The 137,747-nt window shown below is 39.0% G+C and overlaps 15 protein-coding genes and 2 long non-coding RNA genes across 27 annotated transcripts; 9 read left to right on the forward strand and 8 right to left on the reverse strand.

The window, feature by feature from the left end:
* Positions 1–226: 226 nt before the first annotated feature.
* LOC115743386 (putative pentatricopeptide repeat-containing protein At1g10330) lies at positions 227–2,378 on the reverse strand. The gene is made up of 2 exons (XM_030678139.2): positions 525–2,378; positions 227–416 (listed from the first exon to the last, which is right to left on the reverse strand). Exon 1 carries the CDS (start codon positions 2,259–2,261, stop codon positions 858–860), a length of 1,404 nt encoding a protein of 467 aa, XP_030533999.1. The 5' UTR covers positions 2,262–2,378; the 3' UTR covers positions 227–416; positions 525–857.
* A 2,522-nt stretch (positions 2,379–4,900) lies between these two features.
* LOC125313846 lies at positions 4,901–14,250 on the reverse strand. The gene is made up of 5 exons (XR_007197521.1): positions 13,898–14,250; positions 12,495–12,498; positions 10,496–10,505; positions 5,132–5,142; positions 4,901–4,914 (listed from the first exon to the last, which is right to left on the reverse strand). It is a non-coding gene; the product is annotated as an uncharacterized LOC125313846 (long non-coding RNA).
* LOC115743374 (probable magnesium transporter NIPA2) lies at positions 6,388–11,036 on the forward strand. The gene is made up of 9 exons (XM_048274533.1): positions 6,388–6,633; positions 6,769–6,994; positions 7,152–7,208; positions 8,675–8,765; positions 8,899–9,059; positions 9,159–9,286; positions 9,360–9,497; positions 9,748–9,840; positions 10,351–11,036. The coding sequence occupies exons 2-9, from the start codon at positions 6,868–6,870 to the stop codon at positions 10,525–10,527; spliced, it is 972 nt and encodes a 323-aa protein (XP_048130490.1). The 5' UTR covers positions 6,388–6,633; positions 6,769–6,867; the 3' UTR covers positions 10,528–11,036.
* On the reverse strand, positions 11,838–14,436 carry LOC115743375 (protein transport protein Sec61 subunit beta-like). 2 transcript variants are annotated; one of them, XM_030678127.2, is made up of 3 exons: positions 14,261–14,436; positions 13,497–13,533; positions 11,838–12,380 (listed from the first exon to the last, which is right to left on the reverse strand). In XM_030678127.2, the coding sequence occupies exon 3, from the start codon at positions 12,376–12,378 to the stop codon at positions 12,136–12,138; it is 243 nt and encodes an 80-aa protein (XP_030533987.1). In that variant the 5' UTR covers positions 12,379–12,380; positions 13,497–13,533; positions 14,261–14,436; the 3' UTR covers positions 11,838–12,135. The 2 variants fall into 2 exon arrangements, with proteins under 2 accessions (XP_030533987.1, XP_030533986.1); XM_030678126.2 differs by lacking the exon at positions 13,497–13,533 and having other exon boundaries at positions 14,261–14,429.
* A 3,305-nt stretch (positions 14,437–17,741) lies between these two features.
* On the reverse strand, positions 17,742–26,083 carry LOC115743373 (origin of replication complex subunit 4). Of its 4 annotated transcripts, none has more exons than XM_048285046.1 (17): positions 25,896–26,083; positions 25,359–25,541; positions 25,077–25,167; positions 24,924–24,980; positions 24,722–24,790; positions 23,807–23,857; positions 23,674–23,717; positions 23,527–23,590; positions 23,281–23,367; positions 22,952–23,043; positions 21,690–21,771; positions 20,335–20,420; positions 20,134–20,243; positions 19,429–19,521; positions 19,275–19,339; positions 18,255–18,398; positions 17,742–18,081 (listed from the first exon to the last, which is right to left on the reverse strand). In XM_048285046.1, the coding sequence occupies exons 2-17, from the start codon at positions 25,466–25,468 to the stop codon at positions 18,055–18,057; spliced, it is 1,272 nt and encodes a 423-aa protein (XP_048141003.1). In that variant the 5' UTR covers positions 25,469–25,541; positions 25,896–26,083; the 3' UTR covers positions 17,742–18,054. The 4 variants fall into 4 exon arrangements, with proteins under 4 accessions (XP_048141003.1, XP_048141000.1, XP_048141009.1 ...); XM_048285043.1 differs by having other exon boundaries at positions 25,830–26,083; XM_048285052.1 differs by having other exon boundaries at positions 24,722–24,769; positions 25,830–26,082.
* Positions 26,084–27,417: 1,334 nt separating this feature from the next.
* On the reverse strand, positions 27,418–48,411 carry LOC115743345 (beta-galactosidase 9). 2 transcript variants are annotated; one of them, XM_030678081.2, is made up of 19 exons: positions 48,161–48,411; positions 47,210–47,305; positions 47,016–47,128; positions 46,320–46,386; positions 45,137–45,229; positions 44,607–44,750; positions 44,388–44,476; positions 42,851–42,956; positions 42,366–42,453; positions 42,098–42,219; positions 40,930–41,133; positions 40,232–40,461; positions 33,101–33,216; positions 31,256–31,353; positions 30,442–30,552; positions 29,392–29,502; positions 28,920–29,128; positions 28,383–28,731; positions 27,418–27,804 (listed from the first exon to the last, which is right to left on the reverse strand). In XM_030678081.2, exons 1-19 carry the CDS (start codon positions 48,347–48,349, stop codon positions 27,667–27,669), a joined length of 2,673 nt encoding a protein of 890 aa, XP_030533941.1. In that variant the 5' UTR covers positions 48,350–48,411; the 3' UTR covers positions 27,418–27,666. The 2 variants fall into 2 exon arrangements, with proteins under 2 accessions (XP_030533941.1, XP_048140882.1); XM_048284925.1 differs by lacking the exons at positions 47,016–47,128; positions 48,161–48,411.
* A 1,205-nt stretch (positions 48,412–49,616) lies between these two features.
* LOC115743430 lies at positions 49,617–54,381 on the forward strand. Of its 2 annotated transcripts, none has more exons than XM_030678198.2 (12): positions 49,617–49,696; positions 49,803–49,911; positions 50,097–50,160; positions 51,148–51,261; positions 51,331–51,395; positions 51,590–51,664; positions 51,973–52,052; positions 52,151–52,361; positions 52,818–52,873; positions 53,141–53,263; positions 53,386–53,569; positions 54,019–54,381. In XM_030678198.2, exons 1-12 carry the CDS (start codon positions 49,629–49,631, stop codon positions 54,118–54,120), a joined length of 1,251 nt encoding a protein of 416 aa, XP_030534058.1. In that variant the 5' UTR covers positions 49,617–49,628; the 3' UTR covers positions 54,121–54,381. The 2 variants fall into 2 exon arrangements, with proteins under 2 accessions (XP_030534058.1, XP_030534059.1); XM_030678199.2 differs by having other exon boundaries at positions 51,160–51,261.
* Positions 54,382–57,325: 2,944 nt separating this feature from the next.
* LOC115743408 (GPI mannosyltransferase 1) lies at positions 57,326–60,942 on the forward strand. Of its 2 annotated transcripts, XM_030678171.2 has the most exons (5): positions 57,326–57,463; positions 57,871–58,213; positions 58,932–59,114; positions 59,789–60,327; positions 60,476–60,942. In XM_030678171.2, exons 2-5 carry the CDS (start codon positions 57,943–57,945, stop codon positions 60,788–60,790), a joined length of 1,308 nt encoding a protein of 435 aa, XP_030534031.1. In that variant the 5' UTR covers positions 57,326–57,463; positions 57,871–57,942; the 3' UTR covers positions 60,791–60,942. The 2 variants fall into 2 exon arrangements, with proteins under 2 accessions (XP_030534031.1, XP_048140993.1); XM_048285036.1 differs by lacking the exon at positions 58,932–59,114.
* Positions 60,792–61,849, reverse strand: LOC115743409. The gene is made up of 2 exons (XR_004015677.2): positions 61,271–61,849; positions 60,792–60,977 (listed from the first exon to the last, which is right to left on the reverse strand). It is a non-coding gene; the product is annotated as an uncharacterized LOC115743409 (long non-coding RNA).
* Positions 61,850–67,249: 5,400 nt separating this feature from the next.
* LOC115743402 (probable sucrose-phosphate synthase 3) lies at positions 67,250–75,089 on the forward strand. Its single transcript, XM_030678162.2, has 12 exons — positions 67,250–68,019; positions 69,900–70,132; positions 70,697–70,760; positions 70,825–71,523; positions 71,777–71,911; positions 72,192–72,323; positions 72,399–72,575; positions 72,656–72,709; positions 72,828–72,890; positions 73,035–73,994; positions 74,102–74,229; positions 74,650–75,089. Exons 1-12 carry the CDS (start codon positions 67,738–67,740, stop codon positions 74,936–74,938), a joined length of 3,216 nt encoding a protein of 1,071 aa, XP_030534022.1. The 5' UTR covers positions 67,250–67,737; the 3' UTR covers positions 74,939–75,089.
* Positions 75,090–80,490: 5,401 nt separating this feature from the next.
* On the reverse strand, positions 80,491–81,291 carry LOC115743396 (agamous-like MADS-box protein AGL80). Its single transcript, XM_030678155.2, has one exon. The coding sequence runs from the start codon at positions 81,267–81,269 to the stop codon at positions 80,751–80,753; it is 519 nt and encodes a 172-aa protein (XP_030534015.1). The 5' UTR covers positions 81,270–81,291; the 3' UTR covers positions 80,491–80,750.
* Positions 81,292–90,683: 9,392 nt separating this feature from the next.
* LOC115743263 (probable methionine--tRNA ligase) lies at positions 90,684–101,275 on the forward strand. The gene is made up of 17 exons (XM_030677987.2): positions 90,684–90,933; positions 91,383–91,527; positions 91,885–92,038; positions 92,137–92,292; positions 92,645–92,875; positions 93,056–93,199; positions 94,605–94,695; positions 94,853–94,959; positions 95,054–95,168; positions 95,307–95,425; positions 97,682–97,747; positions 97,849–97,977; positions 98,103–98,246; positions 98,392–98,512; positions 99,974–100,212; positions 100,330–100,431; positions 100,808–101,275. The coding sequence occupies exons 1-17, from the start codon at positions 90,822–90,824 to the stop codon at positions 101,036–101,038; spliced, it is 2,406 nt and encodes an 801-aa protein (XP_030533847.1). The 5' UTR covers positions 90,684–90,821; the 3' UTR covers positions 101,039–101,275.
* A 1,220-nt stretch (positions 101,276–102,495) lies between these two features.
* On the forward strand, positions 102,496–108,943 carry LOC115743264 (TBC1 domain family member 13). 3 transcript variants are annotated; one of them, XM_048285027.1, is made up of 9 exons: positions 102,511–102,971; positions 103,101–103,193; positions 103,554–103,658; positions 104,468–104,620; positions 105,113–105,211; positions 105,282–105,410; positions 106,367–106,471; positions 107,522–107,638; positions 108,449–108,943. In XM_048285027.1, exons 1-9 carry the CDS (start codon positions 102,696–102,698, stop codon positions 108,611–108,613), a joined length of 1,242 nt encoding a protein of 413 aa, XP_048140984.1. In that variant the 5' UTR covers positions 102,511–102,695; the 3' UTR covers positions 108,614–108,943. The 3 variants fall into 3 exon arrangements, with proteins under 3 accessions (XP_048140985.1, XP_048140984.1, XP_030533848.1); XM_030677988.2 differs by having other exon boundaries at positions 102,529–102,971; positions 106,292–106,471; XM_048285028.1 differs by lacking the exons at positions 107,522–107,638; positions 108,449–108,943 and adding an exon at positions 106,580–106,796 and having other exon boundaries at positions 102,496–102,971; positions 106,292–106,542.
* A 3,354-nt stretch (positions 108,944–112,297) lies between these two features.
* Positions 112,298–116,440, forward strand: LOC115743266 (alkaline ceramidase-like). 2 transcript variants are annotated; one of them, XM_030677989.2, is made up of 3 exons: positions 112,298–112,564; positions 113,689–113,993; positions 115,610–116,440. In XM_030677989.2, the coding sequence occupies exons 2-3, from the start codon at positions 113,692–113,694 to the stop codon at positions 116,121–116,123; spliced, it is 816 nt and encodes a 271-aa protein (XP_030533849.1). In that variant the 5' UTR covers positions 112,298–112,564; positions 113,689–113,691; the 3' UTR covers positions 116,124–116,440. The 2 variants fall into 2 exon arrangements, with proteins under 2 accessions (XP_030533849.1, XP_048141062.1); XM_048285105.1 differs by having other exon boundaries at positions 112,298–112,563; positions 113,700–113,993.
* Positions 116,441–118,274: 1,834 nt separating this feature from the next.
* LOC115743268 lies at positions 118,275–120,247 on the forward strand. The gene is made up of 4 exons (XM_030677993.2): positions 118,275–118,375; positions 118,415–118,653; positions 119,575–119,724; positions 119,876–120,247. The coding sequence occupies exons 1-4, from the start codon at positions 118,294–118,296 to the stop codon at positions 119,963–119,965; spliced, it is 561 nt and encodes a 186-aa protein (XP_030533853.2). The 5' UTR covers positions 118,275–118,293; the 3' UTR covers positions 119,966–120,247.
* Positions 120,248–122,116: 1,869 nt separating this feature from the next.
* LOC115743267 (PLASMODESMATA CALLOSE-BINDING PROTEIN 3-like) lies at positions 122,117–125,606 on the reverse strand. Its single transcript, XM_030677991.2, has 3 exons — positions 125,116–125,606; positions 124,946–124,979; positions 122,117–122,388 (listed from the first exon to the last, which is right to left on the reverse strand). The coding sequence occupies exons 1-3, from the start codon at positions 125,468–125,470 to the stop codon at positions 122,157–122,159; spliced, it is 621 nt and encodes a 206-aa protein (XP_030533851.1). The 5' UTR covers positions 125,471–125,606; the 3' UTR covers positions 122,117–122,156.
* Positions 125,607–126,885: 1,279 nt separating this feature from the next.
* On the forward strand, positions 126,886–127,848 carry LOC115743420 (small EDRK-rich factor 2-like). Its single transcript, XM_030678184.2, has 3 exons — positions 126,886–127,046; positions 127,259–127,358; positions 127,561–127,848. The coding sequence occupies exons 1-3, from the start codon at positions 127,040–127,042 to the stop codon at positions 127,652–127,654; spliced, it is 201 nt and encodes a 66-aa protein (XP_030534044.1). The 5' UTR covers positions 126,886–127,039; the 3' UTR covers positions 127,655–127,848.
* The last annotated feature ends 9,899 nt before the right edge of the window (positions 127,849–137,747 follow it).

The following is a 137,747-nucleotide window of genomic DNA, read 5'->3' on the forward strand; positions in this document are numbered from 1 at the left end:
ATCCATCTCAGTTAAACCTTGTTGCAAGCTGGTTATATGAAAGCTAGATGATACACCCCATGTTGCAATAAAGTTGAATCGTGGCGCAGACGGACATCTTCTTGTCTTCACATGCACCTTCAAAAACCTGCTTAATAGTGTGAGTTCACTTGTTTTAGCTTCCCAAACACCAGTAACAGCGGATCTGCTGAAGAATCCAAAACTTTACAGATATAATTGGTTGACGGATGAAGATCAATTATTCTGAATTGCTTTTCTGACCTCCACACTATGAAAGTGGAGGACTTGTCACCCTATTCTCCCTCCGCTGATGATCAGTGCCACGGCCAGCAGCTTAGAAAATTTTTCAGTATGTAAACTTCATAAAGCTATGATCACCGAGATTGGAGGAAGCGCTTCAAACTGTATCCTACAGGCTGAAATGGACAAAAAAGAAACAAATTAGCCAATACATCAAAATCAAACAATTACCTATTTCTCGATAATCTCAACTCCTTAACATACTTAAATCAATGAGCACTCACCTTTGACGCTTTAGAGAAAAAAAAATCTGCAAATTGACGAAGTTCCTTGTATAAGCTCTTGCTTCAGAAGGAGAAATCAAATTGCAGTTATTCACACCTTCCTGTTCGATCAAACACCTAGAGAATATTATGTGCTGCAGAATGTCCTTAGCAGTTACGACAGGCTATTTCTTGTTGTATGAATAGGTCGATCATTCAATTCCAAAATCAAACAAGTCAGATTGATCTACACTATGTTCACCTTTTCCAATGCAAAAGTTTAAAGGAGTTGAACTCTGTGGATCTCTTCAAGGACAAAACGGTAAAACCAGTATGTAGAAGTGACACTATATCCTAGAGGGAGTCAATCAGACTAAAGGCTGGAACTTTCCGAATTTTGAGCCCTTCCATTGCTTTCCTCAGCTCAGCAGCAGAAGTCCACTTGTTCAACTCTGCGTGTATATTCGATAATATAACATATCGTCCACAGTGCCGTGGCTGCATCTCAAGTAATCTTCTCCCTACATCATTTCCAAGATCGATAGCTCCGTGAATTTTACAGGCACCCAACAGAGCCCCCAAAACAGAAGCATCAGGCTCGAAAGGCATACTCTTTACAAAGTCCATCGCTGCCCTCAAAAGTCCTGCTCTGCCCAACAGATCAACCATACATCCATAGTGCTCCATCACAGGTACCAACCCAAAGTCGTCAACCATAGATCGAAACAATTCGAAACCAGAGTCAACAAATCCTCCACGTGCACAACTCGTTAGAGCCGCAGCAAAAGTTACCTCATTAGGGCACAAACCTTTCATCTTCATCTGCTCAAACATAGCAAGAGCCTTTTTCTCTTCACCATTACAAGCAAGGGAGGAGATCAGTGCATTCCACGTGCAAATCTCCTTGACACCCATTTGATTGAAAACTTTTATAGCATTTCTGAAGGAACTTGTCTTGCCATAGAAATCTATCAATGCTGTCCCTAAGAAAGCTGTCAGCCCAATGTCATTCTTGACAACATATCCATGTATTTGCTTCCCATAGTCACGTGCACCTCCTCCAGGAAAATTAGCACATGAAGAAAGAAGGATAACATAGGTAGCTTCATTTGGTTTCACCACACCACTCTTTACATCCTCATGAACCATCATGTTTCGAAAAAACTCAAGGGCCTCTCTGAAACGCAGATTTTTACCAAGCCCATTAATCACACTAGTCCAAGACACCACGTTTCGCCCCGGCATTCTAGAAAAGAGCGAAACAGCAGAGTCTATCAACCCATTCTTGCTAAACGCATCAAGCATTGCATTGTATGCCACAACGCATGGCTTGGGAATTTCCTCAAACACCCGACACGCACTGGCCAGCTCGCCAGTTCGCCCGTAGAAATGAATGGACGACACTCGGACAAACGGGTCGCCAGACACACCTCGTCTGACCATTTGGGCATGAAGGGCTGTGCCTAATGAAGCCGACGAAACTGCAGCTTTTACGAGGGGAGTGAAGGTGAGATCACTGGGTGGCGCTTGCTGAGCGAGCATGTGAGTGAAGAGGAGGAGGGAATTGCGAGCCTGGCCAAAGTTGGAGTAGCCTCTTATGAGCGCATTGAACAAGAGAGTGCTCGTCCATTGGGTGGGTGTGAAGAGGAGATGGCCATTGGTGATGAGGAGGGCATGGATTTGCTTGATTTGTGTTGGCTGAGTGGTACGACATTGGAGGAGTCGAAGTAGATGTTCACTCCCCTGTTTTGCATGCATAGGGAAGGACAAAAAAGAAAACCGAAGCTTCGGTAAGAACAAAGAAGATAGAACAGCGAGAGAGTATTGCTATGCAATTCCCATTATCAGGGAAAGAATTTTATGTTCCGGATGCAACGCCGGAGGGAAACGACACAATTTCATCCTTTTGATTCGTCGAACATGATTCAGTGGACGGAAAATTCATGCATAAAATTAAAAAAATTATTTTAAAATTTTAAAAAATAAAAATACTTTTCGAAATTATTCCTATCGACATTTTTCTATATTTTAATAATTTTTTTATTTTATGTTATACTTCTTTTTCTTTTCTTCATTTCCTCTTTCCTTCTTCCTCCACCACAACCGATCGGCGGAAGCCACGAACGAGCTCGAAGCCATCGGATCTGGCGAGCATCGAGCTCGCCCGTGGCCGTGGCGGTCGGTCGCCGTGGAGGAAGAAAAAAAAAAAAAAAGGAAAGAAAAAATAAATAAAAAATAATTTAAAAGTTCATATGTTTTTTTGCCTAAGATAAAATCATTTTTCAAATTAAATCCAAACACCAAAAAAAAAAAAAAAAATTGGTCACATAGTACCGAACAGTGAAAAATTAACTATTTTCTTGAAAAATGATTTCCTAAAATGTGTTTTCCTTTAACATGAAGTTTTCCTCCAAACAAAACCATAATCATTTTCATAATTTTTTCCTGCTTGCTCAATCTGATGTCATCATTTTCTTGCATGCCACCCGAGCGATATAGTATCATTCACTCGGGTAACATTTTTCAAAGGGTTAATATCATGAAAAACCCCAAACCGGTACACTTGCGATAAATTTATCCAAAACTATTTTTTGACCACAAAAAATCCTAAACTAGTAGACCCTTGACAAATTTACCTCAAACTGGTATACCCGTGATAAATTTACCTTATGTTAGTTTTCATTAAATTTTATCGTCAAATTCTTGAATTGGATGATACGTGGTAATTGCTAGGTATACACATTTGGATTTTTACTCACTGTTTGTCACATGCATATCAATTTAAGGTTTTTTTGTGGTATTAATTCAATTCAACAGAAATTAACGGAGGGTAAATTTGTCACATGTGTACTAATTTGAGATTTTTAGTAGTAAAAAAAATTAGTTTGGGGATACATTTGTCACAAATGTCTCGGTTTGGTGTTTTTAATAGTCAAAAAATTAGTTTGGGGTAAATTTATCACATGTGCACTAGTTTGAGATTTTTTTTGTCAAAAAAATAGTTTGGGGTAAATTTATCACGTATGTACAAGTTTGAGGTTTTTTATGATATTAATCCTTTTTTCAAAAGTTATGACAATAAATTGAGCGTCCCACAAAAATTATGGCATAATTAGTGTCGTTTTTCTCACATGTGCCAATGATTATGAGGTGATAATTTCCAAAAACTTGAAAAGCTCATACTCCAATATGATACACAATTACGAGATATATTGTAGCGAAATTTGTTCTTTCACATTACATAAAAAAATACAGACAGTATCGATGGGTTGAAATATACTCCATAATTAAGCTACTTCATCAATCAAGTATCCAATAATCCAAACACATAAAGAGCAAAAATTCTCGAAATTTCTCCCGCGCTTGACTTTGTTTCAAAATACCTCGTGAAATTGACTGTTTTGACCCAATAACCCTTGAGATCATGGCTGAACACATGCACATTTCGCCTCCTTTTCCGGGGGCATTTTGGTCTGAAAAAACATATTTCTTCCACGTCACTCATGTGCACATAAAAGAGCTAAAATGCCTTTTTTTTTTTCTTTGTCTGGCTTTATCCTAGTACTATTTTACAAGCCAATGTATGTGATGTGTCCGTGTGTAAGTTGCGAAATCCCGCTCTCTCACTCACGCGCCTCTCACGCGTCGCCACTTCCAGCTGTGACGCCCTGAATTTAAGGCATTGAAGTATTGTCCGCTTGGCTCGTCCCATACCGACCTCACGATCTTGTCCTTTGGCGTATAGGTAGGACTTTGCAGCCATATTGTGACTCCGTGGATTTAACTCACTGGGGTGTTGTCCTTTTGACCCGTTCCATACCGAGCCTTATAGTTTTGTCTATTGGGTACGGGTAGGCACCTTCCTAGGAGGTCACTCATCACACTTGGGCATGCTTGTATTAGTTTATTCATAAATATTTTAATTATGTCAAGTTAATTGTAAACCTTTTTTTATTTTATATATTTTACCAATTGAGTCTATCCGGCTAATTTTGATCGATAATTGATAACATGGGTGCGGATCGTCTGGTGTGGTAAGATCGACGCTGATGAATTATTTTTTAATTAACTTTTTTCTATGTTTTTCTTTTCTTTTTTAATTGTTCGGGATTGGCAAGAGGTCCCCGGCCACTAGGCAAGGGTGGGCGAGGGCTCGTAGACCCTTGCCTAGTGGCCGGAAGCCCCTTGTTGACCCTTAACAATAAGAAAAGATAGAAAAGAAAAGAAAATTTTAATAAAAAATATTAAAATTACCATGTAGGAGTGTCCACATCAACAACTTCTAATCAAAATTGGCTAGACGGAATAAATTGACAAAATGTGAAGAGGTTTAAGACTCAATTGATACAATCAAAAGGTGTAAGGCTGAACTAGCACAAGTACAATAAGTATATGACTTTTTTTTAAATAACTTTCCCCGTTATTAGGATCAAGGTGATCTAGCTCGGGTGGTAACTTCGGAACAAAGTCGAATTGGGAGGAATTTCTAGAAACCGACGTCAATTCAAGGGATTATCGAATCAAAGCGCTCATCATCTTCACGAATTATGCGATACAAAATCTGAGATTTGAATGAAATCTTTGAGAAAGAGACGGCATTTCATAGGTATCTTAGGATTGGAATATACCCAGGAGTTCACTAACAAGAAGAAGAAGAAAGAAATGATTGCGAAGTGGCTCTCCGTTGCTTGTGCTTGCGCGCATTCCCCCCGCGATTGGAAGCGCGCAAATATAATTTCGGTCTTGCCTATTTGGCAAAGAGATTCGATGGGGGGAAGAGAGGATATCCCCCCTACGCACCATGATTGGAGTGTTCATCCACCATGTTTAATGCGTGTGGAGAAGAAGCAGGACATGAGCCAATTAATTGAAATTTGATAATTGGTATTCGCACCAAACCCTCATTTTAAAATGGTTGGAGAGTTTCGATTAGGAAAGAAAAGATTAGGAACTTTAGAAGGGAGTGAGATCGACCTTCGAATATATTATCGGCAGCGACGAAGTCAAGGGATGCTAACCACCGGCGTCGGCGACGGCCGCCCCGGGCCGCGGGCTGTTCGGTGTAGCTTCTTTTGTTAAAATTCATCATGCTCTTCTAGAAATTTTTCACGCAAAATCTCTCAATTCTACCCTTTTTTTATTAACCTCCGGTTGAAATCTATGTGCGGTTGTTACTGCTTGGTTACCAGGATTCTACTTAGAAGTTGCCTCAACAATATGATATCTTAATTTACGAAATGGTAGATTAGCCATTGGCCTAATTGGAATATAAGAGAGGTCTTCCCTCAATTAATCGTCCCAAGTATTTTATGACGGATCGATTTGGCTAAATCTTTTTAAATGTTGGGTTTTGCCAACACACCATGTATTTGTGCTTTCACTAGTAATAGTGTAAGACAAGAAAGATATCTCGTCATGATTGATAACTTTTATGACTTTCAAAAACAAGCACCCAATTACGCCAATTGATTAATCGTGTTTAACCATTAATGGAATTAATTCAAGGCGTCGAATTTCGATAATTATCACGCGATGCAATGACCCCGTCTAAAAGGATTCCCACGTCTTAAAAATTGAATTTCCATATCTGGATTTCAACCGTGTTCTTCCTTTTGCCTTTCGACGAGTCAAACGTTAGTTGAATGTCAATTAAAAAGAAAAAAACCACGTACGCTAATTTTTATTTTATTTTATTTGGGTCGTAGTTGTAAATGACAGCCAATTCTGGTTAACGACATCACACATCATCACAACATGGAGAAAGCTAGCTCACTAAAAATCGTACAAACGAACGGAAAGTTGTGGTTGGCCACCTTAATTTGTGCCATGCTTTTCTATTGCTCGCTCTCTTCTTCTTCTCTGTCGCCCCCATTTGTAACGGACTGCCCTCCTCTCTCTCTCTCTCTCTCTCTCTCTCTCTCTCCTCTCTCTGTGATGATTTCGTAGTATTGGCATTTCTCTTTCCTCCCCTCCTCCATGAACGTAGTAGCCTGTAGACCACGAAACCATCAAAGAGAGGAGAGGCATCGTCGTCCTTAGGATAATTTGGTGCTACGCCACCGCTGCGGAAAGGGAGGTTGGCTTTTAGGCAGCCTCCTCCTCCTCCTCTTCCTCCTCCTGGATTGAATTGTACGTTCTCTCTCTATCTCTTTTTCCCCTTTTCCTCAGGTCTTATGGGCGTGTAACGTGAGCATGGATGAATTACACGTCTGTGGGCTTCAAGAACTTGAATTTCTCATCGTGGTTTTTGATGGGTCTGTTGCAGGGGTTGATTTCTTGGTGTTTTCTTGATTTTGGCCCTGTAAAAGAGGGAGCTTTATTTATTTTTTTTCGAAAGTTCGATTCTCCTGTGTTGTCATTCCCAATGGTGATGTCATCTGATAACGTGCACGGACTTGTTTTGGCCCTCTCGTCGAGCGTCTTCATCGGTTCTAGCTTCATTGTCAAGAAAAAGGGGTTGAAGAAAGCTGGGATAACTGGAGTCAGAGCAGGTTCTCTTTTTTTTTTTTTTGCCCTTTTTCCTCGTTGAATTAGCTTCATTTTCCGGGAATTTCTATGCCCAGAATGTGGGCGTATTTGGTGTAGATGGCTTTGGGTGTTAAAAGTTTTTTTCCCCTTGATGTCTGATAGTTTTCTGCCTATTTACAGGTTCAGGGGGTTATTCGTACTTATATGAACCCTGGTGGTGGGTAGGAATGATAACCAGTAAGTTCTAACGTTCTGGGTCTGTTTGATACATCGAGCATGTTTCTTGAAGCTTTTCTCGCGGTTTTATTGTTAGGACATGGAGAGTTGTGCATGTGATTGTTATTCAAGTAAATACTATTTTTTTTTTGGCTATTCATGTGGTAAAAAGATTTGCTAGCGCCTTTGTTACAAATAATGCTCTCTGAACAAATGAAATCCTGTGAGAAAGCTTAAACATCTATAGCTCTTACTTGAGTATGGCATCAGTACGTCGGTTAGTCAAATTCCATCATATGGAAGGTGCACTACCTTCTTATGATGATGTATTTGGGGATTAAGATTGTCTTTGTATCTGTAATCATCCATTACAGCCAGAGCATATGGTCGTGTGCCTGCACACCTTGTTCACTTACAGAGAGTCAGAGAGGGTAATATTTTTTTGTGCCGTTATATTAGGCCCATCAACCTGATTCTTGCTTCTTCCTGGGACATGTCTTCCCGTTTTTTCTTCTTCTTGTTACCAACAGACCAATCTTCGACTGCAGGTTCAGATAGCTCCTAGGATCCGGTGCTTAAATTCTTTTTCCTTACTTTTCTTTTTCTTTGGGCGAAGGAGGGACTAGGAAGGTCTTATGTTGTTGCAGGAACTTCATTTGTATTGCAAGTTCTTACCAAGCTTTGTCTACTTCACGAGGAATTCCAAACCAGAAGTTTTCCCGATACACGAACAACGATCTCTCTTGCACCTCTGTGTTTGAATCCTTCCTACTTCTTAGCTTCTCGATAAATTATTACTGCTTTGGTCGGAAGGCAGTCTCTTGACTGAAAAAGGAATGAAAAATTGCAACATGGATATGGGTAATGTTATGCTCCTTGACCTGAAAGGATCAAGATTTAAGTTTAAAGAAAGATCTGTTCAAAGACAATTGGAAAACAATTATTGTCTTCGGTTTTAATTTTCCAATGCTGTTTACATATCAGATTGTCGTAGAAATCTTTCTTATAGCATCAGGGGATGGACAATGTGACTATGATCCACTTATTTGATACGAATTTAGTTAGACTGATATAGTTTTTGTCTAGGATAAAACCACACATTTATGTACTCAAATCCACCATAATTCATCGAATGCTAATGATTAAATCTTATCTAGAGAGTGCCAAAGAGAAATCAATTCATCAAGGAGCTAGATACAGTAGACAGCTAGACAAATCAGCACTCTAGAGAGGAGAATTTGGCGCATGATAGTGTTGTGGTTGAACCCTTTTGGGTCACTAGTAAAAGCAGCAAAGATTATCCAGCTCTTCTTTTACTAGAGAACTTGCCTCCCTAGTAGTCTCAATTTCATTTTCCTGCATATAGCCGCTACATAGATGAGCCAAAGTTGAGTTTAACATGCATTTTCTCAACCTCTTGTGACCTTAAGTTCATACAATGGCGGGTGTGTTGTGATCAATTAATTGCTTCATCGCATTTTTGGCAGTGATTGTTGGGGAGATTGCCAATTTCGCTGCCTATGCATATGCTCCTGCAATTCTTGTTACACCTTTGGGAGCACTGAGTATCATCTTCAGGTATTGATGTTGAAATTGTCAAGTAAATAAGGTAGCTGTCTCTAAATCTACAAGAAATAAGAAAATGGACATATTTAATATTCTAGAAGCTGTTATTTTTCAGCGATGACCGATCTTAAAAACCATGATGCAGTGCAGTGCTTGCCCATTTTATCTTGGAGGAGAAATTGCACATCTTTGGTGTGCTTGGATGTGTTCTTTGTGTGGTGGGTTCCACGAGCATCGTCTTACATGCTCCAAAGGAACGAGACATTGAATCCGTTAAACAATTGTGGCGCCTCGCCACCCAGCCAGGTATCAGTCAAGTTAAAACAAGTACCCTTCAGACTTCGAATAATACTCCTTGAATGTCTTGAGGATGTTGTGCTGAAAGAAACTCTCCTCTGGCGACAGGTTTTATCGTGTATACTGTTGTAGTTCTCATCGTGGTTGCTGTTCTTATTTTCTGCTATGCACCACGTTATGGACCTACTAATATGATGGTTTATATTGGGATTTGCTCTCTCATGGGTTCTCTAACGGTCAGTGTACTATCTTAGAACTCTAGCTACATCAATTTCTCGAAGCCGCAATGAACTTTAATGTTTCCTACAGGTGATGAGTGTTAAAGCATTGGGCATCGCCCTGAAGCTCACATTTTCAGGAATGAACCAATTCATTTACTTCCCGACATGGTTCTTCACCATTGTTGTCGTCTTTTTTAGTCTCATGCAGATCAACTTCTTGAACAAGGTAAGTTGTAGATCTATCAATCAAGAAAGATTCAAAATTTTCACCAAGACGTTTCAGTAAATGTTAGATTTTACACCCACCCACCTTTTACGAAGTTAATCCAAGAATTGATTGGATGAAGGACCTAAGTCTGATGCATGGGGTAGAGTATCACCTTTTCACATTTATTGCTTGTTCTCTCGATAGGTCCAGATTTTCTTATCCCCTGATTGAATGACAATTATATGAGTCAAAATGTTTCTTCTGACAGGCGCTCGACACCTTCAATACTGCTGTAATATCTCCAGTGTACTATGTGATGTTCACGACATTCACCATCCTTGCCAGCATGATCATGTTCAAGGTAAAATAAGACTCACTGTTGTTTGTGTTAGTAAAAGAAATGCACGTCGACTTAAACCCCCTGTCCACATGAAGAATTTGACCTCATGGGAATATGAAAATAATACATTTTATTCATGTGGATATTGATACATGTATGCAGCCCAAAACAATCCCAACAGAAGCACTAGTGTCGCTTCGAAAAAATACAGAAGCAGTATCTTTTAAATTCAATCTGGTATCTTATAGTCTACGGGGCGATCTTAACCTTTTGAGCTCAAGCTTCACACAACTAGGTCTCTGAAATTTTTAATTATTGGCACAAGGATTGATTGGGCTACTGATCCAGTCTGCAGATCTTGACACTGAGAAACTTTGGTCTATACAATTTAGAGAGACGCATATTCTTTGTTAATTCCATTTGCTCGACATCATTGTGCGATAATGCATATCTGCCATTGTGCTTTTTCAGCATTTTAAAGCAGTGACGGTATGCCTTATTCTTTTTCCCTCGGTATGCTTGGGAATGCAGGACTGGGATTCTCAAAATGCATCACAAATCGTTACTGAGTTGTGCGGTTTCATCACTATACTCTCCGGAACGTTCCTTCTTCACAAAACCAAAGACATGGGAGATGAGAAAACCTCCAACACCCCTCCGGTCTTTTCAAGTCCACAAAATCCAAACTCAAACGCAAACGATGGATAGTATGAGTCATCGATGCATCTAACCTTTCTTGTTAAAAGCCCGCCCTGGCAGTTTCCGAATGTACATGGGAATGAGCACAAGGGAGAACAGGAACAACAGACTTTTCTCACCTGAAGATGACTGGCGCTGGAGGGAAAGAAGGTTTAAATTTTTGTCAATGCCAAAATACCGGAGCACCATCCGACATAGTTTTGTGGGGATTGGCAAAATGGTGTGATACCCATGTAGGATCAATCTTTGGTTATTTTACCGACAGTTCGCTTCCACTTTTTTTACTTTGCCATTTATATTGGTTTCCCATACTCCGCCAGTGAACAGAATCTTGATGCACTGTGAATATGTCCAGCAAAGCTTTATTTGTCTTGTGCAGGAACCTCTGGAGTAGTTATGAATTGTTTGAAACAAAGAAATTCCACACTATACCAATCTTTTTTCTGGTCATTAGCTTGTGCGTGTTAGTGTTGTATCTTTGTTATATTCAGAATGAAATTGCGGAAGTTTATGATGTCCAACCTGGATTTATCTTTTATAGCCTAAAATGAAAGCAGAAAAGAAGAGGTTGCCTACATATTTCTATCTTATGTAAGGGGCAAACGTTCTCTTTTCAGCACTCCTTTTTCGTTTCTCTAGGAGCGAATGCTCCGATTTGGGCGAACTCAGAATTCACGAAGCACTTTCCGAAAGCAGCACAAACACAGATATACTCACATTCAGCTTGAGAATGTGATTGACAGTAGAACTACAACACTAGAATTCCTTTTTTTTTTTTTTCCTGAATGTGACCTTGAAGCACCCCCATATATCTGCAAATTGTCACTTTGGAGTTGGTTAAAACACTTGCTGACAGTTCTTGTCTGAAACAGATGAGGTTGGCCATTAAAAAAATGTATTGTGGTCTAGAATACACTAATCCTCCTGTAATCTTAGTCCTCTTTTGTGTTCTACTCTGCCCATTTCATAAAGTATTCTACCCGGCTTAACAACAGCTACTCAATATTCGGGAAATCCTTTACAACGAGAACCCTATATACATAAACCTGTTAAATAAATAAAACAAGAGGTGATGGGCAATGCTGCCAAACTGCCTGAGATGGACAAAAGTTTAAAAAGATGGGGCTAAATGATTAGCTTTTAGTTATCTGTTGTCAGGTCCAGTAGATATCAAGGGGTTTCTATAGATCGTCTCGTTTTACCTTGTCTAAGTAAAAGGGGTGGGCAAACAATTGCCAATCATAAACGATGCCTTCCGATTCACTGTCCGCATTAAAAATGCACATCAAAGCAACATGAGAGGACACCAGCGTATCAGAAACATCCAAATCCTGATCACAAAAGATGATTTAATTCAGAGACAAATTCAGGACAACGAGAAACAGAAAACCTCAACGTCATGCTATTGAGAGACGCTTCTCAGGAGTTACACATGGGGCTGAATCTTGCCCTGTGACTTAATGAAACCAAAACTATGTATCTCAAACGATGACGGTAACTAGGCGAACTTTTCTGGGTTCTTACGATCCAACTCATAGCTAGCCAATTCCAAAGATGAACTAGAACTAATACCGTAGCACTTGGACCCCTTTAAACAGGTGCTTCAGCGTCCCGGGCCTATCTCCGAACAAAGTAGAGCTTACCCATAACATGAAGAATAGCAACAAATGCAATGAAGCCAATACTCATCACAAGGACAACATTTGGAGAAATCTTAAGTCCTGGAGCATCATCTGTGTAGAACTGGAGCATGGTCCCAGTTGCTCCTCCGGAGGCCCCCCCGCTAGCGGTCCTACGCCTCCGCATGCTTGCGGTGGCAGCTGCACTTCCTCTGGGCGGAGTTGGTCCGGTTAAAGCCATTTCTGGAAAAGTTGCAGACAATATAAGACTTGTTTCTCCAAAATCCTTTCATTCAGGAAGCAAGACTGCTGGAACACTTGACAACCAATTCTCAGCTCAGCATTCAACATCATGACATGCCTTATTATCAATACAATGCTGGGGCTACTGCCTCTCCCTTGCATATTAATATAAGGGTGCTTATAGGGTCCCATAAGCACAAGACCGGACAAGTCCCATATTTTAGCCTTAAATATAGAACCTACCGTTAAATCAATTGCATTTATAGGTAGTACTTTAACTTTATGGGTCATAACTTACCTGTAATTGTCTTGGCTTGTTTACCTTGTGACTAGTAATTTATCATCAAATGTGCTAACACTTGGTAATTAACCAATAGCATACCTCAAAATTGTCCTAAAGACCTTCTAAATGAGAAGTTAGCAACCATCCCTTCACATGTGGTAATTTACCTTAAAGTCTCATAAGATTGAATATCCTAGCGTTCGTGACTTTCCATGAATCGTAATCAACCTAAATATATCTATCTTGTTTTTTTCTATTCTTAGTAACTCATTTCCATGATCATTCCTTCACACTCTGTAAATCTGAAGGCTCTATATGTGAGTAATTGTCATCTTGTCATAGTTTTCCTCAATCAACAGTAACATTGGCAATTTCATAGTCAGCAATTTTCCTTAAATATTCGTAAGTCCAATCTTTCAAAACCATCTGATTGGTTGAAATTTTTTCTTTATCAATCCAGCAATCCAGATAACATACAGAACCACATCCTGTAATTGTTGGACTAGACCGTAGACTTTCCCAATATGGTAAGTTGGAACTAGCCAACATCTACGTGGGTTCCACGAGCTCAAAGTTACATACCTATTTTTTAACCCTTCCAATTCCTGTAAATCAGCTTTATCTCTCTTCCCCTCCCTATCTCTCTCCTCACACAAAGCAACACGTCACAACAACAATTGAAAGCACCCCCAGTATGAGGACCAGAGCTACCTAAGACAATAGCTTTTGTAGTTCTCCCTAATTCTTAATCAAGGGCCATCAAAAGGTTGGCAATTCTTATAAGAAGTCAACAGTCAACCTCATCGCTGAAAGAAAGAAAGAGGAAACCCCGCCTGCTGGCTCTAGAACAATGGAAATAGCAGATTAGCCCTACAAGAAAGAGGGAAGGAGGGAGGCCGCATCAGATTGAGTACACACCCTGTCTGACAACTCAGGCATGAATCCACTGGAAAAATTCTGGTAACTACGCAGATAATCAACACAGGACAAATTCTAGCCTGAGGCCAGGCCATCTCCAAATTGAACTCTCTATCATCATTCCAAAGATCACCGCCGAGATAGACCACTTGTCGATAGGTGCAAGAAGGAATTTGCTTAGCTAAAAAAAGAGGACAAAACAAGAAATTGAAGCCTAAATTGGCGAGGCAGCAAGTCCATTAACTACATTATAAACATTAAACAGACATCTTTCTACGGCTACAAATTAGTCATACAATATGCCCAGAGCAGAAACAGCGACTCACTGCTAACAATGTCCAGACCTCGAAATCTCACGACCCAGATTCACTATTGAAGCCAGACGTTCTTGTTACTCGAATCCAGATCGCATATGCACAAGCACACGGGAATCTGAACGTACAGAGCGTCGAAACAGTAAAAACACAGATCTCCGACACGCCAGGGGCAAGACGCCGACTCTAAATTAAATTGAAAAGTTTTTAAAAAAAAAAAACGCAAGAATCTGCCAAATTCGACGTTTAGGAAGCCATCAGATCAGCGAAGAGACGAATCGAAGAGATATACTAGCCCAAGAAAAAACGAAAGCAAAGATGATCAAGCAAAAAAAAAAAAAACAAAACACACGCCAAGAAATTACCTCGTCAATTAAGAATACGAGGATTGGATCCCCGGACGACGAACGGATTGAACTCCCCGAGGGGTCGCTGAAAAATGCAATCTTTCAACGGGCGATGACGAAATCGAACGGAAGGAGAGTTGAGTTCCTGAATTCTGATCAGGACTAGAGAGGAGGAGTACTATAAAATTCGCACCTTTTTTTTTTTTTTTTCCAGTTTTATTAGTCAGTTGAATTAAAGCCTTCTCCACGTACAAGCAGCCAATGGTTCTCCGCCACGTCGGAATCGACGGCCCCACCTACAAGATGGCCGGATGCGTGGACTTTGGAAATTTGTGACTTTTCATATGCATACGACTTCAAATGCCACATCTTCCTTAAAGGACGTAAGTAGAATCTCTTCAGTGCATCGTACTTTTTGGAACAAAGTTGTTCCTAAGCATTGTCGTTTTTTAGAACCAAAATTGTCCACCTCCTCCTCCTCTTTCTTGTCTTCTCTACCACATATGAAAGGTATATAAATAAGTAGAATGAAAAATATAAAGATCAATCCTAATAAATAGGAATAATGATACATATAGTCCCTGAATTTTGATCAAATATGTAGTGTAACTTATGAACTTTTATTTTGACCAACATGATTCTTGGACTTTAATTCAATATGAAATGTGGTCTCCGAGTTTTTAATTTAACAAATACGATTCCTTATATGTTGTATATGTAAATCATAGATGTGAAAATATGATGAATAAACTTTTGGATGTTCGGAGACTAAGTTGAACATGTTCCAAAAGTTTAGGGACCACATTACACATTAGGTTGAAATTCAGGGATTATATTGGTTAAATTAAAAGTTTATGGACTATATTGTACATTTGATTAAAATTCAGGAATTATTTGTATCATTTTGCCTAATAAAGACAATTAGTCTAAGCTTATCTATTTTAATGATAGTCTTGAGTCACATAGGATGTTTCTTGGGAGGATAATACCAGGAGTTTTATGTCCCTTTGACTGTTAACAATTATTCTTGCTCGACATGAAATTGAGTTGACCCCGAAAATGGATTGAGTGGTTTCTGCATTCTGCAGCCTGAGACGGATTTCACCAGTTTTTCGGAGATGGGACGGTCTAGTCCTTGATCAGGCGATTGAATGCGAGCGAGCACAAGGGGGTTGTTGTCTGTGGATATTCTGTGTTCGCCTGATTCAAGTTATGATGGTCGGTGTAGGTCATTCATGAAAAGTTGTGATGAAGAAACAGAGCACTTTTCATTCGTGTTAGATGTCTCTCCATGGCTAACAGTAGCAGATACTGGTATTGCAACTTCTTCATTGGAATAGCGTGCGATGGACAAACTCACATACACTTAAGGCTGCCTGTTGAGTCCCTGGTGCAATTCTAGTGCGTCAGCAAGCGATGGTGTTCAGTACTTTTTGTTCCTCAGCTCGTGAAGATGCACCTGAGACAGGCGCTTAGATGCAGTTCAAATCCTTGCAAGAGAATATTCAGAAGCTGTCCTCTACAAACCATGGATTATGACTCATGCAATGAACAGGCCATAACCAAAATCAATAGCCCAGCGAGGCGTTATACTAGCGACATGCTTGACATTGCAGCAAGTGATGGATTAGTATGCTTAGCCTACTGGGATTGTCTCGTTGTTTGTACCCTGAGCACCATGGAATTTAGTGAGTTGCTGACACTCAGTTCAGCCCCCAAGGATTTCTTGTATGTTTACTTCCACGGGTTTGGGTATGACTAATCAGCTGATGACTACAAAATGCTAAGAGAATCTTTCTTCACCAACCAGTTTAGCTCTAGAGAAGTGTTGGTTGAGGAGAAATGGGTGTGTGGAGAAAGCTTAATGCCAAGATGAAGTTTTAACTGTGCCATGCTGAAATTTATTTTAACAGCGCCATTAATTGGTTAAGGAGTTTCCGATGCAGATATGGCAGTGGGAAGAAGAGTGCAGTTGACATTTTTCTTTTTGTTTTTTTCAATTTAGCAGATGAGAGTTCTGCGAGGTAGTGCCGATGCCAGATATCGATCCGGGCAAGGTAGAGCTGATGCCAGAAATTAATCAGGGCAAGATTGATACAGTGCTAGGAGTTCATCATGGACGTTTGCCTTTTCTTATCATTATTATTGCACTTCTCAGCAAGATTGTCCGATAGAGGCATGGGGTGATGAAAGAATATGGAGTGAGTCAATCTTGGACTGAACTCTTCATTAGGCTGTGAGATATGGTGGAAGCGGGTTAGTATTTCCATTGGCCTTGACACAGGAGCAGGAATATCGTGTCTAATGCGGATTGTTTGAAAATCTCTCTATAACTCAAAGGAACAAAGGTAGAACATTTTCGTTTCGTAATGTCCAAAGAATCATTTGATGAATTCAACTGTTAGGTGCACCGTAAAATCAGAATTCATTCCCATTCTCTGCTTACTGCATCGCGGGACAAGTAATCTTATGCTACTCAGTAGATACTTCTAGTGAGTGATGATCCCTTGGTACAGATAATCATGTATTCATTGAACTATGTTGGCCATCAGTACAAATCCGAGTCAGTACTAGAAATTTCAGTCTCAGGAATTTCATTTTGGAGCAGAGTCTGCGACCTTCTCCAAACACACTGATCTTTACTGCATAAACAGAAGTCTTTTCAATTTTCCTATTTTGCTACAACTCAGCAACTTTGATATGGAAGTCAGCACCTTTGCCATCATGGCAGGTCAAATCTGCAGTTGCTACGGTAATTTATGTGGCAGTGTTTGTTTTGCAGGATGGTGATTGTGGATACTTTGAATGGTAGAGCAATCTCGTCGGGCTAAACAAGAAGGTTCAACTAATGATCCTATGGAGGATGCAGAGAAAACGTGTAGCAAAACGGTTAGAATGCTTGAGTTTGATCGCCGACAGATAATTGCTCTCACAACGGTGAAAACGGAGGGATCAGCATGCTCCTGTGTCAAGTTGTGTTTGGCAGATGGTTTCACTCCAGATTTCCTAGAAAGTTTCCTAGAAATCTCTTGTTTTGGCAGTTTCAGTAAAAGTTTGGCGGTCTCCATGTTGTTGTAACAAGTGGCTCCTAGAGTTCCAATGAACTCGCCGAATGTATGCCTGGCTTCACTTCAAGTGGTATGGCCTGGGTGTGTCTTTGAAGAATTTTATGATTACTACTGTATTTGCTGGAGTTCACTTGCTAATTTCGTTATCTTCAACAGTCAATAATCAACTAGCCTAAAAAATTTTCAGACGAAGTTCATTTTTCCTACCATTGCAAACACAAACTGTCGGAGCCTGAAATTTAGAGTTGTTGATTAAAAAAAAAAAAGCGATTGGGGCAGTGTCATTGCTAATAAAAATTAGAACTCGCAAAATCCTCAGAAAAATTACTCACGCGGTCGTTGAAAGTAGTTATTTATAAATCTAGGCCTTAGTAAATTCTGGAACAGTTGGGGTAGACAAGCAAAGCTCCAACTTCATCCCAGTCAAGTCATCGGATAATAACAATCTATCTCTCTATTTGGCATAAAATGTTTACCCACAATTTTTAAATGCTCTCAAATAGACATTACCTAAAGAAGAGATGTTATAGTCAAAAAGTTGACTGCCAGATTAAGATGGCATCAAGCATTAGGGCTGGCAACTAGCTAATCAAAACAAAACATGTCTTTATCACTGTGTATCACACTTTAATTTCGGCCAACGAACGTCAATCACCAAGCAAAATCAAGATGGAATGGGAATATCAGATTGACATCTCGACTGGTCGTGCTTCTGCATATGAAACAGTTTTGACCCGCTGCTTGTTAAGCTGCTAATTTCTGAAGAATGGCCTGCCAATACAAGATTATGATTCATGGATAAATCTTAAAGATGGAATGAAATAGCACTTCAAAAGAATGTAAGTGTACAAACTATACGAGGGTCCAAGAAATTGCTTCACTGGAAGCACAAAATAGCCTCTGCCAAACGGTAAAGCAGGCATTGTCCCAAGGGAAAAACTTACAGGACATAAATGATGTGCTTTAAGGCCTTGGCTGAGCTCCGCAAATGAGATAAGAAGTTTCACGGGGCGAAACTCAGTAGACTGAATACGCCCTCTGCCATCCGCAAAACAAACTAATCCGCGTTGCAGAATGTGCTCAAAAGCCTGCAGAAATTGGACATATGTGTTAGAGAACTCATCTTTCTGCCATAAATGTCGACACTAATTATCATGCTATAAGACTGACTATCACTTAACTTGCAAATAAAAAAACACAGCGGACCCTTAGTGTTAGCGCAGAACTCCTGGATACACAACAGAATCCTTGGGCCTATTCAAGCTACGAGGCATTATCTAATTGATTGCACATGACAGTGATGTAGCAGGTTCTCGTCCTCCCTTCCTAACAGAAACTTTCCATCCTCCTTTACTCTCAGCCGCTGCCAATTAGTGCATAAATCAGTTACATTCTCCAATCTTGGGCACAACCTTTTATACATGGCTCCCCAACTTTACTAGCCAAACCAACCAGTGAATTTCGATGTCTTTTAAGATGCTGAAAATTCTCAACATCAGTTGTTTTGACTGGCGGGTTTGGCTAGTAAATGCTCTTTATATTCATGTGGTCTCCACGTGAATGTGAGTATTCGAAATTCCACTTGCTCTTTATAAAGAGCATTTAGAAAAGGTTTGTCTAGTAAATTTGTAGTCTCGTTCCACCTATCAGCTTAACAACGGGTTCTAAATGCTCTTTATATTCATGTGGTCTCCCTCCATTTATCAGCTTAAACTTTTGGGTTAGAATTTCTAACATTACTGGTCAAGATAGAAAAAACTATACCATAGTCTGCGCAGTGAGGGATTAACATACCATCATTTGAACTCAGATAAAAACCAACATAAAATAAATGTGTAGATTCTGTCTCTTCGACTTTTGCCAACATAATTTGAGGGGTCTGAATATGTTTTACCTTTCTATGCACTATAATTCTGTTAGTGCCAAAAAAAGAAAACAAAAAAATTTGCAGATGGAGACATTACCCGCAGACACACGTCTTGACTGTAATAGTCAGACGTCTGGAATGAATCATGAATGCTTTTGTACTCTGCAGTATTCAGCAAACACGTAAATCATCCACAAAAAGAATATTTATGGATAAAAATCATGTAACCCACAAGAAACATCAATAATGACCTTTCATGACAGCACTGAAGCTGTAAGAATTCTGTTCTTTCACTTCCAACCTCTTCATGCAAACGAGAATATAGAGCTCCAGTATGGAGCAATCTGCAAAAAAAGTTATGCATGCTTATTATTCAGCAAGACAGACAAGATGGTGGATGCACATATATGAAAGTGCATCATTCCCAGCACAGTTAGAGGGCTCTAGAGGGGGAGAAGGAGCGAAGAAAGATAGTCCTCTGTTCCACAGAGTGGCAGGCAAATTTTACCAGAGCATCAAATGATGTTTGTCAATAAGCATTTTCACCAGTAATAGAGACATCTTAATACACAAGTCGTAAAACTAGCAACAGCAAGAAAAGTTGCCAACATTGAGGATGCCAAAAGCTGCCATACACATGGTTTTTTTTTGGTTGAGAACTTATAAATATTGAAGGATCAACTAGATGGAAAATTTGGGCCAATGCAAATAATTTATAAGGAAGCACTCGTTTCTTTGATAACTCAACTACATCCCAGTATCATAATTTTATGTATAGAGCATTATATAGAGAACATTATTTGCTTGGATTGAGATTGAGGGAATAAATAGCAACACCATCATCCTATTATTGGAGAAATGCCTGTATTGTACAACAACAAATTGCATGCTTAGAGGATAAAATGACACATGAATCAATATTGGTTTGACAAAACAAATAGTTAACAAATCTGTACCTCTTAAGCATTCCATTTTCGGTTGCCTCTGCAAACTTGAAATTGCTGATTTGAAGTTCTCAAAAGATAAATTACTCAACTTCAAATCCATATCAGAGACAGCCCGGAATCTGATTTGAGTGGCTTCAATAAGGCCCTCGAATGAAAATTGAAAGACAAAGTGCAAGAGTTTGCAGCATACAATTGCTGCAAAGAACTTACAGGAACTTCACCAAGTGCCGGACAGTGGGACTGAAATTCATAAAAGAATCGATAATTTGCCGGAACCTTTCATCTGAGAACATACTCTGGAGTATAATTTAAGGAACTACTTTTAAAATGATCCTATTTCCTCTATGCTTCATGAGAAAGTATGCACTAAATCCTTCCCTTTCAAGTGAGGAACTTCCAATCAATCCACAAGGCAAAGCATGAAAAGGCCTCCAGCCCTCAATATGCGTTAGAGACAAGATATTCCTTTCAGAAAATAAGTTCTCAAGAGTCAATCACAAATACACTTTTACAATGTATACCAGAACTTAGACCCCCTAAAGGTAGCTGTCGCATGCAGAAAGCTCTCATTTACATTAAATGACGCTTCTTCACACTACTGAGCTGACTGCCAGGTTATCAAGGGGTGGCTAATTATATTACTATGAAAGGCTATACATCCTCAAAATATTAGGATGAGCATAACAATGCTAGAGCATAGCCATGCAGCAGATGTTACTGCACAATGAAATTTCACAGATACAGATGGCCAAGTGTTACCATGTGATGTTAATGCACAGATTTAAGTCCGCTATGCCTAAGCAGGGGTACCCCAAAAGATTTAAAAAAAAAAAAAACAGTCAACATTGCCAATGTAATCAAAAACTTATAACTCCTACAACAAATAGAGGTGTAGTTACACCTGTTTTCAATTGTTTTAACAAAGTGATGTCAAGGAAATGCTCCTAAACATGATCCAGCCTACACCTAAATTCTTTGATGTCCACAAGTTTACCCCAAACTGACAAATCAAATTGCCTTTCTTACTCAAGCTTACTTTGTTTTCATCCTATTCTACAAAATAACCATCCAAGCCACAATTAAGACCAAATAAAACCATACCTCACCAATCAAACTGAGTCTACCGAGATGGCTCATACCTTCATATGATAGAAGGATCCACTGTCCAAGAGAAATCAATCATTTAAAACAATTAAGCTGCTTTTTTGAGAACCAAATGGTAAGTGTGAAATTGATGTTACCCAGTTCGAAGTGAGCATACATGTGCACCAACATGTACCTACCCACTCGCCTTTGGACACAGTTATGACATACCAATGTGATAATAGTAGACGAATGGATAAAACAATGCATCTCATCCCTGACAAAATCAATTGTCTCTCATACTCTCCATTTTCTGAACTATATATGTCCGGTCTGTAACTCTCAATTCTAATTCAGATCCTAAATTTTGCAAGCTAAATGCAATTAAAGAATTTAAGACAAACCAATTTTCTCTCGCGATTCCTCATCACTACATGAGCATGCACATTGCTGAAAAAGAAAATAAATTAGCAAAAGGATACGTGTAGTTTTGCATTAAATTCCATAGCATAGTCATGTGGAAGGTTTGAGTCCACTGGCAAAGACAAGACATGATCTAATAACCTGTATAACTAGAAGATGAGAGAATTTAGCATACTGTAAGTGCTGGTCTCACAGAAAAGAAAGTGGCTCGAAATTCCAATATATCAGGCAAAGAAAATAAACTATCCACGTCTCTTTTCCTATATACAATAAAGAATTTCATCAAAAAAGGAAATTTCTACTAAATCAGAAACCACAGGAACAAAGAGAGAAAGAAAAACAGACGGAAATGAAACAAGTAGAGTAGACAGAATCAGAGGATGACCAGAGACAAATGAAAAGAAGCAAGTATCAACAGAAGCTTCAAGTCCGTCTAAAATATTTTCTCATGTTCTTTCATATGCACCACATAGATAAAGCTGCGCAACGCACCAAGATTTCTTTGAGGTTTTCTCTTTAGAGCTATCAAAGATTTATTTAACATTGAATTGTCCCAATATCCTTTTCAACACTAAATAGCCAGATGGCATATGGTTGATAAAAAATCTTCAAAGAGTTGATAATATGATTCTGCAGTGTGAGAGTAAAGTCACAAGCAACAAAGATGGATTTATCAGAATGCTTGGAAAAAGATACAAAACCAAACATGAGAATGAGGTTACAACTTTCGGTTTGAATCTTATTCAAAGCTACAGCAGCACACGAGATAAATTCTAAAAGGAGTATGAGGAAAGCAAATTGGATTAGAGGGGAAAGGACAAGAGAAGTTTGCCAAGAGACAATGAAAGAATTTAATGCTGAGGGTCTTGCCATTAGGCACACCAATGTCTTATCTTCCTCTTTTCCCCTATAGGACAAGTTGACGAGGAAGTGCAATGGGCGGATCCACGAGCCTTAGCAAATTAAAGAAGATCAATACTGGAGTTAATTGAAGATAGCTCTCTCATTAAAACACCTTAAGAAAATTGGATTCCAACAAACAGATTTACCCTTCAAAGACATATAGTCTGACACCATCATATTCTTATTAGCCGCCCAAGAAAATAAAGTAGGAAAAAGAGATTTGAGAGGGGCTTCACCGCATCTCATGTCATGCCGAAAGCTAACTCTTCAGCGATTCCAATTTCGAATATATCCAACAATAGAAGAGCTTCATTCCTTTCATATGAATTTCTAAACACAAGCACCAAAAGTCTAATACACTTGGCGTACCAACCATCAAGATCAACAGGGTATTTTGTTTTAAAGATAGCTTATTTACCTATATATCTCTTCTTCGGATGGAGGTAGAAATAGCAGCTTTCTATGAGAAAAACGAGACTTTACTCTCTTTTCCAACAGCTGGTCAGCGTCCTGCAAGTTTAAACCAGTATATGCCAAAAGGAATGGTTCGCTTAAGCATGAATCCATCTCAAGCAAACCGAGAGGACACCTGAGTCACAACCAATATCAACGCAACCTAAGTGATTCACTACTTTTTTTCTCTAAACATATCCCCTTCCAAACTTTCCCTCCGTGTTTCTTCACTCTTAGACATTCGAAACGCATTAAGAGAAAAATAAGAAAATGGATGGTCAATACACGACATACCAGTCGGCAACTCACACCAATAAATACAGCTTGAGATGTTACTGACTGCATCGCGTCAAGTAATGCATACAGGAGTCGTTGTTTCCCCTGCCAAAAACTAGCCAAAGTATGTCATCCGCTATTCAAAGATTTCACTTCAAGAAAAAACAAACTTGCCAACTCACATGGGCCAACTCCTACGTAGAAATAAATAATGCCCAGATCAACTATGAGGATGCAAATGGACAAAAATTGGCTGCATATTACCTGAGTGAAGAGGTCAAACTCATCTAGTACAAACACGACTGTTTTATGGGCTAGGCCACACTCCCTGATGAGCAAGCATATCAAACTATTAACTATTTCAGCATGATGATTGATGATTAGCTTGTAGGAAGATAACTGTACACTTACCTCAGCATGGCTATCATGAACTCAGAATTGTCATCAAATGAAGCCTGACAAGGTAATCAAGAAGTATTGGATTCTTCTTTTGCAAACTTTAAGATCATCATTCGATAAATTCACATTAGAAGATGCAATTTACCATCTTTGAGAATACTAGCTGATGCTCAACACATAATTGCCTAGCAATTTCCTGAGTTCATTATAAAACAGTAAGGATGAGAATGGGGAGAAATTTTAAACGATTGACAAATAAACTGCTTAAGAAAATGACATGACTATAGATAGAAGCTATTTAATGAAGATGTGCTTAGGAATACAATTCTATGAGAAAAAAGTACGCACAGATCAATTATTAACAAAGAACGTAACTACAAACAAATACTATGTAACTTGATGTATCGTCTAAATTTAAGGGACACCAAACTATGGATGAATACTGATGTTAAATATAGTTTATATCATGTCCTTCCATGAACAGGACACGACTCTTGCCTGTAGTGCATGGATGGTGGCAATATCACTGAAGAACTTTCTCCCGGCGAGCCTCCAAGGATTATATGGTGGCCACTATAGACAACTAACAAAATGGGAAAGATCATGCATTCTAAGAACTTCCAGTTTATTGGTAAGAGATTAGAACGTGGACCATCTTACTCTTCACTTTTAATACCCTTTCGGCATAAATGAACTTTGTAATTTCCAAGGGTGATATTGATACCCCAGATGCCTTTATTAAAGCAACACTCTTGTAATCACTAAGTACCCCATCAAAATTCTCAGCATCCATTTTGGCACACCTGTTATCATCAGTTACTTCCTTTACATGATTTAATTACAAAGTCATGCACAAATGCAAGATGTTACTAATATTCAAACTGAGGACTCATCATCCTGAAATGGAAGTGTTCAATGCTTCCTACATCAATAATTACATAGCTTGTTTCAATTGCTATTAGCCACATTGAATGACATAAAAGAAGACTTGCCACCATAGAGAGCTATATAATAAAAAATACAACAAATGGTGCCGAAAGGGCATCAGATATTGTCATACCTTGAGAGCGCTATTATCATCGCTGTGCAACAGCCCATTCAATCTGATCTGAAACACAACTCCACCAGACTTTTCATATCAGTGTAGCACATCAAATATGGCTCTTTTACATATTCATGATCTGATGCATAAAAATATCAGACTACTACATTAGTAATATCTTCAAGGAGAAGTTTGCCGATAAAAAAATTAAAGAGCGCACCAAAGTAATCATGTCAGGATATTCCAGAAGCAGATCTTCAAGAACAAGTTCCAACACCTAAAAGGTACAGTTTTCCATTCTTGTGTTACATATAAAAGTTGCAGCTCTTAACAAATATTGCACAGGAAAAGACAAATAAGTAAAAGAGCATACGGCAACTTTTCCAGTCCCACGGGGACCTAGAAGCAAGACAGAATTGTTGCATGCCTCCGTTACTGAACTGGACACTATAAACTTCAACTTGCTGCATAGGAAAAGAATGACATCGTAATTTTGTAACACCATAAGAACTTCCAATTCAAATTCTGCTGGTCTTAAACCAACTCTGCTGTCTCTTCAATCTACAGAAGCGAATCGACGAGATTGAGCAAGGATTAATTGAGAAAGAACACATCTTTAATGCAGCAAATAAGGAAAGAAAGAAAGAAATCAGACCTGTAATTGCTGTCAGGAGAATCGCAGAGAGGCCTGAAGATGAAATTAGGGTTGCAGAGCCTGCTTCTTATGAGATTCAGGGCTTTTTCTGCTGCATTTCTGTTTACCATTTTGTAACGGTATTGTAGAGAAACGGCGAGAAAACAGTGCGATGATGACAGTCACAACTCACTGGTGCCACTTCTGTAGTATAAGCAGAATACAAGACGTTCTAGTAATTGACCAGTTAAACACTCGACACTTATGTACTCAACAGATACAAAGCAGAACAATTGAATGAACCCATCAGTAAGTGCAAGGGTACAAATTACTACATGATTGGGGAAAAATGGAGACAGGGGGGCTGAACAAATAACAAAACAGAGACTGGAGAGAGCGATGTGTTCGGTTTTGAATCATGATCAAAGGACGAGAAAAAGCCATTGGCAAACAAGCCACGGACCAAAGAGAAACGCGTAAGCTGGAGATTACCTTGTCCCACACTCAGCACCAACAACTCCAATAATCGGGCACAAAGAAACCGAGAATTACTCGAACCTGTCCTTCAGAGCGTCATCGAGAGATTGACCGGATCGAAACGCATCTGAGGAACTCTAGAACTTCCGGAATGCTTCTGAATCACACGATGTAACTATGGGAATCTGCAAAAGCATACGGTTGTTCCGCGTGGTCGATGATTGCTGGAGAAATCGGGAAATTGAACTCTAGAACCCTAGAGGAGATGGATCTCGGAGTTAGGCCGAGAGAGAGAGAGACAGAGAGAGACAGAGCGCGGGCGCGCGAAAGGAATGAGCGGGATTGAGCGCGCGAACGAGGGAATAGAAAATGGGCCGGGTCGGACCGGGACGGCCCGAATGCTGGGGATACTCGCCCATTTCATGGCTTGAGCCCCGGGGCTTGATACATGGTAGATAATTCCGAAAATTGAAAATAAAATGACCCAATTACCCTCCCTTTTTCACGAGCGCAAGCAATTCATCTCGTAAAAATCTCTCAAAGCGGCAAAATAAGTAAGCACCGTAGACAGTTTCTTCAATACCATTAGGATTAGTCAAGTAAGCATCCCTCAAATCATTAACGGATGCATTATGTCCAAGACTATAGAAAAACCTGCCTCCTTGAATTGAACTTGGCTTCGGTGACTTGCGAAAGACCTTAGTAGATGGATTTTACACAAGCATACTCACCAATGGCCAAACATGCCAATACATTACACATCCCCGCGATGTCAAGCAATTCGTCTGATAAAACCTTCACAGGACTTTCGAGAGCTTTAAAGCTCGTTCATCATATGTTTCATTGAATGCTTAGTTATCAATGGACTAAAGGGGATTAGTTCTAACTTGTATCCTTGGGGGAGTGTTCGTGCCCGTTTCAAGTGCGCACGGGCAAACCAAGGATGGGAAAGTATTGAATGCCATAACTTACTTACGCTCGTGAATCGCATCAAGCATTTGACCGGCAGGCTTGAGAGGATGTCTATAAGAACATCATCTACGAGTTTGGCCATTCCCATGGTTCAGTTTCGATATATATTGAGAAAAGCAGATGTTTTCAGCCGAAGTCTTCAATAGAGAAAAACCAAATGTAGATCAAGGATGTGCGTAATGTGTTCTTCCTAGAAGTCACTTCTTGACGATGTCACTTTCTAGACCAGCCACAAGACATCTGGCCTGAACTGGGTCGTCAAACATGCTGTTTCCCATCATTTTAGACCAGAACTAACGACTTCTCCAGTAACTGCATATAAATGGCCTAGTAAAGAAAAGATATTCAGCACTCCAGCATGTTAACTATTCGATTTGCATAGCTAAACCCGACAACATTATCAAAGACTATCGGATGGATCAGCTTTTGCTAGAGATATATTGTCGTGCATCACGTTCTAAGACCTCGGAGAAATAGTGTACTGAGCTTATTTTCATAGCAACGACTTGTTCAGGCCTAGGAATCACTGACCTTGCTGGGGTTACATTGTTTCCGAAAAATAAACTTTAACAGGACGGAGTCTCTTCCGCTGGTATCTCGCACTTGTCCAAGTGCTTTACCAACTACTTAATAAGAGCTAAAATTCAATTCCATGCATTCTTCTCGAAATGAATTGCAACATGATGTCGTCTGGAGATTCGATAGCAGCACAATGCGCACACAATTTTCATTTCATTACTCACAGAAGTATCGAGTAGCTCCTGTATACTGAAACGGCACAAATGAAGTAAGCCGGCTTTGATAAGAAGGATCTTTGAGTCCCTATATACAAAGGCTATGAGCGGCAAGGGAACAAACTCGGGAAACCTCCTGGGCCCCACTACAAAGCTGAGAGATGTTCGGATGACGAGATGCATTGCGCCTGTACAGCCAATGTCTTCACAGTACCTCTGCATGGGTCGCCATCAAACTCTGCATTTGAGATCCTGACGAAACAGCTATTTTTTCCTTGACAAGCCTGTGACGTTGCAGGTATGAAATATGCATTATTAGGCTGTTGCAAATGGACTAGGATTTTCGAAACCCGCCCCCCCCCCCCAAAAAAAAAGTACTAGGATTAAAAAAAAAAGAACTACCATCGTGAAGGCCATTCTAGCTAATGGTCACTGCACCTTGTCAATGATTACAAGCTCCACATCATTACAATTAGGAGTAACAACTAATTCAACCAATAATTGCCATGCAACATGATTGAACCGAATGCAATTTTTCCTAATATACTCCACCTTAAGGTAGCATGCTCCGGCAAGCTTCTAAGAGAGATGATTAAGCTTATCTTCAGTTTCACATTCTACTATTTCTTAGTCAATGTTTAGAATTACCAGCCCATCGTACAGAAAAAAGGAGAAAGCCTCCTCCTTTTTAGTCCGAATTCTAAAGAATGAAGTAAAAAAAAAATGCCTTTATTTCTGTACCCCAAAATAGCAGACAGATAATGAGGTCTTTTAAATGTCCATTGAAGGGTGCTAATGGTATCAAGAAACTAATAATTCCTTTTGTGAAATTCCCCCTAGTCTAAGCTTAGTGAACATTTACCTTTGTTACCACCAGCAAGGAATTGGGGGCGTGGCAGCTGCTTTTACGAAAGTTCTGGCAGCTGCCTTCAGGTGTTCCATAGCTTGCGAATTCTATGGAGGAAATTACATAACCATCTTCGCATTGCAAATGCATCTCAGGAGTCATATCATTGATTGAGATTCTTCCCCCAACAGAATCCGGAAGGGACCACTTTTGTATAGGAGGATAGTGTGACTCCGACACTTGACCACAGATGATCCCTGAGAAATGTAACTTGATTGAGATATCAAATGGATCCCCTCCTGTTTCCTCAAAGATGACAAGTAAATTATCTGACCCTTGGAGCCATGACCGTGGTACGTGATACCTGTAAATGGAAAACGATAAGCTTATTGCAGAGACACAGATTTACAATAACATGCGATTTGTCCTTTTTATGGCTTCTAGCAAGAACCATATGTAAATAAGGATGATGAAAAGAACATAACAATCCATCAGTAAAGATTGTATGCACTGACACAAAAAGCAATAGACATGTCATCAATAGAAGCGTACCAGGTTTGGGTAGGCTTTCCGCAATTTGTGCAGCACTTTTTTGAATTATAGGGTCCGCGATAATCACATATCGGCTGACATCCACTTTTTGGGGTAACCAGAGTCCAGTATCTTCCTATATGATGGCCATTGACCCAAGCCTGGCCCTTTCCCATGCTACCCAGATCAATAGCAACAGGATCCGTCCCATCTGGGGAATCAAAGTATGTCTGCTTCAACCAATAATAGATTTTTGAGTATTGAGGAGTTTTCATTTGTGAGGTTTTCCAATGATTACATTTAGAGAAACGATTAGTCGACTCCTGGTCGCAATCATAAAATAAGGGAATGTTGTATGGCAAAAGATGCCAAACAGTATGATCATACGTGCAAAAACTATCTCGTAGAACCAGAATTCATCATTGATTGTATTCTCTGAGAGAAGAGGAAAAAGAGGAGGAGAGAGGGAGAGGGTGGGGGGTGATCCAGTTACCTTGTACCAGGAAAATGTGGACAGCGTGTCATCCTGAGTCAAATAAGTCCATTCTGCCTTCTCATTATCCTCAGTTGTGTATATCTTTAGGAATTCACCCATAAGCCCAACCTATATGCAAAATGAAATGAAATCAAAATCCGTACTCTGATTGTCCTACTTTTGCAGAATCAATCACATTCTGATGAGAGAGTATTTAATGGCTAGTCCGATAGAGGTGGTAAGATAATCAAATAAAGAAAATATTCCAGCATTCATGCTCAGTTGCTAAAGCAGACATACTGTTGAGGAGAATATATGATGGAAACTCAAATTTGCCTCCAAGCATGGACAGTATGAGCCTGCACATGAACTAGAACTTTGTTCCTAGTTGCAAGAGGCATAACATTTCGAAGTGCCAAACAAGCATTCTAGGTTTTATTCTGCTGCCCAAAGCCTTCTCTACTTACATAAGCCTAAAAAATTAAAACATCAGTATATCTTTAGAAATGAGCCTGTTCAAGAAGCTAATCACCGCATAATCCATTAAAGAAATTTCTGATCGATTATTCTCAAGGGATATTGCTTTACTAAGCAAGATAGATCAAGATGCGAACCAGGATCTCCAGCCTTAAAATTTTTACAGCAGGAGTCAATATTTGGTTGCAATAAAATTTGGTACAGCCTCTATTGATTCACAAAAATGGTTGAACATTTAGAAAATACAGAATCGGATAATGATATGTTGCTGAGACAAGGGTGTACTTAGATCTTTTTATATTAATTCACCAATGGTAAGGACAAGTTCCATACACATTCAAGAAAGTTCCACATCTTACCTTTCTTAAAGCTAATAGCTATCTTGATATAACATGATCGGAATTGTGCTTTAATGTTACAGCAGCTTAGATAACAATAGCAAACTTGCAAATAAAGAATGACTATACACTGCCAGTGGGCTAGTACTCAATTTGGTGCAATGAGGGACAGAATTGTTATTGTGAAAGAAAAAAGATAAGAGATGGGGAAACTGTGTCATAACTTTAGCAGTAACCTATTGGAATAACTTGCCTGGTAGGTCCACAAAGATTTTGCAAGGTCTATATCCCCATCTTTAAATCCAGTAAGCTTTACCTTGCCTCTGAACCCAGCCCCATCTCTCTCAAAAAAGGCACCGTAGTTCTGGACCATGAGATAATATAATGACAAAGAGAAGAATCAACATGTCCTTTAGTAGAACAGTTGTCAAGCCATACAAACAAGAGCAACTGGAAAGTATCACTGCCACATATAAATACCCCAGCGAGAAAACTAGGGGCGGCTGCAAAATATTACAACATACAAAAATACCTACAAGAACTACCACCCCAAACAGACCTCAAAATCCAAAGTACCTTCTTTTAGAATAATATTAGTTTCCGAGATAACTAAGAAGATGACACTTTAACTAGTTACTTTTGCGTTCTTCTCCCATTCTCTTCCATTATTTATCTTTTCATCCTGGAAAACAATGTCAACATCAAACTGTGCTAAGCCACTCCTTTTAGATGCCCATTGGCATTCCAGTCTTCCTTCTCCTTTCAGGGCCTATCCAAAAGAGAATACAGTAGTTGCGTCCAACATATATAGCACAGCAGGAGATACAAGTTCCAATTTCACTTATACTATCACACTGGATCATTACAAGTAGACATGGCATTCTTCCCAAGTGAATTCAGTCAAGCAAACTGTGGAAAGCCTAATTTTCACTTAATTAGTTGAAAATAACCTAATAAATACTGGCCACAAGACTATCCCACAGTTGACATTACTTTTCGTAGAAACAATACAACCAATAAAAATGATGCTGCTGCGATCACAAACCTGCCAAGGAACAAAGATTTACCTGTAACCCGACCGTTTGTGATAGCAGAACTAGATCATTATATCCTTGCAGAAGATCAACAGGCTGCATTGCCTTGACCCAGTGACCGAAAGTACTACCTACAGTTGAATTAAACTTTAAACTTGGCTCAGCAGATATAGTTTCAACCAGTAGGCAGTACATATGCTAAAGACAAGCAAAATCCACTTACACCGCTGAAGGACTTAACGTACCAACAACTGCAAGACCCAAAAAAATAATTCAAGGAAGTTACTGCAGTGCAGAGATAGTTTTCATCAAATAATTCATTAGCTCTCTTTTATATCCAGTGCTTCTCTCTAACGGTCCCACATACTACATGCGGGTAACATTCTGCAACTTCTTGATCTAAAGGACCTAAATTAGTACTGCTAGAGTACTCATAAATTTACTGTGCCTTCATCGAAGAAGTTAAGCTTTTAATAAGTCCAGTAGTCTCACCATTTCCATACAGTATTAGAGCAAGAAGTCATGTGCAAGCTCTCAACATTTCCATACAGTATTAGAGTAAGAGGTCGTGTGCAAGCTCTCTAGCCTCTCATTTGCCTCCTGGCTTAAAATTTCACTCTTTAGTATTAGGGCCAAACCCCAATATACGCAAGAGGGAGAGTATTGGAGTATCTAAAAATATCAACCATGTCTCTATATAACAATTTAAGTTTTTAGATAAGTTGACAGCGATCAATATAATTTGAAAAAGTGTGATATGCGCTATGGGTTGCTATCATAGGAATACCCGTTAAGTATGCTGGGACATCGCATTCCTATGACAAGGGATTGAAAATAGCAATCGAAAAAGGAAAAGAAACGGTTTAATAGTTGGGCATATAAAAGACCATCCCCACAGAGTATGTGTTAAGCAGTTCTTCCGAATTTCTGCTGAGAATAATGAACTTCATGCTTCTCTGAGTTTGATAAATTTTTCTTTGAAAAACTAATGATTTGAAATTAATCACCTTGCTAGTTTCTGTTGCACCTAGTACGGGATGATCAAATTGATAGGATGACAAGGGAAGCCCCAACCAGTAGAAACAAAAACTTCCCAGTAACTTGTGAAATATGTATAACAAGAAAAGCTATGCATAAAGTTTGAAGGGCAGAGACTACTACAATGGTCCACACAAGGACACAGATTCATATGCCAGAAATTGTGAATTAGTATCCTCATTGTACAGATTTAACTTGTGAAATATATATATAAACAAGAAATAGTGAAATATATATATATAAAAACAAGAAAAGCTATGCATACAGCTTGAAGGGCAGAGACTACTACAATGGTCCACACAAGGACACAGATTCATATGCTAGAAATTGTGATTCAGTATGCTCACTAGTACAGATTTAGCTTACTCTGTTCGTACTCACTTGTACAGATTTAACTTGTGAAATTGTGAATCAGTATCCTCGCTTGTACAGATTTAACTTGTGAAATATATATATATAAAAACAAGAAAAGCTATGCGTACAGCTTGAAGGGCAGAGACTACTACGATGATCCCCACAAGGACACAGATTCATATACTAGAAACTGTGAATCAGTATCCTCACTTGTACAGATTTAGCTTACTCTGTTCTTACATGGGTGCACGGTGGTAGCAGTCTACTTTCTCCCTCAATTGAAAATTCATTCTCGAGTGGGTTTATGTATTTTATTATTAGTATACTGCTCTTGGTAGTGCACTTCCTTCTTACTTTTTTCTTTTTTGCTAGTGCTCATTCCATTCTTTTACTAACATACTCGTGCATAGCATGAGAGCAAACGGCAAGCAGAGGGAGAGACAGGAATAGAATATACCAAGAAGAGAGAGACGAGAGATCAAATACCTGCCAACTGCCCGTTGACAAACACACGTAGGACATCACGGATGCTGTCAATTGAAACCGTTGGCCTCATGTCTTTTTCCTTCCAAAAGGTGATATCATCTTCGGAGACGTATATTCTTGATTGAAGAATATTAAGATGTCAGATAGGCCAATGAATATTACAGAATTGGTGAAAAGATGAAAACAACATATAAAATCAGAAATGCAAACTTTTTTGCCAACATCCATGATACCATCAACGCAAAGCTGAATCCAAGCTGAGAAGAATCTCACGAGGAAAGTACCGAGGGCAGTGCAATCGCACTGGATCTGAGTCAGCTTGATGTTACATCATTTTAACCCAATAGAGCTTCCAAATTGAGTGGCTCAAATAATACATCAATGTTCAAAATGTGCTACAAACTAAAAAATTGGATTAGTCTCGAAGATTTTTATCTAAAGTATCGACTAAAAGGGCTCGTGAGTTGTAAGCAATGCTTTCTAGCCTGAACCTTTCCCCATTCAAAAGTCAACCGGTTGAGCCGGTTGAACCACCAGGTCAATCAAGTTGGATAGCTTACTAGTAAATGTGAAACACGCACATGTGCACGCACACTTGTACACCAATATGAGCACCCCCTCCAGTGGTTGTGGTGCTCTCTTGTCCTAATGAGGTCAGGGTAGATCCCCACCTGCCTCAGCTCTTCATATTTTGCACCAAGTGAAACACTAGGTCGAAAATCCGGTCAAACCAGTGAGCGGTTCACAGGGTTGAGTGGTTGAACAGCGTCAACACCGGGGTTGACTGGATCTTGACCAATCTGGGTGAATAGGAAAAACTGGAATAAGCCATAGTCCGTTCCTAGTCCAACCGGCTGAACCGGCCGGTCCAGTCTGGGTTTGAAAACACTGGTTGTAAGATGTCCCAAATCTCCATCTGAGACAAAGAGTCCCAACAGTTTTTACATAAAACCAGCCAAGTGAACAGTGTGGACCACCTTCTAAAGAGAGCAATGGCGAATCCTGTATTTTCTATTAAAGGTGGGTGTGCAATTTTATGAGACCACTACCAATTGTTCTAAAAAATTAAGCTGCTAGGCATGATTTACTATTTAAATATTCCAACACTTCCCCTTATGCGTAGGCTGGACTTTGGGCTTAGCCTAAAGAGCGGAAATATGCAATTGGGGAGGCAAATAGGAGTTTGGAAGATTTTAATGCAGCATCTCCTGTTCTGATACTATGTGAGATTTTGTGGGACCGTTGCCAACTGTTCTAAAAGTTTAAGCTGTTAGATGAAGGCGTGACCCATTATTTAAATATTCAAACAGTGGGAAGCTCCAATAATGTGCACTAAAAGCTGCCTAGTGCGTAGTTGATACTTGTTTATGAAGACAAACTAGAAGCGGAACCGGGAATTGAGAATCAGATACTATTAACAAATGAAACCAGTAGATGCTTAAGGAGCCTCTGCCGAAAAATGATGTATCTTCATACATGCATCATTCATCATAAATACAGGGATGCAAAGAACAACCCTGAACAAACAGCAGCATCTACCCCTCAGGAAATGTTCATGTTGAGAGTATTTGGCCGATGGGGGCATATTTGTCTTTTTTTTATATATTCTAAATAGCAGCAATAAGGGCAATATTGTAATTCTTGGCTTTTGATTTTATTATAAATAGATAGCTTGGGGTCACATTGACCTAAGCAAGCATTCAGTTCAGTTTTTTTTTTTTCCTCTCAACATGATATCAAAGCAAGGGCTAAACTGAAACCCTAACCCTAATCTCTTCTCTACGCAAGCGTTCTTTTCTCTCTCTTCTCGCCTTCACCCTCTCCCACCACAGTTCCTTCACACCTTCTTCTTTGCTCTCTTTCACAACATAGGGCAGCACTTATGAGGTGATTCTTTGAATCTAGTATCCGCCCTAAATCTCACCTCTATGAGATAAATTAAAGCTTCTTTGCGGTTTGCGATAGGTGGTTCATCCTCTTCTGCGATTTTTTGGATCTTCTTATTTGAGATTGTTTCTACCTTGCCGCCGGCCTACAATTATCTCGTTGTGAAGACCAAAGTACTACACTTCGTGGACTACCATATTTTTTCAGATTCTGTGGGAAAAATCAGAATTATCGATTTCTTTTTCGGGGTTTCAAACCTTGAAAAAATCGGTTTTTTGCCATCCCTTGATCTGATTTGGCTGATTTTTGGAGGACAAATTCAGACTACTACCAGAGGACTTCGTTCCAAGTTTTTGGCCTTTTTTGGCAAGATTTTGGTGGTTTGATTATTCCTTTCACACTTTTTGAGTCGACTTCTAAGACATAAAGTCCGAAGGTTCGGGCTCTACCCCTACCGGAGATGGTCGTACAAATTATATTACTTTTACCGCGACCCCCGTGAAGCTTGACGGCACAAATTATTTGATATGGTCTCGATCAACATTCTTGACCATTGCGGGTTGTGGGCTTACAAGACATATCAACGGTACTTTTGCGATGCCGACTTCATCGGGTATCACTCGAGAAAAGTGGATCTCGAATGACTCTTTGATAATGTCCTTTTTGCTTAACTCGATGAAGCCACATATTGCAAAAGGATATTTGCTTCTCGATACTATGGCACAAATTTGGACGGCTGCAAGGGATACTTATGGTCAACTCGGGAATGATGCACAGGTGTATGAACTTCGGAAAAGGGTCCATGACACCACTCAAAAGGAGATGATCGTATCTCAATATTATGCCGAGCTTCGGACTTTGTGGCAAGAGCTAGATCATTATGCTGATTATCACCCAACCAATGATGCAGATGTTGCTGCCTACAAGAGGCATGTGGAAAAGATCAAAGTTTATGATTTCTTGGCAGAATTAAATCTTGAATATGATCGGATACGTGTTCAAGTCCTTGGCCGGTCTCCATTCCCTACTCCGGAACATTCCTATGCCCTAGTTCACTCTGAAGAAAGTCGTAGGACAGCAATGCTTCATCCCTCCGTTGATCAATCTGCTCTACAAACAAGTGCTGGCACTATTGCCAAATCTGGTTCGTCCTTTCATTCCGATGATGCCTCCAAGGTGGTGGTCAAGTGTGAACATTGTAATAGGCTGTATCATACTAAGGCTACCTGCTGGAAATTACATGGAAAATCTGCAGATTTTGAGCGAAAAAGGGCACAAAGAAAGGCAAAAAACAAGGCAAATCATATTGAAATTGTTTCTGCTGCACCCACTACTAATATCGGTTTATCCCAGGAAGAACTTCAAGCATTTCGACGTCTACTGAAAGCTTCTACTGCTGCTGCCTCCTCCACGGTTGCCAATTCATCTTCTCCTTTTGCTTCGAACCTAGCCACTTCGGGTATCTTATATGGGGGGTTTAATACATCTGTTGTTTCCAGCCCATGGATTATTGATACAGGGGCTACAAATCACATGACAGGTTCTTCTAGTCTCTTTCATCAATATACCCCTATTTCCAGTAGACAAAGTTCGCGTAGCTGCTGGAAACCTCTCTTCCATTGCTGGACTTCCATTTTACATATTCCATCATTCTCTACTAATCTCCTTTCTAACAGTAGTCCGATTCGAGACTTAAACTGTAAAGTAACCTTTTTTCCTTCTTATTGTATTTTCCAGGATCTAGTAACCGAGAAGGAGATTGGACATGGTAGATTGGATGGTGGTCTTTATTTGCTCGAGGGTAGTGGGGTTTCTACTTCATCTTTGTCTTCTACGCCTCATCAAGTTAATTCGGCATTGATAGATCTTCATCGGTGGCATTGCAAATTAGGTCATCCCCCTTTAGGAACTTTAGAAAAAGTTTTTCCTAGTCTCATTTCAGCGTGTAATAAAGATGAGTTTTTTTGTGAAGCCTGTATTTTGGCTAAACAAACTCGTTCAACATATTCATCTTCAAATAATAAAAGTCGTTTCCCTTTTCATGTGATTCATACTTATGTGCGGGGTCCTTCCCGGCATACTTCTATTTCCGGTCATCGATGGTTTGTCACTTTTATCGATTGTCATTCTCGTACAACTTGGGTTTATTTGTTGAAACATAAGAGTGGCGTTTTTCATTGTTTTCAAAATTTTCACAAAATGGTCCAGACACTGCTCAATGCCGCTTTGAAAATTTTTCACGGTGACAATGGTACCGAATCCACTAAGGGTCGGTTTCAATGGTATCTCTCTAATCATAGCATTATTCATCAAACTAGTTGTGTTGATACCCCCGTACAAAATGATGTTGCCGAAAGAAAAAATCGATTTTTGTTAAGAGGTCGGGTCTCTTATGTTTGCCTGCCATGTCCCATCTCGGTATTGGAGTGATGCTATCTTAACCACTACCTATTTAATAAATCGGATGCCTACGAGAATTCTTGATTTTCGCACACCTATTGATGTTTTGCGGGGATCATCGACTTTTATTCTTACCTCAAAAATCGGATGCCTACGAGAATTCTTGATTTTTGCACACCTATTGATGTTTTGCAGGGATCATCGACCTTTATTCTTACCCCAAAAATTTTTGGTTGTGTTTGCTATGCTCGTAACACCACCTCTAACAGTAAGTTGAAACCCCGTGGTCTCTGCTACATTTTTCTTGGGTATTCACCTACTCAAAAGGGTTATAAGTGTTATCATCCTCCTTCTAGGCGCACCATTGTATCTATGGATGTGGTTTTTCACGAGTCTAATTCCTATTATTCGGCTCCACCTCTTCAGGGGGAGTGTCCTAGTGTAGAAGTGTTCCCTACTCTGGATATTCCTATGGATATTACTTACCCTTCTCCGATAGTCTCCGATGATTCTCCTCCTTCCCAATAGTGGTCTCCTTCTTCCCAAGAGGATAACACAAGTTCTTCTCCTTCCCCAAAGGAGAACAATGCAACATAAGAAGAGGATAGTACAAGTACCACGGGGGAGATAACAAAGCAACCACTTCGGGGGGAGTCTACTCCCACTCCCGTTAGGCAAACTATAGATAGTAGTAAGACATTGAAGACATATCGTCGTTGGGAGCCCACTCCCAACAAGCAAGTTAAGACCACTAATACATTACCTGTTCAATCATTATCTCCGGATCCGAATTCTACTACTCCCGGTAGGGTTTCTTCTTCCGATCTTCCTATTGCACTTCAAAAGGGTACTAGAACTTGTACTCAACACCCTATATCCCAGTTTGTCTCATATGACTCTTTGTCTAGCTCTTATCGTACTTTTGTGTCTTCTCTATCTTCCGTTTCTATTCCACAAAATTGGCTATGCCCTAGTTCACTCTGAAGAAAGCCGTAGGGCAGCAATGGTGGAGGAGATGTGTGCTTTGAAGAAAAATGACACGTGAGATCTTGTTGTTCTTCCTCCCGAGAAACAACCGGTAGGATGTAAGTGGGTATTTGTAGTCAAACAAAAGATGGATGGTATTGTGGACGGATATAAAGCACGGTTATTGGCAAAGGGATTTACTTAGACTTTTGGGATTGACTATCAAGAAACCTTTGCTCCCGTTGCCAAGTTGAATATTGTTCGAGTACTACTTTTGTGTGTTGTTAACTAGGGATGGGATCTTCGGCGGTTAAATGTGAAGAATGTCTTTCTTCATGGAGAGTTAGAAGAGAAGGTGCATATGGAGATTCCTCCAGGTTTTTCTTGTGACAAAATTCAAGGTAAAGTGTATAAGCCGCAACGTGCACTTTGTGGTTTAAAGCAATCACCTCAAGCCTGGTTTGGTAGGTTTCGGAGAGCTATGGTCTCTATTAGATATAAATAGGGCAATACTGATCACACTTTGTTTGTGAAGAAATCGGGTGCTAAAATTACTATTCTCATTATCTATGTAGATGACATTGTTGTCATGGGGAATGATAGTGATGAGATCAGCCGGTTGAAGAAGTTTCTCGTACAAGAGTTTGAAATAAAAGATCTTGGAAAGCTTCGGTACTTTCTTGGGATTGAAGTTGCCTGATCTTCAAAGGGTATCTTTCTATCCCAAAAGAAGTATGTCCTTGATCTTTTGACAGAAGTTGGGTTATTGGGATGTCACCCCTCCGATACGCCAACCGAGGCCAATACTCGTCTTCGAGAAAAAGATGGCGATCCAGTGGATAAGGGTCGTTATCAATGGTTAGTGGACAAGTTGATTTATTTGTCCCACACCCGCCTGATATTGCTTTTGTTGTGAGCTTGGTGAGTCGGTTTATGCATGATCCATACTCTACTCATATGAATGTTGTTTTTCGGATCCTTCGGTACTTGAAATCTGCTCTTGGGAAAAGGATTCTTTTATCTTCTCATGATGGCTTGAAGATTGAAGCTTATACAAATGCTAATTAGGTTGGATCTCCAAACCGGAAGTCTCTGAGTATTGTACTTTCTTAGGAGGGAATCTTGTGACTTGGCGTAGCAAAAAGCAAAATGTGGTTGCTTGGTCTAGTGCTAAAGCAGAGTTTCGTGCGATGGCACAAGGAGTTTGTGAGTTGTTGTGGCTTAAAGGATTGCTTGAAGACCTTGGTGTATCGGTTCATCTTCCTATGATGCTATATTGTGATAATAAGACCGCCAATAGTATTGCTCACAATCCTGTACAGCATGACCGTACAAAACATGTGGAGATTGACAGATACTTTATCAAGGAGAAGTTAGAGAGCGGATTAATTTGTATGCCCTTTGTTCAGTCCGGTGATCAACTTGCTAATGTGTTTACCAAAGAACTATGGAGTAAATCGTTTCATCTTGTTTTAGTCAAGTTGGAAATGTGTGATATTTATGCTCCAACTTGAAGGGGAGTGTTGAGAGTATTTGGCCGATGGGGGCATATTTGTCTATTTTTTTATTTATTTTCTGAATAGCAGCAAAAATGCAATATTGTAATTCTTGACCTTTTGGCTTTATTATAAATAGATAGCTTGGGGTCACATTAACCTAACCAAGCATTCAGTACAGTTTTTTTTCTCTCAACAGTTCATCTATGGTATGAAAACCCACTCCTACATATAATAGGATAAATAATGCAACAAACGACAGAAGAATCGTCAGCTCAGTAATAACTCAAATCAACAGAAAATGATATAGATACTATTTCAAATAGGTAGACAAAAGTTAATATGCATGACAGCTAAAGCAGGGAGTGAGACCACACCGTACCTAGTGAAATGCCACAGATAATCAGAAAGATCCTTTGTAACATTTAAGTGCTCTAAAATGCCTTCAACTGTAAAATTGGTGGGGCTCCAAACACCAATTGGCTCTTGCGACCACATCCATGAATTGCCAAAATAAGAAGTCCCACTAGGTTTCTTTATTTTCTCTCCAGAAACGGTAAAACTAAGGGGCAACTCATTTGCTGTTGATTTGATGGAAGTTTGTGCTGCAATCTGGTCAAGACATGAAGACAGGAAGATGTAGTCAGATCTAAGGAAGATATCCTCCAGAGTTCTTTTCCTTTCATAATCATACAAAATAAATGGCAAAACATATAGGTAGCTCTGATTAAAATAAAAAAAAAAGTACAGGTAGTAGGAATGCAATTTATATACTGGGGAGAAAGACATAACTGAAAGGAAAAATCTGTGATATATGGAAGGAGGGAGGGGTGGGAAGAATAACTTATAGCTCAACTACATCTTTTTTATCTCAGAAAAAAATCAAAGTAGACTTATCCTAAAGTATTTTGTCTCCACAAAGTCAAACGTTAAAATATAACCATACTACATTTCATTTACGTTAGATAAGCATCTCAAAAGATCTAAGAGAATCAACAACTTCAGAAGATTCACTATTCTTGATTGCTAGAACACCACTCCTAATTCTAACAAATTGTTCCATAAAAGTTAAAACCTTACCTTGGCAGTGTTGAAAACCACATTCCTGCAGTCTGGTAATATACTCACAGACCATGGAGGTAAAATATATGCCTGGCCAAGAAAGTGGACTGTAGCAGATCTATGTTCATCTATATTTGCAAGAAATGCAGAGCATATTCCTTGACCTGTATATCTAGTCAAGTTATGGCCTTCGATGTGATTGTTTCCATAGTACACATGTGCCTAAGAAGATAAATAAGAACCAAAAAAAAAAGTTAAAGACCGAATAATGAAATAGGCTACTATGGTAGGCTTACGCTAAAAGATGCATGTGTCAGAGTAATTAAATATTAAACGACGCCTTCATCTAACAGCTTAAGCTTTAAAAACAGTTGGCAGTGGTCCCATAAAATCTCACATGATATCAGAGCAAGAGGTCCTGAGTTCGAATCTTCCAGGCCCCATTTGCCTCCCCAATTAAAAATGTCCATACTTAGTACTAGGCAAAAAAACCAGATTAAGCACGAGGGGGAGTGTTAGAGTAATTGAATATTAAACCACGCCTTCATCTAACAGCTTAAGCTTTTAGAACAACCGACAGTGATCCCACAAAATCTCACAGCATGAAAATGAGGTTTCTCAGGAAATGAAGCAGTCATGAAAAAGATTGAAAGTTATGGTTCACAACATCTGGCCTGAAGGCCAAGAAAAGCCGGTAGCCATTCCACAAAACCACTTAGAACTTACAGATAGTGAAGAGATTCTTTCAATTCAATTCAAAATATGGCTGAAACACTGTACCATGCAGAGACATAAAGTAGTAACCCCAGCTCAAATATTATTATCCTAAGATAATGTGCAGATATTAACTTCTGACTAATGTTAAAGCATGACCTAAAGAGGAAAACTACAATAATATGACTAGCCTAGTAGCCAACTTTTGCACACCAGAAACTTTGACATGTTGATTCTTGTGAGGAGAACCTACTGAACATGGACTCAAAGAACTTTTAAAATGAAGCATCATCAAGAAGGCACAGCGATGGACTCTGACAGATGAAGCAGGAAACATGGACACCAAGCCATTTATAGAGTTTACGAAGTATTTGAATCTAGAAAATTGCATAGCCAACATGCTAATTTGTCTTCAGCCAGCAAAAGACGTAAAAAGAACATGCTAATCAGTGAACCTTGGGTAGACCACAACCTCTTGCATTGGCCCCAATTTTAGATACTGTGCTGCATCAGAAGCGACAAGGGCCGCTTCACAAAGCTTTATTGCAGCATGCAAATCTTTCAAATGCCCCCACTTTGGTTGGCTCAGAAGACCTAAGTGGAAATATAATAATTGTTAGTCTAGAGCACTGGGAGTTAACGTGACCTTAAGACGGCAATGGAGTTCCATGCTTGCACCTCCGTAGTAAAGATGATTTGTATATAGATGCATACTTATTCTCAAAAGCATTTCTGCCTACCATATTCATCAATCGGAGCATCATAATCATAGCTTGTAACATAGAACGGCCCCCCAGAAGTTCGGCCAAAGTTTGTCCCTCCAAAATACTGCAACCATGAATCACATCCATAAATGCAGCATCAGTCCCAGTGAATGCTCATTATTATCGTTGATCTTAGCTAGAATGATTCTTTCTTTTAAACGACAGCAAATCTACTCATATACAGCCCTTATTTTCAAATTTATCTCTTTTCATTGTTGTAAATGCCTGATATTTCTGTCCAGCCAAATGCCTTCCAGCCACATCTTCCTTTAATTCCCTAATATAGCTACAACCTTTTATCTAGGCATTTGCTGCATAATATAAGGGGGAGGAAAGGAAAAGAAGAACCTCCATACATAAACAATATCACCACACACTTAAAGCAAGTAAAAGACATGAGAGGAAAGGCCAATAGCAGTAATCAACAGACAAAACCTCCTTCTATAAAGTTTTCATCATACCATATAATAGTTTTGAAAGCTTCCACCCCGTTCGAAAAAGCGGGCAACTGCAAAAGCAAGATCTTCAGCAGGTCTATGTGGTAGTCTTCCACCCCAGGAGGCATACCTTCATACAAAGTTCCAAGAATGCGATTTGGTTAGTAAGGCTATGTTGCATCAATGAAACTGTTATGCCATTTCGAAAACGATTATGTCGGAAAATTTCATCAAGAATGATATACAAGGTAACATTTTCCAGTATTTGGCACGCATCTTGGTTTCCAAAGACAAATGAAAAATGATGTTAAGTGTAGTATACAGTTGCACAGGAAATCCATCAAAAACACGTGAATCAAGCATTAATAGCACTTGTAAGATTTTGTGAAACCACTGCCAACTGTTCTAAAAGCTTAAGTAGTTAGATGAAGGTGTGGTTTAATATTTAATTACTCTAACACTGCCCCTCACGCTTAAGCTAATCTTTTTTTTTCCAAGTACTAGGCGTGGAAATATTTAATTGGGGAGACAAATAGGGGCATGAAAAGGTTTGAACTCGGGACCTCCCGCTCCGATACCATGTAAGATTTTGTGGGGCCACCGCCAATTGTTCTAAAAGCTTAAGCTGTTACATGAAAGCGTGATTTAATATTTAATCACTCTAACAGTACTAAGTAATAACTTTAGTTTATTATAAAACGGTAGGGTCACAATGGATTTTGCCGTCAGAATACTTACTAAACCAAAGTTCTGGCGTCATGGGAACTTGTCAGTAAAATCTGAGTTTAGAACAGAACTTAAAACTGCTTCCAATCAATACATTAGGAGGATATAGTGCCATAACTATTATCCAACAGAAAACAAACAGTGATGGTTTAAATAAAGACTTTGCATTTTCTAGCATTTGTTTCCTCAAACACTAGCAAACAAAAGCAAAAACATTTGGAAGGATCATTTTGGTGCTTTTACAAGAGTCTTTTTTAAAATCTAAATCTTGATAATAATAGGAAACCATTTGACAAACATGTCGTTTTGGTCTTGTGAATGAGGAAGCAGAAACAATTCAATGTCATTAACTGCATTTGGATGTTGCGTCAGAATCTTATGGGTCATGCCATCAACATATACCTCAGACTTTTCCACAGTTGCAACAGGGTAGGACCACTTCGATAAAAAATAAAAAAAAAGTAGGACCACCTTCCAAAGGGTAAATCCTCCAGACATCTCATCGGGAGAAAAAGAAACGAAATATCAATAGAACAAGGTTTGCTATTTCCAATTTAAAACTCATGTCTTCCTTTCCTTATACACCTCAGTTGCCATTCTTTGCTAGTAATTGTCTTAGCAATTTGGTCCTCATCCCTTTCTGTCATTCTATAGAGTTGCTTCTTCAAATACACTACTTACTAATCACAAAAGAAGTAGTGTCATCACAGTTACAGAAACGTTCAGCCATCAAAATGAATAGTTTCTCTGGAATGAAATGTGCCTCATACTAGAAACAATATATTGTACATAACATATTCCTGGTAAAGATGCAAAAGAAGACATGTCTTCTTACCAGCCATCCCAATCTTCTGTCCAAAGTGTCGGTTTGTCATGGGAATTAGGCTTAAATCCATCACAGTAATAACCATTGCAAGTATTTATCTGTTAAAGAAAAATTGAAAAATCATCACAATTACCAAAAGTTTCTTTGCCCAAAGCACTCATTGCTAGTTCAGAACACATGCAAGATTTCCATCACAGTTAGTGTGGTGAAAAGGGGGGAATAACTTACAATAGTTTCTGGGGCATCAGCTTGCTGGCACATGACCCATGGAACCCTAGCACCAAGCTCCATAGCCATCCTTGCAGCCCATTTGACATAATTCTTTCCCCTTTGCCCATAGGAGCTTTCAATGTTCCCATACTCATTCTCAACCTGACAGTTCTTCTCGTTATTATGCATGTAGTAAAACACAATAGGCAACCGGACAAAGAGCCTGGCAAAGAATATCTTTAATCTTTTACGTCGTGTTTCGGTAATGAGGGTCCACTGCCAATTAAGCATCTTGAAACATGAATCACAGTTAAATGTCAGATAGAACATTCAGACAGGTACTGACTTTAGACATCTGATTTGGCTAGTTATTTTCAGCATAGATTGAAGATACATTTAGGTCTGCTAAGAAAGGATATTAGGCGTTATTCCCAGAACTATGAAGAGTGTGATATTTGTCCAAATAAAACGTCCCATGACTTGGAGAGCATATGACAACTGACTATAGCAATTTGAAGAATACTGCCACTTCAAAATCTTCTACAAACCTGCAACATGATAATGGGGCCACCTTGCCAAGAGAAGAGCTTCTCCTCACGCATTAGATCCACAATCATTCTCACAAACCGCTCCATCTCAACCTAGGAGATGTAGACTTGTATGAATACTTAAATATCAAACATGCCTTCATCTAACAATTTGCACTTTTAGAACAGTGACAATAGTCGCACAAAATTTTAGATTGTATTAGAGCAAGAGGTCCCGAGTCCAAATCTACTCCATACATATATTCCATTCTTTGGTCTTTAGGTCAAGTTCACCTATGCATGAGGGAAGTTTTAGAATACTTAAAAATAAAATATGCTTTCATCTAACAGTTTGAGCTTTTAAATGACACTAGTCTCAAAAATTTATAGGACTCAATAAAACTCCAACAATAAAAGCCAAAGAAAAGTCCTTGTCTACAAAATACCACCAATCAAAATTTAGTTAAGAGGGTGACCATAAGTAAAATTAGTACTCCAAAAATTACACTTTCTTTTTTTTAATAGAAATTATACCTGAATCCAACAGAAAGCCTAATAAGACACTTTGGGCCGTGAAAAATTCTCACTCACCACTCGATCAAGACACTAGATATAATTTTTATGTGTTGGTGCTGTCAAAGACAATAAAAGAGCAGTTGGGTCAGCACAAATCTATTAGGCCTACCTATTGCAGGTTTCCCAGCACTAAGCTTTGAAAGCTCATAAAATTTTTAATCCACTCCATGAGAGTTGTTGGAAAGCTTATTACAAGCTCATCAAAGTTGAGTCCAATTTTGGATTGTTCAGGGCCACTTTTCTGATCTTAGGTTGGTCATTCTCGTCTGTTGGTATCAAGATTCCTATTTGCCATTTAATTTTGATTTCTTATTAATCTAGGCCCACGTTGCCTAAACTTTATGTGTAAAAACACATAAAAATTAACCCATTCTGAAGCAGAAAGGGAACCAGCCTTGGACCTGTCAGTTGTAGAACCAGCAAGTCCTTCCCTAATTACAGGTTCCTGAGCTGATCCGTCTAACCCATTCTCACCTTTATTTAAGACCCTGCCTAGTAAATGATCCATATAATCAAGACCTTCGGAGAATCTATATAATGTCAGTACCTCATTCCATACTCAACAGAGGTAAAAAGAACTTGTGTGCTCTGAAGAGGTACTCTGAGCAAGCACAGCTGCTCAATTTACCTTGAAAAGTAAATTGTCTGTTCGAAATTCAATCCCAGGGATATCCCGGAGCCACACTGGGAAGCCTCTGCAAAATTATAGCCCACACTTAGTTCACAATTTCAAGGAACCATTTCCAGTTAACTTGATGTCAGCCTATTCAGAAGAGTAGAGTCAGTGAAGCACAATCTAGAACTCCATATGCATATGACCTAATAAAGGAAAATTATAGAAAGCACCAATCACATTTATTTTTGTACAGTTTGCTCTCTCAACTTCAAAACCTTCATCTTGCACACGTAAGTGCAAAATATCAAGAATTATAACCTTTTAACCATCGACATATGGATAGCCTTATTCCAAAAACAGATGAAAGATAATGACCATCTGAGGAAAATGTACGATTGAAGTTATATGTCTTGCCTTGTTAGGAGGGAATTCAGATTCCTAGTTGTTTAGGAGATATTTTGAATATAGTGGAAATTGTGGAATGAATCATGGTGCTCCCATTTTCCCAACATGAGGCTAACTAGATTTTATGCATGGGCTATGCGCATGCGCAATTACTTATTTTTATTTCCCTAATTACTAAAAGAGCTCAGGCAGAGGAAATTATAAACTTAACTCTATTAACAACAAAAATTAATAATCAACAATGGAGTAAAGTAAAAAGAAGCAAGTAAAATCAGTATTCAGTAATCAGAAAGAAGATGAGACCCAAAATTCCACTCAGCACAGACATAGGGGCCTATCCGGAGATGAAGGTACATTCCACTGGATCCCACTAGCTTCACAAACTTGACAATGTCATAACTCCCTTCAAAGTAGTACTGTACAGACAGTTGACAACGGAATGAGTAAATGCTTTATCCAAAGTGTTTGATCTCTCTTTCTAAGAAAATATGCAGTACCTGTCCTCTCACAGGCTCATGCCCACTCCAGAAGGTATAGGTTTGTATTACATCCGCACCACCTTCCTTGCTCTTTGCAATAAGATCAGGCCACATCTGTTTGATGCAAACCAACGTGAGGGCACAAACTTATTACTCACATAAAGTTGCAATTGAGTTGCTAACAGAGTATGATACCAACAAGCAACCATGCAACCTAGACAAGAGAGGCACTGTCCACCTATCTAGACAAACAAATAAGGGGTACACTAAAAAAGGAAATGCATCATCAGTGCGAGACCAGAGGAGGTACACGTTGTCACATTGTGTGCAGAGCTTGTGGCACAAACGCAGAGAGAGGTAGTCGAGACATGAAGAAAGAAACACGGACTAGTTTGTGCATATCAAGGCCCTAAATATTTCAACACTGCAGAATTAAATGGGGAAGTCACTTTTGCAGACATTTGATGGCCCCAACCCTTACACTGCACCCTCTAACACTTGACGTTTGTCTGGGATTCTTACTCTGCCCCTATTGTGTCGGTCTTTGTCCATTCATTCCCTACACATATAACAAAACAGTTTACCTCGAATCTTACACGAGAGCAATATGACAAGAATCCTCACCATGTATTACCCACTTGTGCTCATTTTAAGAGTTGAATTATCATTTTCATGCTCCGTCTGCTTATATGATCCAGTCATTTCAGTTTCACCAACATTCTTGACCTGATAATAGTACTTAAGCGTGTAACACGCGGTATCAGACAAAGTTTGCTCAACACCACTTCGGAACAAAACCGTACTTCTTTACTAGATACAGCAGACAAAATAAGCAAAAGCAAAAGGTAACGACCTCGTACTGTCTCTCAGCTCGAATTCCACCAGGAACGAAGCACGCTAGCGATCATCACGCAGAGTAACTTTGGAAAAAAAAAAAATTCCGAAAGACAAGGCCGCGTTGCTTATTACCTCCGGAGTGGCTCGAGGGTAGTGGATTCCGGCGGAATTGAGCATGCGACGCTTGCCATCGATGATCAGTGCCCTGTGGTCGTAGCTCACGTTGAATGGCTTGAAGAAGGCAGAGTTGGTCGTCACTGCGAAGTGAACGATCGCAAGCAGAAGCAGAAACGGGAGCGAATTCCTTCTTCGTTCCCCCATTGTTCCACTCTTCGAACCAGAGAGAGAGAGAGTCCTTGCTCTGTACTCCTTATAAACTACCGATCAAAGCAAGCAACAAATCATTGCGTCCGACAGGGACGGGTCACCAATCGGGACTTATTTTCTTGGTTCGGATCGCAATTTTATTGGAAATGACACATATGGTCCTTGAATTTTTACTCAATATGTAATATAATCTCCGAACTTTCAATTTAACTAATATGATTTATGAACTTTCACACAATGCATAATGTGATCTCTGAATTTTTAACTTGACCAATACGGTCTCTGAACTTTTAAAATATATTCAACTTAATCCCTCAACTTGAATCAATGGAATGATTACATTGAACATACTCCTACAATTCATTGATTAAGTTGAATATATTTGAAAAAGTTCATGGATCATATTCATTAAATTAATAGTCCATGGACCACGTTGTATATTGGATTTAAAGTTCAAGGACCATATTAGTTAAATTAAAAGTTTATGGACTATATTATACATTTGGTCAAAGTTCGGGAGCTATTTATGTCATTATCCCTTTTATTTATTAGATTTCCTTTTCTTACCTATTAGAGGGATAACAATAAAATTACAAACTACCTATTAGAGAAATTTATTTTCATTGAGTGAGGGATGGTAGTGAAATTCTCCTTAGAATGGAAAACTTTTTAAGTACTTTCCATAGGTTCAAATCCTACCTACTCCCGTGTGCGGATTAGTTAGCAAATTGGGCAATCGAATTCGACAATGTAAATTTACATTCCCGTATTAGATAGGCGATCGAGAAATGTATTTCATCTCTGTTAATAGAAGAGATCGGATTGGATCGAGTTATATTAGGAAAGTAATGATATAAAACACTCGGGCGTTGCCCTCTTTTCTCGAATGTTTGGTTCGTGCGAGAGAAAGGGAGGGAGTCAATATACTGTTATTTATTGTTTATTCACGGCATTTTATATGATATTATAAGGTGGATAATTTACGCAAGTCACTTATGTCACCATTGACTTATTTAAATTATTATTTATATTCAAGGAATATAGACTTAATTCATTTTAAATGAAAAATCTATTTGCTGCCCTCGGCCCATTGGGCCCAAATGGCCCATTCCCAGTCAGCTCTCAGTTTTCACCTTTTGGGCTTCTTCACTTGGCTCCCTTTTTCAAACAATTTCCAGTTTCTCAGTAGACGAGCGCGGGAAGAGAGAGAGAGAGAGAGAGAGAGTGCGTGTGCGTGTGCGTGTGCGTGTGCGTGTGCGTGTGCGCGAGCTCGATGGCGACGCGAGACCAGATGGAGGCGGCATCGTCGACCGGTGATCTCGATGTGGACGCGATTCGAAGGTACTGTAGGTGTCGTTATGTGGGTATACGATGTATGTGTGGCCGTTCCGATGTTCGGTCATGGAAGCATAACTTGAAATGCCGATGCGTTTCTCTCGGTCTGAAGCCGAGCGAGGGAGCTCAAGCAAATATGCGGGAATTGCACGGAGCACGCGACGGATTTGTCCCCGGCCGACTTAGAAGATTTGCTTAACCGATGCGTTCTGGAATTCGAGGTAATTCTTGTACTTCACTTGCGATTCCACCCGTTCGTGGCCATTTCTTGTCGTGTTCTGTTTATGAATTTGGAAATTAAGATCCTGGGTTAGTGTTTATTATTATTATTATTATTATTATTATTATTATTATTATTATTATTATTTATTCTTTTTTTCTTTTTTGTTTGGTGGGAACTATGCAGAGCGGAGTGAAGCAGATTGTGTCAGGGTATTCCGATGTGAATGGCTTGGGGCAAGAAGACTTGAGTAAGTCCGGTGACTGCTTAGATTCTGTTCTTGGTTGTTGAATTTCTTTCGTACTTTTGTCAACCTGTTGAAAGGGATTTCGCAGAGATCTCGGGCTTTTAGGCGTTATTTGATTTTTTCTCTACCATGAAGGTTGAGTTCATGGTCTGGCATGTGTTGGTTGAGGGTTTAACACACCCATGAGAGTTGAAGAGCAGCACTAGGGTATTAATGAGTCAGGGCCACATAATAGAATCTATGTAAGGAAGTACTATTTTTCGTACTGTGGCTATCTTTGTTTCCAATACCAGGTTATATACTTCGGGATGATATAGTCTTGGACAAAACTTTCTCCATGTGGCTCCGTGCTATTTTGTGACTTTCGTGGTGACGTACAATTTAGGAACAAGTGGCTGTAGTTCAAGTGTAGTGCCAATCATTTTTCAGCTTTCGTTTTGTGTCTAATAAAGATGGTGGTTAAAACATCCAGCTTGATTAGTATCTTATACTTGAGTCGTGGCTTAATGATGCGAATCTATCCATTCATGTATCATTATAGTCTTTACCTATCAAATAATGTACTTGTATTGTATTTCATGGTGTATAGTATCTTCTGATAGTTCACAATAAATAATGTCACCTGAGTGTATCATCCTTCTCCACCCTAGCCACCTCATTTGAAATTTTATAATTGATAGTCCAAGCTAAATGAAATATGAACCTTTTTACTTTAATTGTGATACTTGTGCAGAAAATTATGTGTTGCTATATCATATGATTAGGAATTGTGAGTTGTACTTTGAATTTGTGTGTTTTTCTCTTTGATCGTTGATAATAATTAAGGCATCTTTTTTTTGGAATGTGTTTACTAAACTTATATATGTTTATACTAGGAAAACTAATTTGTGCTTTATCGAATCAGAGTTATCGATTCGATATGCATATTCATGATTCATGAACTTATGGTTTTGATTCGTGATTCATCTCTCGATTTTACAACAAACAAATTTGAATGTGCAGATGCGTTCTTAGGACAGTTGAAGGAGGAGCGGGATGCAGTGCAAGCTGAAAACAATAAAATCTCTGATGAAGTTGAGGTTATCACAAGATCCATAATGGCTGGTAAGAATCATATTATTTAGTCTACTTGTTTGTAGATGAACTTAACTTATCAGATCATTTTCACTGCAGATTCTATTGCTTTAGAGAGTGACCTTGAAGGGCTGGAATATTCTCTGGATCTTATTCGCTCACAGGTTAGTAAAACAAAAAACCTGTCCTTTTGATTTGCTTGTGACATTCGTCAGGCTGGTCATTTCCATGTGTTGTTGACTACTTCCATTTCCCCTTTTTGTCTTGATTCGCCATGACATCCAATTTCTGCTAAGATCATATATTTTGTGTTTCAGAGTCTGAACTTAATGCCTTACTATGGTTTAACATATTGTAGGGTCTAATAAAGGGAAAGGCTGGAATGGATAGTCAATCGAGTTTGCTGAATGCAGATGTGTGCCACAAGTTCGAGGTTTATTTCAGTGGATCTTTTTCCTACGATTTGATGCCTTTACATTTTAGCTATGTATACACTGTTCTCTATTATACATGCTTTAGAGATAGTCTCACATAGGTTGCTTTTCCACTACATCTTTCTTTTGTGTTTGTAACATGTAAGAAACCTAGGTTTTGGTCAGCACAATTACTAGGATGTCTGCATTACTGTCATTTCTAGTTCATTATTAGTGCTATTGTTTACTTTTGAGATTTGCCTTTGAGCCTTTTTATTGTATTTTTTGCCCATGGTTACGTGGACTATGGTGTTCTCATGCCTTTCAGGCCCTAGATCTTCAAAGTCAAATTGAGGAGAAAAAGATGCTGTTGAAATCTCTTGAGCATATAGACTGTCAACTAAGGAAGTAATCTATCCTTTAGTGCTCTTCACAGTTTCTTTGACCATCCAGCAATTTTTCTGCCTCTAAAAGTTTCTTATCACCCGTCCTTTATTCTTTTTTAGGGATGATACAGTTGAACAAATTGAGGATGCTTTGACAGGATTAAAGGTCATTGAAATTGATGGAAGTTGTATACGCTTGTCGCTGAACACTTATCTTCCAAAATACGAAAGCTACCAGCAGAAGATGGAAGAGGCCATTGAGACTGTGGAATTGAACCATGAGTTGCTGATTGAACTTGTGGACGGGTGTTTGGAGCTAAAAAATGTTGAGGTATGAATTATGCATGTGCAATCACAATTTCCCCCTATTGAGAGAGAAAGATAGAGGTTTGAGTTGTAATGACCATCATTTTAGTGCGAGATATTACTTGGTGATGAGATTTTAATGTTTACATTACAAGTGTAACTCTTGACAGATTCAAGGACTAAAACACCTCTCATCCTTGTCATTTGACTACCCAGCAATTACAACGATAATTTCACAGCAAATGCTTACTGTACAATCGCCTGACCATGTTTTCATGCTCACATGGAGATCAAATTTTGTGTTTTTACAGTACATGTCTCTTTGAAGATCTGCTAAATTGAATGGACATTTCTCCTAAATGTTGCCAAATTTCAGGATTGACATAGCCGCACATCTTTAACTCAGAAACTGCTTCGGTATGCTTTTCACTTCATATGAATCCTTCATTCCTTTCTAATATAACAGCCTTGCATTCTATAGATTTTTCCCAATGACGTGCATATCGATGATATTGTTGATGCTGCAAAAGCTTTCAGGTTTGTCCCTGCTTCATTTTGTTTTCATTTTTGGTGGCTGAATTTAGGTTGTAACTGAAAGTTGAACCTCACTTGAGACCTTTGTTTTTGAGTGGTTATTACAATGGCCTAAAAATTCAGAACTTCCAATTTACTCATAGAGGTTCTTGATTCCCATTACTATTTACTTCTCTACACCTGGTAGCAGTTAAATTCATTCGGGAGGAATGGGAAGTCAGTGAACAGACAAAAGTGAACGTCATTGATTTCTTGATTGGTAATTTCCAGGCAGTCATTTTCAGAATTGACGATACATCAGACACCACTGGAGTGGTTCGTGAGGAAAGTGCAGGAAAGGGTTATTTTGTCAACCTTGAGGCGATTTGCAGTCAAGACTGCAGCTAGATCAAGGTCAGACATAAACTGACCTTTAAAGTTCACTGAAGAAATGCATTTTTGTCCTCATTTGAATCATGATTAGTCTAACTGAGAAGCTTTACTCCTGTGTACTTGTTCTCTGTTGACTAGTGCAGGCACTCCTTGGAGTACATTGATAGAGATGAAACTATTATAGCTCATATGATTGGTGGGATTGATGCATTAATAAAGGTGCCTCAAGGTTGGCCAGTGCTGAACATTGCACTGAAGCTCAAGTCATTGCAGAGTTCAGATCGTCATGTGAGAAATATCTCTTCAAGTTATCTTCGGAAGGTTGAGGTTAGTATTGTTATGCTCTCAGTGTACCTCCCCCACCCGTGACCCCTCCTTCCACAGAGTCTCAATGCAGGTTTAAATTGTCCTTTTATCAGCACATTGGTCCTTCTGCCACTCTGGCAGTGATGATTGATTTATGAGTAGGTAGAAATCCTATTATAAAAAAATATTAGATGGTACTGTGTAAAGGAAAGAGAGGGCGAATTTATTTCTTCCTGCCCCTATGAATATTGTCATAGATCACGAATGTGAAAATGTGTCTGCCCATTGCGTCCGATTTCATCAGAGGTTGATTGCACAGGTTATCGCTTTTATGTTTTAACTTCTGGAGTGCTTTCAACAATTTTATGTAGCGGTTGGATAACATCATCCTGCTCCTTTAAAGTATATATAACATATGCCATTCTTTTTTACCATTACATGCTTCTAATTCTGGGTATTAAATGGTTTAGGAAGCAGCCAACTCTTTAGATCCCCAGCGAAGGCAGAACTTGTCAAGCTTCGTGGATGATATCGAGAAGATACTTAAGGATTTCGAATTCCAGTCGAGGTAGAGGTTATAACCAAGCCCGGGATGTCACCAAGGTTATATATCCTATCTAGTTGCGTTCTAATATCATGAATCATTCTCTCGGCACTTTTTTCTGGCATGGTTTTATACAAGTCTATCCATCAGGGACACGTTGTATAATTCACCAAGCATCATCCCAGAGACTAATGGTTCGCAGACTAAATATTCCCCGGCATAATATCTATATTGTTGTTCCATCTTTCCATGCCATTCGAAAGCGATGTAACTGCTGACAGTGTTTTATAAGGTATCCCTGCGTCCTGTGATAGAAGCAAAGTAGTGATGATCATCCATTTGTTTATTTTCTGTTACTCTTTAATGCTGCATGGAGTTACCATCTGCTCTGTTCCAACACTATTGTCATTATGTAAAATTTTCAAATGTCGAATTACCAGACACAAAAGCTTTCACCGAATGTGCTTTAGAAGCTCACAAGGGCTTTGGGAATCCGTTCGTGAAAATCGGATGACTCAATGCCATTGCAAATGAGGTTTAGAAGAGGAGGAAAGAGGGATTGTTTTCACTCAGCAAACTCAGTATAGTGAATAGGATAATGGATGCTATAATGCAAAATTGATCGTGTAATTCGTTGGCGCAATGTCCCAACTACTTAGGTTTGAACTGAAAATTGGCCGCCCTTCGCTGCGGAAAGATATTTTAAATCAGCATACTTTTTTTTTTGGTTGAGAAAAATCAGCATACTTCATGGATATCTAATTATAGGATATCATTTATTTGTTATGACTCAAATAAAAAATGAATAAAATGATATATGTCTCAATAGGAAGTGGCTATATGATTTGTTAAGTTCTTTTGCCAAAATAAAAGCTTTATTTATTTTAAGGAAAAATTACCAAAATAGTCTTAAATCTATTGTAATTGTACCAATTCAGTTCTAATTTTTTTTTATGGCTAATTAAATTCTAAATCTTTTGTACTTATGCTAATTCAGTGTATTTGGCCGGACGGCGCTGACGTGGCAAATTTTTAATAATATTATAATATTTTTTAAATTTTAAATTTCAAGAAATATTAAATTATAATTAAAAAAAAATTTCACATCGGCGCTAACCAACCAAATGGATTGAATTGACATAATTGTAATAGATTTATGACTTTTTTGGTAATTGTCCATTTTTTAGAAATAAGTACAGCAACAAGTGTCATAACTTTCTTACGACGATCACTTAAGTGACATAACTTTTTTTCGATCACTTAAATGTCATAAATTCTAAAAAACGTTTATTTGAGTGTCATAACTTTCAATTGTTACTGAAAAATCAATTGTTTTTGTTTTTTCAAAAGTTCACCCAATTGTCGTAAATTCGACATGGCATATCACATGTAGTGAACATTTCAAAAAAATTATGACTCTCAAGTGATGGATTATATGACACTCAAGTGATAAAAAAAAAATTAGCACTCAAGTAAGTGCCGTACATAAGTTATGGCACTCAATTGAGTGTTCTACGAAAGTTATGGCACTTATGGTGTCCTTATCTCCTTAATTTTATAGTATTACTTTTATGGAAAACAAGATACTAAACCATCTTATTGTAACATGCTTTGTCAAAATGAGGATGGTGGTAATTTCTCTTATCAATTTTGTCCATATGCATGCGACTAAGTTGGAAACATTCGCCTTATTATTCTCTCTGCCATACTTTTTTTTTTTTTGTTCGAAAACTCTGCCATGCTTGATGTGTATAGTAATAAGAATTGGCAAAATTAAGAACATAGAAATTTGTTTTGAATATTTTCCTATTTTGAACATCCTCACATTCTAAACATCGGAGTAAGTTTCGACAGAAAAATAAAAGACATCGGTGTAAGAGAAAAAGAATTCTCATTAGAATATTTACCTTGTAAGGATATTATAACGAAAAACTATTGAAAAATGATACGTTAATCATGTGTTTGAATTATTAAGTTATCCATTTAAACCTACATGGTATGTACTGAGTAGGACTTAACGCTAGTTCGAATGCTTAGTGTTGGTATTTTTCCTTACTACCTATTTTTCTCATAAAGTCCTGCAATTAACTAAGCTTAAACAGTATTCATATAAGTTAAGAAAAAGGCAAATTGACTAATATAAACGCGCATAAGTGTGCGTGTGTGGAGGAATAGATCAGCTCAACGTGTCTCCCATATCATTTTCAGAGATAATTGAGGTAATAAACATACGAAAACCTCAATTTCTTGTAATGCTATTTTTCTTTGTTATCCATAACAGTAGATAGGTAAATAAAGTAATGAACATTTAAGAAAACTATTGAAAAATCGATTGATTAAACTAATATGGCATTATGCGTAAGAATATCTACAGCCGTGAAAAAGCAAAAAAAAAAAAAAGGACTTATGAATAAAGAAATTAAAACCTCATTTTGGAAAAACAAAAATGAAAAGCCAAATTCAAACTCATTCCAAAACCTCAAGTTACTCTATAAAAAAAAGATAAATGATCTGTAACTTTGATACATGTGCAATGCCGTCCATGAACTTTTAATATATTTAATATGATCTCTAGATTATTAGCAAATGTTCAATGTCGTCCTTTCACTAATTCAAATTAATGAAATTTGCTGACATCTTCAAATAGATTAAGTTTGAACGGTGGAAAACAAGAAAAAAGTCACACTTATATTATCTAAATAAGATATTCATGCAAAAAATACAACAAAATAATCCACGTCATTGAATAATGATAGACATGTTAGCCTCATGATTTTTTTTTCAATCTTTTTCAAATGTAAATGGATGAAAAGATGAACACATTGGCTTATCATTTTTTAAATATTCAACTTAGCATATAACAATGTACATTATCAAATAACACTGTTGTTTTTTGAGCAAACGAAAGGAATATATTGAAAATTTATCAATAATTCAGGGATTATATTGAATAAATTAAAAATTCATATATCAAATTATATATTAGACTAAAATTCACGGATCATTTGTGTCGTTATTCCCGTTATATTTTTTGTAAATCCTATATTTATTTTTATTATAGAACATCTTTATTATGTTATTTTAGCAGTTTTCCAAACGAGAATGATATTCTTCTGCCGCGAGTTCGACCGCTGCTTCTTCTTCCTCTTCCTCTCTCATTCACTATCCGAACGACCGCATCGCCATATTCTGTAGAGAGCTCTCATCCTCGTCGTCGGCATCCTGTTTATGGATTCCTACGTCGCTTTTCAGATGTGGTCAGTGTGACCTCTTGTCGGAGAGCTTCAGTCGGAGCTCGCCGGTAGTTGACGCCGAAGATGCGACTGATCTTCGCGATCGAGGCCACTGGGATTTGCTCGTGGTTGTTGCAGGTAGAGATCTAATTCTGGGTACTACGGCGATTTTCCCAAAATCAAGCCACTTCAGATACACTTGCAATGTTGTATAGTACGGTTTCAAGCTCTTGTGCTGAATTAATCGATTAATGCTTCGTTCGGACTGAATGTATAGGCCTGTGTGGTGAGTTTCGGTGATTGCCTAATGTGTTTCATATGTTCGATGGATTATCTAGGAGACACTGTTAACGTTGGAAAAATTGTTACTTGGGAGTGTGGAGGGAGAGTTCTTTTGGGCATCATTTGATCCGGTTTCTTTTTCAACAGAGTGTGCTGCTTGGTTGTATGTTTGGTTTTTTTTTTTTTTGGGTAATGTTCAGTATGGCAAAATGTTCAGTCGATATGACTGATCTTTTTGTTCTTTCTACTGTAATTTTCTTCAGTGAACTCCAAAACCATTCCAAGCGGTGGAAGTATGTGTTAATCGTGCGTTTATCCCTGCTTCTGTTTCGGCAATGGTGACTGTAGACATGCGCCCCTTGCTGTTATTTTCAGCATTCTTGCGGGTGTTTTTGATTGTGTATGGTGAATGGCAAGATAAGCACATGGAGGTTAGGTACACAGATGTGGACTACTTCGTATTCTCTGATGCTGCTGATTTAATGGCATCTGGGAAGTCTCCTTATGAAAGAACCACGTACCGATATTCACCTTTGCTCGCCTTGCTGCTCTTGCCAAATACATTTCTCCATCGTTCGTGGGGCAAGTTTCTTTTCTCAGCTTCTGGTACGTGTGGCATGCAATTATCCAATGGATGGAGAAGTTGATAATCATTTGGTATTGGTTTCTAGATCCATTTCTCATCTTCCACGTCTCCGTCAGATGGAAAACGTTCCATGTAAAATAGAGAATTTGGAAAAGAAATAGGAAATGGTTTCATCTTCTATATCTTGATCTGGGGGGTTCGTGAAGCCTCCTGATTACAGAATGTCTACTGATGAGCTGAGTGGCATATTTTTCATAGGGATTGAGCTGGCTATCTCGAGAGTAATAACTTTGCATGTTGATAAATTGTAGATAGCTCTAGAAGGATCCTTTTTTTTTTCAACCTGCAGGTCCTCATACTAAGAGTTACCAACAATTCTGTATCTCTGCAGTTATGGTAGAGTTTTTGCTTATCATCTTTGTGGGAGCATATAGGATATATTATTCTTGTTTAGATATATTTTGTGTTTTAAACTCTGGTATTTGATAGTTCATTGAACATGCATGTAAAAGCTAATTACAAATTTATTTGATCGTTTTCATTAAGATGGTGATTTCACCTTTTATCTTTAACCAATTGGTTATGCATTCTTATGTTGGTCATTTAAACTGGAAATCACAAATGACTGTTGTCACTTTAGTTTTTATTTGGAAAATACAAGTACAAAGGTCATGGTGAATAAATGTTATCATCTTCCTCACTTGTGCAAATTACTCTATTATTATGCCAATGCTGCAGATTTACTTGTTGGCGTGTTCATCTACACCATCTTGAAGAAATGCAGTGTACCCAAGAATATTTGCACCTACTGTGTCATGGCATGGCTTCTGAATCCCTTTACCTTCACTATTGGGACCCGTGGGAACTGTGAGCCAGTTGTCTGTGCCATTATCTTATGGATCATTATTTGTCTGATGAATGGTATACTTTCTCCTTGGAACAGCTTTTCCCTTTGTTAATAGGATTTGATGGGTATTTAACATATTTCATGTTCTGGTAGTTATTCTTCTTCTTCCTTTTTTTTTTCTGAGAGACAAAGTTACAAAGGTCACCGTGTAGCCCTTTTTTTTAGAACAGGGTCAAACTTGCAAAGGCGGTGACCTTTGTAAGTTTGGCCCTGTTCTCACTGATACTGATCCAATGTGTTAACTGGTGATGATCAATTCTGAGAAGTCCCTTAAGGAATTTGATGAAGACCTAATTTCGACTGCATTCTGGCCTAGTAATTCTGCTGGAGTTTCCATACGTGGACTTATGTCTGGGCCCTTGGGATTCCTTGTTTCTGGACTTACTATAACTCTAGTATGTAGTATACCTTTTCTATTTAAGACAAAATTGTGAAAATGCATGCAATGCCAGGATTTAACATAAAATCACTAGAGCACACAGGGCATGGAGAATTTGTCACATTCTTTTGGAGATGTTGATGAGGGAATTTTGGCTTAATAGGCTTCTTTTGGTCTTGACTATATTAATACCAGTATAAACGAGGCTATTCATTTTTTCTCTCTGTCTTCAATCTTTAACTACATTTATATGTGTAAGTATTGGTTATATCTAATGCTTTTGAAGCCATTCTGTTTTCTGTTTATTAGGCAATCTCTTGCAAGCTGCAGTGTGGTATGGACTTGTTGTCCATTTCAGAATCTATCCGATCATATATGCGCCAACACTTGTCCTGGTTCTTAATCACCACTTCCTCCGCTTGGGACAGAAGCCTGTTCTTAGGATCTGGAGTTCTGGCCCTAGCAAGAAACCCGAATACAGCACAGCAGCGACTAAACTCAATGTGCTGGTTGCTATAAAATGCATATTTTCTGCAGAGAGGATTGTCTTTGGTGTTATTTCTGCGGCTGTTTTCTTCTTCTGTACAGGAATTAGCTTCTACTTATACAAGTGGGAATTCTTGCATGAGGCATTGCTTTACCATCTAACCCGCACAGATCCAAGACATAACTTCTCTATATATTTCTACCACATATATCTTCACTATGAGCGTGAGTTCTCTGTGGTAGAGAAGCTCATATCTTTTTTACCCCAGTTCATGGTCCAGCTGGTTCTTGTTCTTCGCTTTGCTCCGGATTTGCCATTCTGCCTTTTTGTGCAGACGGTCGCTTTTGTGGCATTTAACAAGGTTAGTTTGTCTATCTGCAAAACTCTGACTTCCAGAATAGCTAAATTACCTCTGAAAAGGAAGAGTGGCTAAGTGGATGCCATTGGTGACAGTTAATCATTGTCATATCTGCTGCATCTTAATACTAGGTATTGATCTCTGTTAACAGGTAATCACTGCGCAGTACTTTGTATGGTTCTTCTGCTTGCTGCCCCTAATACTGCCATGGAGCAATATAAATTTCAAATGGAAAGGGTTATGCTGCATATTCTTGTGGATGGGAGCTCAGACCCATTGGCTGATGTGGGGTTACCTGCTTGAGTTTAAAGGCAAGAATGTCTTTGTAGAGTTATGGATGGCTAGCTTAGTTTTCCTTGCCGCTAACACTTGTGTCCTAGTTGTTATGATTAGCAACCACACATACTCTCCATTATTTCAACTGCTGAAACAAAATAGTTCTGAACAGGGCCTAAAACAGGAGTGAGATAATAGAATTTTGGTCAACTTTCTGAATCGTAGATATTTTTTTTTTGGCCATATTTTGCGATTGGCATGAAAAAAATGCTTAAATGATGGTTTGGCCTAGCTTTGTAACATATTATTATCCAGCTTCATAGAGTAAGCTTTACCAGTAAAGGTGTTTCCATACTTTTGAATATTATTGAAATTCTCTTTGGTAGAGTAATTAAGTATTAAATCACGTTTTCATCTAATCGTTTAAGCTTTTAGAACTGTTGGTTATGGTGTCACAAAATCTCACATAGTATCAAAGCAGGAGGTCCTGAATTTAAATCTTTCCATGCCCCTATTTGCCTCTCCAATGAAATATTTCCACGCGTAATACTAGGCAAAAAGACCAGACTAAGCGTAAAGGAAAGTGTTAGAGTAATTAAATATTAAATCACGCGTTCATCTAATAGGTCAAGCTTTTAGAACAGTTGGTTGTGACGTCACAAAATCTCACACTCCTCAATTCGGAAATGACAATTAAGTGAAACCATGATATGGCTCTCAGTTATGAGGATTGATTGCACTCTTCATATCAACTGCTTTTGCATTCAAGCTGCTGCTTATTCATCCATTCTGCATCAGTATGCATATTTGACATGGATCTCCTCCCCTAAAGCTTTTCTTTTTCGATATGACAGCAGCATGGTTTATCCTTCTTTCTGTTATTTTCCATATTTGACTTTCCTTTCTCAGCCAGTTGGAGGGACTGGCCGAGAATGTTTAAAATAGCTCGTGGATACATTTGGTTGATAATCCACAAAAATTATTTTCTGCATATGCAAATTGCGCAACATTTTGTTTATACGAATCGTCAATAATTACGTTTTGGGTTATATAAAAGCTGTGAAGAATGAATGCCATGTACTTGTTGTTTATTTGAATGTCCAGAAAAGTTGATTTCGCTATCTATGAACATTCGTCACAACACATAGCAATCATCTAGACTAGATGTGTCTAAGCAAATATTTGCACATGCTGTGTATAAAATGAAGATCCATATCAAAAACCGGTTTTATTATTGATCTTCACATAGTGAGTGCAGATTTGAGATCTTCACATAGTGAGTGCACGACATTTTGCAGAAGTAATTGACTGAAGTTCATGGAATTGCTCATCTTGATGCAAAAGGGAGTACTTGAATTTGCCATTTAACTCTTCAAGCTCGAAATGAATAGAAACCTGGTATGGCTTGCGAGTGAACTCTAAATCTGTTATCTGAAAGATGGAGGGTAGTTTTTATCAGATTGAAAACAAAAGGCAAGGACGTAGTCTGTGCATTAAAAGTAGCATGAGTTCATATGTAGATTACTTGCAAGTTAATTAGTGTATCCCCTCTGAACCAGCCCGGAAGATTAAAGCTACAGATTAAGTATATATTTGGTTCTTCTGTAAATTCAGCCCTTTTTAACAAGTTAACGGGCGACATCGTCAAAAAGTAAGTCTCACAAGTCGTCTTTTGTAAATTTTCTACAATAAAGTATCAGGTAATCACAAGCAAGAGCAAAGAATAGCAAATTTTCTTTCCGTTTCTTTTTCATTTTGAGCAGAACTCGTGAGAATTGGGGAATCAATTGGTCTCAGAAATGTCTTTTTATCTTAGTTGTATTTCCCTGGAATTGTACTTCTCTGTTATCCATGATTTAGGCCATCCTTTTCCATCCACTGCAGTTGAAAGTTCCTAAGCATCGCTTAGGCTTTTATGAATCTTCAGATCATGCTGGTTCAAGGTAAATGCGTGAACAAGCCCCACACACACACACACACACACAAAAGGAGGTAAGAGCCTCATGTGGAAAGAGTTCATTTTATTCTTCCTAGGGGTGAGCAATGGCCCAGGGTCAAATCGGGAACGGGATGGGAATGGGCTTGATCACTCCAGTTCGAGCCGGTTTGCAAGAAGAATTGGTTCAATTCTGCTTTCCCAAGAACTTCGAATTTGCTCCGATCAGTTTGTTCCTCGTTGGAGCCTTAGAACCATTCGAACTACCCTTGAACCAACCTATGGCGCTGGTTCCGAGATTGAAACGCCGTTGAAATTCGTTATAGTATTTTCTTTTAAAAGAAAATCATATAATTAACTGGAAAATTTTGAAAGATATTACCGGTTCCCGTTCCATATTCTGAAAGCCGGCCATGGCCGGGTAAGTTTTTAGCTCCATCCTTGGAACCATCCCGGCCCGGTTACGCACCTCTAGTTCTTGGTTATGTTTTCACTCAAATGAATTTTTTGTCCTTCTTGATGGCAATTTGTCCACATTATTTTTTTTTTGGGGGTCATATCGAAGTGGATTAACACTGTACCTTACCTCCTTTGCTTTGATGTCCTGCCAGGTTGCCATCGCTTCACCTATCATTTCCGAATTTTACCGATGTACAGTCGTGAATTAAAAACACACACACACACACACACACACACACACACACACACACACACACACGAATGATAGAGGGATAATAGCACAAATAGTTTATGAATTTTGGTTCAATGTATAATGTAGTTTTTGGATTTTAAATTTATTTCATGTGGTCACTGGATTTTTAATACATGTTCAATTTAGTTGGTGGACTATTTAAAAATATTGAATGTTATCCTTTCATTGATTCAAATTCAGGGACTATACTAAACATTTTCATACATTTAAGGGGCTAAATTAAATATGTACCAAAAGTTTAAGAATCACATTGAACAAATATAAAGCTTCAAGAAGATATTGCTCATTAAATTAAAGTTCATGAACCACATTGAATAAATTTAAAGTTTAAAGACCACATGTACCATGTGGCGGGCGCTGAATGAATCGTCCTCTCGATCCCTAAAAGCGCTGTTTGTACCATTGGCGAAGCAAACAGAGATTCGATTCTCATGTTCCATCGTAGAATGTTTGACAAAATTGATTGCTGTTCCTTCAATGCCCTTTTTCTTCCCTTTATTCCCAAAAAGTACACCAATTTGAAATGGACATGTGGAGCTGGGTCTGCCGTTTCGCCAAGTGAATGAGTAGCGATATTCATCACAGTTACGACTTGCTAATTGTAGCTAAGTTGGCATCTTATCACCTAGAGTTATCAAAATTGACTCGAGATTACATCATAAGGCCAAAAAAAAAAATCAAACCCACGACGCGATTGCTAAGAGTAGTTGTATAGTTGTACTTCTAGTCGAACTCAAAAACTTATGAGCTCAAACACGCCTATCGGGAGTAACTCAGCTCATCTACACCCACGACGCGATTGCTAAGAGCAATTGTACTTCTAGTCGAACTCAAAACTTATGAGCTCGAACGCGACTATCGCGAGTAACTCGAGCTGGAATAGCTCATCTACACCCCCCGGTAGAGAGCTTCATCTCTCTATGCGCATGCCCAACCGCAAGCAAGAGGCTTCCGAACACGAAAGATGTTTCTTGAAGCGAAGAGGCCTCCAAATTTGTTACAAGCACAAGAGAAGGGCAACCATGTGAAGGGCCTCAAAAGGAAAAGTTAGATCTTCTGGTTCAATAATTCAGCTGAAGAAGGAAACCTCTCTCCCCTAAGTGACTAAGAGAGAGAGAGAGAGAGAGAAAGTTGACATAATGGTACAATTTGTATGCATGTGAAGTCCATCAAAGCACACCATGGAGTGGTTACATTGAAGTCACAACACAAAAAATTTGGAGGTTTTGTTTGTGGGGTTGGAAAGGTACTTGTGTGCAAAAGGGTGTTTTGATCCATTTCAGGCTAAGATGACATGGAGATAGAGAATGGTTGGACGGTGGTCACCCTAAAGCAAGATCGTGTTTCCTCTGCCACTTACTTTTTTGCATCGACCAGGATCGAACAAATTCAACAAAATAAAATAATAATAATAATAATATATCAAACATGAAAAAAAAAATTAATTAAAAGAATTTCTCTTACTATTTATCCTAATTCAGATATGTCCATCGGATTATTTCTTTCCAGTGTGTCAATTTTGGCATAAACATCTGACAAGATGCTGAGGTATATTCTATTCTCTGAGTGCTATGGATGAGGAAGTCGACATTTCACTCAAGAGTGCTGGATTTCTGAATGGAACATTTATGTGACATCATGGGCTAATAATTAATTTGATTATTTGTTATCTAATAATTCAAATACAAACTTTCTTACACATACAATCGGGATAATTGTCCAAAATTTCTTAAAAATATTGTAGGACGGTCAACTCAAACATAAATTTTTTAATTATGTCAATTTAATCCTAAACCTTTAAATAATTTGCCAATGTAGTCCTTTCCGCCACTTTTTATCCAGAAATCGCTGACCTAAACTCCGGTCGTCCTACTGACATTGATAACTTCTGCAATTTTTCTTTTAAATTCTCAAAATTTTCTATTTTTCTCCTTTTCTTTTTCTTTCTTTTTCCCCATTCGCCGGGCCTCGGAATGACCAGAGGAGGTTGCCAACCATGGGCAAGGGCCGGTGAGGGGCTCACCCATAGGATGGCCAATAGCTAGCGACCTCCACCTACTTGGAGGAGGGAAATAGGAAAAAAATAAAAAATTCAATAGAAAATTACAAAAAAAAAATGTCAACGTTAGCGGTGCTTGTGCTATGTAGGACGACTGGTGTCCATATTAATGATTTTCAATTAAAATTGATCGGAAAGATTACATTGACAAATCATAATGAAATTCAAGAATAAATTGGTGCAATTGAAAGATTTAATGCTAAATTGGCTGTTGTTCAATAGATTTATGATTTTTTAGATAATTTTTTCCCAAACAGTCTCGGAAAGGGAAGATGACTCCATTCCTGGAATGAAAGTAGATTGTATTAGTAAAAACCGCGTCCTTTATTTTTAATTAAACTGTTCAACACGAAGTAAAAATGCATACCAAAGAAACCTCAATTATGGTACTTTCACAAGGCATTCGGTAGACCATTACAAAATCCGATCGGAAGATTTGAAAGTTTTGGTTATACCATTCGGATTCAAATGAAGAAGTTAAATTGACAGGATAACCGGTCTCATAATTTGGGTGCTATGTAATTGGTATGGTATTCCTATCTATCAAGTTCCTATATCCTAAAATATGCAACAACAAAAAAAAAAAATCAGATCTGTAATGGCCAAAAAAAAAAAAAAGGGCAGTAAATTTAATCCGTGCTACAATTTGGTAACAAAAGAATTTATTAAAGCGTTTCCTAAATAGCTCGTTGTTCCAACAAAAGATTCCTTTTACAGGTCATGACAAATGGGGTGTTAATCATTTTCTTATAATGGAAGATGAGCAACTGAAGTTCGTTTAAGTGCACTTTAACGAAATGGAATGGGCATTCCATATCTTAGAAATTGACATATGGTTCTATTAATAAAGAAATTAGGAGATGGGGACGTTAGTATCATAGGTGCGAAGTTCACTCCCACGCTCCGTAAAGACACAAAGGAAAAAGTCAGAGAGATAAACGTCGGAGATAAGATAAATCAAAATAAGAAAAGGTGCACTTTAACCTTTCAGTTCAATCAATCTTTCCTCTATTGAGGATCCACCGGCAAATAGTTTATGCTTTTATCGAAAAAAAAAAAATCGAAAATGACCCAAACCTTTCTTTGTCATTTTTATAGAAATTCACTTATTGAATATGAAGAATGTGACATTATTTTCCAAAAGCAAAAGCGCTTTTTACATTCACAAGTTTAAACTTTTCCTTTAAAAATTGGTTGGAAAAGGACTTGTTGATTGTCGTGGACATAAGAAATGATCTATTTTATGAAATCCTGAGAGTACATATCTTTCCCATGAGATTGCAATTTTGATATCATCGATCATAATCTTAGCATTCCTTTATTTTAGGCTAAACTTTCATTCAAAGGTAAATCTCACCTATGCTTTAATAAAATGGGATGGACATTCCATATGTTAGAAATTTCATAAGACCTACGACGGGACATAGGCTTTCGAGAGTATCGGCCGTGATATTAGAAAGCTTAAATTTGCTTGAGCCTTCGAAATTACTAAGCTAAGTAAACTTGAACTTTAGTTTTAGTATTCTAATCATGCAATTATCTCAAGTCGGATCTTTTGATTCCTCTATTCAAAATCATTTTTCAGACTTTTAATGAGATCAGGGAGCGGAACGATACGAATGGCATCGAGCATGAGTCGAAGTCGAAAGGCCGGTGAGGGTCGGCGATCCCGTTATCGATCGCGATTGAGACCTAATTAATGATTAATAATTGGATTTAGAGGTAGTGAAGGTGCATGTGGAAACGTCTAGAGAGAGAAAAGGGGGCGGGAAGATCGCATTGGGAAGCGGCCAGCATCGGAAATGCTGCTCCAACGAGCTTCTCCTCCCCCATCAGTTTGATTCGCCAGTCCCTGTACACGTGTCCCTCCTCCCTGGCCCCACCACCATCCGCCACGTGGCTCCTCCTCCTCATCTCTCTCTCTCTCCCCGCAACTCCATCTCCCTCGGTTTCTCTCACCTCGTTGTACACACGAACGCAAGCAAAACTCGGTCATTCACTCCCCGATTTCCCCATCGACGAGCCCTGAGCAATCAATAAAGGAAACTCTGGCAAAGAAATTCCTGCATGTCAGCTTCTTCTTCTTCTTCTTCTTCTGCTCTCTCTCTCTCTCTAGCCTTCCCTCGTTACGTATCATTACGAACGACACTCTCAAGCCCGAGGACACCCATGACAACGGGAACAGCGGAAAAAGTTTGAGACTTTTTGGTTCTGGATTCTTGATTCCTTCTCTCGCCTGCAGAATCTGTGAAAATCTGCACGTGGGTGGCCCCCCTGCACATGCAAAAACAAAGAAAGAACGACCCGTCGTACATTCTCCTCCTCCTCCTCCTTCTTCGTCTGATGGAACTGTAACTGTGCGGCTGTGATTGTGGCCGAGCGTTGTATTTTGTAAAGGAAAGGAATATATCAATATAAATAGTGATTGAAATGGCGGGGAACGAATGGATAAACGGGTACTTGGAGGCGATACTGGACAGCGGCGGAGGGGGGTCGTCGGAGCAGGCCGTGCAGAAGGAGGTGAAGATGCGGGAGAGGGGGGACTTCAACCCGACCAAGTACTTCGTGGAGGAGGTGGTGACCGGCGTCGACGAGACCGACCTCCACCGGACGTGGATCAAGGTCGTCGCCACCCGCAGCTCCCGCGACCGCAGCTCCCGCCTGGAGAACATGTGCTGGCGGATCTGGCATCTCACCCGTAAGAAGAAGCAGGTGATATCCCGAGTCAGCTCTTTCGATGCTTCTGTTCTTTTTTCCCCGAGAATATCTGGTGCGTCCATTATGTGATCGTTGCGAGAGATATTTCTGGCGCGTGTGATCGGCTTGTTTGATGGTGTTTTAAGCTTTTCGGGATAAGAGAAGACAGGTCTAGAGATTGAATCCTGATATTCTATCTTATGGTCCTTTTATGGTTGGATGGAAATATACCTAGTCCATTTAACTTGGTGATTGTTCCTATAAATATGTTTCATTAATGTTAACAGCTTGTTTCGCGACGTTGAGCTTTTTTCTGTCTGACTGTTGATTGTTTGAATTGGAGGACAGGTCAAGAATTCGAATCCCGACACCGTCTCTTTTAAATAAATTTATCATAGTTGGCCTTTGCCTTTTCGTTTTATTGTTGTGTCACTTCATCCTTAGGTTCATGTTTGATGTCTGGCTTGATCAATTGAGAAGGGGAACCTGTGAGATGTATGCATTGTCCTGGGTCCGTTCTTCTTACAGAATCATGGTTAGTGGTTACCTCACACACACATTGACGTGCAAATTCCATTCAGGAGTGTACATGCGCCTGTTAGCTTGGGCGACAGGCTATCTACATGTGAAGCTTGAATTTGTATTGATTCCTAAGTACCAAAAGTTTTCAGATGAGTGGGAGTCTCTGTTTGTGAGCTCTTACTGAAAGTCTTTGTTTGGAGTTGAGTGCCTATAATGCATGAGAAGCAAAAAGAAAACGAGGATTTCGTCGAGAAATGATCCAGTTATCTGAGGATTCTAGATTTAGGGGACACTTACAAGTAAGGAGGGGGGAAAAAGGAGAAATCAGAATAGGCGGATCTATATTTAGTATGGACCAGGAATATCATGCCAAACAGAGGTTTTTCGCTTCTATGAATTTCGTACTTTTAACACAAATTGACTGAGGTGTTTGTCCTATATATTCTTCTACTTGATTGGAGGAACTTGTGGCCGATCTGTTTATTGGATAGCCTCAGATCTTTTCCATCAGCTGGTCAGTTATGGAGTGTCCATTTGGTACACTAGCCGATTGGCCAATTGTTCAATGATTCAGCACATTCTGTAGGAAGTGCAGTTCAAGTTGGAACTGCATCATAAATGAAAACAACCCCCAAGATGTCATGACTAGAACAGATGTCCGTGGTGCACATGGCGCCCACACGTTTCCAGCAGTGTCATTAATAATTTTGTTTACGTGCTTAGGCGTTTTGAGACTAACATGTATGTGTCTGTCATGAAAAACCCCGACATATTGCGATTCAGTTGAGTTTTATTTCTGAAGTAGCATTTCACACGAAACTGAGTTTTTGACTCAGTAACTCAGTAATCTTACCGATTTCCCAATTTTTCAGTTCTCTATAAAGCAGAGTAAAAATTATAGTTGTGTCATGCTTCTAGTCATAAGTTCAATACCCGGAAAACTAATCGACTCTGATGCATATGTGCTATCAACATTTTCCCAGCTCTGTCATTGATTGGTCTTCCTGAGTCATTTTTATTGTTGGGACATATTGCTCATTGGACAAACCTAGCATGCGTTACCTATTACAGAATATAAACCCGGCATATTGTAGATAGTGAAGGCTTTGAGTTCTTAAAGATACCAGTACTAAATGATGTCAAAGATTTCGCGCTCGGCTCTCTGTTTATCTGTTCTTGCATCTTTTCCCATGCTTTTGTATCTCTCAATAGAGCATGTGTGACCGACATTTTAAGCACTACTTTGTTCTCTGTATCTTGTGGTAGAGACCATTCATTGTTACATTGCTATTAGCTTTATCAAGGTGAAGCAATTGCCGACCCTGTATCTTCTTAGTTTTCCAACTGAAATTTTAAGGAGCCTTTGTCATCAGTTGGAATGGGAGGAGCTGCAAAGGCTGGCGAAACGGAGGTGGGAACGGGAACAAGGACGGAGGGATGCAACAGAAGACATGTCCGAGGACTTATCAGAAGGAGAGAAAGGGGACATCGTGGGAGAGTTGATGCTGAGTGAGACCCCGAGAAAGAAGTTTCAGAGAAATTTTTCCAATCTGGAAGTATGGTCAGATGACAAAAAGGAAAAGAAGCTTTACATTGTCCTAATAAGGTATAGTTTTTCTTTTTGGCTTAAGTGTTGTTTAGTGAACTTCTTGCTATAGTGTGTCTATGAGGGGATAAATATGGGGATTTTCAGCCGTTAGCTGGCGAGAGAGTGTAACTTTCAGCTTCTTGTATTTATGTTTTGGAAGTAATATTAGCTGAGACATACAACTTAAAGTTACCGTTAATGTTGTCAGGTATCTTATTTCATTTCCCTTCTGAAATTCTGCTGAAGTAGGTTAACCTTTTTTCATAATCAAAGAATACTATAGCATAATACTTTAACTGAATTATACACCAGATATGCTGATCTAACAACAAGGCCATTTATCCTGAGTTCGTTAGGCTACTTGAAGGCAGAGGAATGAACAGTTTGGATGTCATCCCATACACCTGAGTGTTTAAATTTTGAGCCTACTTATGAACTCCAAGATACTCTAGATCTTAGCATCGACCTTTTATCTATTGTCATGCAATCCGTCTGCATTCCTACGAATTGTGAACTCATCATTCACTCTGGAGCTATACTGATGATGTTCAACTCATTGATCCAACTTATTGTTCGGACCAGTTTGCATGGTTTGGTCCGTGGGGAGCAAATGGAACTTGGTCGGGACTCTGATACTGGTGGACAGGTATGCACAACTATGTTGATTTGTGTCGATTCTCGCGCATTGGCTAATTGAACACTGTGCACAGGTTAAATATGTGGTTGAGCTTTCTCGAGCGCTTGCTAGAATGCCTGGGGTATACAGGGTTGATCTTTTCACCCGCCAAATCTCCTCCCCAGAAGTCGACTGGGGTTATGGGGAACCAACAGAGATGCTAACTGCTGGCCCAGAAGACGCCGACACCAATGAGTTGGGAGAGAGTAGCGGGGCATACATTATAAGGATTCCATTTGGTCCACGAAATGAGTATCTCCACAAGGAATCTCTCTGGCCATATATTCAAGAATTCGTCGACGGGGCGTTAGCTCACATTTTGAACATGTCGAAAGTTCTCGGAGAACAAATAGGCAGGGGCCAGCCTGTGTGGCCATATGTGATTCATGGTCATTATGCAGATGCGGGAGATAGTGCTGCCCTTCTCTCAGGTGCTCTTAACATCCCGATGGTCTTGACGGGTCACTCACTAGGGAGGAACAAGCTTGAGCAGCTCCTCAAGATGGGACGGCAATCGAAGGAAGATATAAACTCAACATACAAAATCATGAGGAGAATTGAAGCAGAGGAACTTTCTCTTGATGCCGCTGAGCTTGTCATTACTAGTACGAAGCAGGAAATCGAAGAGCAGTGGGGTCTTTATGATGGGTTTGATGTCAAGCTTGAGAAAGTTTTGCGCGCTCGTGCTCGACGTGGGGTGAACTGTCATGGGCGGTACATGCCGAGGATGGTGGTAGGGATTTATCCTTTCTTGTTGTTCATCACACCTCAGTCAAACATGATTATACCTGTTGGCAGTTCCAAGATCTATTACTGTTTTATATCGATAATAATATTCAAAAGGAAATGACACAAGATTTGTTACTCTAAAGGTTACTAAAACGTAGTGATGTAGTTGTCCAAAGAAGGAATTGAAATTAATAGTTGGATAGTCATTCGCAGTGCGCTAGCTCATTTAGTTTCTGATATCACTGTTTCTTTTACAGGTTATTCCACCTGGCATGGATTTTAGCAATGTCAATGTCCAGGAAGATACCCCTGAGGTTGATGGGGAACTGGCAGCGCTTATTGGCGGTGTTGACGGCTCTTCCCCCAAATCCCTCCCGGCAATATGGTCAGAAGTGAGTATCTTAATCTTCTTTCTCTTCCTAATAATAAATTTGTCTAAGAAAGGCTCTGATGGCACTCTTAAACGACACACTAGAAAGCAGCTAGGTTGACTGGCAAGCTCAGAGGTAATTACTCCAATTGGTTGACAAACCTTCCTTGATAGGACAGTTCAGAAACCTTCTTTCTCCAATGTACAATCCCGGAGTGATTGTCTAGGATTTTGCATTGCCAATGTGTTTATGCACTAGCGTTTGTTATCCTTTCTCATTGCTAAAGCCTCTTTTCTGTCAGGTGATGAGATTCCTCACAAATCCCCACAAGCCGATGATCTTGGCTTTATCAAGGCCAGATCCGAAGAAGAACATAACAACTCTCGTGAAAGCCTTTGGAGAATGCCGCCCTCTAAGGGAGCTTGCAAATCTTGTAAGAATGATGTTTGCCGTGTATAACTATGACATGAACATCCAGGTGTGACTAAGTGGCGATCTTTTTCCGCAGACATTGATCATGGGCAACAGGGATGACATAGATGAGATGTCTTCCGGAAACGCCAGCGTTCTTACAACAGTGCTGAAACTAGTGGACAAGTACGATCTTTATGGGCAAGTTGCCTTCCCCAAGCATCACAGGCAGTCTGATGTTCCAGAAATTTATCGTCTGGCGGCGAAAACAAAGGTTTCCTCTCCACTGTATTCAAGGTCCGCAGCCTCAGTCCTAACAATGATAGGAAACTAATCCCACCTTGCATGTTGCAGGGCGTTTTCATCAATCCAGCTCTAGTTGAGCCATTTGGTCTTACTCTGATCGAGGTATTGTATAGTTTATCTCTAGTTTTTTTTTTTTGGTGAAGATAGTTTATCTCTTGTTTGTAAAAGATAATTCCTAGGAACATTGAGTCCCACTTCATCTGCTTTACGAATAATGTAGGCAGCAGCACATGGGCTTCCAATGGTGGCTACTAAAAACGGTGGACCAGTTGACATTCACCAAGTAAGTTTGACCTGCCCACAGCAATATCAAGCATATGTTTCCCACAAATCTTCCCTTTTCTCTTTTGTTTTTGTTTTTAGTTCGGCGTGAGATGTTGAATTCGGAATTTTCTTCTAAATCCTTATGTTTTGCTATGTGATTTAGGCACTGAATAATGGGCTTCTTGTGGACCCTCATGATCAACAAGCTATCGCCGATGCACTGCTCAAGCTGGTCTCAGAGAAGTCCTTGTGGCTTGAATGCAGGAAGAATGGTTGGAAAAACATACACCTGTTCTCGTGGCCTGAGCATTGCCGAACGTACTTGACTAGGGTGGCAGCATGCCGGATGAGACACCCGCAATGGCAAACTGCTACACCAGAGGATGAAATTCCAGACGAAGAGTCCTTGAATGATTCGCTAAAGGATGTGCAAGATATGTCCCTTAGGCTCTCAGTTGATGGAGAAAAATCTTCATTAAATGGATCTCTTGACTATGCAGCAATAGCTTCTGGAGACCCAGAGCTCCAGGACCAAGTGAAAAGAGTCCTTAGCAAAATTAAGAAGCAAGAATCTTCTGAATCGATTGACGGTGAAGGTGGAAAGAAACCACTTGAGAGTTCGGTGAGCAAGTATCCCATGTTGAGGCGGCGGCGTAGGTTGATAGTTATAGCTGTTGACTGCTATGACAGTGATGGGGCCCCTGAAGAGAAGATGCTTCAGATAGTGCAAGATGTTATGAAGGCCGTCCGATCGGACCCACAAGCCGCTAGGGTCTCTGGGTTCGCTCTATCAACGGCTATGCCAGTTTCAGAAACCCTGGAATTCTTGAAGTCGGTGAACATCCAAGTGAATGAGTTCGATGCTTTGATCTGTAGCAGTGGGAGTGAAGTGTATTACCCCGGGGCCTACACAGAGGAAGATGGAAAGCTTATTCCGGACCCGGATTATGCCTCACATATCGACTACCGTTGGGGTTGCGAGGGCTTAAAGAGGACCATTTGGAAGCTGTTGAATACATCAGAAGAAGAAGAGAAACATGAGAAACCTTTTAGTCCCATCGAGGAGGATACGGAATCGAGCAATTCACATTGCATCTCATACTTTATAAAGGAGCTTAGTATGGTAAGCAGAGTCTATTGTTCAAAATGTGCAGAACGGTCATTATAACATTGTTATAACTGACTCTAATAGTAATGGCAAAAGGGTATTGATAGGGGAATACTTTGCAGGGAAAGAAAGTGGATGATTTGAGGCAGAAACTCAGAATGCGGGGACTCCGTTGTCATCCGATGTATTGCCGGAACTTAACTAGAATGCAGATCATTCCTCTTCTGGCATCTCGAGCACAAGCACTCAGGTATGTTTCTTTTTTCTCTTCGTTGGTGAACGGGTCAAATTAGCCCAAATTAAATGTTCGTTCCCGTGACATGATCCAGATGGCTATACTTGCACATTCACTAGGTTGGTGTGATTTCGAAGTTGAAAACTGCTACATATTCTGCCAAATCCATAATTGGCTCATTGGACCATCTATGGCAGTGCATTATCTGACCATTGTCTTGAATGATCTATCAGTCCAGTTTTTCCAGTTAGAGAGATCAGATTATAGGAAAATTGTATTCGTATGTTTGGGCGAAGTAAAAGCTAGTGTCTCTGTGACAGGACGGATTGCTTTTCGCGCAAATGACCATCGTCATTGGACGATTTCCTTAATTTCTTAAGCAGATTGACATTGTTTCTCATGTAAGAGGGTGTTTGCATTGCCTTTTATCCTTAGGTACCTGTTTGTGCGCTGGAGATTGAACGTCGCAAACATGTACGTAGTCCTTGGGGAGAGCGGCGACACTGACCACGAGGAGATGATCGCTGGGGCCCACAGCACCGTCATAATGAAAGGGGTGGTGTCGAGGGGGTCAGAGGAGCTGCTCAGGACGGCGGGAAGCTACCTGAGGGACGACATCGTCCCGGAGGAGAGCCCGCTGGTGACTTACCTGAGCGAGGGTGCAACTCCGGGTGAGATTGCTGGTGCTCTCAAGCTGGGCTCTAAATCAGCCTCTGGGATGTGATGGGGGAAGTAGTAGTAGTTGTAGTAATGCTTTGACTTATGTCTCTCTCTTGTTTTTTATATGCTGCACCTTCTTCTCACAGCATTGAGAAAGGTGCTTCAGCTACAGCGTTATTTGCCAGAGATGGCTATCAACTTCATACCTTATTCCCTGGTAGTTGTCATACTTGAACTTGCAAGTTCTATATGCGGCCTATCGGTCCGCTCCGATGAATTTCAAATCGCCGGAGAGGGAACGGCATACTGCGTGGTTTTTGAAAGCGAGCACGGAATTTCAAATTAGCGAACTATCCATAAATTTCTCTCCTTTTCCTCCTTTTTGAGCAAGGAAATCAAGTGTGCATTTTCCGAAAGCTCCCTTTTAGAAACCTGGACTTTTTCTGCTGGCGTTCGTTCGATATAGTGATTATAATGCGCCGGTTCCGATCCGTGATTCGATAACCAAATGTCGCATTGAACTTGCTTGAATGTTCTTGTTTGCTTGGACTTAGCTGAAGGCCTAGCGATGCATATTCAAGATCTTTTTGGTTCTTAAACTGGAGTTCTCTTTGGGCTTAAGTAATTGTATACACATATCAACATCGCATATTTTTGTGATGATTTGGGCTCGTAGCTTCAATTATTATTTTTTGATTTCGTTTTTACGAGGTTTTATTTTCCCTAAACCCCATTTCAAACTGTTAATTAAAGTAGGTTTAAGTCAATGATTAAGAGTGTAAGATTGAGTGAGCTTTCCCCCTATATCAGAAAAATTGTCCAAAAAGTCCCAAATCTATTGCATTTTGGCCAATTCGGTCATAACTTTATAGTTGTGCCAATTAATCCTAACCTTCTGCTAGTTTGTCAACTTAGTCATTCTGACTAATTTTGGCCGGAAATTGTTGAAGTAGACGCCGGCCATCCTACGTGGCACGGTCAATGTTGATGTGAAAACTATTTGATTTTTTTATTTGATTTTTTTATTTTCTCTTTTTTTAAAAAAAATATCTTTTTTTTATTGATATTGTCCAACAAGCCGACAACCCCTGCCGGCTATTGGGCTGAGGGCCTTCATGCCCTCACCAGTTATAAGCGAGAGCCGCAACCCGTCGCCTAGTGGTCGGCGAGGACCGTTAGCCTCGCCAGCTACTTGGGGAGCTTTGTGGCCCTCGCCCGGCCGGTCTTCAATAATAAAAAGGGAAAGAATTATTAAAAGATTCAAAAATTTTCCACTTCAACGTTGATTGCGCCATTAGGACGAGTGGTGTCCACATAAGCAACTTTCGGCCAAAATTGGATAAAGGATTAAATTGGCAAATTTAGGATATAGAACTTTGGAATAATTTTTCCCCTTTATTCTTATGAAAAAATAAAGTTGATTGGTGACAAGGAATCGGCCAACATGGAGAAACACAACAAGATAATATTCCCCAGGAGGCCGCTTTCAATCCAGCATTCGATCTAACCCACTTTGATGCATTCTTAAATTCGATGCTATGTTGATCAAATATGCTTAATGTCATCTTAGAACTGACAGGGAAAAAGGCATTGAGAAAAAAGGTAGAAAAGATAACTTCATGTCCACGCAAACAAGAACCACTTCGATGCTTTTTCTGGACATTTAGCAGAGTCATAAGTATTTTGAGGAAAATGGAGAAAATTACCAAAACAGTCCTAAACCTATTGTAATTGTGTAAATTTAGTCATAAACTTTTTTTTGGTCAATTCAGTCCTAAACCTTTTGCAATTGTGCCAATTTTTTTTAAATCAAATAATTGTGTCAATTTAGTCCTAAACCACTCTCGCAGCTAGCAAGGGCAGCGACCCTCGCCCAAGGGCGAGCAATTGGCAGGAGACTGGCGGCCGAAAGCAAAAAAAGAAAATAAAAAAAAGGCAGGTTAAAAAATAATTAAAAATTTTAAAATATTATTAAAAATTTATCATGTCGGTGCCGATGGAGCCAGGTCGGCGTTGGCTGGCCAAATGGACTGAATTGGCACAATTACAAAAGGTTTAGAATTAAATGACTAAAAAAAATTTAGAACCGAATTGGCACGATTACAATAGATTTAAAACTTTTTTGGTAATTTTCCTAGGAAAATGAGAGAAGTGGGCGGCCACCATAAGGTATTGTGCTTCTTAGACTTTTCACTGTTGTATCGTAAAATAGAAAATCATATCGAGATTGAGATTTATTGAACAGCCAAAATCTACCGCATTCTTCTGGAGTTCAAAATGTAATTTCTATTTAATGTCGCATGTTTAGAATATTTGAAGGTAAAGAAAGATGTTTTGATCTAAAAATCTGTAGTATTCTTAACTATATAAAATTGTTAAGTGTCCTTTCTCTGTTTTCTTATTTTCGAGGGAAAACAATGGAAGCTTTTGAATTCTAAAAGGAAACTCAAAAAATGTATTCTAGGATCTTTTTAAATGCTGTTAGAAATTAGGAAAAATTCTAAATAAGGATGGTCCAAAGTGCTCTCATTTTCTTAAATAAAGGCCCGAAGTAACATAGCATGTTTCAATTAATTGCTTGAATTAGCCATGTAATCTCAAAAAAGGGTCTGATTTTAAGGGCATCTTGGTCATTTGCCATTTTTGATTTTTTAATATTTTATTTTTTCCTTTTTTCTATTTTTAAAAATTAATTAAAAAAAACACCCTACACTCAGGGGGGAGGCGAAGGCCAATGAGGTCGCCGACTAGAGGTGAGGGTTAGCAAGAGAGGGTCGTGCCCTCTCTCGGAATTTAGGTGCAATCCTCACATAGGACCGGGTGGGGGTCGCCGGGCCTCGCCTTGACTAAGGCGGGGGTCGTCGGTCTTCCCCTAGTCAGGGGGGGGGCTAGTGACCCCCACCCAAATTTGGGAAAGGGCCTTGAGACTAGACTTTTTTTTAAGATTTTATGGCCATTTTAGGCTCTTATTTGAAATAATATTTACTTCATATTCGTTTTTGAGAAAATGAGGGTACTTCGTGCTCTTATTTGAAACATGATTCACTTGAGACCATTGTTTAAGAAAACAAAGGACCTTGGCCCTTATTTAAAATTTTTCCCAAAAATTATAATAAAAGAACACCAACTTTTTTCAATAAAAATGCCTCAAACTTTAATTCCAATGCCAAGTTTGTTATGGACTTTTTTTTGTGTCTAGAAAAACACCAACTTTGACTGTATTCCAAAATCTACCATGAGCTCTTGTCTAAAAAAATCACAAACTTTTAATATAGTCTCAAATCTGCCATTGTTAACCCACCATTCAAAGATTGCCATTAGTTGTTTGAGAAGCATTTCCATGTCGATAACAAATTCATATTAGCAAGGTAATGTGAAAAATATCTCCGAAAGACAATCGTTCTTCAATATGACAATTGGGGAAATTAGGGACAACTAACGACGAATTTTAAACAAATGGCTAATGGGGGCAAATTTGGGACTATAGTCAAAGTTGATTTTTTTTTTAAGACAAACAAAAGTTTGGAGTAGATTTATTGAACCTAAAGTTGGGTTCGATTTTAGACAAAAAAAAAAAGGGTTAATACTACGAAAAATATCAAACTGATACACTTGTGACAAATTTACCCTAAATTATTTTTTTGATCACAAAAAATCCTAAACTGGTACACTTGTGATAAATTTACCCCAAACTAGTACACTTGTGACAAAATTTACCCTCCGTTAATTTTAGTTAAATCTAATCGTCAAATTACTGAGTTGTATGACATGTGGTAGTTGATGGGTATATACCAGTTTAAGATTTTTACCATCTGTTTGTCACAGGTGTATTAATTTGGGATTTTTCATGATATTAACCTAATTTTACTGAGGGTAAATTTGTCATAGGCATACCAATTTTAGATTTTTCGTGGTTAAAAAAATTAATTTATAGTAAATTTGTCACGGATATACCAGTTTAGAGTTTTTTGTGGTAAACAAATAGTTTGAGATAAATTTATCATAGGTGTACCAATTTGGGGTTTTTCATGGTATTAACAAAAAAAAAAATGTTCGGGACAAATTTGGATTGGAACTAAAGTTGAGGTTATCTTTTGAAAAAGAGCATTTAGGGCAGAATTGGGACTAAACCTAAAGTTGTAAGGTTTTTAGGGGAATTAACATGTTTCTTATTTTACTTCACTATATATATCCGAAATGCATGCCATTTTTTCCCTCACATTATTGTCAATATCCCACAATCAATTTTCCTTTGTTATGCAGCACCTGATGACTGCAAGGATTTGTGGTTATTTTGTAGTCGACGGAATTGCTTAATTACAGTCCATTAATTTCAAATGGGCTTGTGTGTCACCTTCATAATTGAGGTAAATTGAATTTACTCCCCAATTTAATTTGGGAGGATCCATGTGAGAAAATCCTGAGGTTGCAGCTTTCACTCCCTTATGTGCAGATTTGTTTCCTCATATTCAATTTCTGCATTAGCATCGCCGACAATAATCGAAAGGAAGACACATAAGTGCATGAAAGGAAGCTAATAACGCTTCCTTGAAAATGTTGTGCACATTATTCAATCCCAGAAAAAAAAAATCCTGAGGTTGCAACTTTCACTTCTTCATGTGCAAATTTGTTTCCTGAAATTCAAATAGCGTCACCAACAATAGGGATGATCGATGATCGGTTCTAGGATAGCTGGAATCTACCTATCAAAATCAATTCCCAATTTTTGGGCAGACGCGTTTTCCTCATATTATGACTTACGTGTTTCACTTGCTCGGGTGAAACGAGTTTCCAATCGAGGTATAAAAACAATGTTTAGAGACATATAATACACAAAGCCTAATACAGATAATCTGTACAAGAAAATGCCAACAACTCCATAAAAATCAACTCGAAAGGAAGACAAATTAGTGCCATCAAAGGAAGCTCATGAGGCTTCCTTGAAAATAATGTGCACATTATACAATGCCAGGAAAAAATCCTCAGATTGCAACTTTAACTCCTTCATGTGCAGATTTGTTCCCCGATATTCAATTTGTACATTAGCATCACCAACAGTAGGGATGATCAATGATCGGTGCTAGAATAGCTGGAATCTACCTATTAGAATCGGTTCCCGATTTTTGAAGAAACGCGTTTCCGTCACATTATGACTTACCTGTTTCACTTGCTCAGGTGAAACGAGTTTCCAATCGAGGTATTACAACAATAGTTAGAGAAATATAACACTCAAAGCATGATGCAGGTATTCTGTACAAGAAAATGCCAACAACTCCATAAAAATCAACTCGAAAGGAAGACAAATAAGTGCATCAGAGGAAGTTCATGAGGCTTCCTTGAAAATATAGTGCACATTATTCAATGCCTGGAAAAATTCGGGTTGCAATTTTCACTCCCTCGTGCAGATTTGTTTCTTAATATTCAATTTCTTCATTAGCGTCATCATCAGTGGGGATGATCGATGATCGGTCCTAAAATAGCTGGAATCTATCTATCAGAATCGGTTCCAGAATTTTGGAGAGACTCGTTTCACTCACATTATGACTTACGTGTTTCACTTGCTCGGGTGAAACGAGTTTCCAATCGAGGTATTAAAACAATGGTTAGAGAAATATAACACACAAAGCCTAATGCAGATAATCTGTTCAAGAAATGCCAACAACTCCATAAAAATCAACTCGAAAGCAAGACAAATAAGTGCATAAAAGGAAGTTCATAAGGCTTCCTAATAAATGTTGTGCACATTATTCAATCCCAGAAATATTGGCTTATTAATTAATAAGATAAAAAGAAAAAATGAAAGTTCATCAAGGGCACGTTGAATTTTGCACTGTTAAATCCTCTTAAGCTCTTTGATTCTCGTACCAGAAGAAGATTCAATTGGCCGGAACCACGCTGTGCGCATCTTCCTCGACCTTAAACCCCTTAAGGTTGTCCATCCGAAGGGTTAGATCTTTGATCTTGTCATCCACAGCCTCATACAATATTTTCATCTCATCCATCTCCATCAGATCAACCACATTCTTACCCGAAAGGTGATCCATCAACAGCAGCTCGATCTCGAGATCGCGGTTCCGATTCATCCCGTTTTCGAGCTTAAGCTCCAGCATCGACACGTCCTTAGGGCGATAGTCCTCGTGGTTCAGCATGTGCTTTCCCTGCTTCTTGGTGGGCAGGCTCTGGAACCTCTCGAGTACCTGGTGAGCCTCTGCCGGTGACGGCCAGACGTGGGGCTCCGCATCGTTCGCGGTGTAGATCAGCGCGCAGGCATCGACCCCACACAGCGTCTTGAGCTCGCTCGCCTTCTTCAGCAGCCCACCCTTTCTCTTCCGGAAGGTCGTCTTCCGGACCGAGTCGTTCGTGATCAGCTCCAACCTAACCTTCTTCCGACCCATGTTGTGAACAAGCACAATTTGATGGACCTTAGAGGGCAATTTATAGGGGGCTCTCATCACATATATGACAAGGTCCGATGTGTTATCTTTAGAACAAGGACGTCTCGCGCATGATTCATGCATCGACAAAAAAAGAGAGACGCAACGTATCGCCGATTATAATTGGTAAATTGATCGCAGGCGGAAAGGCGAAAAATTTCCATTTTGCGAGACCACTGCCGCCCTTCGCGGAAATTATAGCTGGATATTTGGAGGATGAACCTTAGTAGCGACAATGTACTATAAAGTTCTTTCTATTTTTTTCGAAGTCTTAATACGAAAGAAATCTTGGTATAGTAACCCGCATTCATCTTATAGAAGACTAGCTCATCATCGCTATCTGGGTATGTATGATCTGGATGTTTCCATCTTTGAAGTTGCCATGTCAAGAAACTTGGGAGTCAAGACGAGGGCTAAACTTTATCTTAAGGCCCGTGCTATGCACCTGAGGAAAAAAAAATCAAACTTTCTTCTTCTGTTTTTTGTGAAAAATGATACAAATAGTCCATGAACTTTGGTTCAATATGCAATGTGATCTCTATACTTTTAGTTTATTCAATGTAATTTTTGAACTTTTGGTACATATTCAATATAGTTCTTGGATTATATGAAAATATTCAATGTTGTTTTCGATCTTAAACTAATGAAAATACTATATTGAACTTTTTCATATAAGTCAAGGATTACATTGAATATGTACAAACAATCCAGGGACTATATTGAATGAATTAAAAGTTCGATAATCACATTAAACATTAGGCTAAAGTTCATGAATTACATTGCACATTGAGCCAAAGTTCAGGAATCATATGTGTCATTATCCTTGTTTTTTTGTTTGAAAAAGGGTTAAGTCGAATACGAAAATTTTAACGTCGTAAATCCATTATCCTTATTTTATCACCTAATAAAACATGAAATAGAACCCTCTAGGAGGCAAAGAAAGAAAAAATCTAGTACTAATTTTTTAAAACCGTGGAATGTTTATTGGCTTTGTCTTGTATTGACAATTTTTATCCAATTCTTTACATTTTAAACCTTTATTTTTTTCGTTCATTGCTTACATAAAGATATTGAAAATCCCAAGTCCTCTTTATATGCTCTTCTTTTTTCACATCGATTGCTAGGAGGACACCATAGTTTTCCTTCCTCATTGTGCAGGCCTTTTTAAATTTGGACCTCAATTTTTTGGAGTTAACTTTCTCTCTCTATACTTAATTTTTCAAAATTCGGGGAATTTATATTTATTAAAACTCCTTTTCTACTTTATTTTTACAACTAATATTTGAGAATATACGACATTCTTTTAGAGTTATGACAATGATCATAACCATGAAATTTAAATATGTGAAGAAATTATGATGCAAAAATACTGTTTTAACGTTTATTAGATTATCTAATGTTGTAGATTTGCCTTGTACGAAAATTTACTTTACATGTATCGAAGATCTTATATTTGCTGTTTCATCAAAACGGAACTTACCATGGACCATTTTTCTTTGGAACTTGGACACAGATGTTTGGCATTTTAAAAGCAAAATGCCATAGTATATGTGCAACCACTAAGGCAAGTGCGACGCCTCTATTCACTCGAGCCGAATCCATACTGTGAACCACCAAACGGTGCCGATAGTCAAGGAGTCCCGGCCAACGGTCCTCCTGTCCCGACACTTCCTACTGCATTCCGAATGGTGGTCAACACCGTCAGTACGATCGGCTTGATATTTTGTGTCTTTGCAGGCTCCCCGGTGAGAACGTAACTTGAGCCAAGTCCGACAATCTTTCAACCAAGTCCCAGCTTCCTCGTAGCAAGCCTAGCCTCCGAGTCAACATAGCATCAAAAGAGTGTGAACTGAATTATGGAAAGTCTCACTCCATGCATGGCCACACCACATTGGTGAAAAGTTTAGAGAGAGATTGCATTTGAAGTGGTGGACTTGTTTTCTTTTTCATATTGTCCATATTGGGCCATTGACGTTGTGGCTCTTTTGTGATTTTGTTTCATGCAAGCAAAAAGGTTTGTTCTTGACAGGGAAATCATGTAGGGTAGACACCCACAGGCCAAGAGTCCCTCTGCCTCTGTTCTGCAGAACCGAAAGCTGAGAGCTAACAGTTGTAGTTCATTCATGCACAGCCGTCGGTCAAAGAAAGTGCACAACTTGAACGGCAAGTTTGGTGATAGTTCAGAAAAGGAAAGCTTATTTTTGCAAGATAAGATCAGTTTCCTATCTTGAATTTATATATTGACTTGCCTGATTAAAGCATATTGCATATCTTGCATATTTTGAGTGTATTGCATAAAAGTGGATATTTTTTAAAATATAGGTTGATTGAGAATTTTTTCTAATCCGCAACTTGCCATACAATCGAGAAAGTCTATCTTTTTAGGATTGTTGATGGAATACTCGATTAGGCAAGGATTTGGGTTCAATCGTTAATCGTAGGATTACGAATTAAAGATTGACTCAAATATTCACGAAATATTTTAAAATTTGATTAATATATCCACTTTCTTGATTTGAATTAACATTTTACCTACTTTCCTTGTTTGAACTTGTTGATTGTCAATCATTATCTTTTAGAATGTATTGTCTCGCATGATATATTTTAACGATATATTTTAAATTCTTAAAAGACATCGTATTTAGATAGTTTTTGCATATAGACTAGATTGCATCTTAGAATTAAAATCATGTAGATATTTACATATTTGCATGTCTGACTTAATTCTAGAACATTTTAACTTAGATTTGCATTCTAGGATAGAATCTGCATATTTGAATAAACTTTCGTGTCTAAAAATAATATATCTTCAATAGGTTAAGGTTTATGCAAATTTAAACTCCAAAATATGCAAGATAATTAGCTTTAGGCATAGTTTTCTTTAGGGTCGTTAATTATTCCGAAAATACAAAAATAAATCATTCATGTCATGTCATCACGCATTAGACATCATCTTTGCCATGTCATATAGATTACATTTAAGTTTATATTGCATGTAGAATTGCATGTTTAGGGTTTTAATTAATCCGCACGTCATGTAGTTGATTTAGTTGAACCGAACCATCGTTCATAGTATAGTTTAATTTAATTGCATGTCATCTAGGTTATTCGTGTAGTTAATTAAATTAATTTCATATGCGTGCTTAGGATTTCCTTGCATTTAATTTAATTCATTTGCATCTTAGATTAAATTCATTAATTGCATAAAGGTTAGTCTTTATCCGATTAAAAAGAGAAAATCCAAAAGTGAGAACAATTTGCCAGCGCATGCTTCTTGCAATTATCTTGAGTTCTAGTTGTTGTTTAATTTAATTGATTGTGCACCAGCATGACAACCTTTGATAGTGATTTAGGTTAAAATCAATTAAATGATTTTTCATGAAATAAAATGGTACCGAAAGGGTGTTAGAGTAATCTAGCATAATCAAGTCTCCGGACTCTTAATCTTTGGTCCGTAGAAGTAATTTAGTTCTCCCGCTAATTTACTTAGGTTTCTAATCAATCTACCCAAAAGCGATTAGTGTCGGCTCCAAATTTAAAATACATTGCATGTTAATTATTTGAACCCCGAGTTGCGATTTGATATGGGCTTAGGAGAGTCCGAATTAGGTTAGTTAAGTAATTAACTTAATATTCCATTAGCCTTAAAAAATTTTAATTTTAGGTCGCGACATACACAGACATTTCAAAATCCACAGGAGTGCCATAACGAGCTATCGGAATAGTGGGGATAGCTGCCATATTACTAAGGTTCTGAAAATATAGCAAGAGTGAGCTATTGCCAAACAAGAAAAACATCTAAATATTACAAAACCTGATTTAAATATCGCTTAACGCCAATTTATTAGTCTGACGCATATTATTATACTCATTTAAATGTCAAACAGCAAAACCACATCAATCAATCAGGCAATTGAAGTAGGAATGATACTCACACTGGATGGGTATGACATGCACTTGCGAATATGCATTTATGTATTTATCTCATCTTTACGTTATATTTTTGTTCACAATTTGCAAAATTTATTGCCAAGAACCCACAGATTCCACCCCGACATCCGCGAATGACACTACCAAGCTTTCCATGCTTGGGCATTTTGACTCGAGACTTCCCCGATCACACAGTAGGGAATACCCGGATCACACAGCCAGGGCTTCCAAAACACCTGGGGTTCCATCAGAACTCTATCCGATGGATAACTCTTTACATCTTATTACTCCATGATTAATGCACACATGTATTTATATGGTATGCCACATGATCATGCCATATGCAATTCAATCAATTAACTACTATCCAGTATCCACAGAAACATTTTTCTCATGTAACAATTTAATCTATCCCAACAAAGAAATCAGGACAGATTTAGGCTCGATTTCCCACTACAGTTATTTTGTTAATTAATTTCATAAAATTTCGAAACTTCACAGAATGGTAGTTCCCCTAGTGGTGATAAATTTTCATTTGAAGTCCCTCGGCATTAGATCCACAGATTATGTTGTTTTGTCTAAATTTCGTGACTTGCTCATCGAGAGACCAATTCACACACTAATTGAAGTTGCACTTTTACCCAAGTAAATAAACTCCAAAAATTTCCAAAATAATATACGTTATAGTTTAGGATGTTGGAAGTAACTTTTATGTTTTAACCTAAGATATTTGGGGTCCAGAAAAAGGAGAACAAAAATAGAAAAGACAAAGGGTCATAATAGTTTCAAACCGATGCATCTTACAAGATTTACTCATATAGTCATTTTCCTTTCACATAGGCACGAAATCTACCTTACACACTACCATTAGCATAACATACTCCACATAAATCAAGTCTAGCAAATTGAATCACCAAAGTGTGATAAAAAGATGTTAGACTTGCCTTAAATGCACAAAGAACTTCAATTCTTGTGAAAATCACCCTTGACTCTTCCTTGCAACTCTCTTGAGAGCAAAATGAGATTGTAAGTGAAATTTTGTCAATGAAAATGAGAGGGGGAGAGATATTTTCGGTTAAGAATAAGAAGAGGAAGAAAAGCTTGAGTGAAATCTTAAAATTTTCATAAAATCTCACTGGCCTAAATGGGTGGCATGAATAGTGAATTAGTAAACTTTAAAAAAAGCTACTTGAGTGGATTTTTTTTTGGCGCAAATCCCATGAAAATAGTCTCTCCTTGGACGACCACTATGTATATGGGAATGACTCCAGTACTCTTTCATCCGCTGGTACAAAATCCGTTGCTATTGGACTTGGCAAGTACATATTTTGGACATAAGTGGGGTGAAATGTCCATTTTGCCCCCATAATCTTAATTATGTATATTATGTACATTAAACCTTAGTTTAGAATATAGTTTTCTCTATAATTAATTAGCATTTCGATTAGCATAATATTATTGGCTTTATTATCAAATAATTAGTCACAAGACATTTTCAAATTGTTAGAATACTCAATTGATTCTAATATCATATATTAAGCTCTTGATAATTTTTCTTAGAAGTTAACGTATACTATAATCCTTTAATTGATTTATTCATATAATTGACTTAGTAAAAGAAAAATCAACATCTAATTTATACCATAACCATACGTGATTGGCTACATAACATTTTTAAGGTGTCCCCTTTATATGGTGATTGATGGTTACCTATAATTTCTCATCGGAGAAATTGAGCTTGTATTGTCAATTATAAAAAAATTACATGACATTAGTTAATTCTAAGTCAAGTAATTTAATTCTAATATGTTTATCGCCTTTAAATAATTAGCCGAGAAAATCAGGATGTCACAACTATTCCGGATAAGGAAGACCATGTTTGCTTGTTAAAAAAATCATTATATAGGCTGAAACAGTTTCCTAAGCGATGGTATAAGCATTTTGATGGCTAGTCGGGACTATTTGAAAAGTTAGATGGATAGTTGTGTTTACTTTAAAAGATTGAATGATGGGTATTTGATATATCTGTTGCTATATGTTAATGATATGTTGATAGCAACTAAGAATATATTTGACATTGATGTGTTGAAGAGGCAATTGAGCGCTGAATTTGAGATAAAAGAGTTAGGTGCTGCAACAAAAATTTTGGGTGTGGAGATTTTGCCGGATAGGACTGCGGGAGTATCACGTCTATTTCAAAAGAAATATATTAAGAAGATTGTAACACGTTTTAATATGCGATCGAGAAAGTACGTGAATACACCATTAGCAAAGCACTTTAAACTTTCGGTTAAGTTATCACCGCATACCGAGGAGGAGGAGGAGCATATGTCTCGTGTTCCTTATTCTAGTGCCGTTGGTAATATTATGTATGCTATGATATGCACTATGCATGATATTTCACAAGCTATGAGTGTTATTAGTCGTTATATGAAATTTCCTAGTAAAACTCATTGGGAAGCTGTGAAATGAATCTTTAGAGATTTGAATGAGACAAATGACGTTGGTATAGCGTACCAAAGGGACATTAATGGATGTGAAACCACAGGTTATGTGGATTCAAATCATGCATGTGACTTGGATGAGTGCATGTCTTTAGTAGGGTATATATTTACGCTTGCAAATGGTGCGATTAGTTGGAAGGTGTCTTTACAAGACTATGTTACCTTGTCTTCAATCGAGGCAGAGTATATGGTACTTACCTTTATAGCGAATGAGGCGATATGGCTAAAAAGTTTGTTCTTGGACTTTGAGTTAGAGCAGATAAGTGTTGATATACACTATGATAACCAAGATGCGATATATCCGGCGTATAATTCGGTTTATCACGAACGGACGAAATATATCGGCATTAGGTATCCCTTCATCCGAGATGTCTTAACGAAGGGTAAGGTTGCTGTGAAAAAAATTGCTACAGCAGAGAACCCAGCAGACATGATGACCAAGCATGTTCCTTTAGCAAAGTTTAAGCTCCGCTTGAGCACCATTGACATCTGCAGAGTGTGAGCGCCTGTCGAGGCATTGGGAGAGTATCATGGATGGTGAGCACTATTGACTTGGCTACAACTATCAAGCCAAGGTGGGGAATTGTTAAATATGTCTCGAGTTTGAATAATTTGCGGATATAGATCGGTTTGTGAAATTGATTTATTAAAGAAAAGGAAAATCTTGAAAACATACAAGATTTGTCCAAGTTGTTTTCATGAACTGTAATTTACTGCAGAGGGACATCTTTTGTCTGAAAGAGCTAAAATATATTATTGATATTTTTTTTTTTTGGCTCGTGAGACCCATGAAGTAATTAAAGGAAAGAAAAACAAAAGAGAGGGTTTTAATTCCTTTGGTATTATGCCTGCGGCAACTGGACAAAAACAGATTCCACAAAGTATGACGAGCAGTACAAGGAAAGAAGAATCCGTGTACAATAGACTCCACGAAAAGGACGACGCGAACGAAAAGGAAATAGACACCATTGTGAAGTTCTCTTTGGTCGCGTACAAAGGAGTTCCTCAACATGTTGATTTATGCTTGTGAGTTTTTACATACAATTGATTTGTTTATTCTAAACACTTTGGGTTTTAGTATAATTTACATGTGGAAAATACGAGCGTATTGAGCGATTGTAACTGCGATTTTCCGATTATAGTGGATTATTTTTGTTGGCTCTCCACATGTATATAGGTACCAATATTCGAACCGAACCACATAAGTCTCTGGTTTCCTTTATCGTTTCTCGTTATTTCTCTAGATTTTTCGTATTGACTTAATTTGCAAGATCCTGATTACTTTTCGCATTATATTACAACAAAATGAGTACCTAATATGCTAAAGCTGTATTGGGACCAACTTAAAATGATAGAGTACCGACGTAAGGCTTCACATTTCTCTGAAAGTTTCAACAACTCAAATTAGCCATCTTAAAGATAGGATAGTCTCTAAAGTCAAGTTTCTTTGGAGTTGCTATCCTGTGGTTTAGGCCATGTCATACTCTTTGTCCCACGTTTGTAGGGTTACTTTACCGCACTTTACCATTTGACTTGCTCTTCATTACTTTCTTTAAATAATTGACGTGATTCTTTTACATTGTTTTCTTTTGTTGTGATTTGGATGCTTCAGCTAAATGCTTAGTTGCATTTTAGGATCATCATACTCACACAAAAAATTGCATGAACACTTAGCAAACTAGAACATTAGGATTCATAAGTTAGTAAAAAGATTATAATCGAGTTTAGGTGTAAAACGGGTACTAGTTAGATTACTAGTATAATCAAGTTCCCCATCCTAGATCTCTGGTTACATAGGAAGTGAGGTATATTTGCATACTTCGCTTGGTTTCTAGCCGATCCCAATAGGATATTGGCGACGCATAGTATAGAATTATCATAGGGTTAATTGAATTAAAATGAAAATTCCAATGTCACGCGAGATAAGGGTTTGAGAGAACTTGCATCGATTGGAGACCGTTTGTCCCAAATTTGACATTACATCCAAACTCGTCATTTCCCCGGATGCCCGGGAGGGTCGCGATAGCTTGGTAACATTGGGATTTCCATTTTAATTTAATTAATCTTATGATAATTCCATATGAGGAGTCTCTACTAGCCTATTGGAGTCGGCTAGAAGCAAAGCGAAGCACGGGAGTATACCTCACTTCCTACGTAACTAGAGATTTAGGGTTCTTATTTAACTAGTACCCTTTTGATGTCTAAACTTGATTATCTTGTCAATTAAGATATTCACACAATCTTTTTACTAAATTATGAATTCTAATCTTCCCGTCCGCTAAGTGTCCATGCAATGTTTTTTCTGTTTATGATGATCCTAATGTAACCTAAGCATTTAGCTAAAGCAAGCAAATCACAATAGAGGAAAACAGTATCCACGAATCACATCAATTACTCTAAGAAAGTAATGAAGAGAGAGTAAAAAAGTTAAAATGCGGTAAATTAACCCGATATAAGTCGGAGAAAAGTGAACCCTCAGGTTGGTACTTTATCATCCTAACTTCCTAAGTCAGGTGACTTTAATATATCGGATATTCATTGAACCCCTTTAAGTTTCTTCCATGTTACGAAACTTTCATATCACCTGTTCAATTATTAGAAGTGAACCTTAAATTTTACTAAGCTATTTACTATGGGTTTTTTTGCTTTTTTTTAAATGGTCTTTCTAAATTACTATAGCTTTTAATTTTCAAACCAAATCCATTTTCTCCATTAGGACTAACCAACCAAACTAATCCTAAGAATCCACGAACTAAAAAAAAACTGAAAATGAACACACCAACCCCGTGCGATGCGATGCGACCAAACTTGCAAAGCTCGTGGGTCCCACGCAACAGAGGAAACGAATGTCCTCCTCGTAAAGGGCTCGTTCGTAATTTAGCCTCAACCCGGAGCCCAATTAAGAACCCTCCCTCCTCCTCCGTCCTCTCCACGCTAACCTAACGACTTCTTCTTCAGCTCGCTCGACACTGCAATTCTAAAGAGCCCGTCGCCTCCCTCCCTCCCTCTGCTTCGCCGCCCACTTTCTTCCCCCACCCCCCAAATTTCTCAATCGAACCAAGAGCTTCACGGAGAGATTATGGGAAGTAGCGCCGATACGAAGCTTCCGATCCCCGGTCGGAGGAACATCCTAATCACCAGCGCCTTGCCTTACGTCAACAACGTTCCGCACCTCGGCAACATCATCGGATGTACGTTTGGTTGGTTTGTTTCTACGTGCCGGACCGGATTGGATGTTCGTGATTCTTTCTGTGCGAATGTGCGAGTTTTGGAGCGATTGATCGAGCAGCTTAGCTTCCCGTTCTGGTTTTAATCCTCTTTTTTTTTTTTTCTTTTTTTCTTTTTTGGGTGTGCGTGTGTGGATATTTAGCTCAATAGTGGCAATTAACTCCGTATTCTTGCATTTCTGCGCGCTTCCCTTTGCTCGATATTATAGGCCGAGTTCGTGTGGTAGCTCGATCAATTGGCATGCAGAAACATACTCGAATGAGATATTGGGATAGTATGGGAAATGAGTAGTTGCGTGTGGCTGTTTACTTCTTACAACCTGTAATTGATTTCCTTTTTTTCTATTTTTTTTTCTGTTGATTTGGCCTTTTCACCTCCAGAGCATTTGATTGATCTTACCTTGTCGGGACAGGTGTATTGAGTGCGGATGTGTTTGCTCGATACTGCCGCCTTAGAGGTTACAACGCAGTGTATATTTGTGGGACTGATGAGTACGGGACTGCAACAGAGACTAAAGCCTTGGAGGAGAAGTGCACACCACAGCAGATTTGCGACAAGTAAGTTTAACTTCTCGTAATTTCTCTGCATCATCGTCGCTTCAAAGGAATGGACAATGGTTTGAAATGCGTGAAGAGCATAATAAGTTTCCTCTTCTTGATTGAACATGTCTTTGGTAAAAAGATTGTACTTGTTCTTTTAAAGGCGTTCCGGGTTTGCTATGTTCTTGGTTGTGCATGTGGTTTTGTCAGCGATGTTATCTTGGAATATTGTGCAGTGGGTCGCAGCATTCATCTCTGTAGGAACGTTGTTGACGGGAAAATTATTTTATTTACATTCATTTTTGTTTGATATAATCTTAAAAAGTGATTTCTTATAAAATTTTCAGTTGAATATTTTCTCCTGTCATGCTTCAGATATTATGCAGTGCATAAGCAAGTCTATGATTGGTTCAACATAAGCTTTGATAAGTTTGGACGAACATCAACCCCCCAGCAGACTGAAGTTTGCCAAGCTATTTTCAATAAATTGTTTCAGAACAATTGGCTTTCTGAGAACACAATGCAGCAGGTATGAAAGTTTGGCAAGCTATTTGCTTGTTCATCTTACAAATTCATTCATGCAAGTTGCTCACATTTACTTAATTGAACAACGTTTCATTGTGACAGCTTTACTGTGATACATGCCAAAGATTCTTAGCTGACCGGCTTGTGGAGGGTATCTGTCCTACCGCAGGTTGTACCCATGATTCTGCGCGGGGCGATCAATGTGAGAAGTGTGGAAAGCTTTTGAATCCAACTGAGTTAATTGAACCTAGGTGTAAGGTACCACACATTTTCACTAGTTTTTAGTTTGTTAGTTTAATTGGTATAGGCATGCTTGTACGAGAGGCCGTCTGCTATGCACTTTTATACATTGTAAATGCGGGGTACATTACTACTAGTCAAGATGATATCAATGCTTAGCTAGATTGTAGAAATTTAGGACTTGTTTTCAATATATAACATCAGCCATTGTCATGAGAGCCTCTTTCTTTTGCTCCTCTGAATGTCTGTTTTTCATCTTTGATGCTACTGAGAAATGAAACGAAAGAAACAGATGCTTGCATGCTTAAATTGACTTTAACATATTGTCCTGTTTTTGGGTGCAATTTATCTTAATGCTGCTTGTTTACAGGTTTGTCAGGCAACTCCAAGAATCCGCGATACAAACCACTTGTTCCTCGAGCTCCCTCTGCTGAAGGATAAATTGGTGGAATATATTAATGAGATGTCGGAAGCTGGATCTTGGAGCCAGAATGCCATTCAAGCAACTCATGCATGGCTAAAAGAAGGACTAAAACCTCGATGTATTACAAGGGATCTGAAGTGGGGAGTTCCTGTACCCCACGAGAAGTTTAAAGACAAGGTTAGATATTATCTGGTCAAATATTTTGAACTCTCGTGCTTCTACAACTGAAATTATGAGTAATCTTGGCGACAGGGTTAAAGATATCACATTTTTTTATTTGTTTTCTTTCTTGTCTTCATTCCTTTAGAAAATGATCTTGACATGTGCATTTCCTTGTCTATTGATGCAATGAGTAAGGTATTCTATGTTTGGTTCGATGCACCAATTGGGTACGTCTCAATAACTTCATGTTACACACCAGAATGGGAGCAGTGGTGGAAGAATCCTGAGAATGTGGAGTTGTTTCAGTTTATGGGCAAGGATAATGTACCATTTCACACCGTAAGTGTCAGACTTTTCTAGTTTTTCCTTACATTAACTGTCTTTAAGGTCTTATTTATGCTTTGATCCCTTCTTCTTTCTCTTTGTATCGACAATCTTGAATGTCCTTTCTCTGCTCTGATGGCTAATGCTATAACCTCTCCTTACTGATATTTGCCCAAACCTGGTGATGTTGAAATTAGTCTCATTTTGTTGTTAAGTTCAACGCAATCTTGATTTATATTAGAGTGCTAAATCACCTTGTGGAATGTTTTTCCTGAATGACTCGTACAGCAGTTGCTAATTTTAATTGTGATGCTGGGATGGCAAGAATCACAATTGCTAATTTTTGTTAGTCTTATTATGTGGCTGATAGAAATTTCCAGTCTAAACAATTTTCAACCAATTCTATAGAATAGCCCGTTGGAGAGTTTCGATTCTCAACTTATGCTTTGGTGTGTATGACATTAACTCAAAGCAATATTTCTCTTAGTTATCCAAGACGAGGTCCATTGTGTAGTAGATGTTTTATTGGTTTCCAGTGTGAATTCTCTTGTTATTTCAGTATGTTATGGCCCACATTTTGATTACTTAATCACGAAGGTGGCTGCCCATGATTTTCTTTTGGCTCACCAATACAACAATTAGCTGCTCTTACTTATGCTGAGATCCTTCGAAAGGGAAACATGGAATTTATCAATAAGCAGCTGAACCGTCCATTCTTTTCTCTAAATAATCTCAATGTATGGTGATAGTAAGAAAGAAAACTAAGAATAATTGGTAAAATGGCATAAAGCTATTTAGGTATACTTCAAATCAATCAGATTCATTGTATAGTATTTCATCTAAGATTTGTTGAATCTTCTCAATCTAGACACATTACTGTAGTCCCAATATCATTCCTAAATGGACCTCTTCGACAAGACCGAATTTTCCCAAGGTTGAATCTAGATTCTGATTTCTCTTTCCACCTTTCCTTGGTTTTTCTTGGAGGTTTTTATCAAATTCACATACACATCAAAGAAGAAAATTGTCATGTGGCACATAAAAAATCACTTTGGTTATACTTTACATTTCTGCCCTGTAATTTGAAGATATTGAATAAAATTCAAGGCTGCTTCAAACTGGGAGAACTCAACATATGGGTTTCCAAGATTTATTTCTTGTGATCCATGAAATTCCTGAGTTCAAAACCGACTCAATTTTACCAGCTGATACACAACATTCAAAGAGTACTGATCCAAAGAAAAGATCATCCTTCTTTTGAAGGCCTAAATTCTAAGATCCTGCTGTATAAAAGAAAGATTTGATTAATCCTGGTGAGGAATACTATTGTGATGTCTAGTTCCTTAAGTAAAGTGAAACCTTTTCTTTAGCAGGTGTTGCACACAATTTCGACCTTAGAGGCAAATTTTTCTGGTTTCAGGTGATGTTTCCATCTACTCTTCTTGGAACTGGTGAAAAGTGGACCCTGATGAAGACAATTAGTGTCACAGAGTACTTGAACTATGAAGCAGGTAAATTTCCTGATTCTTGCATCTGGAAATGCCAATGATCATTCTGCTAATAATGATCTGATTAGAAATGAGATGATAGTTTTTCCACGCATATATAATTTTTCTGTACACATAAGTATCTCAGATTAGCTCGAGCATAAATTGCTTTTTCCCGCAGGAAAGTTTTCCAAGAGCAAAGGGATTGGAGTTTTTGGCAATGATGCTAAAGATACAAATATTCCTGCTGAAGTATGGAGATATTACTTGCTAACTAATAGGCCAGAGGTAATATTGTGGGTGCAGGATCAATGACTTGTTTGATATATGCCAATTCATATTGAATTTCCGTTCACAATGCTATTCTGTATTTGCAAATTAGGTTTCTGATACATTGTTTACCTGGGCGGATTTGCAAGCAAAACTGAACAGTGAGTTGCTGAATAATTTGGGCAACTTTGTTAATCGGGTGTTGAGCTTTATTGCAAAGCCTTCAGGTTAGTTTGGTGTTTTGGCAGTGTTTGTAGATCTTATCCCTCTTTTGCTTCAGACATGGAATATTTTACTTTTAATTCAACTAATATGTCACTTATTTATCAACTGGAAGCTTTCTAGAACATTATTTTTGTCTGCAGGTCTAGGATATGGTTCTGTTATTCCTGATGCTCCAGGTGCTGATTCACATTCCCTGACAGTAGAATTGGCTGAGAAAGTTGGCAAGTTGGTGGAACAATATGTGGAGGCCATGGAAAAGGTATTCCCTTTGGGAAATGGACAATTTATTTCTCTTAATTCCCTCAAAGAAGGCACAAGTTAGTCTCATGCAATAATCCAATTCAAAGCACATAATTCAGCAACCTTCTGCCATGCTATTTGATTCTGCGATGTTGTCTAACTGCTAGTATTCTAAACAAGTTAGCCTTGTCGCTTAGAAAAGAAATCACTAGTTAAGTAATCGGTCACCTTATCGAGTAGTAGACCTGACAAACGGGTGGTTATGGTTGGATTTGGGTGGGTCAAAAATGGGTCTGACCCAAAATTGACCCATTTTTTTAAGTTGAAGGCTCCGTTTGTTTTGCAGAAAATGTATAGTTTGGAATATATTTTTCTAAGAATAATTACATATACTGCTTATAAAAATGAATAAACAAAAAATATTTTCATTGTCCCTGAAAAATATTTAGACATAAATTGTTATCTACAACGGGTATATTTTTCATTGGTTAATTATTTCAAGCGATCGGTATTCGAAAAATGTTTTCCAAATCATTTATTTTCCGCAAAATAAATAGAGTCTAGCAATCTAGTAAACAATACCAAAACCAACCCAACCAACCTAGTTTGTCCACATTGGTATTTTTCTTATTTGTACGATTTTGGCCATATTGATACAACAGAAAAGAGTGGGTGGCTATTTCGGGTTTCTATTTGGGGCTTGGGACAAATTGGGTCTTTAAATGACGTACTCCTTTTGGGCTCAATAGTGCAACTTCAAGGCGCTCTCTCTGTGTTGCGGCGAGAGAGAAGTGCAAAGTCTACCAAAGATGCGGAGCAGAATAGATTCAGAAGCACAAATAAAGGAGAGAATTGATGCAGTATTATTTAAACCAATCAAAGGCTTGATATGCACTAACCAAGCCTAGTGGCCATGCCCTCCCTCCCTCGTGATGTCAGATCTGACATCGCTGGTCACTGTGGTCGTGGCCTCGCGACCACCTGGAGTCCCTCTATCTTTGTTGATTGGTGGGTGTGACAATGATTGTCGGCACAGTTGAGGCTTGACGCAACACAGGTGATAGACGATGGCTGGCCAAACTAGACATCAGAGGAGACGTGACGGCGGTGTTGGATGCCATGGTGGTGGGCTTGGTGGAGGACAAAGAAAAAGAAGTGCTCGAAAGAAGCTAACCTTCTTAGTTTTTGAGTGGGCCGAAAATGAGCTCTGTACAAACCCATTAAGACCCAATCTGATTGAACTTTAAGTTTTTAAACCCACTTTGATGTGGCTCTTTAAATATTTAAACACCCATAATCTTGAAACAATGAGTCAAAATTGGGTCTATGACCCGTTTTGACACCTATACTGGGTAGTAGACACGGAATAAAATTTTATCACAACAGCACGGTAGCAAATCGTAGCCAATAAGGAAACATGTAATATACCTTTATGCCATATGGAATGCTCCATAGGGCCAATCTTCACAAAGACCACATAGGTCTACATCGGTGGTATAGTAATAAGCTAAGTAGCACCAACACGCAACACAACACGACACGTTGACACGTCATTTCTAAAAAAAAGACAATTCCGACAAGTTGGGACACGTTGTATATCAAATGTATATTTTTATATATGCATAATAAATAATCAGATATATATAAAAATATTAGCGGTGAGTTTTTTTTTCTTCTTACGTTAGAGATTCATGATTATTTTTTTTTCCCCGGTTAAGTATATTATTTTTGGGGTGGCTGGATATATGATTTAAGTATATATATATTTTGATAAATTTACATTTTGACGCTTAAGTTATTGAACATGCTTAAAATTGACCCCATGCGTGTTGGGGTGCCGGAGTCGCGTGTCACTGTCGTGTCCGGAGCACTAACCACATGTTGGTATGTCGGAGAGTGTCGGACACGACACGGAGGCCCGGGAGAGAGTCGGTGTTTCCTAGGTAATCAGGACATATTAGGGTAGTGTTCACTATGGATCGCCTCACTAAATAATGCGAGCATAATGTTTGCTACATGTCCATTGGATTTGCTTGGAGCAAATAATGCTCACTTTTCATTAACCAGTTGAAGAGAACATCATAACCTCATTCCAAGCGGGGTTATAATTGAATCCTTGTAATCACAAAGCATCCTGTACCCTGTTCTGTGTGGCCGAGAATTGTGTTCATTATGTAGACTCGAAAGCATGCTCCACATTTCTATACCACAGCATGTAATGACTTGCCGGTAAATTAGCCATTCTAGCTCATGCATAAATCTGCAATGTGTATAGGTGAAACTAAAGCAAGGACTCAAGACTGCAATGAGCATTTCAGGCGAGGGAAATGCGTATCTGCAAGTATGCTTGGAGAAGTTCTAAATGCTTTGCAAATGTACTGGTTGTATGTTTCATTTTCATATAGGATCTCTCATTCGCTTGCCGAATGATTTTATCTTCAGGCAAGCCAATTCTGGAAGTTATACAAAGAAGACCAACTGTCTTGCTCTATTGTGATGAAAACTTCTGTGGGCCTGGTGCATCTCCTTGCATGTTTACTTGAACCTTTCATGCCTTCATTTTCCATTGAGGTAACTAAGTTCTCCTACAGTTAGACGAGCCATGGATTTTGATAACGATTTTTGCATGGGGGAGGAACCATGTTTCCTTGGCTCTTATTGAAGGTGTTTCTGCATTCTGTCTGCTGGTGCTTCAGGTATTTAAGCAGCTAAATTTACCTCCTGAAACACAAGCTTCACTTCGAGATGAAAATGGGGAGATCGAGAGAGCTAGAAGACCTTGGGAGTTTATACCTGCTGGTCACAAGATTGGGGCACCAGAGCCTTTGTTTAAGGAATTGGTACATGTTTGAGCCTCGCACATCCATTAAGACAAATAAAAATAGATGGAAAAATTGTAACCTGTCTTAATTACTCTAAAATTTTCATTTTTTGGAGGCATCAATAATCAGTCAAGCTTAATATTTGAAATTTTTTGTTCTCTAGAGAGATGAAGAAATGGAATTCTATCGTAAAAAGTTTGCTGGAAGTCAAGCAGATAGAATTTTGAGAGCAGAAGCTGAAGCTGAGAAGGCGGCTGAGCAATTGCGAAAGACTAAATTATCAGGTGGAGCATAGTTGCATTTTCTCTTCTTAGGTTTGCTTGTGTTTTGTCTATAGGCCATGTGATAGATAAAGAAAGAATGTCCTGGTTATTCGGTAATCGTAACATGCCTTCCATGGCATGTAAGTATGGATGTAAGAACCATTTCTATTGATAATTCTGCCTCACCCGTGTGAAGAATAATATAAAGTCCTACTTCAATCCCATAAAATGTGTCATGCATAAAAAGGAAGCAAAGTACAATACAAAGATATATATTCTTTAGAGTTCTTCAATTGGTCGTTCTCTTATAGTTCCTGCCCACAGTGTATTATTTCATCAGACATATACCAAAACCTTTGAAATTTTCAACCTTAATATCTAGACAAAATTCCATGAGAAATCATACCTAACATCAACATGAACTGTAATATTCTGATGGAATGGAGTGGACAAGTCGTTTCCTAATCTTTTTCTCTCTCACACACTCATTTAATCTTTTACAGTTATAATGTTTTATCTACTCATTACTTATTTTCTGATCTATTAGAATTGTACTACTTATAAGTTGTTATTTGAAAGGGATGTGATAGTAACATTTACGAAGAAAAGACAGCCCTTCGATTGTAATTATGAAATCATTGAATGAACAGGTTTTCTGCAAGATGTAGACTCAGTAGATAATAAATGTATATTCAGGGATGTGATAGCAACATTTACAAATAAAAGATAACCCTTCGATTTTACTTATCAAATCATCTCATGAATTATCTCATGAATAGTAGGTTTTATGCAAGATGTAGACTCAGCATATAATAAATGTAATTTCAGTAGTCAAATAAGTATGTATATATCTTCAATTTTATATCCTCAGAATGCATTGACCCAAATTCTTGTAAAAAAAGAGAAAGCAAGATGTGAACCCTAACCCTTTTTCCCTTAATTTTGTTTACTTTTGTTAACCTACGTACTATTCATGAAATTGCTTTTAAGATTGTGATTTTCTTTAAAAGTATAAGGATTGCAATGAGTCAAGAACTAAAGAACTAAAGAACTAACAAAATATGATTAAACAAAATTTAGACGTGTAATTAGATACAGTAGAAAGAAAACATACATCATTCTGCAATCATATCTACATCAAAATCCCCAGTAATGGTCAAGTTCAACCCAGCCAGGATAAAGGTCATGCAGAGAGCAATTGACAAATGAAGGTAACAATAATAAAATGAAACAGGTCAATTTGAAGCATATTATGTCAGGAACATGCATACGAATATACTACTGTGGTGCAGCTGACAGACCAAACAACTTGTCTGTGGCCAAGTTTTTGATACTATTGCCAAGTTATGGTGGAGATAGAGCATTTCATCGATCTACGAGTCAAATAAGAGACTTACTGCTTCTGTCCGGTTTCCAGTGAGATTTGGAGCAGCAGTTTGACATTATCATCGTATGCTAACAAAGAAACTTCTTCTGTGATAGATGGAAGCGGAAAAAAAGCACAACCAGCAAAAACATCAGCTGGTGCAAAATCCAAGGCTCCTGCCGCTGAAGCAGAGATTTCCATTACCAGACTAGATATCCGCGTGGGCCTCATAACAAAAGTTCTGAAGCATCCTGATGCTGATTCATTGTATGTTGAAGAGATTGATGTTGGTGAAGGTCAAAATAGAACAGTAGTTAGTGGCCTCGTCAAGTATATCCCTCTGGAGGAAATGCAGGTTTTTTCTCATTTCTAACCATGTTGATTTTCCACAGCATATTGCCGACCTTGTTTTGCAGCATAGATATGAACATTTTAGCTGACTTCTGGCTTATCGGTGAATCTACTCTGGCAGAATCGGAAGGTTTGTGTTCTGTGCAACCTGAAGCCAGCTACCATGCGTGGTATCAAGTCACAGGCAATGGTTCTTTGCGCTTCAAACAAGGAGAACACTGAGGTGCGTTTGACGGAAATCATTTTTGTTTTCTTGCTCAGTACACCTGTTATGGCCTCGAAGGAATGGGTTTTGATCCTCTTTAACTAGTGAAAGGCAACAGCTAGTATTGTGAAGTGATAATTTAGAATTGGGGTCGCTTGCTGAAATCTTCCTCTTTGTGAACCTTTGCAATGAAACATTTTGAGGCTTGGCATCTCTTGAGATGTTTACTTTTGTTGATATGACAGTTCTCTGCAATCCCAGTAAGTAGCCTATTTTCAATAGTCATCTACTTTAAAAGAAATTATCGAGGACTTTTTGGTATGGTTGTGCTACATGGGTTGATTATGGATGGTCAATGGACGAATAAACCAAGCCATGACATATGATTTTTCAGGTTGAGTTAATTGAACCACCTGAGTCTGCTAAGGTTGGAGAGAGAGTTACATTCCCCGGGTTCGAAGGAGCGCCTGATGATGTATTGAACCCTAAGAAGAAGGTTTGGGAGACGCTGCAACCAGATCTGCACACAGATTCAGGACTAGTAGCACACTTCAAGAACATCCCGTTCACCACATCAGCTGGTGTTTGCAAGGCGTCATCTATTCAGAATGGCTCAATTCGATAAACTGCCGGGTAGGCTTTTAAAATTTTGGAGATGTAGCGGCTCATTGTTTCTCTCCTCTTCAATTTGTAGACAAAAACCTTGGGTTTGCCTGTGTTGCCAATTTCTGGGCTAATGATTCTTCAGCCCTTGGAATGGTGTAAAATGATGATTGGTCTATAGCTCCCCAACAGATTTTTGACTCTAATAAGGCTGTTCTCTCGATAGTTCAGCACGAGGAAATGTGACTCTGCTTTTGAAGGTTGGGTCTTATCTTTGTTGTTCCGAGCACAGCGCCCGGGGCATGTGTGAATGTCAAGCAAGCATGTGCACGCACAAGCTCGGAAGGAACGACGCTCGTTTTGAGTTTGTAGAGGCACCGGCTGGGGCCACCCAGCGTGGCAGTATCCCACATGCGGCTGGGAGGTTTGCAGCATTATCCACAGGGAAGGTTGGAGATGAGATTGGGGGACAAGTTGTTTTATGATGATGAGTAAGGAGAGGTGGTACAAATGGCGGTGGTAACTAATTGGTAATTTTGCCTGTTTCCGGATGAAAACTCCGAAGCAAAAGTTGAACAATAGGCTGGGCTGGGTCTTTCGATCAGCTGTCCGGCACCAATCGGTCGGCTATTCTTATTCAAATGCTTTCTTGGGAGGGAAGTTCTTTGGAAAATATTTAAAAATCGTTGGCGTACAATGTCACAAGAAATTGGCTGGTCCAATAGGGGATCGCTTCAGAAACAGTTTCCTCCAGCTCGACGAAGCTGCAACCGCACGATAAGGGGATGCCTCACCCCCCCTGATTAATTCCTTGGAGGTTGAGTCAAATGAGCAAATTTCAGATTGTGACATCGTCCGTGGGTTCGAGATGAAGAGGAAATTTTCACGACAAGAGTGAATTGGATCACAAAGGGTGGACTATCTAAATAGGCATTATGCACATCGATTCCGGCTACTTCTTTTTTCACGTGTGTGGTCATTCTTACTTCTTTTTTCACGTGTGTGGTCGTTCTTCCATGAGCTCATCGTAGTTCACTAAAGTCATCAAAATCATGCTTGTCGATGTAAACATGCGATAAATCAAACCATTAATGAATTAAGGTTATGCTCTTAGGTAGATTATTTTTTATTTCTTGTTCATATAGAAAAAGTTCACATAATCGCCAGATAATTCATAGCAAATAAAATTGCGAAGAGAAAAAATCAATCACATTCCTACTGTATATTCTAAATTGTGCTACTTGTGCGGTCGAGATCTTAAATTAACACAGCTTTTTGTATTTAATCATGTCGTTAATGCTGTCGATACACCGCTGAGGTAACTTAGTCAAGTCAAATGGCGCATTTCTATAATATTCGGGATTAAAAATAGAAAATTCGACTTAAAAAAATAGAATTAAAAATAGAAAACAATTTCAAATAACAGTTGGAACACTTGTCGTCCGGACGGAAGATGATTATCCCCAATGACCATCAGACCGTAGACGGCACCAGAAGTCACAGCGTGGCACTTCCCCATTGGTCGTTCACCATCCTTTGGTGACCGTCGTCGGGATTTATCAGTCCTCAAGCCTCTCGTCCACGAGGAAGAAGAAGGAGAAGAAGAAGGACACGGCGTTAAACAACAAATCGAATTGAGGGCGAAGTCCCACTCCGAATTCACTCCGAAGATTGAGATTATGGTGAAGAAGCGAGTGCCTGATTGGCTCAACAGCTCGCTCTGGTCCTCCGCGCCTCCGCCCGACGACGAGCGCCTCCTCCGGTACGCTTCCAAGTACGCCGCCGCCGACAGGGACGAGCCGCCGGCGACGGATCCCCCGGCGCCGGTTCCGCCTCCGGTCATCGCGAGGGAGGAGCCTGCGGGAGCAACGAAAGCCGACAATGATGACGAGAACGGTGGCGCCGAGAGTCCGTCCGGGGAGGAGTTCGCCAGGCAGGCTCAGCTCTTGGCCGTGGTGAGGTTTTTTTTTTACCCAACATTATGGATGTGAGTGGTGATTGTATCGGGAAATGCTTGAACCGGGGTTTTTAGATGGTTGGGAATTGGAATTGATGGATGATTTGTTCGGTTTGGTGATGTGTAGCTATCGAAGAAGGTGATAAATGTGAGGGAGTTGAGAAGAATTGCATCACCTGGGATACCGGATAGCACAGGGGTTCGTCCCACCGTGTGGAAGGTATTGTTGTGCTTGCTTTTGTTGGTTTTGTAATTCATGTTCTGTTGTGGTTCAAATGTTTCTGACAAGTAGTAAAAGCGGAAATGGATGTATGACAAATTGGCCAAGTGTTGTGGTGAATTTCCTCTATGGCTAAGTGCGGAAATTAACACAACGCAGTGTTCAACTGGCCTGATTTGGAGGGTTTAGTTTTTGTTTGTCTCTTACTTTTTATCGGTATGGAAATTAAGACAATGCAGTGTGCAGCTAGCCTGGATTGGAGGGTTCAGTTTTTGTCTGTCCCTTACTTTTTATTGCTGTACAGTTCTATTCCAGTAGATTAAACAAGGTTTAATATGCGACTGGTCGATTGTGGACCAGCTTTTGCTTGGTTATTTGCCTCCAGATCGTGGGCTCTGGCCATCTGAACTTGCGAAGAAGAGGTCACAATACAAGAACTTCAAAGTGGAGGTTTTGACAAACCCTGTAAGTAAAAGGCAGTGTTCTCAACGCCCTATATGTGGCTTTTGAAGCAGTTTCTCTTCTTTGATGAGGAATATCATGGCTACCTTCAGTAAATATAATGTTAGACTCGGAAATGAAGTCTAATCTTCTCTTACTAGTGGAAGTCCTTATTTTATTTAACCAACTTAGTTTTGTTCAAATTTCTCTGCTTGCTTATGGGTGTTGACAAGAGCTGGCAGATTAAGTTAAACTAATATTGGGAACTCAAGCATGGGGTGTTTCATCGAATAAAACCTGTAATGAGCGAAGCTTGAATTTCCATTTTAATTCTCTGGTTTTTTTTCCAATTCTGAGAGGGGGACTTCCCAATATATGTTGGTTTTTAGCCAAGAAACCCTTGATGCTGCGACAAATCCTAAATAAATCGATTCTTCTCTTTCCTAATCCCCCCACAAGACTTTCGCCTTTCCGAGATTTGATTACTTTAGCTTGTAAAATATGCTAAAATTGTCCAGCAACCTTTGCTTCTGATAATATATAATGTATATGGGAAGAACAAGTTAGAGAGTCTCTGTAGATAATTTCGAAGCAATTATTTCCAATTTGGAATTTTTCTGGGTCTTAGTCTTGGAAAAAAGTTCCATATGTTGCAGTGTCGTGGCAATTCTTGGGGCCTGGTTTTGTCATCTTGTTTTTGTGAGATCTTGACTTAGATGAAACATGCTGAAATGTAAAGCTCACTACATCTTATTAATGACTTTACTTTTTTCATCTTCAAATTTTTCGTCTATTAAAAGTTACAGACTTATGAACTTCTTGTGGTTAGTTAGTCAGAAATCACGAGAAGGTTGGATAAATCCACAAGCTGCGACAATGACGAGTCGAAATTTCAAAGGCGTGGCATACTCAAGCGATCAGAAATAACTCATGGGGAGCATCCCTTGAGCCTTGGGCAAAGCAGTATCTGGAATCAATTCTTTCAGGTACCAGAGAACGTTGCAAATAATTTTGAATGGAGTGGCCAGAATATTACTTTTTCTTTTGATAATTTGAGCTGTTGCTTCTCATTGGATATAAAAATTTTCGGTGGAATCTGCTGTGTGTTGTCAAAGGTGGAGGTATAAACATCTCGGGGGAAATGCAACCTTTTCTTGTTTGACTTGTCATTGAATCGTGGATTTATTATTGTATTGATATGTGACTTGAAGATGTGTGAAACATGTATAATTCATTTAAATGTTTAATTTTTTAAAAAGGAAATGTCATTCACACTATCTGAAATGCCAGTTGGGTTTCTAGGTACACAAAGGTGATGATAAATATTGGAAGTGTATCATGCACTTAACTTATCTCTATCTGTCATGTCTGCTGTGAGTTTCAACGAAGAATTCTCTCTCACTGGCTTGTGAACTGTATGTTGCTTTAAATGTTAGTTAGCGTTTGAACTGAGTATGAATATGTGTTCCTTTTCTTAGGATGCAGCCATTTTAGAACAGATTGACCGTGATGTGAAAAGAACTCACCCAGATATCGACTTTTTCTCCGGAGATTCAGCATATGCAAAATCTAATCAAGTATGCTTGTTCAATTTGTTAAATTAGCGGAGGAAATCATTTTTCTGATTTGTTGTGTTCATAATCGCAGGATGCTCTGAGGAACATATTAACTGTGTTTGCTAAGTTGAATCCTGGCATACGATATGTCCAAGGCATGAACGAAATCTTGGCTCCTCTTTTCTTTGTACTGAGAAATGATCCCGACGAGGGGAATGCGGTATATCTTTCTCAGTCCTTTCTGCACTGTCTTGAATTACCTTTAAATATGATGTTTTGTATCATTTTCACGTTTCCTTTTCATTTTTGGTATATCCTGTCTATTATTCATGCGACTTATTGTAATCAAATGCCTCATGAAAGCTTTATGGCCTACCTTCAGTGGTGAATGTATTACAGTAGTGATTACTTGAGGAATTCAACAGTTTGTGGTTAGATGTGGAGATTTTCTGGAAGCTTTCTTCCAATATTTTCATTTACAGCACCATTGTGCTTGCCCTCTTATCACGACATTGGCACCAAGTATCGTTTTGCTCATTTATTGAAGTCCTTTTTTAATTTTATCGTCTTATTTTCTTATATGCTAACAGTGCTCGTCAAAGTTCCTCACGATCTTGTAGGCGGTAATTTTTTTAGTTACCATTCGCTGCTTCTGCTCATATGCTACTGTCAATTGTGATATCCTCTCTCTATCATGCGTACTGGGTTCAAGCTTGCCGAGTCTTGTCGGCCGCTATAAATGCAGCTGACTACGGTGGTTGAGTGACTGATCTGCTGGTGGTGGAGAAAGAGAGAATTGTTGTCTCACATACATCTTTCTTTTCCTTTTTTTATGTCTTGGTCTCTGTGTGAAAGATGTCAGAAACAAGGTAATCAAATTTACAGCAGTTATTGTCATGGATACAGGAGAGAGAATTGATTATCATCCTTCACTGTTTAGTGTTTGAAATTTGAGTCTCTTAGGTTAAGTTATTGTGACAGCTAAGTATTAATATAGGTAATTTGAAGTTTGGAAATTTGTGTGACAGGGAAGTGTGAATATACGACACTTTCTCTTATAGTATCATATGCTTCATTGTTTCTTATCTATGCATGATGCAGGCTGCCGCAGAAGCAGATACTTTCTTTTGCTTCGTTGAGTTATTGAGTGGTTTACGGGACAACTTTTGTCAGCAGTTGGACAACAGTGTCGTGGGCATCCGTTCGACAATTACAAGGTTGTCACAGCTTCTCAAGGAACATGATGAAGAGCTTTGGCGTCATCTTGAGGTCACAACAAAGGTAAGATGTAAACAAAGATTGACCAACCTCATCTCTCTCTTGGTTGAGGTTGTATGCTAGAATATCAACTAGTTTTTTTTTTGTTTTTTGGAAAAGAATATCAACTAGTTGTTCAAGAGCATAATTTAGGACATGTTTCTCCTGCTGCACAATCATTCGGAACGACGTCATTCTGCATGAGGGTTGTAATTTATTTGTTGATTTTCTTTAAGTCTTACCTTGTGCATCACTAGGTTCATTCATGCGCAAACGGTAATTGCATGGTCTGGGCACACATATGGGACTTAGTTCTTTCTGTGAAAACATGTTTACTTCAACCAGTGCATAGCATTCAATATCAACATCACCTTTATTCCAAACTAGTTGGGGTCTGCTTGTTTAGAATTTCACTTTCTCAGGTCCAAACATCTAGGAAGAGGAGATTGCTTCTTTTCTGAAGGACTCTATATAGTTTGATGCTGCAGAGCAAACAGGCATGGAATTGCAAAAAAAAAAAAAAAGCAACAGAATATGGACATCATGAATGAAAAATACAGAAGAAACAGAGCTCTGCATGCGTTGGACGCAAAAAGCAAGAACAAACCACATTTAGTGCAGCTACTCCATTGACCTATGTAGTGGTTATCATCAAAATGATTAAAAGGGCAATTGATTAACATTGACTAATAACTGAGTAACAATTATTGATTCATTTTCCATTATGTGATGGGGATACTTATCTCTCATTGCTCTGGTATTGATATGATGTCCTTTACAATTTTCATGCATCAAAGATCTCTCTGATGAACTTTACATATTGGACTCTATCACTTTTAAATCTTTAGCATTGTAAATAACATGAACTAATCTAAGACTACTTAGTGTTAATAAGTATTGAGAAAGATCGTACGATATTTACTATTTCATACCAGATGTTTATGGAAGTTACATGAGCTCTGAAGGAATATTCTCTGAGATAGAGCAATACAATTCTTAGTCTTTGACTTCTTCCTGATCTTTGTCATCTCGCTGATTGAACCTTACAGAAGTTTTCATGTTCAATATTGTCAGGTCAATCCCCAGTTTTATGCGTTTAGGTGGATTACCCTCCTGCTGACCCAAGAATTTAGTTTAATGGACATCCTACACATCTGGGACACTCTCCTAAGTGACCCTGAAGGTCCTCAGGTACATATTTTTCTCTTTGTGATATGCTATTATGGTTAAGTAAATGTGATGGCATCATACTCTAATTGGGATAGAAATGAATGAAAGTTCAACATAACACTCTTTAAAGAGAAGTGCTGATATAAGGGAATCGGGATGATTTGGAATAAGAGGTAAAAAAAGACTAAGCAACAGCTAGAATCATTGTCTGTGGATCTTTTCTTTCTATATATTAAATGATAAAGTATAGCAAAATATATACCAAGAACTGGTTCACGTAGGAATGCCTGTAGTGGTTCACGTAAGTACACATCGAATAACAAAGGTAGTTATTCATGTTTAAGCAAGTGCATTTAAATTATCTAGTTAAAATGATGGAGAGCCTATGAATGATGGGGATATTTCTCTGGAATCAGTCAATTGATTAGACCACATGAATAAAACTTAAACTAGACATTAATCTGTTGACATATGCTCCAAGAAGAAATGAAAGGAACCTGGATTACGAGGGAAAACAAGACTAATCAGCACGTGAAGTCATTTTTCCTGTAAACCTGTTATTTATTTACTTTAAGGGACTTCTGTTAGATGTTTAGAAATTTAACCATCTTTAAAATGATTGAATGCTGGTGAACTATTTGAGAATATTCCTCTCGAGTGTTGCCTTTTCTTGTTGAACTTCCAACTCTGCAAAAACTCTTTACTATCTGGTCCGCCACAATGGTTATTATGTAGTGTGTCTGTATTGTTTGCTGAGTCAGTCAACAGACAATTGTCTGTTTAAATTCTGTCTAGCGCGCTGAAAGCATGAAAGTCTAATTGTAATTCCAGGAGACATTGCTTCGCATCTGCTGTGCAATGCTGATTCTTGTACGGAGACGCCTTCTTGCCGGCGATTTCACGGCTAACCTTAAGCTACTGCAACATTACCCCTCTATAAATATTAGCCATCTTCTGTATGTAGCCAACAAGTTGCGTTCTAAACCTTCAGGTTAATTTAACCCCTCCTTATATCTCTTCTTCCTTGTTCCTTTTTTGGGGGGTTTTGCTTTTTCAAGTTTTTTGTTGGACTGTAAATCCATGTAAATTATTGGGTGTAAATGTTGGTCGTTGTAGGAAAAATTTCAACATCCAAAAATAGTCTCTGCTTTCGTCGGTTGTTATCATTTGAGTAGAGAGATCAGAGATTTTCCTTTTTTTATTCCCCTGGTTTTATTTATAGGAGCCTGCACTGAAGATTAAGAACTTCAGCTTTACACACGAAAATGTAACTTTCCCTCTCCTCTTGTTTCTTTAATGAATTACATGTGTAATTTGTCGCATTCATGGATCTTACATTAGCACTCGGTGCTAGGGATGTTCAAGGTTTCTTTCAATTCTCTCTGAAACTCAGAAAACTCCATGTGTTTGTTTTCACTGCATCTTGTTGGCAATATATACACGAACATGCTTCACAATCTGAACAAGTGAGTAGAGGTAGTCAGATTTGGCGTCTATTATCAAATTGATCTCATTTGATCACTAGCAACCATCCCTAGCACGTCGTGCCCGTTTGCATGGTTTTGAATCGACGATCACTGGGCGCTGTAGGATTCTAGTGAATCGATTTTTGCTGTCGAATCGAGAACTTTCATTGAACGTTATTAGCCCTTCATATTTGAAGCTCACTTAAAATTTAAGAAGTTACTCATCACGTTTAAGAGTTATTAGTTTAGATATTTTTTAAAGGTCGTTTAAATTTCTAAAATACACTGAATGCAAAACAAAAATACAAATTCCTGATAGGGGAAAACTCATTTTTGAGATGTGGCTAATCAATTTGGAAAATTCACTTCCTATAACTTACTGATCTATGTGAAAATTTTTGGGAAAATTGTCCAAAAAGTTTTAGACACATGCATTTTTGTCATTTCAGTCATAAACCTTTTAATTTTATCAATCAAGTTCTAAATCTTGTCCCAGTTTATCAATTGGGTCTATTTGACAAATTTTAGCCAAAAAATTGCTGACGTGGAAATTAACCTTCCTACATGACACGCTTGGCGCTAATGTAGGTAGTTTTTAATATTGTTTGATTTTTTTATTTTTATTTTTATTTTTCTTCTTTCTTTTTCTTTGTTGGTTGATATGGCCTGCGGGACTACTGGCCATTGGCTAAGGGTTAACAACCTCCATCAACCACTAACTAAGGGCTGGTGACCCCCGTCGAATCCAAGCCAAGGGCCATGAAGCCCTCGGTGGCCATAGGCATGGGTGTCGCGACCCTCGCCTGTGTTCGCTTTGGCCGGCAAGAGCCCGGGCAAAGGCCGCCAAGCCCTCGCCTCGCTAGATCTCATGAGCCCTCGCCTACGCCCCGGGCAAGGCCTCTAGCAAGGGCCACAAAGCCCTCATAGGGGCGATGGTCGTGGTCCTCACCAACGGGCTAGTCGGTAGGGGTGTCAAAATCGAACCGAAAAACCAAACAAGCTGCTAATCGAACCGAAAATTTCGCACATTTCGGTTCGGTTTGATTCGATTTTCCGTTCGGATAATGAAAAATAACCAGTCTTTCTTTTCAATTCGGGTTATTTCGGTTTGGTTCGATTAATCGAACCGTGAACCAAAATATCTTCTTTCTTGTTAAAAGGTAACATTAGCGATTTGGAAGAAATAATTGTTATTATTATTATTTCTTTTTTTTTCCCTCTTTTTGTGCAAAGGGCCAAAAGAGGGAAAAAAAAGCTCGTAGATTTTTGAAAATAAGAAAGTGATTTGCAAAGAGACCAAGTCTCCGCCGAGCAGTAGAACTTGGAGAGCTCGGCGCTCATATCGGAGCTCGCCGTTCGTCGTCCCGTCGACCTCAAATGGGGACGACGATGGAGGCGTAGAGGACGTGTGGAAAGGGGTGATCCCTTGGCAAATCCATCTCCACGAGTCCGCACCGCAATCAACACAAACAAAAATCATTTTTGTGCCCATTTCGGAAAATCAGGATCTTGCTTTGGGATGTGTGAAGATGAATTGGACTTGGGGGCAACGAAGGCCTTTTCGAAGGATTTAGCAGATGCAACTTGGTCCTCCACAGGTGATGGCGCCGGATCTAAAATAGAAAAGGAAACAAAAAATAGAAAGGAAAATCGAAAAACCAAACCGAACTTAACCGAATCGAATTGAATTTTCGATTTGGTTTGTGATTTGGTTCGGTTTGTGATTCGGTTCGGTTTAATGGCTCATCCTAATGATTTGGTTCGGTTCGGTTTTTCTGGAAAACCGAACCGAATCGAACCGTTGACACTCCTACCCGTCCGGGTCATTGTGTGGCTTGTGCCTCACGCAAGGGCCATTGTCCTTTGAGCCAAGAAAGAAAAAAAAAAAAGAAACATAAAAAAAAAATAATAATAAGTCGAAACAAAATTTAAAAAATTACTAAAAATTATTTACGTCAATGCCCATCATGATCATGCCACATAGGACGACCAACGTCTATGTCAGCAATTTTCGGGCAAAATTGACTAGACGAACTCAATTGGTAAAGGATGAAATGGTTTATGACTCAATTGACAAAATTACAAAGCTTCTGACTAATTTGACAAAAGTGCAGTAGATTTATGAATTTTTGGACATATTCCCATAAATTTCTTCAAAAAAAAAAAAAACTCTATGTTGAAAGTAATGGATTTTCAGTTGCAAAGTATGATTATAAGCGTAAGATGCTGGCCCTATAACAAAATGGGATTCTCATATCTTCTTTATAAAAGGTTTCGCATCTCTTTGCATACAGGACTCTAGTCTAGAACCACTTTCCAATTTTTCATTTTTAAAAAAGGAAGGAGACAAAATAATGTACTTTAAAAATAAAAGGGCAAAAAAGAAGAGCTGAAAATGGGAAAAAAGATGCTTCAAATTATGAAAATTTTCAAATAAGAGTATGAAATACCTTAATTTTCAAACAAGGATTTGAAGTGAATTTTATTTTAAATAAGGACCTGAAGTGCCCTCATTTTCTCAAATAAGAATTTAAAGTGAATCTTGTTTCAAATAAGAGTTTGAAATCTTAAAAAGGGTCTGATCTCAAGGAAATTTTCCTCATTTCCCTTTATTTAATTTTTCATTTTTAATTTGTCTTTTCCTTTTTTTTTTTTAAAAAAAACCCCACATTGACCCCCCACTGCCAATGTTGGGGGGCGGCAAAGGCTCGCAGGCCCTCGTCAAATTCGAGAGGTTCGGGCCCTCTCTTGGAGTTGGGCGGGCGTCACCGGCCCTCGCCTTGACCCGGGGAGGATTGGCAACCCCCTACCGGCGATGGGGTGGCAGACGCATCTCTCTCGCTTGTGTGTCTGTTTTTTCTTTTTAAATTTTGAAAAAATAAAAAAAAATAAAAGAAAATCATAAAATTAAAAAGGGAAAAATAATGAAATGCCCTCTAGGTGAGGCTCTTTTTTTAGATTTCATAGCCACTTCATGTTTTTATTTGAAACCCGATATTCTATTTTAAGCTCTTATTTAAAATAATGTTCATTTTGACCTCTTATTTAAAATTTTCTTATTAAATTATGAAAAAAAATTTGGTCAGACATGGAATTTTTTTTTTTTCAGATGTCAGATATGAAATTGTTTTTTGGTCAAATGGAATTTTTTTTTTTTTTTTTTGGGTCCAAGGGGTCAAAGGGAGTTAAAGAGCGAAGAAAACAAGGCCCCCCCTCCCTCTTTCGTCACTCTCCCTCACTCTCTCTCCGAATCACCTCCACGAAAAAAAGCTCCGCAGCGATTTCTGTGAAACTGTACGACCTCAACCTAGAGAGAGAGAGAGAGAGATCCATGTCTCCCTCGGCAGCTCGCCGGCATCAATAACCATTCCACAGAGAGGGAGGGAGAGAGAGAAAGAGAGATTGGTGTTCGGTTTCATGTGGAGCTGCCGGAAGTCGGCGTAGTTCGTCACCACCGTTGCGAGATTTGAAGATTATATAGGTAAATGTGTCTCGTCCGCGCCTCTACTTTCCCGCGACCATTGCTGGCGTTGCAGTTTATCTCGAATCGCGGGGGGGTGGGGTGGGGTGTGTTGGTTGTCTCGTGGCTATGTTTTCTGATGTTCCGGCCTCTTCTGCGGGGCAAATCATTACCATCGATTATGCTCCTACTGGACTAGATCTGCGATACTTGGATGGTGTGATTTAGGGTGGATTCTTGGGATTGAGCCTCATGCCATAGCAACTTTTGCCTTTGACCGGAGCATGTGGGCAATTCTGTTTTGCGTAAGAGGGTACTTGGATTAGAAATCTTTCTATTTTGTCTCCCAACTCCCAAGTAACAAGCAGTATTGCATGTGCTATGCACGGAATCTTTCTTTATTCGCACTCTCGTAAATTTATATCGGGACAGCAGATACTATAACTCTGTTTCATTGATTGATGTCAAAAACCTTATTAATGGGCAAATGGACTGTTTCGTTCAATTTGTCTAAATTTAGCAGGTATCTGGGAGCTGTTAAATCAAGTGAAAATATGTAAAATACAATTATGACTGCATGGTGGGTGCTTCTTTTCTGTTTGGAAAATGATGGGGAATCTAGGCAGACTTTTTGATGTGTAGAATGCATCCATATCTTTTGGATATATCGTTCTTACGTCACTTTATGGTCAACTTTAGGTAGATTAACGGTTTCAACATTTGATTTACCTCTGGCGATTATTTACTTGACAAAGTGTCCCTGCATCACCGTGGACAAAATATTCCATTAGTGGTGAAACAACCTGATATTGCTTGAGACATCTTATTTTGTATTCTATTGCATGCATGTTTGTCTCTCAACATCTTTTAATGTACTTCATGGGATTCTACTATTTGCTGAAGGATTTAGGAATCATTATTTTAGGATTCAATTCATGGTTCACATTTAAATAGGAGAATTCACTTAAGGCTCTAGGCCAGTTCCCTTTGTTGATTTCTTTTCCTTTTGTCACTCTGTCCATTTGGTGACCTTACCTCTTTTGTTAAGTTGACTTTCAACTTAGGTCTTTGGGCGTTTTTGCATGAACAGAATCTGTGTTCAGTTTCATGTTTGGCTGTTGAGTTTTTCATCTTACCTCTTTTGGGCAATGGATGCAGGCGTCAAGAACTTAATAGCATTAACAAAGGCTTGTTGGAGAATGGAAGACGGATTATCAAGTTTCTGGGGTCCTGTTACATCCCTTGACTGGTGTGAGAAAAATTATGTCCACTCTTCATATATAGGGGAGTTTTTCAACACGGTGTCAAACGTACCTTGCATACTTTTGGCACTTATTGGCCTGGTCAATGCCTTGAGGCAACGTTTCGAGAAGAGATTCAGTGTCCTTCACTTGTCCAATGTGATACTCGCCATTGGTAGCATGCTTTACCATGCTACGCTACAACATGTGTAAGTATTTCTCTCAATATATCCTGAAAGTGCTGTCTCTTGCTACATTCCTCTGTAATTAGTTGTTGAAATCATGCCCAATGTATGCATATGTGTAATGTCCACACGCCCTCTAGTTTGTTCACCATCTGCAAGTGCAAACCTTGAGTAACACTCACTGTCACAAAGCGGCTGCATACAAGCTGATGGAAGTGATCAAGCAAGAGCCCTCCATAGCTCACAATCCTTCCAACGGGTAATGTCGACCGGCTCCGATTAGCAGCTGGTGTTCCACCTCCTTCTCTCCCGCCCAATCCCCTCGCAAGAGTCACATTAGGCCCGTCTCTCTCTGCCCACCTCAGCTATCAAATCCTTGTCTTCTAGAACGTGACCTTATTGCAGCAGACCTCATCAATTTTCGATTACCTTCCTCACTGGTGTTGTGAACCGCAGCCTGCTCATTGAACCTCATGGAAGGTCGCAAAATACTATAGTCACAAGAGAGAGAAGCTGTCTCGTCTCGCCATGGTCCTCGTGGCTGCATTAAAGCACACGGAGGGCCTCAATGAGACCAGATATATCCGTACAGTCTCTTGCTAATGGAACTTTCAACTCTCCTTCTTTGTTGGAAAGAATGAGAGCTGACTTTGGTCGGCTTTCTTTGTTGTTCGCTGAGTGAGGAAACATCAGCCCAAAATAAATAAAGAAAATTTGCAATTTGATTTCGATATAACTCCCACGCCCTGATAGTGAAAATCCAGCAAAAAGGTATGTTGGAATCGCACCAACCAGGCAAATTTCTGTTTGCGATGACTTTTCACTTTTGAATCATTGTTTTGTCAAATATGTGCATATGTTCTTAGATTTAGCAGGATCATCCTCGAAATATCATTTAAGAAGAAAGCTGCAGTTGGATTCAAGTGTCGCAGTGTGATTGCGCATTGAAAGGAGCGGAGCTGGCAATTAGAGATTATGGGAATAACATATTCTTACAGTAGGCTATGGCAATCTTAGTTTGCACAATCCATCTCTACTATAAATCAGAAAGATCACTTTCCATAATAATTGTAATAGATTTTGTTGTAATATAGGTGTTAATGGTCCATATGATGATCTCCATTTCTGGGAATGTCTTTGTTTTGCCTTTTATATGGGGTGGAATTATTTTGTTACCAGTGAGTAAAAGTCAAATTCAGTATTCCTGGGTTACAGAACATTGAAGATCTGACTCACACTAGGCACTTATCTGCCCACACAACACTCTTAGCTCATCACAAACTGCAGAAGACAGTACAGAAAAACTTTTATTTGTGAAAATGATGAATCCTTTTCTGGATGATCATATTGAGGTGGTGCTAGCTTGTATCTATGAAGTAAAGCAGGATGCAGTGTGATTCCATGGACCAGGGGATCTTTAACTGAATCTAATCTTGTCGTGGTTTGGAATTATGTGCCTGAGTTGATTTTGGTCAATTAGGTTTAGATTGATGAATCATTCTCTTCCTATGATTTCTCCAATCATACTTGAGAGTGACTTTTATCTTCTTAAACAAACTCTAATTTTTGTTTTCAATTCTTCGAATACTCCATTTAAGTGCTAAGGTTTTCTAACTGGAAAGTAATTTTGTTTCATGCAGTACGCATCAAGGAGATGAAACGCCTATGGTGTGGGAGATGCTTCTATACATCTATATTCTGCATTCACCAGATTGGCACTACCGAAGTACAATGCCAACCTTTCTATTTCTTTATGGTGCTGCATTTGCCATCCTCCATTCGCTAGTACGCTTTGGAATTGGCTTTAAAGTACATTATGCAATACTCTGCCTCCTTTGTATCCCTAGGATGTACAAGTACTACATCCACACAGAAGATGTTGCCACAAAGCGTCTTGCGAAGTTATATGTTGCAACCATATCTCTCGGCAGTCTATGTTGGCTCTTTGATCGTTTGTTATGCAAGCAAGTCTCTCAGTGGTATATCAATCCCCAGGGTCATGCTTTGTGGCATGTCTTAATGGGGTTCAATGCCTATTTTGCAAACACTTTCTTGATGTTCTGTCGGGCCAAGCAACTGGGATGGAATCCAAAAGTTGTTCACTTTTTGGGAGTTCTCCCGTATGTGAAGATTCAAAAGCCAAAGACGCAGTGAAAGATAAATCAGTTACTGTCTCAAAACCGGAGGTAGCCAGGTATTGTATGGTTTGGCAGTAATGACAACAGGAATCGCCATTCTTTACTCCCTTCTAGTCTTATGCAGATGGCAATTGGATAGTCATGCAACAGTTTGGGATTTTTATTAACTTGATTTGTGAGCTAGATTTTTTGTCCGGTACTAGGATGAATTATGTACATTTTGAAATCGGTCATTTTGACAATGTGGTAAGTGGTAGCACCTACATGATTTTAGATCAATTTGCAATTGCTGATGCTGCTGTTTCCGCTTCGGTAGTTGCAATCTTGTTTTCATTTGGCTCTCTCGCTCCTCTTTTGGTACATAGCATATGTGAGATCATTTTACAATTTGGAAAGTGCAGGGCAAGCGATCTCACGCTGTACTTCCTTTTTTGCTTAAATGGACGATGTAATTAGCAGTTTTCAGATGCGATAGTAGATCTTACTATCAGTCTAAGTTGACTACTACAAATACAGGTTGTCAATCGATATTGGCTTTTCTCCTGGAACTGTGTGATTGTTTTTTTTTTGGGTAAAGAAGGAACTGTGTGATTGTTAATGTGCAGTTATTTGAATTTCATTAGCTAATGAAGTAGGCATTTGAGTTTTGAGGCCTGGTATGTCAAATGTAATTTGTGAGTAGGACAGACTGTTTTGAATCAACTTAGCTCTCACTGGATTCAAGGAGATTCTCTCAAGATGGAGAATGAGATAAGTTGATAGAAGCAGAAGAAATATGGCCAAACATGGCCCGGATGTTTGCAGACGGGATAGTTCCTTCTTCCGGATGCTGTTTGAGGTTATGGTCAAGGGTTCGAATTCCAAACTCCCTGTCCCGATATTTTCTTGCCAATCAGTCGTAACCATATGCAAGCTTTTCGGTTCGATTGTTTTGGTTGATCAGCTTTCAGGTAATAATAAGCCCGTGGAGTTTTGTCTTTGGTAACGTTTTATCATCTTTCTTTCCCTGTCGTCACTGGGTTTCTCTTCCTGATCCCATTGTTTTACTAAATGACTGGCAAGTTATGACTGTTCCTTGGGCTAGAAAATTGAATGTGGATGGGTGGAAACAAGAAATGATAAGGAAAAAAAAAAGTTCTCATTTTCGCCCTAAATTGTACCATTGCCCAAATTGCAAAATGGGCTTCGATGGGTCATAGACTCATCCGTATGAAATTCACCCATATGATAAACTTAATAAAAATCATTGATTTGAGAACCGGATCAATCTGAAATGTTTGAAAAAGCAACTGAATTGGCATGCACCGCTCGTGGAATCCGAGGAGGTAAATCCTGATTCAACTCCGACCGACTTGTGGATCAAGCACCCCACCCCGGTTGCGTTCTAACCAAATACACCATAAAACAGATCTCCCACAAAAAAAAAAAAAAAAAAGTCCTGTTTACGTTCCCTTCTTACCAATCATTTCGATGTACTGACCGATCGGGCCGCAGGTGCAAATCACATTCATTGTGGATGGGACGAGTACGTGGAATATTTTCGTATACATTTTCGCCGGGAGCCAGAGACATATATAATATATATGAGATACAACGTGCAAAAAAGTTCATGTAAGGACGAGTCTGGGGTCCACTTATAAAGCAAAGAATAGTCGCGCCCCACTGCGAAAAGGGCGAGTCCTGGTCAAGTCCCAGTCATCACATCTCGGCCGTCAGCATCCTTTTGTTCAATCATGATACTGAAAGGTTAATATTACGAGAAATTTTATATTATAAAAAATTTTAAATTAAAATATTTATGATAAATTTATCTTAAATAAAAATCCTCTAATTGATATATTTATAATAAATTTATTCTAAGTTAATTTTTTTATTATTAAAAATTCTTGATACTTATAGAAAAAATTTACTCTTAATTAGTTTCTATTAAATTAAATTAATATAAAAAATGAATAAATAGAGAATAAAAACTCTAAACGTGCACATTCGGCAATTAACGATAAAATTTAACGAAAATTAATAGAATGTAAATTTATCACATGTGTATTAATTTAGAGTAAATTTGTTAAGAGTGCATCAATTTAGGATTTTTTATAGTAAAAAAATAATTTAAGAATAAATTTATCCTAAATCTATCAATTTTGAATTTTTTGCGCTCATTAAAATTGTTGCGCATAGATATTACCATGAAGTCATTTTCATCTTTGGGTCGCACCAATCCGCCATTAATGCCCCCCTGCAAGCTGCTCTTTGCTACCCCTTATTTCTCTCTTCAAACTCCTCTCTCTCTCTCTCTCTCTCTCTCTCTCTCTCTAAACCGTACAAAACGAGAGCTGAAACTCCCTCCCCAATTCCTTCCTTCTTCTCCGACATTTCCAGGGAAAACAAAGAAAGAAGTTAAAAATTACAAGCTAATTTCCTCCTCCTCTTCTTCTTCTTCTCTTGTTCAACTCTCTCTCTCTCTCTCTCTCTCTCTCGCCTGCACGAACATGCCAGCTTCTACCGACGACGGAGCGGGAAAAATAAGCATCAGGGTCAGGGGCCAGGTAAGACTTCTTCTTTCTTCTTTTCCCTCCTCTCCTTTTCTAATGTCTTTTACTTTCTGGGTTTGTGCATCTTTTAATCCATCATGCACAGGTCTGTGATGGTGTGATGATCTTTGCTTCGATTTCTTCAGTGGGTTCGCGCTTTAATTCTTTCTCTTTGTTTCTTGCCACCGTTTAGCTCGATTTCGTCGAGGCTTCGCTTTCTGGGTACTTTGTGTGTCCGTTTGGGTCTGTGTCTGTTTGTTGTCCTGCTTCTTCGGGTCAGCTCAGCTAAAGATCCCATTTTTATTGCAAAGAGATAGTCGAGGTCTCAGTTCTTGCTCTGACTAGCCAGGAGGCATGAGCAGATCATACGATTGTTTTGTGCAGCTACAGTAGTTTAAACACAAAATTCTAGGAGAAATACAGGATTAGGGCATAGAGTTCGCTGGGTTTCCATCAATGTGGCATCCTTTTGCAAAAACTGAGAATGCCCTAAAATGGGAAAGAAAAGAGTTCAAAGGGGAGACTTTTGTGTTTTGAAACATTTGATGAGACCATTTGTCCCGCTGCGTTGGTGCTGACCAGCTCGCACATTGTGAATTGGATTCATGGTGCTGACCACTGGTTCCTCTTTGATCCTTCCTTTAACTCGCGCCTGTCAATGTCGTAAGTGTAGGTGTTAGTAGTGGTTCGTGCGCTTAGTTTCTCGATCTAGTCTCTAGTATTAAAGTGGCAGATGCAGGAAGGAGAAAACTGTCTCGAGGTCCTCAAAGTAGAATCGACAACAGTGGGAATTTAAGAAGGGTGGTAATGAAGATGCAGCGACTAGAGCAATGTCGAGTGGGAAGATTACAGCCATTCTTCACATGAGCCGCACGTTTAGTAATTCACTTTGATGTGTTCTGTTTCTGCGCTCAAGGCATCTTGTTTGACTCACAGGACGATCGCGTGCTGTTCTTCAAAATCAACCCGAGAGTGAGGCTATCAAAGATGTTCAACATCTTCTGCGAAAGGCGGCAACTGGATGTGCACACCGTGCAGTTCCTCTATGAAGGCAATCGCATTACCGGCAGATATACCCCATATGGAGTAAGTATCGGCTATATCCTTGGATCATCCTCCACCAAAACAGAATAGCAACTAAGAAGCTATCATCGCCTGTTTAATCGGTAATGGTTTTGTCGGGACATAACTTAGTAGTAGCACTTGGAATTCATGATTTCGTCGAACCCTGCTGCAGTTGGGAATGGAGGACGGTGCCGAAATCTGCGCCTTTGTCCACCAGTCGGGAGGCGGAAGACAGCAGCAGGATTGCCGCATTCCGTGCTGAATGACCTCTCTCTGTGCAGCGACGAAACGACCGAGTGCTGTATAAACCGCATAACTCGGAAGATGTTCATGTGCTAACTTAATCTGTGTGAGAGAGAATTATTATGGGCAATCTTTGGTTTTGAGTAGCTTCATGATGTGGATCTTCCTATGCTTTTTGGTGATGCGGCCATATTGTGTGGATCATTGTAGAGATTTAACACCACTCTCTCTGTAACTAACTACGACCAGCTCCCTTGTTTCTGGGTGCAGCTATGTCCAGCTGTTTTTGACGGTTCTATTCTGTTCTATCATTGATAAACTCAAACAGAGAGATAAATATATGTAATGTGGAACAATTCAGTTCTACGATGCATTGAACACATCAGGGTTTTTCAAAATCTGTATAAAGCTCAATCAAGATCTATAATATATCCAATTAGTGCCGTTGTGGATTTCAGTTGAGTTCACTCAATCTGATTGATAGAATATGTTGCTGCCACATTTTCAATGTCCTCTTTTTTTAGGACAAACTGTGATGATACGGCGAGAGTGCTACGGGGCTTGGCGAGAGTCGGTGGCTGCTCACGAGGATCACAATTGCTCGCGAATGGTCGACGACGGCCTCGGCTCAAGCTTGATCTCTTTCATCAGAATGGTCTCTTTCAAAACATTCAGTAGCTTCTCTTTGCTTGCACAGAGGGTCGAGGATCCTCAACGGCAATGGCACCACGGAGAGGCGGCTAGCTCCCTTCGAAGTTCAAACCCCTCCATCCTACTCATCTTTGTCCAAGTTACTTTTTGACATATCTTGGGCCCGTTCATCCTGCCGCCACTTTGACGTTATGCACTGTCGAAAATTGAAAAAACTATCAAAAAAGTCCTAAATCTATTGTAATCATGTCATTCTAATTTTTTTTTCTTTTTTTTTCCAATTCAATCCTAAATTTTTTGCAATGATACTAATTTAGTACATCCAGTCAATTTTGGTCAGCCGGTGCTGACGGTTATCTTACCACGGTGACGGCTCTCTTACCAGGGCGACGGTCGATGAGCCGGTGAAGCTCGTGGCCGAGCCTCGCCAAATCAAGCTTGCTCTTCATGAAAATCACTCAGTCATGGCTGATGGACTTGCCAGAGGAGCCCGACCTGGCCGGATTCCGCGGTTGGGCCAACTGCGATCTGGAGTCTTGGGGAGGGCAGGGGATGAGGAGGAGGCCGATCTATTCTTGGAAGAAGACCTGTGGAAGTGGGAGGTCGTGGTCTTGGTCTTGATTTGTGGGAGATTGGTCTCTGGGTGGATGATTCAATTGGTAGTCTTCTTCATCGAGAGGAACTTTGTGTTGCTAAAACGGGTTCTGTGTTTCGTCTAAGATTTGATTCCCGCTTCGGCAGAACTGGGCTGGGTCGGGCAAGACCTCGCCAGCCATCGTCTCTGCCCAAAGGAAGAAGAGAAAGAGGAGAGAGAAAAGAAAGAAAGGAAAATATAAATAAAATCAAAAAATTATTAAAATATTATATCGCCGGACGTTCGACTCTGGTCGGTCAAAATTGGTTGATGGACTAAATTGCACAATTGCAAAAAGTTTAGGATTGAATCAGTAAAAAAAAGAAAGTTTATGACTGAATTAACGCAATTGTAATAAATCTAGAACCTTTTTGATAATTTTTCCTCAAAAATTATTAGAAATGTTAGTATGTTACGTCCGTAGCTGAAGTCCTCAATTGCATTAATTGGATAATTTTTAAAATTTGATTGCACTTTTTCAAGGTTTTAGATTTGATTGCAGTTCCATGACACCTATATTTTTCTTCTTATATATATATAATCAGCTCGACGGACCTTTAATTAGTTTGTTGGTCGATTTAGCAATTAATTTAGCTTGGTATAGTACCTAAGTTTCGAATTGCAGCAAGCAAAACCTTCTTTTTAACAGTCGTGTGATTAGATATTAAAAAAAAAATCTAATGAAAGAATCAACAAGATGTCATATCAACTAGCCTTTAGGATGGAATTTCATAGACCTACAAAGGGCAGATCACATTGAAGAGTCTCTTATCTAACCCTAATTCTGATCAGCCATGCCCAAAAAAAATCATATGGCAGAGACCCTAATAAAAAAAAAAAAGTGTGGAGTGCTCAGAATAACGAGTGAGAGGGTCCCAATTTTTCCTACCAAAACTGAAGCATTACCAGCAATGTATACCCAAGCTCAGAAAATTAGCCAAATACATAAGATTGCCAAGCCAGCGGCGGCTGAACATCGCCGGGAGGCTTCCAACGGTTTCGCGGCGACGGAAGGAGTCCCTCCCGCGTACGGCACTCCTCCTACCGTGCCGCCATAGCTCGTGGGAGGAGAGAAGATGGGTATTGTCGGCGTGTTCGGCAGGGTGGTGGTCGGCGAAGTCGTGGCGGGCGTCGTACCCGTGGTCCCTCCTGCTGTGCTGAAGATTTTTCCAAAGGAGAGAATTAGACTAAACCAAAACTCCTCAGCTAGAATTTCTTTTGGACCCCCAATCTTCTAATTCTAGCTAGAAATTGAAATGTATGCAAGTCAAAATATAGAGACTGAAGGATTGGATCACATATATAGTTTGCAATATGCATAAATCAAATGAAAATGAAAGTCATCAAACCCTAATGTTGACTAACTTGTCCTTTTGGGCTGCTTTTCCTATTTGAATCTTGAGGCCAGAAGAATAAAAGCAAAGCTTAGCTTCCCAGTGAGGTCATTCCCACTTCTGCAAGATGCCCTTTTTTTTTTAATTTAATTTTATTTTGTTTTATTATTTTATTTCATTTTACTTTTTTTGGGCAATTGGGGTTCAAAGTGGGAGATAGGACCACCTCCAAAGAGAATGCTATACCCTTTTTTTATTTTTTTCTAATGCTTTCAATTTCTTATTGACTCAAATTCACAGCTTTCCTTTTACAATTCTTAATTATAACCATAATTTCATTTCAATGTTGATCGCACAAAAATTTTCCATGGATGTATCACACAAATCAACGGACTTTTCGCATAAACTCATAACAGCATATCTCTTCGGACGAATTGTTAAATCTATATTTTTAACCAGTCCGACAATACGGGAAAAAAAAATCAAGCTGATTAAATATAAGTCTAGACTTAAGAAATAAAACATATGAATTATTCAAATCATATACTTTACGCAAAGTGTGTTTAAGAGAAAAAAATCAAATTGCATATTGGTGTACAAGCTCTTTTGAAAAATGGGAGTACGAACCTCAGAGCCGGACCTTGAACGTCACACCAGCTTAGGAAAAGCCAAAAGGAAAAATTGGACATAGGACATTGGGACGAGGAGTATACATTGGACATGGAAATCCACGTCAGCTGGTCAAAGCATATGACCGGACCCCCTGATGTCAAGGGCCCCACATGCCACCTTAGTACTTAGCAAAAGATCATCGTTAATCGCTACGTTCCAACTTCAAACAAAAGACTGTCCCCAGCTGAATAAACATATATCCGAAATAAATCTTAACCGAACCATTTTAATAATATTATGCCTCATTTGTTTCGTGAAAAATGAATAATTTAAAAATTATTTTATTTAAACTGATCAATTATATATCTTAAGAAACCGAAGGGACGGAAAATATTTTCATCATCCACGGAAATATTTTGACATAATTATTGAGAATAAAGAAATTTTTTTTACATAAACTAATAATTTAAGCGGAACAAGCGATCATTTTTAGCAAAACGTTGATCTAATCATTCATTTTTTGCGAAATAAACGGATTCTTAGAAAAGATTAATTGTCATTAGACACATCTCCATTATTAAGCTAAAAGTGGAATTTGTCTCGCTTATTCATCATTCTCTACTAGGAATAAAAAGAAGGAATTAAGAGTACTATCATAATTAAACATATTCTTAGAAGTCAAAAGAACTGCTCGATTTTTGGTTCAAAAGATGATCTACCCATAGGAGCTAGAAGGACAACTCATTTTGTCGGGCTTAATTACAATGCAATCACACGCCTCCTTTGAAATTCGGTACAAAATTAAGCGAGAATCGAGATGAAACGAACAACTACACAACCATACTGAATGAGATAGATACCAAGATATCAAGCGAATGACCTTAGTTACAATCACTTTCTTATTTCGAGTCCCATTTTCTAGTTGATCATAAAGACAAATCCATCTTTTCTCAAAGACACTCGCGATGAATATCGTAGTCACCCCAATAAAAAAAATTTCAAGAAAGTCATGTCCAAAAAATTATGACGATCGGCAAGGTATAGCTAATATCGCACTTGAAATACGTACACAAAATACCTTTCTAGGTTTAAAAATACTTTGACAGAACCGGTTGAACGCTCTAAAAACATAAATAATTGAACAAAAAAGAAAGGAAAAAAAAAGAAAAAAGGAAAAAGAAAAAGAGAGATGATATACGATCATCTCGATATATCCACAAAAAGCCGAAAAAAGAAATCGAGAAATTTGAAAGAAAGACGCAAACCGAGAAATTTGTCGGAACACCGACCAACCTCGTCACCCCCGCCTCCCAAGATCTAACCATAAACCACCCTTAAATAATTAGTCCCCTTTATTAAGTAACCCCCTATTATTTAATCTAAGTAAATACTTTACGTTATGTAATGGAAGTGAAAATCTTAGACCCTAGTATTACTTAAAAACCCTAACAACTGGTTAGAAAAGACAAAACGCGAGATGATATCATGCACGAGAACTCCAACGGTCCCGCACGCCATTCATGCACGACGACACGTGTGTGATCTCCCCTGCGGGAACTACTGAACATTCCGTCACGCTCGCGTCCAATGAAGGGAAATGAATCGATTCAAGTTGCTCTGGCTTGTCCATTTCTAAACTATTTGAGAATATTGACAGCACCATTGCAGAAAAGAAAAGTAAAAAGGAAAAGGAAAACAAGAAGCTACACAGAGAGAGATGCAGGAGATGAACAGAGAGAGAGAGAGAGAGAGAGAGAGAGAGACATACCTCATAGACGATGGATACACGCACGATCCGTAACCTACGACAATCATGAAGAAGAATGGTGATGCATGATCTAACTGGGCATGGAGAAAAAGTGAGTTTGAAGGAGAGAGAGAGAGAGAGAGAGAGAGAGAGAGAGAGAGAGAGAGAGAGAGGAGGGAGGGAGAACAGACTGGGGTCGGAGGCGGCGACGGTGGCAGTGCCGGCGAAGTCGCAGCTGCCGGGGGCCATGGCCTTGCGCTGGTAGAAGCTGTTGTAGGCGTAGGCGGCGTGAGCTTGCACCGAGTTCGGCAGGTAACACAGGCCGCTCGACTGTATAGGGGAGCAGTCCGCGCCGGACCCGCACGCGTAGTCGAGACCTCTCTGGAGCGCCTCCTCGCTCGCGTCGCTCCGGACAACGCACCACGTGGCGGCCCTCGCGGGGGTTGCCGCCTCGGAGAGGAGAAGAAGGAGGAGGAGGAGGAAGAGGAGGGGGAGCGACGGCGAGGGGTGAGAGGACGGCGCTGGCGGTGGCCGTGGTGGAGCCATGGAGGCGGGGGCGGAGTTATAGTGGGAAGTGAGTGGTGCGGCGAGGTGGAGGCTCTAGGCTTTTAGTTAGTAAAGGAAGAGAGAGACCGACTTTTGCTCTGTTGATACATTTTTTCTTTTTCTTCTTCTTTTTTCTTTGTCGGATGTTCGTAGAGTATCCTTCTTCTTCTCTTTTGTTTTTCGACTTTGAAGGAGCTGAATCTCATTTGCAAGGCTTCTTTTAACCTTTTGACGGCGGCCCAATGGGCTCGCTCAAGCCCGTTTTGTTTCAACTAGGATAGTTTTCCTTAGGCCTGTTTGTTTCGCGCAACATTTTCTAAAAAATAGTTGCTTATATCATTCATATGAAAGCATGCTTGAAAATGTTTTTATCGGCTAATTATTTTAAGCCATCGATTATAAAAAAAAATATCATCTTTTATTTTTTACAAACGGAGCCTTCGTAAATATTGGCTAATTAGCCCGCAAAGAGGGCGTAACGAAACTTGGGCGGGCGGAAAATGTTGGGATCCGACCTCCTCTCGAGTCATGCTAGGAAAGTTGGTTTTGGATATGAAGGTAAAGCATGAGAAAAGCTAAAGCGATGAAGTCCAAGGATGCCATGATAAGCGTCGCCGCTTCAAAGGCGAGGTTGGCCATCAATACACGACGCGGTCGGCATTGGTGCCGGTTCTCCCGACAAGGCCATTGCAAGCAAAACCGCTCGTCATTTCGAACTTTCACCAATTTCGGATTTAAAATTAAAAAAAAAAGATGGAAAATTGGCCCAATATTTTGATATGCCTCATTTGCTCGGGCTCATCGTCCATTCAATCACTAGATTACCATGCTCGATGGCCTTTTTCCATCATTTTTTTTTTAGTATTAAAATAGAATAATGACACAAAATGGTTTTTGAACTTGGGCTCGGCATGTAATATGATCATTGAACTTTTAATTTATTCAATATGGTCCTTAAACTTTGGCATAATGTTCAATACGGTTTCTCAATTTTTAATTTGTTCAATATAGTATTTGAACTTTTAATACATGTTCAATATCGTTCATGAACTTTTAATTTGTTCAATATGATATATTGGCTTCTAGTACACGTTCGGTCTAATGATTTCATTGATTTAAGAGCGAGGATAATATTAAATATATTAAATCGAATATGTACCAAAAGTTCATAGACTATATATTGAATAAATTAAAAATTTAAGAATCACGTTGCATATTAAGTTAATATTGCATAAATTAAAAGTTTAGGAACAGGTCATAATCACGATCCTTAATTGTGTGTGTGGCGCCCCCCACCTGGGCCATAGACTAAGGTCCAGAGTTGGGAATTGAAAGCTCCTTCAGTCTTTGAGTGGAGGACAACGGGCAAACGCGAAAGTAAACCGTTGACTATTGGTGAGCGAGGGGGGGCAATTCCGGCATTTCACCCCCAAGTTCTTGACGGAGAGAATATAAACACGCACGGGCCCAGGAAATCGCCCACCGCCCGCAGCCACATCTCGCCAGCTGATTGCTGCAAGTTTCTTCCTTTTAGCGCGACGACCTTGTCGCTCTCCTCCTGCTTCCATCATGACTCATATCCTTCGATTTCGTCGTTTTTTTTTTTGTTCTTTTGTGCAGTTTGACGTGGATTAATTTGCTCGTAGCGTTCGATTTCGATGCTCGCCTTGCCTCGGGATTCGATTGTGCTTTTGCTCTTTGCTTCGTTTTGCTCGCTTAATTTCGAAAAAGGGTGCGAAAGAATCTGTGGGTTCTTCTGTTTTTTCCTTGATTCTTGAGTTGATGCACGCGGTAACCAGAGAGATCGCGATCGAGAGAGAGCTCAGGCACGAGGTGGCAAGAAGGGTACCAAAGACGACGGATTGACTCCTGAGCAGCGCCGCGAAAGGTCGGGTCTTTTTTTTTTGGATCTCGATTAGGGTTTTAGCGATGGTAATTTTGGAAATCCCTGCTTTTTCTCTTTGAATTGTGGAGGCTTTTTTGTTTTTCCTTTGAAAATGATGTGGCGGCTCTTGGTTTTCCTTATTGATGATGTTCGATGTGGGTTTCGTGGTGAAATTAATCGGGGGTTGTTTGATCGAATCAATTAGGGATGCGAAGGCTTTGCAAGAGAAGGCTGCAAAGAAGGCGGCCCAGGGGGCATCCAGCGGGGATGCCGGAGGTAAAAGCGGCAACAAAAAATAAGAGATGTCGGTCCATTTGGGTTGCTTTCTCCTTTTCCTCTTGAGGGTGTCTTTTGTTCATTATTCTGGTTAAATATAGTTTCCATATGAAGAACTCGATGTGAGCTTGATTGGGATTGTTGGTTATGTTTTCAATTGTACAATGTTGAGAAGTTTCGTGGTTATTAAGAATCTAATCCATCATTGTCATGTATTTGTATAAGCGTCTATTATTAGTCTTCATAACTTACTTAAGTCGGTGATGGTCTAGCTCCTTAAAACCTGATTTTCTTGAAGTCACTATTTTGAAGAGCATGCAAACCTGTTGGCTGTAGCTCATAGTTCATCAATGTCAATGACTACAGTCTTTATGGAATGTCCTTTTAGAACTCATGCATTTTATGAAGGTTATTAATGAAAACTGGGAGAGTTTGTGGTGGGATTGATAACACAGGTGAGAATGTGAGGATGTTGAGTGCTTGCAGAAATAGAATTAAGTGATCAGAATCTATTAATTTGAAGTCAACTATAACTCATTAACTGTGAGAGGTAGCAATGTGCTGTCTGTATTCTTCCCTTTTTGCTTTTTTTTTTCATATTGGTGGTGTGCTATTGCTTATTCTCAAATCTTAGGGTGTGAAGTAATGGAAGATCTACTGAGTTGCTAGTCACATTGGTTCCATCCTGTGTTTGGTTGTCGTGTGATTTCCGGCCAAATGGCATGGGCTCGTGATATTTTACTTGCTATAAGTTTCCAAGTCTAGTTGAAAGGCAATGATTGTGTTGGTTAACCATTGCGGAGAATGGCTTGATTTGCGGTAATTCAGACATACACAGTTCTAGATGTAGTTTGAATTTCAATTTGAATGTCGCAATTGTATCTGATTTAAGCCTCAATAGTTCAATGATACTATAAACTCCTAAATTGCTTGCGAATTTGTGAGTTAAGTGCCAATTCATTCATAAATTGCTTGGTATGAATCTATCAAGTGCCAGTTTATCATTTATTCTCTCTTTGTTCTCAGCGTAGGCGCGGCTTCTATCATATTCATAGCTAAAATGACATTTTAACCATTGCGGAACAGTGCTAGGGTTTCTGGGCTGCATCATGATTCTCTATTCGGATTATTCTGGATGTATATAACCTCTTAATGTTTGCCTTAAAGTGCCAAAATTGTCTGAGAAAAATGAGTTTTTAGAAATATTTACTCTTGTGAGTGGAAATGAATTAGTGCAACGCCTAGCGTGGTATGTCCATTGTTGATTACGGAATTGCTTAATGAGCTAAACACATTGTCCCAAAGCAACAGTAGTGTCGGGGCACGTGCTACGCACCTCTGTGAAGATAAGTGATTACCTATAAGAAGAAATTGGGTAGATCCACAAGGTAGTTGATGCAATGGGAAGTTATAAGAGATGTTTTAATCCTGTCTTTTCTCTCTTTTCATTAATTAATATAGCGGTAATTTGGAAATGGGTTGATTTTCTTCATTTTTTGTTGGGGATAATATTGGAAAAAATGGAAAAGTGAGACAATGATTTTGGCTTAATATGTAGAAGATGTAAGTATGTGAGAAAGAACTACTCACAGGCACTTTTCTAAGTTTTGACATTTGAATCATTTCAACCAAGAAAGGCATTTGGTTTTATTGGTTGATTCATTTCATGATGTCATCTTGTATTGGTTGATTCACCATATGAAATATGTCCTCAATTATATTTTGCTGCTATTGGTTTTTAAAGACTGATGCTTCAATGGTTTAGTTTAATTGATGCAAGGCTTGTATATTGAGTTGGCATGTGGTTTTTGTGTAAGTAAGAGTCATCGGATGACATTCTAACTCAAGCTAGAAGTAGATTGAAGTTTATCGTCCTAGGAAAACTTTATTCTTATCCTAGTTTGATGATTCTTCAAATATTTTTCTTCCCCTTGTCATCTCTATGAAAAAATTAGTGAGGGTTCTTAATTTTTTACAGAAGTTGTTACTGCCCAGCAGATATCGCTTTACCATGGTTCATTCTTCTTGGAACTATTGATTGTATATACCCAAAATGTTATTGGCTTGTAGATCTCTTTGGGTCTGTTAAATACAGTAGATTCCGACCCAGAAAAAAAAAAAAAAAACAGTAGATCATTGTCCGCTGAAGTATGTGTTGGCTTTTGGATTTCTTTGAATCTGCTAAGTTTCCGTGCATTGCCTTTCTGTTGGTTAAACATCAATATGTGCCCATAGCTGTGTTGAGTTCTGTCAGGCTTTATGTTCTTACTATTTCCTAGCTCATGACTCTGCAGCATATTTTAGTTGTTGACTTATTTCGAGGCGGATCTTTCTTCTAAGGTTTTGTAAGGATGTTTTAATCCATTTTCAATCATAGTGTAGGTGAGGGCTGGGAGGACTCAATCCAGACCTTTCTTCACTGAATGTAGGACACATCGAGAATTTGCATTTTGTGCTATGTTTACGTTGTTGACTGTGGCGGAATTTGGATTGTGGGGTTGATGGCATTTTGTCCCGTTCATAGGTTTCCAAGATAGTAAACTGGGAGTTCTCGCGGAGGGATCATTGTAATAAGTAAAAGTGAGATCTTGCGCATTGGGTTGACTGGAATGGCCTGTGAGGATTAACAAGGCCAAATCAATGTGATTAGTGAGCTTCAGTAATGGCGAATTGAACTTGAAAACTGTAGCATTTTGAAATCACTGTGGGAGCACTGCATATTTTAAGATCGCCAAGATATGAGTTCGGACCGAAAGTACAATTAACAATCTCTTCAAGCATCCTAATATTGCGAGATTTTCCCTCAGTAGGTCTTAGCATTTCTGTTATGTCTATCTGGGTCTTATCGATTGCTCATCGGTTGCATTCTGTGAAATTTGATCTTAACAATTTATGCACTACCATGTCAATAGATCTAATGTCATAGATCCAAGTTTTCCTTGTCGTCACCCCCTCAATTTTGGAATCGACCCTGGAACTGTCCCTAATAAGTTTTGGAATCGGCAGAAGTTGGCCTGTTCGCCAATGTTAATTCAACGAACATACTGGAGTAATTCTTCAACAGGTCAAGTCTGGTTGAGATTGGACTTTTTTTTTTTTTTTTTGGTCATTGGTTGAGATTGGACTTAATGATGGTGAATATTAGACCAATCGATGTAACAATGTGCGTGATGAGAAGAAAATAGCACGAGATTAGCGACGCCGAAAGCTCCAGCAAACCGATGAGAGAAGAAACCAAACTTTTCATTAGGAATGGTTTAAGCCCGTGGCGTTATAGCCTTTGCTGGAGTTGGCCTGCACATGCTTCCACGGAAAAGGCAATTGTTTTCTGAGTTCTTTTTCGCTTAAAATTCAAATCTAGAATAAAGAAGGTTGGGTTGGGATAGAAGGTGAAAGAGATTTAACAAAAGGAAGCCTCAGGAAACGTGGACTCTGGTGTTTCATAAGGCCTCTTTTGTACAGGAGAATGTACCTCCCTTATAAACTATGAAGAGACAGAAAGAACCATGAGAGAAGACAACTATGACATTGACAAAATCTTAAATTAGTTCGTGAGATGTCCTCACCAGGTATTCACTAATTATCTGTTCTTTCTCTATTCAATTAAAAAGAGGGGTGATTTCTTAATGTTAAGAGTGTGTTGTTTGCTAGGATTTCTTTGTGTATTAACCTATAAATATACTATTATAAAGTGACAGATATATGAATGAGAATAAAAATTTCTCTCCATCAAAATCTCACATGGTATCAGAGCCTAGGCTACATTTCTGGATTTCAAATTGCAGCCTTCATTGCTATTTATTATTCTCTAGAAAACTCTGCCATCCACTTGGAATAGTACCCAAGCAAGGAGATACTGATTTCGATGCGTGGGATGAGTCTGGTTCCATGATCATATCATGGCTATGGAATTCCATGGAGCCAACCTTAAGTGATACTTGTATGTTTCTACCAACAATAAAGGAGATCTGGGATTCCATCCGGCGGACGCACTCAAAGGCCCCGTGATACAACCCGTGTGTGTGTAATTAAAGTGCAAATCAATGAGACAAAGTAAGGAGGTAAGACTGTTACCGAGTATGCTAATTCTCTGCAAAACTTATGGTTGGAACTCGATTATTATCGGGTATTCCATATGTAATGTCTACAAGATGTGGCCATTATGCAGAATTTTATTGAAAAGGATCGAGTCTACAATTTCTTAACCGAGCTTAATTCTAAATTTGACCAAGTTAGAATTCAAATACTTGGCAAGGAGGAAGTGCAATCATTGGAGGAAACAATTTCCTTGATCTGGGCATACGAAAGCCTTCGATCCATCATGCTCAAATAACAAACAAGAAAAGGTCAGCCTTGACAGTCAAAAAGGTTGATGAAAATGGTAAGCTTCCAAGAAAAGACAATTGGGACAACTTGTGGTGTGCCTACTGCAAGAAATTGAGACATACAAAGGCCATCTACTTCAGGCCAAAGTGGGAGAACCGGGCCACACAGCCAAGGCCTCAAGTCCACCTAATTGAGCAAACTAGTTACAAAGAAGTTCAAGAGAAAGCAACTTTTTTTTTTTTGGTGACCCAAGGAACCCCCGCACGGCCGGCAGCCGGGAGGGTAAACCCCGGGGGCAACACGTGCTAACCACCACACACGTGCCACCGGTTAAGTCACCCTACAACGCCCCTCGGATTCGAACACTCAACCTTTTGCGAGAGGAAGAGTGCGCGAACCAACGGCGCCACCTAGGTGGGTGGTAAGAGAAAACAACTTTCATAGTGAAGAAATTGAGAAAATAGGAGATTTGTTAGATTCTCTTAATAAACCATCCGGTGCATGCTACCGGCACTCTTAGGTAATTCTTGGGTTATTGATTCAGGGGCTACCGATCATATGACTCACACACATCACATTTTTGGACCTACATACCTTGTCCTAGTAATAGGAAAATTATTGTGGCAAATGGGTCTCTTGCTACGGTTGCGGGAGCTGGAGATGTTTCTGTCACACCTAATCTTATCCTTAAAGATGTTCTTCATATCCCTATATTGTCTTGCAATCTTATCTCTATATAAAAACTCATAAAAGATCTTCATTGTCAAGCTATTTGTTATCCATCTTACCTTGTTTTTCAAGATTGGGGCTCGGAGAGGAGAATTGGCCTTGCTAAGGAACAAAGTGGGCTGTACTACCTTGATACATCTTTCACTGCAAGAAGAATCATGAATAATATGCCTTTATCGTTTCTTAGTACTTCAAATAAAGAAGCTATTTGACTACATCACTTTCGTTTTGGTCATCTATCCTTTCAAGTATTGATTGTTATGTTTCCATCCTTGCTTAAAATATTAAAGATTTCCATTATGATGTTTGCAAGTTAGCGAAGCATAATCATGCACCATTTCCTATTAGCAATCATCGTAGTTTTAATCCTTTCGACTTGATCCACAGTGACATTTAGGGACTTCCATGATTGCAAACATCTATGGAGCTCGTTGGTTTGTCGGTTTAGTTGATGATTGCTCTAGGGTCACTTAGACTTTTTTACTCAAACATAAATTGATGTGAGTAGCTTTATTCTTTCCTTTCATTCCATGATCCAAACTCAGCTTGGGGTCAAGGTCAAGGTCTTTCGATTTGATAATGCTAGAGATTACTTCAATCAAGTATTGTCCACTTATTTTAAAAGGAATGCATTATCCATGAGTCATCTTGCATGAATACACCACAACACAATGTGGTTGCTGAAAGAAAAAATGATTATCTCCTTAACACAACTCGTGTCTTGGTTTTCACGAGCAGGTTCCTAAAACATATTAGGGGGAAGCTGTTCTTGTGGCTACAAACATGATCAATAGACTATCCTTACGTTCATCAGACCTCAAGACCCCTATGGAAGTTCTTTCTCAATTCTATCCTCACTTTTGTATATCTAATTGCCTTACACCTCGAGTCTTTGGTTGTACTTTATTTGTCCACATTCATCATCATCAACGAGGAAAGTTAGATTCTCGTGCAATCAAATGTGTGTTTCTTGGTTACTCACAAACACAAAAGGGCTATATATGTTACCATCCCCCTTCCAAAAAATTCTATCTCTTTGCAGATGTCATTTTTGTTGAAAATAAACCATATTTTTCAAAACCTTATCTTCGGGGGAAGATTTCACTCATGGAAGATAAGGGCCTTGGTATTGTTGATAACTTCGATTTACTATCCAATGTCTCTGTCAATCCAAACTCGTCCACCAAAGCTCATGAACCTATCTTGAATCATCTCTTGTCCACCATAATCTCACACACACCAACCTATTTCTATTCCTCTTTCCACTAGTCCAACTCGTATTCATGAATCTAGAAGATTTTCTCGGGTGTATTCAAGGAGGACAGTCATTGTAACACGAGTAGGTTTGAAATGCCACTCTAAGTACGGCCAATGAGCGCACGGTAAGTCCCGAACCTCATGTGAATGAACAGCTTTGTGATGCACCAAAGATTAATCTTGATTTACCTATTATTGTTAGAAAAGAAACTAGAGAGTGTCACAAGAAAGTAGTTTATCCACTATCAAATTATGTGTCCCTTAATGGATTATAATCACCATATTGAAATTTTATTTTGAGTTTAAACACTATTGATGTCCTTAACACTTTGTCTAAAACACTGTCAAAAGACAAATGGAGGAATGCCATGAAAGAAGAGATGAAGGCACTAGAAAGAGTAAAACATAGGAAATTGTTGACAGGCCAAAAGGGAAAAATCTAGTTGGCTACAAGTGGGTATTCACTGTGAAGCACAAAGCCGATGGCTTTCTGGAGAGGTACAAAGCAAAATTGGTTGCAAAAAGTTACACTCAAATATATGGAGTGAATTATCAAGAGACATTTGCACCAGTGGATAAAATGAACACTATAAGAATTTTACTCTCTTAGCTGCTCATTCGATGGGGAGCTTCACCAAGTATGATGTAAATAATGCATTTTTACACAATGATTTTAAAGAGAAAATCTAAATGATCATCCCACCTGGTTTTGAAGGAAAGGAAACAATAGCAAATGTTTGTAGACTGAAGAAAGCAATATACTGGCTCAAGTAGTCACCTAGAGCCTGGTTTGGACAGATTGCTAAAGTCATGAAGGCATATGGGTATAAACAAAGCCAAGGAGATCATACACTATTCATAAAACACTCATATGTAAGGGGGGTTACAACATTGTTGGTATATGTTAATGACATAGTAGTCATGGGCAATGATGAAAGGGAGAGACGTCGCTTGAAACATTGCTTGATTAAGGAGTTTGAAATAAAGGAGTTAGGAAAGCTACGGTATTTTTTTGGTAATTGAGGTTTCGTACTCAAAGCAAGGGATCTTTATTTTACAACGAAAGTATGTGACGGATTTTTCGAAAGAAATCGGGAAGCTTGGCTACAAATCAGTAGCTACTCCAATTGAGCCGAACCGGAGACTAGGAGAAGCAAAAGAGGAGGCAATCGTGGATCGAGAAATGTATTAGCCATTGGTGGAAAAGTTGATCTACCTTGCTCATATCTAACTAGATATCTTCTATGCAATAAGTTGGATTAGTAATCTAAAGGAGTCACATCTACAGGTTGCTTATCGAGTCCTACATTACTTGAAAGGGTGTCCAGGAAAGGGAGTCCTATTTGAAGAAGAGTCACAATCTCAAGCTTGAGGCTTATACATATGTGTATTATGTTGGACCCGCGGTTGACAAGAGGTCTACAACTGGTTATTGTACCTTCCTTGGAGGTATCTTGGAGAAGTAAAAAAACAGAATGTAGTGGCAAAATATAGTGCAGAATATGAGTTTAGGGCGGCAACTCAAGGAGTGAGTTATTGTGGCTCAAGATCATTCTTGATGACTTGAAGGTTGAGTGGCAGAGTCCTATAAAGCTGTATTGTGACAATAAGTCTGCAATTAATGTTGCTCATAATCCTGTGCATCATGAAAGAACGAAGCATACTGAGATTGATAGGCACTTCATCAAGGAAAAACTTGAAGTGGATTGATTTGTTTGTCTTATATCCCTTGCGAACATCAAATAGCCGATGTCTTGACCAAAGGGCTTAATGGTGAAACTTTTCACGAGCTAGTTGCCAAGCTGGGAATGGAAGATATCTATTCAGTAGCTTGAGGAGGAGTGTTGAGCTATAAATAGCCATATTTTTTTTTGGGGGGGGGATGAAAGAGCTGTGAATAGCCCAATTATCTGGTTGTAAAATGTAGAGAAATTTACTGTTCGTTAGGAGGAGTTTTTTTTTTTTTAGCTTGAGGAGGAGTGTTGAGATATAAATAGCCATATGTTTTTCTTTTTTTTTTTTTGGGTTGAAAGAGCTGTAAATCTAGTTGTAAAACATAGGGAAATTTACTGATCGTTAGGAGGAAGTTTTTTTTTTTTTTTTTTTAGGAGGTTTTTGGTTCTGGTTAAATCCCACAAATCATGGGATTGTAATCGCTCTCTTATTTAGGGTTTGTTTCGTATTTTGTTTACTAGGATTTCTTTGTGTATTAGCCTATAAATATAACACTATAAAGCAGCAGAATATATGAATGGGAATAAAAATTTCTCTCCATCAAAATCTCACAATTCATTTACATCACAACTCAAAGTTAGGACCTAAAAGTCACGGGAACACGAAACAACCGATCCAACCACGCTCGGTGGTCTCCAAGAATATATATTGCACAGATATTCTCTCTGTCCAATTTCCTTCTATGCTGTTGAGCCTATATCTGAACAACCCCACGTAAACCCGCATCGGATGTACATTTTCCCATGCAGGAAACCTTCATCATCCGAAAGGACTTTCAGGAATTTTCAGGCTGTCCTCAGTCTAACGAAGCAGATCAGCAACACTTTCCTAGTTTGACTTTCATTCCTAGCATCCTAGGATTCTCTACCAGGAATGTCTCGCTAGGGAGCATGCTCAGGTAAGTCTACTATGTCCAGGACTGACTCGTGCAACTTCGAATTGCAATGTCAAAGGGAGCTTCACCAATCCTTTGCCTTATCCGATCTCATTTCTGAATGCAACAGCTTGTATAGCTCCTGGACCCCTCTTCTCCATTCACATCATCATACCCTTCAGCTCCTTCTTTCAGTGATTTTCTAGGCACAACCCAGAAGAGTGCCTCCACGCTGCCGTTTCCTGAACAACCTTCGCCTTCCATTCCCCAGCTCAGGTTGGTTTCGAGCCAACAAGCACCCGCAAGCCCAAAAGTTGCACGGTTTTCCAATCAATTTCACCTGAGAGTTTCTCCCTAGCCCTAAAAGTGCTCAGCCATTGGCATCCTCTTCAACGGAGAAGTCATTCAGAGGAATGAGGAAAAGGCACTGGAGAAAATGGGTTGCAAAGATCAGGCTACCAAGAAAAAGGAGGAGGGTTTGGCTCGGAACTCTCGACACCGCTCAAGAAGCCGCCCTTGCATATGAACTGCGACTTATGTTCCCCGCGGCAAATGTTCTCAGCTGAATTTTCCACATCCAAAGGATGAATCCAAAATCAACATTTTGACTGGACCGTCAGCTTCTCACCTTGAAACAAGGCTCAAATGACGCAAAGGATTTCGGTCTCTTCCTACTAGTGGGCATTGGAAATCTCGGTGCCATCATCACAGCAGCCCTGGCCGTCCGCTGAATCGAAGAGGTAAAAATATGGAGATGGTGAGATCACCAAGAAGAAGAGAATTCGAGAGACACAGTGGTGATGACAATAATTTGGGCGGTGCAAAGCAATGCAGAATGCCATCCTTGAATCTAGACAAGATCTGGGTTGCCATTTTGCTCTCGAATTCATGATCAACATAATCACAATCCAGTCTGCAAATTTTGTTATGCACATTGATTACCTTAGACAATTTTGATTGCACCATCTTTAGCGAGTCATTTTAGATTGGTGTGTTATATTGGATGGTCCAAAGTATAAGCTCTGCAAATGCACCTGTAACTTAAGTTAGAAATAAGTTCTTCTAGTTTCTCGGGATATTTAAGGAATCTGTTTCCTTCACTAATTGCAGAACAAAATAGTATTTTTACTAACAATAACAGTAAGCTTTTGCCTTGTGAAAGAGAGAAGATCCTTCTTAGCAGCGGACGAATGTGC

Source organism: Rhodamnia argentea, chromosome 1 (genome assembly GCF_020921035.1).
Source record: "Rhodamnia argentea isolate NSW1041297 chromosome 1, ASM2092103v1, whole genome shotgun sequence".
Taxonomy (NCBI): Eukaryota; Viridiplantae; Streptophyta; class Magnoliopsida; order Myrtales; family Myrtaceae; genus Rhodamnia; species Rhodamnia argentea.

Coding starts and splice junctions, on each gene's coding strand:
- LOC115743386 (XM_030678139.2), bottom strand. CDS start 2,261: ATGCATGCAAAACAGGGGAGTGAACATCTACTTCGACTCCTCCAATGT.
- LOC115743430 (XM_030678198.2), top strand. CDS start 49,629: ATGGCGACGCGAGACCAGATGGAGGCGGCATCGTCGACCGGTGATCTC. Junction 51,665..51,972: donor ATGTGTGCCACAAGTTCGAG/GTTTATTTCAGT, acceptor CATGCCTTTCAG/GCCCTAGATCTTCAAAGTCA. Junction 52,362..52,817: donor TGGAGCTAAAAAATGTTGAG/GTATGAATTATG, acceptor TGCATTCTATAG/ATTTTTCCCAATGACGTGCA.
- LOC115743375 (XM_030678127.2), bottom strand. CDS start 12,378: ATGGCTTTAACCGGACCAACTCCGCCCAGAGGAAGTGCAGCTGCCACC.
- LOC115743266 (XM_030677989.2), top strand. CDS start 113,692: ATGGATGCAGGCGTCAAGAACTTAATAGCATTAACAAAGGCTTGTTGG. Junction 113,994..115,609: donor CATGCTACGCTACAACATGT/GTAAGTATTTCT, acceptor TGTTTCATGCAG/TACGCATCAAGGAGATGAAA.
- LOC115743373 (XM_048285046.1), bottom strand. CDS start 25,468: ATGGTAAACAGAAATGCAGCAGAAAAAGCCCTGAATCTCATAAGAAGC. Junction 23,858..24,721: donor ATGATAATAGCGCTCTCAAG/GTATGACAATAT, acceptor TAATGAACTCAG/GAAATTGCTAGGCAATTATG. Junction 23,368..23,526: donor AGTTTGACCTCTTCACTCAG/GTAATATGCAGC, acceptor AGTTTTTGGCAG/GGGAAACAACGACTCCTGTA.
- LOC115743267 (XM_030677991.2), bottom strand. CDS start 125,470: ATGGCTCCACCACGGCCACCGCCAGCGCCGTCCTCTCACCCCTCGCCG. Junction 124,980..125,115: donor CGTCGCCGCCTCCGACCCCA/GTCTGTTCTCCC, acceptor TGATTGTCGTAG/GTTACGGATCGTGCGTGTAT. Junction 122,389..124,945: donor GTGTATCCATCGTCTATGAG/GTATGTCTCTCT, acceptor AAAAATCTTCAG/CACAGCAGGAGGGACCACGG.
- LOC115743408 (XM_030678171.2), top strand. CDS start 57,943: ATGGTGACTGTAGACATGCGCCCCTTGCTGTTATTTTCAGCATTCTTG. Junction 58,214..58,931: donor GTTTCTTTTCTCAGCTTCTG/GTACGTGTGGCA, acceptor CCAATGCTGCAG/ATTTACTTGTTGGCGTGTTC. Junction 60,328..60,475: donor CTTTTGTGGCATTTAACAAG/GTTAGTTTGTCT, acceptor CTCTGTTAACAG/GTAATCACTGCGCAGTACTT.
- LOC115743420 (XM_030678184.2), top strand. Junction 127,359..127,560: donor CCTGAGCAGCGCCGCGAAAG/GTCGGGTCTTTT, acceptor CGAATCAATTAG/GGATGCGAAGGCTTTGCAAG.
- LOC115743345 (XM_030678081.2), bottom strand. CDS start 48,349: ATGGGGGAACGAAGAAGGAATTCGCTCCCGTTTCTGCTTCTGCTTGCG. Junction 44,477..44,606: donor CTGATGCCCCAGAAACTATT/GTAAGTTATTCC, acceptor TTTCTTTAACAG/ATAAATACTTGCAATGGTTA. Junction 29,503..30,441: donor AATCTTTGTGGACCTACCAG/GCAAGTTATTCC, acceptor TTTTGCATATAG/GTTGGGCTTATGGGTGAATT.
- LOC115743374 (XM_048274533.1), top strand. CDS start 6,868: ATGGTGATGTCATCTGATAACGTGCACGGACTTGTTTTGGCCCTCTCG. Junction 7,209..8,674: donor GTGGGTAGGAATGATAACCA/GTAAGTTCTAAC, acceptor CATTTTTGGCAG/TGATTGTTGGGGAGATTGCC. Junction 9,287..9,359: donor CTCTCATGGGTTCTCTAACG/GTCAGTGTACTA, acceptor TGTTTCCTACAG/GTGATGAGTGTTAAAGCATT.
- LOC115743263 (XM_030677987.2), top strand. CDS start 90,822: ATGGGAAGTAGCGCCGATACGAAGCTTCCGATCCCCGGTCGGAGGAAC. Junction 92,039..92,136: donor CTGAGAACACAATGCAGCAG/GTATGAAAGTTT, acceptor TCATTGTGACAG/CTTTACTGTGATACATGCCA. Junction 100,432..100,807: donor CAAACAAGGAGAACACTGAG/GTGCGTTTGACG, acceptor ATGATTTTTCAG/GTTGAGTTAATTGAACCACC.
- LOC115743402 (XM_030678162.2), top strand. CDS start 67,738: ATGGCGGGGAACGAATGGATAAACGGGTACTTGGAGGCGATACTGGAC. Junction 68,020..69,899: donor TCACCCGTAAGAAGAAGCAG/GTGATATCCCGA, acceptor CTTTGTCATCAG/TTGGAATGGGAGGAGCTGCA. Junction 73,995..74,101: donor TTATAAAGGAGCTTAGTATG/GTAAGCAGAGTC, acceptor AATACTTTGCAG/GGAAAGAAAGTGGATGATTT.
- LOC115743264 (XM_030677988.2), top strand. CDS start 102,696: ATGGTGAAGAAGCGAGTGCCTGATTGGCTCAACAGCTCGCTCTGGTCC. Junction 106,472..107,521: donor ATCTTGAGGTCACAACAAAG/GTAAGATGTAAA, acceptor CAATATTGTCAG/GTCAATCCCCAGTTTTATGC. Junction 107,639..108,448: donor GTGACCCTGAAGGTCCTCAG/GTACATATTTTT, acceptor TTGTAATTCCAG/GAGACATTGCTTCGCATCTG.
- LOC115743268 (XM_030677993.2), top strand. CDS start 118,294: ATGAAGTCATTTTCATCTTTGGGTCGCACCAATCCGCCATTAATGCCC. Junction 118,376..118,414: donor CTTTGCTACCCCTTATTTCT/CTCTTCAAACTC, acceptor TCTCTCTCTCTC/TCTCTCTAAACCGTACAAAA. Junction 119,725..119,875: donor GCAGATATACCCCATATGGA/GTAAGTATCGGC, acceptor ACCCTGCTGCAG/TTGGGAATGGAGGACGGTGC.
- LOC115743396 (XM_030678155.2), bottom strand. CDS start 81,269: ATGGGTCGGAAGAAGGTTAGGTTGGAGCTGATCACGAACGACTCGGTC.